We start from the raw sequence: 125,207 nt of genomic DNA, 5'->3' as shown, positions 1-125,207 counted from the left end.
TTAAACATCTAATACAAAAGGCAACCAAAAAAGTGAAAATTCTGGAAAAATGAGCATCAAATTCTTCAACAAAACGAGCACAATACATAAGATCAATAAATAAATTACCAAATCAAGATCAATTAACAAAATGAAAGTGAAAGGAACACGACGGCAGAGTGAAAGTGAAAGATCAATTCGAGCAGAAGGATATTAGCATAGTGAAAGTTAAAGGAAGATAGAGAAAGTTAGGAGGAGAGGACGACGACGGAGCTGAGGTGGCTTGCTTGGAGCTTCGAGGAGATCTGACGAAGATGACAAACACGACAGCGACGGATGAGGAGAAGACGACGACGGAGCTGAGGTGGCTGGCTTGGAGCTTCGAGGAGATCTGGACGAAGACGACGAACACGACGGCGGTGGATGACCTAGCACGACCATTGATGGTTAGAGAGAGAAAGTTAGGAAGAGAAAATGGAGGAAGGAAGAGGAAGGAAGAGGAGAGAGAGAGGATAGAGAAAATAAAAAAATAAAAAAAATGTGGTTGGCCGTACGGTGCGGTCAGCCGCATATAAAATTTTGTGAAGTCATAAATGTTTGTATGGAAAGGTATATCAAATCTTTTTTATTTAAAGAAATTATCTTTGCTATTAACCTATATAAAAAAAACTACTAAGGACACACTAGAAGTAGGGATCGCAATGGGGCGGGTCGGATGCGGATGATGGTACCTCCATACCCATGCCCGCCTAAAAATCTTATACCCATCTCCGCCCCACCACCCGTGGCGGGTACAATATCCACATCCATACCCGCCCCACCGGGTACAAGATAGGATCCATCCCCGCCCCATCACCCACTTAGATATTCATACCCACCTCATACTTGCCCCAAAGTCGTCTCAAACCCATTGCCATGATGCTCTATTGTATCACATTAATGACAATTATATCAAAAAACTTATTGGGTCTTAGAGGGTATCAAGTTTCATAAATCATAAACTCTTTTAAAAGAAATATGGTGCAGGTGTAAGATAGGTACGGGGCGGGGCGGATATGGGGCGGGTCTACTCTAAAATCCATACCCGCCCCATCACCCATGACAGGTACACATTTTATACCCATCCCCACCTCATCACCTGCCAAACCTCCCTCCATCCCCGCCCCACTTGGGCGGTGATGGAGTGGGTCTTCCATTTAATCCAACCCACTGTCATCCCTAACTAAGAGATAACACGTGTCATTGTTGGTGTGTCTTTTAATATATAATTATTGATTGACACGTGATTTAAATTTTTGACTAATAGTAATTCAAAGAGAAGAAGCAATGTCACTATTTTTGGGATAGATGGATTATTGACTTTTTTTTTTTGAAAGAAAGATAGAATTATTGACTTATTGTTACACTAATACCATTTTTTCAAACTTGTACAAAATTTGTTTGTCTTATACGGATTTTTTTCACTACTCTTTGATTATAAATAAACGTGAGATCCCTATATTCTATAATATACCAAGCCATTATCAGCCCATTAAACAGTGAATGCGTGGAAATGGCTTATTCAAGAGCTCTCTTATGTTTTTGCCTTCTATTTCTTGTCTTCCATACAATAGTAGTTTCCGCTCGAGATTATCCCAAATCTGTTGAACACACTGGTAATACAATCCTCATCTTTGTAACTTCCATAACTAAAATTCATGCAATTTTGTTACGCAGGCTCACGTACATGCATTATTTGATCATCATCACTGTGGATCTTGAGGTCACTAGAGTTGATCAAGTGTAGCCCGACTTTATTCGACCCAATTAGTCAGGCCATTATATGGGATAGCCTAGCTCAGTGAGTCTAGAAGTGATCAACTATGGATCGACTCACAAGTCCGACCCGATTTGCTCGAAAAGCGGGCGGGTTTGAGCATGCCAAAAAACACATTTTTAGTTAAAAAAAGCCCTACCTAGCTCGATAAACCCGACACTTTTTACCGGGTTTGAGCATAAGTTTTCTTAAAAAGGTCCGACCCAGTCCGAATTTTGATCAACTCTAACGCTCTAGGTGAGTCATATATTGTCTGACCTAGCCTGACTTAACCCGATATTTAAAACGAAACAATTTGAAGCTTGGCATGTAATTAACTCCAGGGTCTAACTAATAGTCTAATATAGTTATATAGAGTACGTATTACTTTTGGTTATAACAAAGTATAGTTGACATCCGAAAATTGAGTGTATTCAGCTTACTTGAATGTTTTATTGGAACTAGATAACAATAACAATAAAACTATAGAATATTGCACCCGAGACTGCATGCCCCAATTTTGAATTTTTGAGCTATGATTGTGCAAAATTGGGTGGTATCGCTCATACTTGGGCCATTCATTATGCATTTGGGCCGTAAATTTAGAGTTCAGTTTTCTCTACTGGTCCATTAGGTTTATTAATTACAATTTACGACTATACGTCGAAAAAAAAATAAAAAAAAAATTACGAGTATAAATTTATAATTATCCCTAACCAAAGTGTATTCTGTTGTACTCTGTAGGAGAAAATGATACCACGGTTGTAGAAGTTGGCCCGATATGTCGTCGCTGCCCTCCTCGGAAAACTCCACCACCACTACAGAAAGGTGCTTATGAAGAGAACTTGGGTCGTGGCGGATACAACATTCCTGCTCCTTAAGTAATTAAATCACTGCGACAATGGCAATATGGCATTGATAATATTTTTACGTATGAATTATGATTATCTCAAGCTTTGCTTGCTGATTTTCCATTATTAAACTATTTGTGTATAATAAGCAATATAGTAACAATTTGTTGTATTGTTAGACAATGACAATATGGCATTGATACTTCGGCCGTATTTATATGTATGATTATAATAATACTTTGGCCGTATTTATATGTATGATTTGCTTGCTGATTTTAAACTATTTGCGTATAATTAGCAATTTAGCATATATGTTATGTATGATTATCTCAAGCTTTGCTTGCTGATTTTCTATTATGAAACTATTTGCGTATAATTAGCAATTTAGCATATACTGCTATGGTCTCCAAAGCAATATAAGATCTTTACAGTATTGATATTCAGTTCAATAATTTTTTTTTGTATTGTTAATCCATATTTTCTAGGGTCTGCAAAGCACGGAACAAGAACGTTCTAATTCTTGATGTCTCGTATTAGGAATTCCCCTCGAAAGTTTCAAAATATTGAGTTCGTTCTAGTTCTAATCCGGAGTAGATACTATAAAGAGTACATATTTGCTAATTGCTATATTATGAATCGTGATTCGTAAGTAACGAATTCTACGTTTCAAGTATTGGCATTCAGTTTAATAATTTGTTTTCAATGATATGAGTTTCATTAATTAAAAGGTCCGAATGACAGAAATAACTGGATTTATTTTCAAAAAGTCCATAATATACAAACTATAAATACTCAGAATTATCCGAGCAAATTATAATCAATAAAACAACAATTACTCTTTTTTTTTAAAAAACAATTGCAGTCCAAATATTAATGTAAACAGAATTAATTATGTAGCTGTAAATAAATACAGGTATTAAGTTAATTTATAAATCAAAATAGAAAATAAGATGATTTTCTAGACTCAACTATAAAATCGATTATTTTCTGGGTAACAAAAAATAGAAAGAACCCTCAGCTAATCACAGAGTAAAATATCGATCATGAATTGATCAGAATTAGCATGGTATAATATTACATCACTGGGATTTATTTCTTAAAAATTAATAAAAAATAATCACATTTGTAAATCGATTGAGAACAAAAATAACAAAATTTTGGAAAAGAAAATGATAAACTCAGATAAATGTTGGAAATATTTCAATTCCTTGATCTCCACAAAGGAAATCTCGTAATGAGCTGGGATTATAACCATTTATCATCATCGCAAAACAATTTTCCAAATTTTCTTCAATAATAAAAATAAATTAATGAATTAAATCCCATAAAAAGAGAAGAAACAGATTAATGAAACAAATAACACCCAAGAAAAGAAAAAACAGAAGAAACAGATTTTCCAGAAAATAGAACAAAGAAGAAGGAACTTGTAATTGTTCAGGAGAAATGGTTTGAGTTTTATATGAAGAGGCGATGAGAAGAAGAGAGGCGATAGGGTTAGGGTTTTATCTCTCTTTCTCTCCCCTTTTTTGAAATTACATCATTACCCTTTTAAGTATTGGACTTTTCAAATTCTGAATTTGAGCCCAATGTAATTGTAGCCCAATTTGAGTATTGGTTGGTTTGTTATAGACTTGTACAATACAAATTCTTAGATGGACCCTGGTCGATCTAGTCTATATGGACCAGGTATTAAACGCACTGATTTCTTCATTAAACGCACGAACTTCTTTTTGTTCTTCAAATCCCGCCATATAGCTGCTTCTTTTTTTCCCCCCCTTATTTATAAGATCTTTCTTTTCCCTATTTGATCTGATTTTTTTACCTCTTTTTCGATCAAAATTCTTTGTCCATATTTTTCTCTCTCCTTTGTTTTTTGATTATTTTTTCCTTAATTTTTTCCATTGATTTTGTGCAAATCTCGTGATGGAAATCATCGAAATTCTTGATGAGATCAATCAAGGTTAGTTATTCTGAAATCATTGTGATTAATATTGATTTTGTTTTTGTTTTTGAGATTAATTTTTGTATTTAGTTCTTGTTTTAATTTGTATGAATTTCTATAAATTGATCGATTAATTTTTTTGCTGAATACTTTGATGAATTTGATTATTTGTATCAATTCATAATTAATTCTGAATTTTATGCTCTTTAATTCATTGATGAATGTGTAATTTGGTAATTTTTAATGTGAACTCGATATTATGTGTAATTATGTGAATGATTTATTCTGCTGAAGAGATTATTCTGAATTCACTGTGATTAATTTTGATCTTGTTTTTGTTTTTGATATTAATTTCGGGATTTAATCCTTGTTTTAATTTGTATGAATTTCTATAAAGTGATCGACTAATTTATTTGCTAAATACTTTTCTGAATTTGATTATTTTTATCAATTCATTATTGATTCTGATTTTTATGCTCATTAATTCATTGATGAATGTGTAATTTGGTAATTTGTAATTTGAATTTGATATTATGTGTAATTATGTGAACTATTTATGCTGCATATTTGAACACTTTATATATTATGAACGTTTATCATGTTTATTATGAGCATTATTGTTATAATAATGAGTATTTTTATGTTTCGGTTAGTAAATGTGCAGTTTATTATGTAATATGAACATTATGACATTTAATCTTAACATATTATTTATAATTATGAACATAGTTAATATTTGTCAATTTTTTTATATTTCAGTCAGTACAGATTAAATTGTTTTTGTTGAAGCTAAACAGTCTGAGTTATACTTGAAGCAAGTTACATGTGATGCTGAAGCATATGATTTGTACAATGATTATGCTTTTAAGTTTGGCTTTAGTATAAGGAGGGCGAAAGTAAGAAAAGTTGGTCAAACTTCTGTTTGGCGGAGTAGGAAATATTTTTGTTCCAATGCTGGTTTGAAAGACCATTCTAAGAGTGATGTTAGGAGATTTGAGAAATTGGATGTTCGTACAGATTGTAAAGCTTATGTTGAGTTTATTATTGATGATAAGGGGATTTGGACTGTTACAAAACATTTTATGGAGCATAATCATGCCATGATTCCATTAGATAAGCGACATCTTCTAAGGTCTCAAAGAAAAGTTAACCAACAGCAGTTGAAGTTCATTAGTAATATGAAGGCAAGTGGTGTTCGTGTCACAGACTCTATTCGTGCCATATCAAAGGAAGTTGGGGGTTCGCCAAATCTTGGATGCACTAAGAAATATGTGTATAATGCTTTAGGCTCTGAAAAGTTTAACAGAATTGAAGGTTTGGATTGCAATCAATTCATTAAATACCTTGCTCAAAGGCAAGCTAAGGAAAGTGATTTTTTTTATGAGTTTGAAGTAGATGAACATAATGCTCTTTGTTCAGTTTTTTGGAGGGATGGGAGGATGAAAAGAGGTTATGAGTTTTTTGGTGATTTGATGGTATTTGATACTACCTATAGGACCAACAAGTATGGGATGATTTGTGCCCCATTTGTTGGTATGAATCACCATTGTAACAATGTCATGTTTGGCATGGGCTTTGTTCTAGATGAGAAAATCCCTTTGTGTTTTTCTTCCAATCAGTCATTGAATTAACCAAGCATTTAAGTACATACTTGCACCGATTAAACTCTTTGATTTCAAAGCAATCTTGAATGGAGTTCAGGAACTTGTAGTGTGAGTAGTAGTTTTGACTTGACTTGATTAATGAATTCACATCAATCACAAGAAAATCTATCACAAAAATCTCAGATGCTTCTCCTGTGTTCTTCTCTTTTGATTCTATGGTACTGTGAACATACTTTCTCTTATGATTTTGTTGCTCCTTCTTCTTTTTTTCCTTTTCGTCTTCACTCTCATACTTCACAAAAAGACTTTGTGTTGTAGGGCTTCCTGTAGTAACACCCCAATTTTCTCTCCATCTCATCAATGGAGTATCAACCTCAAGATCCTCTTCATTTTCTATTTTCAGCACTTCCTCTTCACTAACAATTTTATGCCCTCTTGGGATTCCATAAACAACTTGAACATCATCTTCAGTAACTTCAATGTACTTGTTGTAAGGGAGATAAAGAGTGCAACTGGTACAAATTGTATGAATATTAGTCACAAATTTTTGAACAAATGCAATATATATATATATATATATATATATATATATATATATATATATATATATATATATATATATATATATATATATATATATTAACATAATAAATCAAAATTATACCTGTTTTCTTCAAAAGCCAAGCACAAAATGTTGCATCATTTTGTGGGAGGTTGATTGAAAGTAAGGATCCAAATCCTATTTCAATCACTGCTTCCTTTTGCTGTGGGCTCAAGTTTCTCACAAACTTAATGAACTTTAGATGTCCAACTCTAACATTAAGTTTTTCTTCATTCAAACACTCATTATCATCATCATTTAGATCCACAACATTCTCCAGATCAATGAAATTATCAACATTATCTCTTCTTTTTCTTTTTTTCTCCTTAATTTCACTCTTCTGAACTTCCTCTCTCTTCTTTTGAACATTTTCTTGCCTTTTCTGAACCTTCTTCTTTTGATACTCTTTCTTTACCTTCTTTTCAGCTTCCTTTTTAGCTTGATTAGCAATCTTCTTTTGAGTTTCCTTTTTAGCTTGATTCTCAGCCTCCTTTTGAACTTGATTCTCAGCTTCTTTTTGAGAGGCTTGTCTTGTTGTTACTTTATTCGATTTGATTTTGGTTGCAACATGTTTTCTTTTTGCTTTTTTTTTGTTGGGGCTGACCTGTATTGTTGTATGGGGTTGATCTGAGGTGGTGGGTGGTGGGTTAGGTGGTTGTTCTGTTGTTATGGATTGGGGTTGTAGATGTTTTTTTGAGGTGTTGGGTGGTGGTTGTGGGGGTTGTTCTGTGGTCATAGATTGGAGTTGTGGTGGTTTTTCTGAGTTGTGGTGGTTTTCTTGAGGTGTTGGGGGCTGTTCAGTGGCTATGGATTGGTGTTGGGTGGTGGATTTGGGTTGAAGTTCAGATTGGTTGCTGTAATAAAACAAATGCTTCTTGGATTAAAAAATAACAATATCAAAATTTGAACAGTAATCACAAATTATATGAACTAAAACCATTAAACATTTGAACAGTAATATGAACTAAAACCACAAAATATTTGAACATTGATCACAAATTATATGGACTAGAACCACAAAATATTTGAACAGTAATCACGGATTATATGAACTAAAAATACAAAACATTTAAACTTATAAAATAAATGCTTCTTAGTTTAAAAAAATAACCATATCAATTTTTGAACATTAATCACAAAATATATGAACTAAAACCACAAAATATTTGAACGATAATCCCAGATTATATGTACTAAAACCACAAATCATTTGACCAGCAATTACGAATTATTTGAACTATAAACACGAAATATTTGAGCCTGATTTACCCGGTTTCTCCATTTTCTGAATGATGCTAGTCTATCTCTTTTAAAATCTTTGGATCAACAATTGGACTTGTTGGCTTCTTCCTTTTGTTTTGGATTTGAGAAATTGTCCTGTTCAAATAACTCAGTGTTTCAATTCATCATTTAATTTCAAAATTCAACAATTATATAGGGTTTTAATTTACTTACAATTGATCTTCATCACTATCAGAAGAATTTGTATCCCTAAAAATGTGAAAATTGTTCAGAAATTTTACCTAATTTACAAAAATTACGAATGAAATTTTAACAAATTATAACAACCACGAACTAGTAATTGCAAATTCAAAGAAATTTAAAGAAAGTATAAGTTCAGAAATTTTATTTACCTTTCTGTATTGTTTTCCTGCTTTTCATCCATGGCTGCTTGTATTTTCAGAGGAGAGAGAAACAAGAGTTTTCATAGTGTTTGTGTTGATGGAGTGGAAATAAGTTAAGAATTTATTGTTGGAGTGGAAAGAAAGAAAGGAGGTTGGAAGAAAGAAAGGTAGTTGGGCCGTTTTATTTGTAATGTGATGATGGATTGTGGTATTTAGGCTAGTGGTCCACCTATTTTAGATGGATCAGGGTCTACCATAGACCTATTGACTTATACAAAGTAAATGTTAGTCCATAGATTAGTTTGGACCAAAATCGCATTCTCTTCTTCCCTGTCTAAACTTTTTTCAAAAACGTATTTACTGGTATTTTATTATACTCTCAAAGTTAGAAGAAAAGTATTTACTGTATTACAATGTAATTTGTGAAAATAATAGACGATTTTTATGTACAACTTGTTGTAACATGCACCAATACAATTGTGGTTGTGATGTTAAAGTTAATGTAAACCGAATATGACCAAATTGTTTATAACGTTTGAAATTTTTTTGTATACACCCACTTTACACTAATATTATTGTATATCGAGCAGTATAAGACCTTGTTTGGTAATTAGCTGGTAGCTGATTGTATTAGCTGGTTATAATAGCTGGTTTGACTAGCTAGTATAGTGAGCAGGTTGTGATTAGCTAATTGTATAAAAATGTTTGGTAAATACCTGTTAATTGTTAGCTGTTTTAGTGTATTTAAGAAACAAAAGGCTAATTGTACAATAAGTTAATTTTAAAAAGCTCTTATAATGAGCTTTTTCTAAAAGAGCTTTTTGAGCCCAAAAAGCTCTTTTAATAAGCTATATACCAAACACTCAAATTAGCTTTTTTAATTGGTCAAACATCTAATTGGACAAAATAAGCTAAAAGCTCTTTAAAAAGCTTTTTACCAAACACACCCTTGGGTAACTTTCAGTTGATTCAGGGTAATTTTTTCTTTTTTTTGGGTAACTTTAAACATAGTACAATTTTTATATAAATAGACAACAAGAAAAGTTTTATAAGTTTTATAAATCAATATTGTTCTTATAATACACCCAAAAATTAAAGTATCATATATAGAAGGATAATATTGAAATATTATCTATATTCTTGTTAATAGCAGATATGTTAGTCTTCCTTATTATTAGCTATAGGATTATTATTCATTGTATATATCTTAGCTTCTGTTGTGATAGTGTTGGCCTTAGATATTTGTTATTATCTTTTCTAGTGCATAGACCTACGTACTAGGCTTTGTACCTACTCTTGATTCCTATTTAAAGGAACTCAAAGTTAATAGAAAAATCAATTCTTCTAAACATTTACATGGTATCACAGCTATAGATCCTAATATTTTTTCCCTTTCTCTATTCTCAAATGGCTAACAATCAACTCAACAATACTAATGACCCCACTAAGCCTTTCACTCTTCTTCATCTTCCCAACACTATCAAACTCACATCGCAAAATTACATTGCATGGAAAACACAACTAGAAGCCCAACTATTGGGTCATGACTTGTTCAAATACGTAGATGGTTCTTTCCCACAACCACCTACCTCCATCACCATTGAGGGCAAACCTGTTGTCAATCCTGATGCCCTAACTTGGTTCCGTCAAGATAGGCTTGTCTTTGGAGCTCTAGTGGGCACGCTCTCACAAGATCTCGTACCCCTCGTCTCTCACTCTAATCATGCTCAACAAGCCTGGACTATTCTTAAATCCACGTTTGCCAATACCTCTCGTGGCCACCTGAAACAAATCAAAGATCGCTTGGCTAACACCACCAAGGGATCTCTCTCCATCTCTCAATACATGCAAGCAATCAAGGTCTGCACTGACCGTCTTGCGGCAATTGGCTAGCCGATGGATAATGAAGATATTGTTGACAAGATCCTTCAAGGTCTTGATTATGAAGCATATAAACCGGTCATCGATGCTGTGAATGCTCGGGATACGGTTATATCATTTGAAGAGCTCTATGACAAACTAATTACAAGAGATATTGTTGCAGACAAGCAATCTATGTTACCTGCTACTGCCATGGCTATGCACTACAAGGGCACTCATGCCAAGCACGGTGGGTCTAGTCCTTCCAATGGCTTGCTTCCAACACCAAGACAGACTACCTCGGCTCGTCCATCCAAGCCGTTCTTAGGCAACTGCCAATGGTGTCGAGCAACGGGGCATGCCTTGAATCAATGCTCTGTCTTCAAGGCTTCTTTCCCCTCCATTATAGTTCCCGACCCCATTCAAGCTCGGGCTATTCAACATGGTCACGTACAACCATCCGCACCACAAGCAAACATGGCTACAGCAAGTTCTCTCTCCGATCATGGTTGGCTCCTTGATAGTGGGGCATCACATCATGTGACCAATGACCTCAACAATCTCTCTCTCCATGCTCCTTATGATGGCAGGAGGAACTCATAATTGGAGATGGCTCATCTCTTCCTATCTCTAACACCGGTTCATTCTCCCTCTCTACTCCCTCTTATACCTTTAAATTTTCAAATGTCTTACATGTCCCTAATATCTATCGTACATTATATCTATTTCTCAATTTTGTCAAGAAAATAACACATCCATTGAGTTCTTACCTTCTTTTTTTCGTGTTAAGGAGCATTCGAGGGGAACAACAATACTCCAGGGTCCAACTAAGGCGGGGGTGTATGAGTGGAGTCCTAGTCCTCGTGTCTTCACAAGTCTCAAATTGCCCATTCACGATTGGCACCATCGGCTTGGGCATCCTTCAAATTCAGTTCTTAAATTTTTAAGCACTAGTTTTTCCCTTTCCATTTCTGATTTTCCTATGTCATTGTGCAATTCTTGCAATATTAATAAAAGTAATAAGTTACCCTTTTCAACTTCTACTCTTACTTCCAGTGCACCCCTTGAACTTATTTTTTCTGATGTATGGACCTCTCCGGTTCACTCTCATGAAAATTATAAGTACTACATCAAGAAAAAATCAGATTCATTGGAAATATTTATTCGATTTCGTGGGATAGTGAAAAAATATTTTAAGAGGCACATAATACAAGTTTTTTCAGATAATGGGGGGGAATATGATAAACTACATCCATATTTAGTGTCTCATGGCATTTCACATCTCACATCTCCTCCACACACTCCTGAACACAATGGCTTTGCCGAGAGACGACATAAACATATTGTAGTTTCTGCTCTAGCCCTTCTATCTCATGCCAATCTTCCCTTAGAATATTGGACTCATGCCGTGGCCACAGCCACCTATCTTATAAACCGAATGCCTACTCCCACTCTTCACAATGACTCTCCCTACCTTCGATTGTTTGGTACTCATCCAAACTATCACAAGTTAAAGAATGTTGGATGCTTGTGTTATCCATGGTTACAACCGTATGCAACACATAAACTTGATAATCGTTCTTTACCTTGCATATTTATTGGGTATTCACCATCTCAAAGTGCTTATTATTGTCTCCATCTTCCTACAAAACGAATTTATACGTCTCGACACGTAAAATTTGTGGAAACTATTTTTCCATATACTGACATGAGCTCTACATCACCTCTGCCATCTCCACACATCTTAGAAGAATGGTGTCATTTGAATATACCAGTGCTTGAACCTCCACCCACAATCCTTGAGGAATCTCCTATGCCATCACCAATAATCCATGTAACTCCTCCATTACCTACAACAATTACTCCACCGACCCCACCACCAAGAACAATTGTAACTAGATTACAAAATAATATTGTCAAACCCAATCCCAAATATGCTAATCATGCTACTGTTCACACTCCTCCTATCCCTCCTAGTGAGCCTAGAAATATCACACAAGCTCTCAAAGATCCTCAATGGCGCCAAGCCATGACAGATGAACATGCTGCCCTTTTACGCAACAACACGTGGGAACTTGTTCCAGCTCACACCTCTCAAAATATTGTGGGATGCAAGTGGGTATACCGCATCAAATATAAACCAGACCACACCATTGAGAGATACAAAGCCCGTTTAATGGCTAAGGGGTTTCATCAAAGGCCAGGGATTGATCACTCTGAAACATTTAGTCCGGTTATAAAGCCAACCACAGTGCGCCTCATGCTCTCTTTAGCCGTCACAAATGGTTGGTCAATCCGGAAAATGGATATTAATAATGCTTTTCTCCAAGGACATCTCATTGAGGATGTTTATATGGCGCAACCCCCGGGATTCATTGATAAAAATCAGCCCAACCATGTTTGCAAGCTCAAGATAGCTATTTATGGCCTTAAACAAGCACCTAGAGCTTGGTACCAAGAGCTACGAAACTATTTGTTATCCTATGGGTTTCGTAACTCGGTGTCCGATACATCTCTATTCATACATAATCACAACAACACTACCTTTTATCTCCTTGTGTATGTTGATGACATTATTGTTATGGGTCCATCTTCTTCCGCACTTCAAGAATTTATCACCTCATTTGCTGCACGGTTCTCACTCAAGGACTTGGGTCAATTGTCTTACTTTCTTGGAGTGGAGGCCATGCCTCACTCTAAAGGCTTGTTTCTAAGTCAAAAGAAGTATATACATGATATACTTGACCGTGCAAAAATGTCGGATGCTAAATCAGTACCTACTCCTATGGTTACTCATCCACCACTATCTATTCATGATGGCACACCATTGGAGAATCCAACAGAGTATAGGGCTCTGGTTGGAAGCCTTCAATATTTTTCTCTCACACGTCCAGATGTAGCATTTGCGGTCAATCGTCTTTCTCAATACATGCATCGTCCTACGGACACTCACTATGCAGCCTTGAAGAGGCTACTTCGATACTTACATGGCACTTCTCATCATCATCTTCATACATATTGTGATGCCGATTGGGCAGGTGATCGAGACTCTTACATTTCCACAACTGGCTATGTTGTTTACCTTGGTCGAAACCCGCTCTTATGGAGCTCTAAAAAGCAAAAGAGCTTAGCATGCTCCTCCACAGAAGCTGAGTTTAGAGCAGTAGCTTCCACTACTACTGAACTACTATGGCTAAGATCCCTCCTTCAAGAATTAAAAGTTGTCATCCGCAATGTCCCAAGTATATATTGTGACAACTTAGGTGCCACACACTACTCTGCAAACCCGGTCTTCCATTCTCGAATGAAACACTTGGCTTTAGCTTTTCATTTTGTTAGAGAAGAAGTACAACGAGGGACACTTCGTGTACAACACATTTCAGGCAGAACTAACATCTTTATTTGTATTTTTTATCTATTTATTTGTGTAGTTGGAGTTGTATAGGCAGCGTCATTATTTACAAATAATACTTTTCTTCACTTAGCTATTACAAATCATTGATTAAGTCTTCTCCAAATCTCCAACCCATTACCAAGTTGTAGGAGAGTAAGAGTAGTAGGATTAAAGTCTCTTGATGAAATATATCATCCTATTGGACATTCGTTCTTGGATACTTAATCAAGTGCATGACCAAGTTTATGTTAGTTATACTATATGACTATATGTCTTACTAAATCAACATGAAGTTACGATATACTACGTACAATACAACTGTATATATGCATATACAATGTACAACGACTTTGTAATTTTAAATCTATTAAGGCAAGGTGAAAATTATGGATGTAACTCTTTAGAAAATGGGAATGAGTGTAAGATTATAGACTTTAATGGATTGTATTATGAATGATCAATAACTCAATCTCAATTAGCAGAGTCCTTTAATAACCTTTTTAATAGCAATAGGGAGGGGTTTAAGAGATCGAATAAGGGAAGCCTAACTACATAAGGTAAAAACATCATAGTGATTGTTCGTTTCTATTGATTCTTTACCTTTTAATTTTTAACATTATTTGTAAACTTTTATTTATATATTTATTTATTTTTATATGCAAGGATAATTTATGTGAGGACTAATTAGATTCATTTCAATATATTTTATTTTTTAAAATATTAACTTTTTAAATTTTTAAAGGTACTAAAATCCGAGGCTAATATCTAACCAGTTGAGTTCATGTCTAGAATTAGAGATATTTAAACATGAATAAATTAAATACAAGGAAATTAGCTTACTGAAAACAGGTAGCTACTTTAAGGGCCTGTTTTCATACGCTTATTTTCAGTTCAGTTCAGTTCAATTCAGCTCAGCTCAGTTCAGTTCAGTTCAGCTCCTAATTTTCTTCTCTTATAAAATATTCATTTCAATTCAGTTCAGTTCAGCTGAGTTTAGTTCAGTTCAGCTGAGTTCATTCTATAAGAACAGACCCTAAATTAGCTAGCATGACACGATATTTTTTTTTTTTTTTAAATTTTTTTTGACACTATATGAATCTAATGAAGAATATAAAAGGCAAATGACACGAAGATAACTAGACAATTTATAAACGTACAAGTACACGTAACTTTAATATCCCACAATGTTTGCATCATGAATTTGTGACCAAAATCGACAAATCATGATGAGACTCGCATGATATGCTACCACTATAGCCATGAAACAAATATGGAAAGTTAGTTTAAATTTCAGTTCCAATAATGTAACCCATTTCTCCAATTTTGTCTTCTTTGGAGTCTTATTCCCCACTTTGATTGGACATCTTTAATACTATCATTAGTAATTAGACACCACTAATTCTATCATTAGTAATCTGTTTAATTGGGATAACATATAATCGATCTAAAGCATGTCGGCATAATAGGAGTAATATTAAACGAATTCAATTAAAGAGGACTATGAGTGGGACCTACGATTTTAATTTGTAATTCGACGGTGATGAATGTTTTGACCTACCTGACTCTTTTCATCAAATGGTTGGAAAAGATTACCTATCTTTTTTTTTGGTGCAAAAAAGATTACCTATCTGTTAGTAAGCGAATGTGACAAAAATAATTTTTGGAAAAATCTCGACAATATGAGTAAATAATAAGTATGGTGGGTAATGGGGCATTAACTTTAATTAGGTTAATGATGGTTATTATATGAATTATTATGATCATTAATATAAAGTACGGAGTATATAATAGTTAAAGATGTGAAAATCATCATTTATACTTAGTTTTTAAAAACACAAACCACAAATTTTTCATATGGCACATGGCATCACAATTCACAAGTCACTCATTACCTCATATGCCACATAATAAAATGAAGTGTTTCATTTCCACCATAATAAAAATAATGTTATAATTAATACACATTACATAAACGTATAAATTATAATAAAAATTGTCATTTCAACTCCTAGACTTTAAATATAGACTTTAAATATAATTTAAAATAATATGTCATTTCATATATATCCCACAATCTTCACGTGTATACATCTAATAACTAAATTTCTTCACCTTCTTTCACGGTTCTACCCTTTCTCTTTTTTTCTTTTACGTTTTAGAAATGAAACAATCTTCCTACATATGAAAATAATTAACCCAAGTAACAACCCGTGCATTAAACGGGCCAAAAAGCTAGTTATATATTACAAGTAATATTATGTAGTAGAAGTAGTTTGGCCTAATTTATCTACATACAATGCACTTAACACAATTATAGTAATTAAGGTCGAAATCATTTTTATTTTTATTATTATTATTTTTTTAAAATAAAAACCAATTGTTTTTAATAAGGTGTCAATGAGACAAATAAAGATTATAAATACTACAATATTATATTGTTTATATTCGTAATTTACACAGTAACATGACGATGTGATTAGAGGTCAATTAATAACTTTGACCAAAATAGAAAAATAATGTATATTTAACAAAACTCACAATATGTCATAATCATGATCAAGAAATCTTAATACAGTGTTTAAAAGTTTAACACAAGGAGTCATATAAATTTTCTAACCCTTCATTTGTAATTTGTATTTTCTAATAACATCATCACCTTTATTCCCTAGTGCACCTATACTAACTTAGGTACCTTGGTGAGTTGTTGAATTGGTGTTACGAGTCAATAAGCATAGATCCACCTATAAACTATCCAATTAAAAGTACTATCTTTAATTTTTATTAATTATAATTTTGTATTTTATATCTCACAAATCTAATATTATATATATAAAGGGGAGTTTTTTCCCGAGTTTTTAGAGAGTCATGTAGGATTTAATCTTTTCAACGCGCCATGTAGGATAATAAATTTTAGTGGTAGCCAATTAAATACGAGATTATTAATTTCTGTAAGCAAAATTGACTAATGAGATTTCTCAGTTTAAGTTAATTAAATATAAAATATTATTTTTTAATATCATGAATTTTATCTAAATATATAACAAATTTTAGCACATAAATATATGAGATTACTCATGTTGATCAGTGGGTTAAAATCCCTTTTCTTCCCACTGAGTATTGGACTTGGGATCATTGTGTTTCACTGACTTCTAACATAGGTACTCTAATCAAGTTTGATGAGTATACTCTAAGAAATGATGATAAAGCTCAGTTTGCTAGGGTCTGTCTTAATATAGATATTTCTAAACATGTCCCTTGTACTCTCTCTATGCATATCGGTGAGCGAAACAAAATTTTTTATCTTTCTTATGAGGGTGTTCATGAAGTCTGCCCCGACCTTGTGTGGAAATAAAGACCACACCTTGAAGGCTTGTCCTAAAAAGCCTTCTCCTTCTCTTGAACTCATAGTGGCTCAGCTTGAGGCTAGCAATCTGGACCACCAGGGTGAACAAGCCCCTCTACCTCACTCTGACTGGATACATGTCAAGCCACAACGTCGTGCTAGACTTAGATTTTTCAGCAGGGGTGGGAAAAGTGGGAGAGGTGCTTTTACTAGCCATTTCTCTAGGTTTAACAACACTGTCTACTCTCCTAATCCTAACCCTACCAACTTCAATCAGTCCCCTTATTCTTCTTCAAATCATGGGGAGGTAGCTACTGTTCCCATCAGTAATGCTTTTGCTTCTTTGGGTGAGTTTCAGGTTTCCACAGGAGAAAAAATCACTCTTAATCCTCCTGTTCCAGAAAAAGAGTCTTTTGTTGATGATGAGGATGATCTAGATGATGCTTTCTTCAATGCTTTAGGGGTTATCCACCATAGCCCCGAGATAAATTTCGATGCTGACATGACTGCTTCTTTTTCCTGTGACACTAACAAGTCTGAAAATTCTAAAAGGAGGAAACGTGATGATGGGGATGTGGGTTCACCTACTTCTGTTATGAATTATGATTAAGTCTCTAGGCTATGTGTGCTGCTTTTTGGGTCTGAGATTCCAGCTACTAGCTCTTTATTTTACTAATTTCGTATGTAATGTTTATTTTCTTTTCATTATCTATTTCCTATTAAGGTTCAGCCTACGCTATCTTGCTAATTATCATGCTGATCCTTTCTTTTGTAATTTCATTTTCTTTAAGCTAATGCAACGTCTCTATTTAGTTTACCCTCTCTTGCATTACCGGATTATGTGTTCAGTCCTTTTGCAATTTACTTTTACTGCTACTATGGTACTATTAAGTGTTTTCCATTGGAATATTATTTATTCAGCATTATTTTTGCTCTTATTTCTTCTGTATAATAATAAGTTGCTCCCTTGGGGTTTGTGGTTTTATAATTCTCAAACCTTGCACCCTCCTTTAATATGTTCAGCTGGTCTTCCTATGTTGGGTTTGGTTACAGGTTGTATTAAGTCTTATTGTTGCTATGCTATGCTTTCTTGCTGGCAGCAGCAAAGGACCCTTTTTCTCTTTACTCCCCTTTATTGTCACACCATGTTATCTTGGTTCAGGAGACTGATTGCAGGAGTTTTGAGGGGGGCGGCCCTTTGTAGTTACCCTTGGATGCCTTGTCCCAAGGATGAGCCATGGAATATTTTTTTCCATGGGAATGAGGGTCTATCTTTATGTTGTTTCTCTTATACTAACACTGATTATTCTAGTAATTTTTTATATGAATTGTGTATACAGTGGTGCACTTATGTATTTTGCTCTTTTTAGCACAGGTCATGCCAAAATATAGAGGTGGATTGTTGCAAATTTCTACTGGAAAGAAGCTTTCGACTTAATGATCTTATTTCCAGTAAAAATTTTCTGGAAATTTTTATTGTGTCTTATATTATTTTTCTCACGAAAATGTATCCTTGTAATAGTTTATATTATAGAATCGGGGCTGCAAACCCCCAATGGAATCGAGTGCTTGACACTCGCGATGAATCTAATGCGGCAAAGGCCCTCTTACATGATCATACATTATCATTATGAAAATTTTATGCTGGAATATACGAGGTGGGAAAAGACCTGAGGCTTTGGCCGAACTAATATTTTTAAAAAATAAACATAAGCCAGACATAATATTTGTCTTGGAAACAATGATGAATACTGCTAATAGTAAGAGAATATTAAAATCTTTACATTTTGATCACACGTTTGTTATTGAACCAAATGGTCATTCGGGTGGCATTTGGGTCTGTTGGAATATTGATAAAATCAGTATTAATCAAACTACCTTGACAGAAAGGTGTGCCCACTTAAATATTATTTTAAAACCTTTAAACTGCGAATTGTTAATAAGTGGCATTTACGGTCCAGCTCAAGAGTCTGATAAAAATGATTTTTGGGATTTCCTTAATTCATTTAGCTCAAATATTACTATGCCTTGGATTATTCTAGGAGACTTTAATGAAATGTTGTGTGTAAATGATAAAATTGGCGGAAGACCATTTCTTCCACACCAATTACAACGCCTACCTAATTTTATAGCAAATACCCATGCAATAGACATTCCTAGTACCCAAAATTCTTTTTCATGGAAGCAATGTGGCAATAACAGAGTTATATATGAAAAACTTGATAGAGCAGTCTGTAGTAATGATCTCCTTCGAATTTTCCCGCGGAGTCACATAAAATTTGATGTCTTTACAATATCAGATCATGCCCCTCTAATTTATGATTCTCATTATAATGATCAAATTGTGCCCCATCGACCCTTTCGATTCCAAAACCATTGGACTCTTGAGGCCGATGCTCTTGCAATCGTAAAAAAAACGTGGCCATCACCAATTCAAGGATCAAGGTTCTACAGAATTCAACAAAAATTGTCTCGTACAAAGGTCGAATTAAAACAATGGGCACAAAAAAGATATGGGAACAATAATAATAAGCTCATACTTAATTCAGAAAAAATAAAGGACCTCGAAAAAGCGTTACACATACAACCTTTTAACCCGATCTTAGTAAGTCATATGAATAGAATGTTGCGCCAAAGAGAGAAACTTCTACTTTTTAGACAACGACATCGGGGTGCCCTTTCTAGGAAAAATTGGCTTACGCAAGGTGATAGGAATACAAGATTCTTTCATAATAAAATACGTAAAAGGATAGCTCTTAATACAATTTATAGATTAAAAAATACAGATGACATTTGGGTAGAATCTAGGGAGGAAATCCACAATCTTCTCCTAGAATCCTTCAAATACAGATTCAGTTCTAATTCACCAACTATTCGACAAATTGATCTTTCGTTCATTGAACCAATCGTTTCATCAGATGATTGCAACACCCTCCTAAGCCCAATCTCTAAAGAAGATATAAAAAGAGCCTTTTTTGATATGAACCCCAATAAATCCCCCGGATCAGATGGCTTTGGGGCTAGGTTTTTCCAAGCCTACTGGCCAATAGTTGAGAATGACATCACTATAGCGATTTAGAGTTTTTTCTCGTATGGGCAGCTTCCTCCCTTTGTGAACCACACTATTATTACCTTAATACCGAAGGTAGATATCCCAGAAACCCCAAATCATTTCCGGCCAATTAGCCTGGTAAATACAATCTACAAAGCCATATCAAAAATCATGGTTAGTCGTCTATGTCCGATTCTAAAAAAGTCGGTCAGCCCCTTACAAAATGCTTTTACCCCCGATCGCTCGATACATGACAACATCCTTATAGTACAAGAAATACTTAACACCTTCCATAAATCAAAAAATAAGACGGGTTGGTGTGCACTAAAACTAGACATGGAAAAAGCATATGATAGGATTGAATGAGATTTTTTGTGGGAAACCCTTAAATGTTTTGGATTTCCTTTGAAATGGATTCATTGGATCCAGGAATGTGTCACCAAAGTGTCATATTCTCTCAAAATCAATGGAGAAACTACAAAATGGTTCAAGCCTTCAAGAGGGCTAAGACAAGGGGACCCCCTCTCTCCGTATCTGTTTATCTTATGCATGGAAGTTCTAATCAGAAAATTATCCCTAGAAAGCCAAAAAAATAAATCAGGGATCGGGTTCAAAATTGCTCCTCGCTTTTTTAATATTCCATGCCTCCTTTTTGCAGATGACAACATAGTTTTATGTAAAGCTACAACGTCGGCTTGTAATAACTTAAAGAGAATACTAGATGAATTCTGCTCCTCCTCTGGTCAACTAATTAACTTCCATAAATCGTCAATAATTTTTTCACGTCAAATTACAAATAGTTGTCGCACTGCCCTTGCAGCCCCATTTCAACATGACTCCCAAGTCCTCTCTCGGAAGATATTTAGGGGTCTTTTTTAGCTCTTATTACCCTATGAAAAAAGATTTTAAGAGAGTGCTTGATAGCACCAAACAACGAATAAACTCTTGGGAAGCCAATTACCTCTCTAAAGCAGGTCGCCATACTTTAATCCAAAGTAATCTAGAAGCCCTTCCATCCTACATTGGCTATCTTCTCTTCTTCCCACTGATATGGCGAAAAATCTAGACTCCTTCCATAGAAATTTCTTTTGGAGGCAGCAAAAAGAAAAAAATGGTACCCCTCTAGTAGCATGGAATAAATTTTGCAAACCCAAGAACCATGGCGGCCTAGGTTTAAGGCGAACCTTTCCCTTAAATCAAGCATTCCTCGCTAAGTTAGGTTGGAAGATTCTTTCAGACCCTACTAATCTTTGGGTTAAACTTATAAAAGAGAAATATCTCCATAGCTCCTCTTTTTTTTTTACTATCATCGTCAACCTAAAGACTCACATACATGGAAAACCGTTCTTGCTCAGAGGGAAATTATGCGCAAAGGCCTTCGTTGGAAAATTGGCAATGGCAATGACATTTATTTCTGGCTAGACAACTGGGTGATGAACAAGAGTCTCCTAAAAGCCTTAGAGTTACAAGGCCACCAAGTCAACATTAACTTAAAGGTTGCAAACTTTATTCTCCCCGACCGAACTTGGAATAAACAAAAGCTTTGTTCTTTATTACCGAATTATATTGTACATCTAATCATCGGCATTCCCTTACCTAACTCTCAAATGTCTGACACACCAGTATGGGGCCCTACGCCTTCGGGAAATTTTTCAGTGAAGTCGGCTACATGGATAACACATGATTTAGAGCCAAATTCTGTAAAATGGCCCCATCGTTGGATATGGAAATTGGACATCCCACCTAAACTCCAAATTTTCTTATGGCAAATAATGCATAATAGTCTTGGAGTTAGAGACATCCTTTATAAAAGAAAGATTATTCCTTTCAATCATTGCACCTTTTGTTCCGCCTATCCGGAATCTCACGACCACTTATTTCTTACTTGTGATAAGGCCAAAGAAATTTGGAACAACACTTTAACTCAAAACTGGTTTCCTGGTACACTCCCACCCACAGACTTGATAACGACATTATCTATGCTTTGGAAAAACAACTCCGCCCTCCGAAGATTTATTTTCCTTTTATGGAGTATCTGGAAGGAACGAAACTCTATTATTTTCAAGAATGAGATTTTTAGCATCTCTAGAACCTTCCACCGAGCGCAATTTGCGTTTGAAGAGTGGAATTATCGTATTCTCATAGATACCTCTTTAAGCTCGGGGTCTCCAATGCAGAGATCCCAAACCTATCATCTACCTCACCCAAACCACCCAAAACTTAATTGGTTGCATGGGAGGCACCTCCTCTCAATTTTTTCAAACTCAACTTCGACGGTTCGGTAAAAAACAACTCAGCATCAGCAGGAGTCATCATCAGAGATAGTGAAGGTACACCCATTGCAGCACAAGCTTTCAACCTTGGAACCACCAACGTCTTCGTCGCTGAAGCTTTTGGCCTCCACAAGGGAATCATTCTCGCCCTCCAACAAGGAATACAAAATCTTCACATTGAAGGGGACAACCTCCTAGTTGTCAACGCAGTAAACGGTATTTGGTCGACCCCATGGCAAATTGATCACATTATAGAAGATATCAAGATCTTAATTCACAGATTACCCCATTGGGAACTCCGGCATGTCTACAGAGAAGCAAATAGAGCGGCAGATTGGATAGCAAATGTTGGGCATATTGTCCCTGACAATTTGGATATTCCATTTTGTACCTCTTCAGCTTTATACCCTAGTCTCACCTCAGATGCTTTAGGATCGCCCCTCGTGAGGAGGGGGTCCTAATTCTTTCCTTTTTCTTACCTTAAAAAAAAATATATATATATATATATATATATGTATAAAAAAAATTATTTTAAAAATTCAAACAAACCGTGCGTCGCACGAGCTAGTAACACCCTAAAGTTGTAATTAAAAAACATTGAGATAGTACGATGATCAAAGTCGTGGAATCATCATATTATTTCTAGTGATTCAATCTCTCTTATAATAAAAATCCACTTTAACACGTGTTATTAAAACACAACTCTCCTCATTGATTTATTCATTCAGTCTCCTACATCACCACATCCCTCTCCTCCCTCCAAATCCCCCCTTTCTCTCTCCTCCCATAATCTCTCTTTCTCTCTCTTCATTAATTTCATAGGTTAAAAATGTCGGATATTAATGGCACCAATTCAGAGTACCCTTCAACAAGGAGTATCAGCAGTTTAATTTCTGAAGAAGAAGCTATCCTAGTCACCTTAGATCTAGTCTCTGCTGCTAGACGCAACCTCAAGTTCCTCCGTTACGTGGCTGACTCTGATTGGCTTCACCATCCCTCCACTCTCGTCGAAGCCATTCGCAGGTTTTTTCTACTCCTCTCTTGTCTATTGTTGTTGTACGTACGGAGTATAGTAATTGTTGTCGCATTATTTAAGAGTATGTTACTGTTATGAAACCCTGTGAACGAAGAGTATTTCATTTGATCAACATTTATATGGTATACCATACCTCACACATGTGTTAATATTCACTTAAAAATATATCCAAAATTTATGAGGAGAATATTCAACTTTATTCTTTACTGGTATTAGTTAGGTTAATCTGTTGGCCGAAATGAAATCTAAACATTGTAACATGAGTAGTATACACGACAATTAATTCCGGAACAAAATTAGAACTGTACTATATGGGTATAATAATCCATCATAATAATGCCAATGCACTAACACCAAATATAATACGGCCAAGTCTTTATTTGTAAAGACAGATTGTTTATTGTTAGGCATGTTAGCTAGTACAACATTTGTTACACGTATTTTACAATTTACAGTACGTAGTTAATTAAAACTTAAAAGTTAGTAAAATTATGCACCATTGAAGTTAAAAAAAAAAACAAAACAAAAAAAGAAATTGAATCCCCTTTAATTGGGTTTCGTGTCATCTATTGAGCAATTTGATATAAAACATTATCAATAATTCGTGGGCCAATGAATAATTATCAGCTCTTATAATAATAGTTTAGTTAAAAAGACATTGAATTGTATTTGTATATACTAAGATGTTCAGCTTTTGGCTGGATATGTTTGGCCATGATAATGTTATTGATGCATTTAGTGCAATTATTGATTATGTTAAAGTCTTGTGGATATTATTTATGATAATTGAAAGTTACTTGGTCCTATATTGAAGTGTGACTCCCATCAATCACTTTGAAAATGATGTTTTTTCTTTAATATTGTTTCGTGTGTGAACAAAAATTAGTTGATGTTCCAATCACGTCAAATTCAAGATCGTTATAGTGTTAAGTTTTAATCCGTAAAAATTAGTTTTCTTTGATTAAAGTTTCCGGGTGACAAATAGGATTTAAGTTTAGTAAGAATACAAAACTTGGGACATAGTAGTTATGTTGTAACACATAATAATAATAATAATGTAATATTGCCTTAATATCTGGTCTTTACGACTCTCTCTACACTAGAAAAATGTAGTGACATTGTAACCGTTTTTGGTTAGGTATGAGGAGCTGTGGATGCCATTAATATCTGATCTAATGGTTGGGCCGAACCAACGACCACCTATGATTCTCCCTCCGTTTGATATTGAATGGGTTTGGTATTGTCACACTCTTAATCCGGTAACTACATTTCTACATAAATTGGTTTTAACTGGGAAGATTTTGTTTGTACCATCCTACATACTAAAGTGCAAAACGCTACGTATTGGGACAGGTACATTATAGAGATTACTGCTTAACGCGGTTCTCAAAGGTGATAGGTAAGGCCACAATTTTCGATGAGGAGAACGAAGAGTATGCTGTTAATATGTGTAGGGACATATGGACAAAGAGGTACACTAATGAGGCATTTGAGAATGAAATAGAATGTGAAGAGTGTTTGGAAGAAGAGAAAAGAAGTGGTAATGTGGAAATGTTTATGAGTGAAATGAGGAAACAAAAAAGTGTATATGACAAGTTTTTTAAGGAGCCTTATATGGGAGAATTAGTGTACTTAGTTGCAGCAATGAGGAGATACAAGAAATTCTTACAATTGGTGGTAACTCAACAAAATGATGGTGGTGGCGATGGTGATGGTAATGGATGTTCATGCGTTTTGGTCCCCACTGTTGATATCTTGCTCATGTGGCTAACTCATCAGGTTAGTTTCTATGTTTAGGTCCACCATAAGTTGGCACCTTTCAACATTGTTTTTTTTTCTTAAGAATTTTGGTCGAAATTAAATGATATTGATCTTAGAGCTCTCTAGATTTATTTTGTGTAGTAGCTAGGATTAGGATTACCGAATCTTGTAATTGAGGCCCTGCTCTATTGACCTTATATGATTATATCTACTTTAAGATAAGTATGTTTAGGAATAATCAATTTAGATAAGGAAAAACAGGGGCCTACTCAACTCTAACTGACAGCTTAATTAAGTTATAATGAGTTTATATAAGTTCAGTTCAGGAAAATGTAGATTAAATAAGTGAAAATACGTTAATAGTATTCTAACTCCTGAGAATCATAAGATCTAACTAGTAGACAGGTTAATCTGTCCATAGTTAAGTTAAGATTCTTTCAACTGATGAGGCAACATGGTAGATTGGTAGTGCATGATCCTATATTATAATCCTCAATAATTAAGTTTAATGGAATGAGCAATCTTACTAAGATACTAAAAAAACAATTCAAGGATCATTTATATGTGGTTGGATGGTCCTACAAGCTGTGTCACAAAGCCTTACATCAGCTGCACCATCTACTTCAATTTAATTTTCATGTGGTCACACTAGAAAATTGGGTTTGAAATCTGTTGTCATCCATTGCTTTTTAGATTATTAGTAAAAAGACGTCCTATGATATGTAGTTTTTATCTTTCTAAGAACACTGGATGTCTAGCTTGTGAAAGAGGAAACTCCATGAATGAATATGATTACTCGTGTTGTAGAATAGTGCGTCTATCCCAAATATATTGTACTGTCTACCATTCTATTTTGACGTGTCCCATGCTATTGTTCGATATAGCCAATGATAACGATGTCCTCCCTTTTGTTGTACTTAATTTCTTAATATTCAAGCTCAAGTAAAATCAAAGTGAACAATTTTTTTTTTTGGGATAATTGAGTACTTAAATTTCCTTGACTAGTATTGTAAGGATGAGATCAGTATCACAGCCTAGTCAAAGAACAATGAAAAAGATTTGGTAAGTTGGCACGGTGTTGTTGTCTATGACTAGGATTTGCCAATATCATGCATACCGTTCAGCTGCTTTTGATTTGATGGGAGGTTGTGGACTTGTGGGGGTTTAATATTGGATAACTGTTTTTGGGATGTTGTTGAAGAACTCTTTCTAAAGAGTCAATTTGATATATTCAAAAGTCCACCTTTTTTAGCAAAATTGCCTAAACTTGTAGAAATTGCCCTAAAAATGTCTGTGATTTACTATAGTCAAGCTCTCATTTGTCCCAAATATAAAATTTACATGAACTAGAGCTACCCAACGGTATATGCAGCTGACACGAAGCACATGGAAGATGAGCTGCTGCTGAGGGTGTTGGGCCCATGGGATCATTCAGTGAACGAGGAAGACATAGAGGAAACAAAGAAGCTTTGGGAGGCCAGTTTTGATCAGCCATATGAGAAAGCTGGGGGCAGACTAGTCGTTGATTTGCAAGGCGGTATTAATGCTGTCCAAACCTCGGTCTTCTGGGCGGTTTCAGACTCAGATGTTAATATTAAATACAAGTCATTGCACCCAAGATTCTTACTAGAGGTTAGTTGTGTGTTGAAAACTACTTTACCACTAATATACATTCATTATTACTACCAAGGTTTATTTATTAGCAACTTGCTCTAATTAATAATGGTTTATTGTACATCATGAGATCATCGAATCTTATTCATTGTGATTCTATGCATGCTTTGTCGTCATTTTCAACTTCCACAATCATGCTAGTTTTTTATATTGTATAGATTGTTTAACAAAAAGCTTAATGAACTGATCTATTATAGTTTTTGAAGTGGGAAATAAAGTAAGCCGGTTGGCATAGATGGTGGATTGTTGGTCATAGAAGCTCAATTGAGCAGGACAGTTTGGAAGTTAGGTTATCGTCCTAATTAAACATCCTAGTTGCTGATGTCTTCTTGAGATGGTGACCATATTGCCAACTAATTATAGACTAGCTATAGTGAGATGCCTTGACTACATAAATAATCAGTGACGAAGCCAGAAACTTTTGATTAGGAAGCCAAATATAGAGGTCTTATTTAGGGAGAAGTATATTTAGCTTGGCAAAATCACCAGCTTAATTGCTTAGTAACATTTACATAGTACTTGATCTCTGTAGCACACTAAGCTAATATTTTCTTTAATAATAATCCAACACTATATTACATGTACTATTAGACAGCCTATACTAGACACCCCTGGTTTCTCCCCTGTATCATATGCCCAAGATCTTGAAGGCATGTTTACTATTGGAATTAATCAGACGCTTGGTTCTCTTACATTCTACGCTGACTTCTGGTTTAAACTAGTTAGGCGATGTTGAGACAGATTGATTTCTTTGTGATGACTGATTATATATATTGTAACTGTATCATCAAACTTAAAATAACTAAAATGAACTCCAACATTTTACTTCTATTGTGTATGTAAAACTTTGGGCAAGTCTTTACATTAATTACATCTGAAAGTCTTGTGTACTCAGTTTTAAGCCTTGGTGTTAACTTGAATTCTGCTTTTGGAGATCAGGTATGTGTATTTGTTAGGCTGAGATCACATATGGATGCAACACAAGCAGAAAAGACACGCGAGTTCTTGCGCCTAAGAATGTTTAGATGTCACAAAGAACTTAAGTTTGACAAACCCATTTGGAGTTTTGCTCCTGATTCATGGCAAAAAGCATGGCATTTCTATTCCGAGTTTGGAACCAGGGGGATTAGCCTTGAGCTTCGCCATCCAGGGAACCTTTGTTTCACGGGCACTGGTTTGCTGGACAATGTCTCATTTTCGTGGAATGAGTTACTTCGTGCACCTTCTCTTGCATTTGGAAGTGAAGTTGATCAGAAATTAAGGGTTTTCACTTCAATTACTCCTCCTGTTCAAGCACCATACCTGTTGAAATGTGTCCCTGATCGTTCGAGTGATGATTCTGGTGCTATGATCTCTGATGTAATGCTTAAGCTAAATCAGTATCGACCTCAGGAAGGGAGATGGTTGTCTCGGACTGTTTTGGACCATGCAGGAAGAGAATGCTTTGTGGTTCGTATAAGGTGAGTCATCACTTCTCAAAAAAAGTAGCATCTTATTGTTTTGTTTTCAGTCATCATTTTAGCCAATGAGACCATTTATATTAAACATCTCCCATATCATGAGCTGTTTAGCAATCATGTTCATGCACTTATTGTAGAGATCAGATTTGTATATGCGAAAAAACTAGCTAGTCAGGCTCATATTATATACCAACCTCTTCGTTCATAGGAGCATAAAAGGTGTTTAAATTTAGGCAGGATTTCAACCAAGTCTGAGTTAATCCAGTAAACAGACTTAAACTGAGTTCTGCTCAAGTTTATAGTAGGCTGACTGTATAAATGATGGTACAACACGAAAGAGGTCGGTTAAGCCTTATTATTTAAAGCCAGACTAGCCTGTACATATTATAATATGTTCCTGCAAGTATTTGGCACTCTGAATCTCTGACAACATTGTGATCTGCTAAATGAAATTGCACCTCTTGTACAGAATTGGTGGAGGATTTTGGAGAAGAGGGGCTGAATCACCGGAGACAGTGAAATGGGAAGACCGGATTATTGAGATACGCGAAGGTCCTTGGTCTTATGTGGCAGGCTCTGCAATTGGGAAAGCCCCTGGTACGCCCTCTCTGCATCCACGTTTCTTTCAAATGTATTGTTTAAGTTAAAAGCACAATCACTATCTTAAGTCTTAATATTCCAGACTTTGCAAATAAATGCAGATAAAGTGGTAGGAACAGCACAGCCTAAAGAGATATCAGATGGGGTAATTTCTTGGTGCTTCTCAACTGGAGACGAACTGACAGTGCAGTGGGAATCGACATCTTCCTTAGAAACGCTAAGCCTTACTCTTACCCAAAATTCTGACTCTTATGTAAGGCTTGAGGATAATCATCCTAATCTATTCTTGAGCAAATATTGGTCATGACTTCAGTGAATCATCATTGTGATCTCAACCTATTAGCATGTTTTACAGGTTAAGTTATTGAAGGGCCGGAAAATGCAATATGAGGTGAGTAAGGAAGAGAGAAAACTACGTAAAACAGAAGGAGATCAAGTAGAAGATGAAGAAGAAGAAGGGTTTGTGACCGTTGTTAGGTTCTCTGATGAGAACCTGAATGGAAAAGCTACTGCTCTTATGAACTGGAAGCTTTTGGCCTTAGAGCTGTCACCTGAAGAAGACGCTGTTTTCGTGCTGTTACTGTCCCTTGCTATACTCAGAAGTGTTTCAGAGATGAGGAAGGAAGATGTGGGGGGATTGTTGATACGGAGAAGATTGAAGGAGGTCAGGCTAGGGGAGAAAGATTGGGGTTCTGTCATACTTCATCCTTCGTCGTGCTCTACCTCTTCACTTCCATCGCCGCACCTTCAGCCTTGGTATTGGAATGCTAAGGCTGTTTTAGGATATGATCCTGGGGCTGAGCACATTTTGAATCAACCAAACTTTTCTGTGGCTGAAGGTGGTGAAAAATTGTACAAGAGAGGTATTATCTCATAAAAAAAACAAGATTTGATTTTGATTTTCTAACCAATTATTGATTGAGCTTCCGTGGAAAAAAGAGAGGGGATTTATTATGAGCATGGTTGTACAATTTGTACATACGGCTTTGGACTTTGGAGTTGTATAATATGTGAAAAATTGGAAACATTACTAAAACTTGAAAGTCGAATAAAGTTTAAGACGTTAATCGTACCTTTATTAATGTGTGAAACCTTAATTGGTAACCTTATTATGTGTTTTTCGTAGATATATGAATGAATCCACAAAAAACTCTTGGAGAGGAGAATAGTGAATAATGTTGATCTATAGATGTAAACGTGAAGAAGTTTCAAATTCACTGTATTGTGATTAATGATGAAGAAGAGGGGCTTTGTTGTTAGTGTAGCTGTGTAAACATGATGTAGTCTCTAAAAGCGATTATCTTCGAGGAGTAGCTAAGTGTTTTTTCTAAGGTTAGCTTAGCTACGAGGAAGTTGTAATGCATAATAGTCATGCACAACTAATTTTACATAACAAACTTTTTCACCTCTCAATAGTACTACTGTTACTATCCAGTAGTATTACTGACAGGTGTTCAGTATTAATGGCAGCGTGAAAAGTATTTTAGAAAATGTTTAGTCCTGTATTACTTTTTTAACTTTTAGTAGCACTTTCAATTTGTTTTTACTTACAAAATTGCCACTGATATGTACTTTTTTGTGCATAACTGTTATGTCTTTAAACTCCCTCACTTAGCTACTAGTTTGATCGGTCCACAACTGGTGCTTGATCAAGATGTTTTTTCCAGATGTTTTGAATTTATGGTTCAAGGTTCTATTTGAATCTAAGACCTCTCAAACGTTAATGTAAAGCCCAATGACCTTCAATTTCTCCACAATACTCTGGCTCTGCCCATTTGAAGTTGGTTTTCTAATTGATAACGCGATAAGTAATCTAAATTTTCAATTGATTTATCATTTGCTAATCCTTGGCACGCATCCTTGCATATTGTATCAGCGATCACGTTGAGATTGGGTTTATTGGACAAGATAGCCCTAATAAAGAGGTGCAATTGAGCATGTGCTTGGTTTTGCTAAAAAGTCTTTACATGTGACTAATTTGTTTTGTGTTGACAACTTGAAATTATTTAAAGTTGATTGGAAAAATGAATTTATTTTTTTGAATTCAAATTTAGGTTATTAATGTTAATTCTTAGAGTTATATATTTAATATTCTTAGAGTAATACACAAATGCGTTTGGAATCAAAAATTGATTGCCAATTTAATAAAACTAAATTGGAGTACTAGTCTAGACCAAGTCAGTGATAGTAAAATTTAAACTGGCCCAAACTTAACCGTTGGGACTTGGGAGTACTAGATTATCAATTTATATTTTGATGATTAAAATTGCAATTATTTAATTGAATCCCTTAAAACAAAATTAACTAAGATTAGTGGTTGAGAATCTTAAAATGCATGTGAAGGAAGAATTACCGTACAAATCGAAAACAAAACTGTATGTAGATAATAACTGCGTTTAAATTCGACTTATCGTTTGATTAATAATTAATTTGAGTCGGTCCACCAACACTATTTTGAGATAATTTATACTATCTTTAACAAAATAAGCTAAAACAAAGATATATGAAGTACATAGTAATACTAGTGTCAAAAAAAAAAAAAACAATAAAATATTAGCGGGAAGAAGAACTGTCAGTACACTTACACATGCAATGATCTCAGCAAGGTGATAAGCAAAGGAGTGTCGTGATAGGTGAACATGCGAATATGCGTATGCGATTGGAGATGAACTGATAATACTCCCCTAATTAAGGCCTTGCTCTAACACTACAATAATATATATATATATATATGGGAGGGATCCGGTGAGAATAGGTTCATATGTGAGAATTCATACTTATATGAGAACTGATTTAAAATTTAGAACATGTGAGTAAAATTTTAGAACATGTGAGTTAAAATTTAGAACATGCGAGCTAAAATTTAGAACATGTGACTTAAATTAAAATTTTGAACATATGAGTAATAATTTAGAACATTTATGTGAGTAATATGTTTAGAACATCTTATTTAAGAATTAGAACAAGTGATTAAAAATTTATAAAATTTGCTTTATGAAATTTTAAACATATGAGTAAAATTTAGACATCTGATTTAAGATTATAAACATGTGAATAAAAATTTAGAAAGTGTGAGTAAAGAATTTAGAACATACGAGTAAAAAAATAGAACACACGTTTTAAAATTTAAAACATATAAGTTAAAATTTTGGAACAAGTTATTTAAAATTTATGACATCAAACTTAATTAATTTATGGTTTAGAACATGTGAGTACTAAATTAGAATATTTAATTTAATTTAGAACACTTAAAGAAAAGTTTAGAACATCATATTTAAAATTTAGAACATACGAGTAAAAATTTAGAACATAAAGAGTGTTCTCACATAAGAAAAATTCTCACGAGAGCCTTCCCCTATATATATATATATATATATATATATATATGATTAATTATAAAGTAGTTACACAGTAAGATATAGGAGTGTCCCTCCTATCACAGGAAAAGCATAATGAAGATCAAACTTAGGTCACTTTTGGCGAACATCAAACTCGAGCATAGAAGAGACCAAAATATTAACCCGACTTGAACCCAATCTAAAATTAATATTTAAGCTAAGGTTTTTTTAATTAACTTGTTAAAATTATTAAGTTGACCTGACACGAACCATTTATTACATGGGTTGAATTAGGCTTGATTTTTATAAATTTGAATCTAACATGAAATCAATCAAATTATCTAAGTTTTCGAGTTTATATTGGGAAAGAATACTTAAAATTGCTTCAAATGATTTGACAAAACTATACAGTATTTTTAGACTTTATTAACTTGATCAGGACTTGTTTTGTTCATTCATCACCTTTATTTTGCTTATTTCAAGAAAAATAAGTTCTCATAATTAAAGGCTTATAATTTCAAACAAGTTTAAGTTCAAATAAAGTGCAATAATATAGGCTAATAAGGGATACTCAAGTTCAATATTAACTCAAAAAAGTTTGTATAAGATCCAATGAGACCAAATAAGTTCAAATAAGTAAAAACAAATTAGATAAACTTGTTCTTTAATTTGTCGAAAATGATCTTGGTACTTATATACTCAACTCAATTATGTTTTAGATTGAATTGTCAATAACCTCAATTAAATGCTCTAAAATATTTCATTTTTCTTTATTCAAAAGATGCTTGATTCATTAGAAACCCCCAGAAAAAACACACTAGAATCAGTTACACATAAGAGATGAAAGATCAACAAGAAATCTAAATATGACTATCATAGTATTTTAATGATAATACAATAAGATTAGTTCATTTTTTCACATTAATAATCATAAAACATTATAATAGTCATATTTCAATTGACCACTATAAAATTTTCAAAAAAAATGAGGAGCTAGTAGAGTTGTAATTGTTTTATTTTCTTGGACGTACCAAATACCAATTTGATACTACTGGGCTGGGCGTCATATCATCAACATGGTGGTGTGATGTGTAATACTAGACGCAATTCTTCTTGTTTTTGTTGTTCAGTAGTAGTTTTAGTGCATTAGTGTTATGATATTCCATAGATTCTATGTTAAATTACTCTCCTTAATAGCATATTCGCCAAATTTATGTAAAATAAAATCCACAATTAGGGTGAGCTAGTTCAGTTTTATGGTCTTGTTTGATCATTTTTATAATTATAGGATGTCAACACTATGTGGATACGATCATTCCAAATAGAATAAATGCAAAGGAAATATTGAAAATAATTTAATCCATAATTTAAACTACAAATGAATAATTAATGCTAGTCATGTAGTGGTGGTGGAAAGAATGGTGTTTATAAATGAAATTTTGGGTGGAAACTGGTGAAGGTTAAGTGTAGCAAGTAGAAGTAAAGCATAAGAAATTAAAATTAAGACTTAATACCAATAATAATTTCAGTTAATAATTTTTAATTAAAGACAAGTGTATGTATGTGAAGGTGGAGCATATGGTAGCATGTGTGATGTGTTACTGTTAGCCGGAGTTTCTAGGGAAGAATGAAGAGCATATGCGCGTATCTAAATACATTCAAAATTAATTTCCTACGTAAGTCATTTTCATTCACGCAGATAGGTACGGTTTCGAACACGTTACTGGGCCCCACATGCTAGCTGCAACTTTCGTCCAAATGCCGTACGAAACTTGCATCAGTTTCGTTTCATACTCCGCGAGTTTCTATCTATTACGTAAAAACGGTCTTACTTGAGTTCTTAATGTCAAGAATGTGAATCCTTGGTTTGTATTAAGTGTAATCACAGTATTTATACAACCTAAAGTAAGGGCTTAACATAGCCCGTTAACAACTAAATAACATAACCCGTTAACAACTAAATACAATATATACGGGCCTAGCTTAACACCCCCCCTCAAGTTGGAGCATGCAAATCACAATTGCCCAACTTGCCAACTAAATACAAAAATTGTTGCTTGCTTAATGCCTTAGTAAAGATGTCCGCTAATTGATCCGTGGTCTTCACATAAGATGGTCTAATAATCCCTTCCTAAATTGCATCCCGAACATAATGACAATCAACCTCAATATGCTTCGTACGTTCATGAAAGACCGGATTCTGCGCAATATACAACGCCGACTGACTATCACAAAATAAACTCATCGCTTGCGGATGCGAATCTCCTAAACTGTCAAGAAGACCCTTCAACCACTTCAACTCATCAGTGGCCTTAGACATCGTACGGTACTCAGATTCTGCAGAAGATTTAGCAACAGTATCCTGCTTCTTAGTCTTCCATGAAATAGGAGAATTTCCAAGAAACACCAAATAACCTGTAATCGATCGTCTCGTAAGAGGACAACTAGCCCAATCCGCGTCACACCAACCTGTCAATTGTAAGTCACAATCTGATCTCAAAAGAATACCCTGACCCGGACAACCCTTCAAATAGCGTACTGCACGAAGAGCTGCCTCCCAATGATCTTGACGAGGTTGATGCAAAAATTGAGACAATATATGAACTGTGTATGCCAAATCAGGTCTAGTGAAAGACAAATAAATCAAACGACCCACAAGACGCCGATACATTTCGGGGTCTGCAATAGGAGGTGCCTCTGATTTTGCCAGAGTGTGGTTTTGCTCGATAGGAGTACCTGCCGGGCGTGCCCCTAATAAACCAGACTCTGCAATAATATCAAGAGTATATTTCCGTTGGCACAAAAATATGCCTTCCGGACTGCGAGCAACCTCAATACCAAGAAAGTATTTCAACACACCCAAATCTTTCATATGAAAAAAATCACTCAAATACGCCTTAGAATCATAAATCACAGACGTAGAGTTGCCAGAAATCAATAAGTCATCAACATACACCAGAACACTGAGATGGACATTCCCTTGATTTAGAGTAAACAGAGAATAATCAGAATATGACTTTTTAAAGTCATACCTTTTGAGGGATCCTGCAAGTTTGGCAAACCAGCAGCGGGGTGCCTGACGTAGACCATAAAGCGATTTCTGAAGTCGAAAAACCATACCCGGTTTGCTACCATGAAACCCAGGAGGTGGCTTCATATATACCTCCTCATCAAGATCACCATGAAGAAAGGCGTTATGAACATCCATTTGATGCAATTCCCAATTTTTCGCAGCCGCAACCGCTAAGAAAGTCCGAACTGTAACCATTTTAGCCACAGGAGCGAACGTCTCATTGTAATCAATGCCCTCAACTTGATGGTTGCCAAAAATGACCAGCCGAGCCTTTAATCGTTCAACTGTACCATCAGAATTGTACTTGATTTTATAGACCCATCTGCAACCGAGAGCCTTCTTTCCCGGAGGTAAATGTGCCATCACCCAAGTCTGATTGTCTTCCAATGCAGCAATTTCCTTCTGCATTGCTTCTCTCCACCCTGCATCTATCATAGCCTCTTTAAAGTTACGAGGTTCAGTTCCTGCTAACACAGCTGCAAGAAATGTACGGTGTCGCAAGGAAAAATTTTCACAATTAACAAAATGTGCTATAGGATAGGGAGTACCTGAGGAGCATGGAGGAGGTGAACTAGGAGGACTCGTTGCTTGTACAGTATGTGCGACATAATTTTTGTGCCAATCCGGTGGATGTCGTTCTCGAGCGCCACGCCCAAGAGCACCTTCAGTGATGTCCAAGACCGTGGCAGCAGCCTCGGTGGAGCTGGCAGCAACCTCGGTGGAGCTGGCAGCAGTTACGATGGAGCTGGCAGCAACATCAAAAGCTGCAGTAGCGCTGCCAGCACCTGCTGCAGTGTGAGTGGCAGTAGACGCCACGGCCTGGTCGTGGTCCCTGCTGCCAGCCACGGCCTAGTCGTGGTGTGGGCTGCCATGCTCATCCAAAGAGGTGTCCTGTCCCATGGCATCCGCACCCCCTTGAGCTATCTCACTCACCTCCAAAATTGCCTCCAAGTCATCCAAAAAATCAATATCGACCCCCACGTTTTCCACATCCATATTATGCATGTCTACATTATTGTCGGAGCCAACAACCAAGTGCTTATCACTAGCAAAAGGGAAATCATTCTCATAAATTTTCACATCACGAGACAAAAATCTCACCCGTCTCAAGGTCATACAATTTCCATCCCTTTTTACCGTGAGGGTAGCCTAGAAAAACACACTTTCGACTTCTAGGTGCAAATTTATCTCCCTTGGATTTTTGGTTATGGGCAAAACAAAGAGAGCCAAAAACACGCAACTCATCAAAGCTAGGCTCTTTATCAAATAAAATTTCATATGGTGTTTTGTTTTGTAGTAAACGAGAGGGTGTGCGATTAATCAAATATACCGCCCCAAGAACACACTCACCCCAAAAACCAATAGGTAAATTCCCTTGAAACATCAAAGCACGAGCCACATTTAATATATGTTGATGTTTTCTTTCAACACGGCCATTTTGTTGAGGTGTCCCAACACATGAAGTTTGAAAAATAATGCCATGTTCATTGAAATACGGAAGCATGCAATTGAATTCAGTTCCATTATCACTCCTCACCAATTTGACAGTCGTTCCAAATTGACGCTCAATCATAGCAAAAAAGATAAAAATGCGGAATGAACTTCAGTTTTGGAATTCAACAAATAAACCCAAACACCTCTTGAAAAATCATCAACTAATGTCAAAAAATAATGTGCACCACAAGTAGAAGGAGTTTTATACGACCCCCACAAATCACAATGAATTAATTCAAAAATTCGACTGGCCTTGCTATCACTATTAGGAAAACTATCCCTAGACTGTTTAGCTTGAGGACACACATCACAAGCTTTATTCAAATTTTTCATAGTAGTACTATTACTAACAGCAGGAACTAACTTGACAACTCTGTCTGACGGATGCCCAAGTCGCCGATGCCACAACTCAAACACTGATAACCCCGGAACTTGCACCGCACATACTGTTGGAATTTTCCGAAAGTAATAGAGTCCGTCCTTCCGTTCACCGGCTCCAATCAGGCTCCCCGAATGTTGGTCCTGTATAGCACATAAAGAATTAGTGAAACGAACAAAACATTGAGAGTCATCAATCATTTTTGACACCGATATTAAATTGCATTTTAATTTTGGAACAAATAAAACATGCTCCAATATTAAATCGTTGCTCAACCAAACCCGACCCTCTTTCAAGGCCACGGCTTGATCTCCATTAGGCAAACCCACAGGACATGCGAAAATTGAACACACATCCAACAAGCAAGACTCATCCCCGGTTACATGGTGAGAAGCCCCCGTATCTATAATCCAAGAACCCGGCACACACTCACCTTGCATACGCTCTTGTTGATTGTGAACCATATTTAGCAAAACCTGAACATCAGCAGGCTTAAGATCGGCCAAGGACACATCGACAGCAGCTTGAGGACCTCCTATGATGGCGTTAGCACGAGCAGCAGGGGCAGCAGGGGTGTGCTTCGGTGCAGAGGCAGGGGCAGCAGCAGCCTGGTGCTTCGGTGCAGAGGCAGGGGCAGCAGCAGCTCTGTCTCGCCCTTTGCCTTTCCCTTTGAGCTCGAACCACCATTCGGGGTACCCATGGAGGTCAAAACACCCTTCAACATCATGGCCCGATTTTTTACAGTGAGTGCAAAACAACTTAAAACGATCTTGACGATCAAAATTTCCTTTCCCACGCATCGAAGGCACAACAAACACATGAGCCTCCTTCGACTTCTCGGCTTTCCCTTTTGCAATGCCACGAGATTCCTCCTCTTGAAGGAAAGCTTGGTAAGCACGATTCAAATCAGCAGGGGGTTGTTGAGAAAGCAAGTTTGTTCTCACCATCGCATATAAGTCATCGTCAATACCAATTAAAAATTGGTGCAAAATTTCCTCATCTCGATCCTTAGCAAACTTCCCAGCCACATCACACGTGCAAAGGCCACACTCGCAGCCATGGAGGGGCTTGAGTCGCGTGAGTTCATCAAATAGCCCCATCAATTTTGTGTAGTAGGCTTCAACAGTCATGCCCTTTTGCTGTTTGCAATCGGTGATGCTAGTCCGCAATTGTTGCAAACGAGGGCCATTCGAAACACAATATCGGGCCTCTAAATAATCCCAAAGTCGTTTCACCTCCTCAAAGTAAGGAATCGATGCCGCAACCTTGGAGTCCATAGACCGCAATAACCAGGAAACTAGCATCGAATTTACCGTCTCCCAAACAAGCAGCTTCTTCTTCTCTGTCGGTTTGGTGATGGTTCCATCAACAAACACAAATTTCCTTCTTGATCGAAGAGATAGTGTTATCGCCCTCGACCATGCCAAGTAGTTATCGCCTGTGAGGATTACGTGAGTAATCAAATTACCCGGTTGATCACCGGAGCCAAGGTAAAATGGAGAAGCAGGATCGATCTTTCCTTCCTCCATTGTTGATGATTAATCGGAAATTTTTTTTCTGAATTTTTATGTTTTTAGGGTTTTTAGCTCTGATACCATGTCAAGAATGTGAATCCTTGGTTTGTATTCAGTGTAATCACGGTATTTATACAACCTAAAGTAAGGGCTTAACATAGCCCGTTAACAACTAAATAACATAGCCCGTTAACAACTAAATACAATATATACGGGCCTAGCTTAACACTTAACCTAAGATTCTCCTAAGATTCTGTTCTCTTCAGATTATTTTTTGTTCGGTTTAACCCTTAATTTCCTTTTCACATAAAATATTCAGTTCAGTTCAGTCAATCAGAACAGGCCCTAAGCTTCTTTATTTGTTTCTTCTGTCAAACATAGGAAATAGGGTACTCATCCTTGTCTTTGTAAGATTGTCCTATTGAAGTTTCGTTATTGAGTGGAGTTGATAAAAAAAAAATAAATTAGTTTGCTATATGGAAGTTTTTTAATTGAGTTTAGTTGATGAAAAAGAAAATTTAAATGACTAAACTAATGAGTATGTGTCACTCTGTATAGTACATACTTATACATTATAAACATACTTTGAGGATCCAATTAACAGGCAAACACTACTTAAGCATTTCATATTTAAAAACACTTAACTAAAGCATTTTTATCTCTGTAATTACATGCCCACAAAATAATTTAATGATTGTTATCTACATTACTTGGATTAAGCAAGTATTGTGTTAAGCAAACCCTAAAAGATACAAGTAACCGACCATTAATAATTAATTGAAAGGTTGATAGTTCCTATATCGTATACAAGCAATCAAATAAGCAATACAGCTACTATGATGAGTTTTGCCCAGTAGAACTATTATTTATATATGTTGAAGAAATGCTATGCTAGTAATCTGTAGTACGTACTATTTTTAGCGGTGATAGTACTTCTCCGTAAACACTAATTTTATATTCTCTTTTACAAGGGAGTATTGATCTCTTAGAATTCTGAAGATGGTTTTTTTATTGAAATTGAAGGATTCTTCTATTAAAGAAACAACTTAGCTTGTACTATAATAAACTTAAATAGCACAAGAAGAATACGAAGTAAGGCTATCACCCGGCTCTAAAGCACTCAAATGTACTTAATTAAAATCTTAATAACAAAACTTCAACCAATCAGGAGTAATAAAAATTTGGCTATTCCTAACTTATAAAATTCTAGCTAATTTTTGTAGATATTAGATTATTAATGTCATATATTAGAATATTATTGTCAGTTATATTGAACTCACGGTGAGTCCAGTCTCACACTCGCACTCTCATGCAAGAGTTTCTTTTATTCCTAATTGTTGTTATGTTACAAATATTAAGTAAAACTTTAGAAACTTCAATCATAACCATCAAGCAAAAGAAAATAATTGACATCAATGATATGTATTTATACTTTGATAATTCATTATTGGAAACCAAAACCTAGTGCCAACACAACCTATCAATAATAATCCAATAAACACAAACACATATCACGTCACCATTACCTTCCAACTTCCAAGTAGTCTCTTTTTATATTCAATCACACCCATTTATCAAGTCTTCCTCATATAAAAACGTATGATCTCATCTACTTTTTTCTAACTCTTTCCCCCCTTTTCAAAAACAAACACCAAATTAAATTCTCTCCTTTCCTATTATCACCTTCATTATCAATCTAATTATATAATTAGTGGTGGTTATTTGGTTAATCAATCATTTAATCACATGACCACTTCACAACAATGCTCTTCTTCCCTACTCCTCTCCCTCTTAACCGATGACCTCCTCGCTCACATCCACTCCCTCCTCCTCGAACCGGCTCACCGGAACTCGTTCCGCCTCGTCTGCCGCACCTTCCAACGAATCAACTCACTGAGTCAAACCCACCTCCGCCCTCTCCACCCCTCCATCCTTCTCTCTCTCCTCCCTAAACTCCCCTCCTTACACACCCTCGACCTCTCCTTATGCCCCCGTGTCGACGACTCCCTTGCACTCGCCATCTCCCCAATAATACGCCACCGCGTAACCACCCTCTCCCTAAGCCGAGCGTCGGCGCTAACCCCTGTAGGGATCGAGGCTCTCGCACGATCATGCGAGAGACTCGAGTCCCTCGACGTTTCGTATTTGTGCAGGAGGTTCGGAGATAAAGAGGCCCTCGCGGTGTCATGCGCGATGGGGTTAAAGGAGTTAAAGTTGGATAAGTGCTTAAACTTCGGCGATGTGGGATTGGCGCACATTGCGGTTGGATGCGAGAGTTTAGAGAATGTAAGCTTGAAATGGTGCTTAGAGATTACTGATCTTGGGATTGGTCTTCTTGCTACCAAGTGCTCCGGTTTGAAATTCCTTGATTTATCTTCTCTCAAGGTTGGTGCTAATAAAATATTTCATTCATCTTTAAATAATACTCCCTCCGTCCCAAAAAGAACGACCCATTTGGGTTGATTACACAGGTATTAAGGAAGTTAAGTAAAAAGAAGTAAAAGTATATTGGAAAGATAAATTTACATGGGGTTTGTAAAAAAATAGAGAGAGAAAGTAATAAAATAACACGGAAAATGAAATTTTTATAATTTTGCACAAATATGGTTGTAAATTGGTGGTGTTTTAATGCAAATGAGTCATTCTTTTTGGGACAAAGTTTTGGTCAAATGGGTCGTTTTTTTTGGGACGGAGGGAGAAGTAATAAAAACCTTAATATGCGTGCTTATTAATCTTATGTTATTTTGTGTACTTTGTACTTTTATACAACCTCAAGAGGTACCTCGTACTAGAATTGTAAATATGCGTTAAAATAATAAATGGGTTTGTTTGTTATGATTAATTTGGTGCAGATTACGAGTCAATCGTTGCATTCGATTGCAGCATTGCAAAAGCTACAGAGTTTGATAATGGTGGGTTGTGGTTTGGTGGATGATTATGGGTTGCATTCGCTTGGTAATGGCTGCCCTTCACTTAAGGTTAGTAAATTAAGTTGGTTAATAACTACTCCGTATTAGATTTCCTTTTTTTTTTTTTTGGATGAACCACATAGAGATAGCAATTAATAGGGTTTGTTTCGAGGGAGAAATGCGTTATATTAGTACTCGACCAACCAATATTGAGACCACTGGGATTGGTATTATATATTGTTGAGGGATGATTTATTATGCGACTATAAGTTGAGTAAATTCTTGTATAGTAGTATCTATAATAAATTGAAATATTTCACATGCGTACTCAAAACCAACTGAATCAGTTGCAATGTGTACTTCTAAAGTTCTAATTAATCTAAGCTCAATTTAAGACATTTAGTAACGTATGAAGGAGACGTAATCTTCAAAAGCCTAAGGTGTATAACTTTTTTTTAAAAAAAATAATTTGTTGGGATTTATGAAACTTTCTCAACAAAACCATGCAATACATTTTGGTGTTTATATAATTGAAAGCTTAGCTTCTATAGTTCTATGATCATAGTACTATTGAAATCTTCAAAGGGACGCTAGTTAGTACGTACATTTGACATTTACAAATGGAGTTTGCAAAATTATGCCACAATTCATGAAAATCACATAAACATATGTTATACAAATCTCCTTAAAAAATGTGTTAGTACAGAGTTTATTATTTCATTAACATTGAACTTCAATAATCTAATGTTACTTGCCTTTTTTCTGTACTTTAAGAATTATGAATCAAACAAAATAATGTAACGTTGACAATGTTTAGTCCAATATATTGAAATATTGCAGACATAATCCAACTCCAACTGTTTTCCCTCGAACCTAAAATTCTGATATAATTCTATGTGTATATAACTAGCTAGGAGCTGGTTTCCTAATTTTGTTTTGCAATAACAGCATACGATTGAATGCTTACCGAGTTTTTCTTTGTGGCGCGATTGTAGGTAGTAGACATGTCAAGGTGTGATGGTATTACTTCTGCTGGATTATGCTCAGTAGCTAAAGGACATCGTCGACTGCAACAGCTGAACGCAAGCCATTGTATGGTCGTGAGTACTGTCTAAAACTGTGGGAAACCTTTCTCTTACATCTATCTTTCTATATTCAACCTTTTTCGATTTTACAAATGTTTTCTGATCACAAACTCTGATGTTACATTTTTGCAGGATCTCACCTCTGATCTTCTTTGTGCATTGAAGAACTTAAAGTGTCTAACTGTCTTCAAAGCTGATGGAACTCGTGTTTCTAAAGCTACTATCCTAAGCATTACCAAAAACTGCACGTCTCTTGTCGAAATTGGGCTAAGTAAATGTATTGGACTTAGAGACATTTACATGAAACAGCTTGTAACAGGATGCTGTAACTTGAGAATCCTTAATCTTTCCTGCTGTGATACTGTTACTGATGACGCGATTGCAGCAATCGCTAACTCGTGCAGGAAACTGCAGTGCCTGAAGTTAGAGTCTTGTAGTTCTGTAACAGAGAAGAATTTTCAACTACTTGGCTCTTCTTGTGTTCTTCTTGAAGAGTTAGATCTCACTGATTGCTCTGGCATAAATGACACTGGTATAACTTTTTTTTGTAATGATATACTGTTATTTTTTCATTATACATTTGTTGTGTGTTTAATTGAAAACAAGAGTATTTTTCTTTTACAGCTCTTAGTTTCTTATCCCGGTGTTCGGAACTTAAGGTCTTAAGACTAGGGCTTTGTGACAATATATCAGAACATGGATTGTTCTACATTGCTTCCAACTGTATGAAGCTCTGTGAACTCGACATATACCGGTACATAGTCTACACACCTTTACTATGTAAGGTAGTGTTAGTAACACTCTATTGCGGCCGTGCCTTAAAAAGTGTTGCATAATGCAGGTGTCCTAATGTTGGAGACGGAGGAATGGCAGCATTGTCAATTGGGTGCAAGAAGTTGAAGAAGCTAAATGTATCATATTGCAGTAGTTTAACTGATAAGGGGATGGAGTATATCGGTAGACTAGAGGAGCTGAACTCCCTTGAGATGCGCAGCCTAATGAATGTTACCGGTGTGGGATTGCAAGCCGTTGCAGTTGGGTGCAAAAAGCTGTCAATGTTGGATTTAAAGCACTGTGAGAACATTCAAGATTCGGGTTTTTGGGCTCTTGCCAACTATTCCAACTATATGCGCGAGGTAATCCTTTGATACCCTATACTACCAATTAGTATTTAAAATCACAAACCCTTAGTGACATATGTCACCCAAAAATATAATCCAAGACATTGCACGGGTCAATTAACTAGTTGTTTATGATGTTAAAATTGTTTTTATGAACCAGCTAAACTTCTGCCATTGTGGCATCTCAGATGCAGCTCTATATATGGTGCTGAGTAAACTAACATGCCTTCAAGATGCCAAGCTGGTTCACCTTCCTAACGTGTCGGCCAGAGGATTCGAGCTAGCCCTTAGGGCCTGTTGCATACAACTAAAAAAGGTCAAGTTGCTTGGCTATCTTAAATCCTCCCTTTCACATGAGTTAATCCAGTTTCTTTGGTCTAGAGGATGTAAAATTAGATGGGATTAGAATAATTATCCTTCATTAAACAGAGTTAATTATAATTTCTCTTTACTTTTTCTTGAACAAAAAAACTTAGTCCATTGAAGATGTAAAGTATAAATGCTAAAAATGATTTTTGATCTCTTAACAAGCAAAGGGTGCGCTTCTTAGCCGCAATTGTAGAGATTCTTGTAGAAATAATGTGTACCAAATTCTGTAAACTATGTGGCCTGATTTTAGCCTGAAATATAACAGCATGTAGTATCTTTCATTTTTTTCACATACTTTCCTAACCATTTCATAGGCTATATTACATACGAATTCTGTACATTTAGATGAGCTTCGGTATTATAAAATACCCATAAATCTATAACATATACTACCTCCGTTTTACTTGTAGGAATAAAAATGATCTTTACTCCTTGACACTTGTATCGATGGAACGAATGATAAAACAATACAGAGTACATGCGATGACTACGTACTTTAGAGCCTTAATTTCTTATATTGTACTCCTCTAGTTTTGACCATTACCATAAAAAGGTTTCACAAGTAATAGAAGCTACCGAAAGTTAATCGAAAGATGAACACGAAGCCAATAACAAGCCACCATTCCTAATTAGGCAATCAAGGCATCAAGTAAAGCATAAAATTGAGATTAGCTTCAAACTTTCACCTAATAAGAATAAACTAAACTTTGGTATGGGTAAAAGCATAACTTTTTACGATTATCATGACCCCACTCTAATAGTACACTTTCCTTAGTAGGCAAACATTCCATTAATTTTGGTACGATTAATACATACTTTGTATTTCACAACACAATATTAAGCCTAAAACTCAAATTTTAGGACCATTTGCTTTAATTTCCTACACTCATTTGCATGCCCTTAGCCAAAATGTCTAAGATGTTACCATTTCTCATACTACTATTAAGTTTGCCTTCTCTTAATGGTGCCCTTTACGACGAAAAGACCGCATATAACCAAATCCCTCCCAAAATCCTACAAAATATGATCTCCCAAGCGTGTGCCAACGTAGAGGACGAAGTCAATTGCCTCTCCAACGTCGAATCTAGGCTTCCTAATGGCCCTAGGAACGCTTCTTCGGTCCTTAGGGCCGCCTTAGAGACTTCTCTCAACGAAGTCCAACAGGCCATAAAAAAGGTTTCTGATTTTAGTTCCCTTACGTCCTCCACTGCTCGTGAGCAGATAGCAGTGGAGGACTGTAAGGAGCTCCTTGACTATTCTGTCACGGAGCTCGCTTGGTCCCTCTCTGAGATGAGGGAGATTAGAGTTAGTGGATCTGTCCATGACCGTAGGGGAGACCTCCAGGCATGGCTAAGTGCCGCGGTTAGCAACCAAGATACTTGCCTTGAAGGGTTTGAGGGTACAAACCAACATACTAGGAACTACATTAAGGGTAGTTTGACACAAGTAACACAACTTATTAGCAATGTTTTGACTTTGTACACTCAATTACACGTCTTACCGTTTAGACCACCAAGACATAAATCACACAATAATGGTTACAACAATAATAATGATACTAGGAAAAATAATGATCAAGATAATTTTCCAAAATGGATGACTGAGGGTGATAAGGAACTTATGGTTTCTTCGTCTCCAAGTAAGGGAATGCACGTAGACGCGGTTATTTCTACGGATGGGAGTGGGAAGTATCGGTCGATCAACGAAGCCATTGATGATGCCCCAAACCATAGTAATAGGAGGTATGTTATATATGTAAAGAAGGGAGTTTATAATGAAAATGTTGATATGAAGAAAAAGAAGACTAATATTATGATGATTGGTGATGGTATTGGAAATACTGTTATCTCTGGGAATAGAAATTTCATGCAAGGCTGGACTACCTTTCGCAGTGCTACTTTTGGTAAGTTTTACATACGAAGTATCTACTATTCATTTTTACTCTTTTTGCAAAAGTTTGCATGTCATTGTGTGGAAAAACAATCCTGCAAAAATATAAAGGTGGTTCCTTCAAAGAAAAGTCACGCGGATCTCACAATAAATTAGCTTAGATTTGCCTAACATCTTAAAAGTTAATCTGAGAATGTTTAACTTGTTATAGACTAATATGATTAATAACATGTCCAAATACAGAACTTGTCTAAATGTCAAATTCATCAGAAGATGTTTAACTTGTTATAGCCTAAAACGATTAATAACAGGCCAAAATACAGAAATTGTCTGCTTTAATTGGACCTAATTTGTGGGATACAAATTGACGTAGCTAGTATGATAAATTGATAATGAATTAAACAAGAAAAGTATATTTGGTCAATAAAAGTATGATAGCATGATACTTTTAAGGCCCAATGAGGAAATCCATAAGGGTCTAGAACAATTAAAACCAACACCACAAATTAAGTTGCACTGCCTTTAAGTCCCTTTTTTTACTAAAAACTTACACTTATATGCAGCTGTCTCAGGCAAAGGCTTCATAGCAAAAGACATCACGTTTGGAAACACCGCGGGTCCTAAGAACAACCAAGCCGTGGCCCTTCGAGTAGATTCCGACCAATCGGCATTTTACCGGTGTAGTATGGAAGGATACCAAGACACACTCTATGCACATTCCCTACGTCAATTCTATAGGGATTGTAACATTTATGGTACCATCGACTTTATATTTGGTAACGGGGCTGCGGTGATCCAAAACTGCAACATATATTCCCGGACCCCACTTCCACTCCAAAAGGTCACTATCACGGCCCAAGGACGAAAAAGCCCACATCAAAGTACGGGCTTTTCGATCCAAAGCAGCTTTGTTTACGCGAACCAGCCCGCCTATTTGGGCCGGCCCTGGAAGCCCTTTTCTAGGGTGGTCTATATAAACTCATATTTGAGTGCCAATATTCAACCTAAGGGTTGGTTGGAGTGGTATGGAAATTATGGTTTGAACACCTTGTATTATGGAGAGTATAGGAATTATGGGCCCGGTTCATCGGTAGCGGGCCGGGTCAAATGGCCCGGGTTTCATATTCTTAGAGATGCTTCTGAAGCTATGTTCTTTACTGTTGGACAATTTATTGATGGTATGTCTTGGTTGCCAGAAACAGGAGTCAAATTCTCAGCAGGTTTGACTAATTAAATCAGATCATTTTTATGTGAATATCTAAGATGTTTATATTAGTTTTCTAAGATTGATGTAATACAATAGCTTTTTCTAAATTATTACTCCATAACTTTGCTACGGTGTACATATATACTAGTCCCCTACCAAATTATGTTTTAATTAAGTATAATACAATATTTGATTTTGTATGGAATACAAAAATCATCTTTGACCATTAATAATATATCTTAATTACGTGTATGATATTCCAAAAAGCTTGTACAACTTGAATGGAAACTCGTTTTACTATTATGTATGCGCGGGTTGTTCTTTTTACTCTGATTGTCTCCCCTCTAATCCATATTTCTAGAACCTAGAGGATATTTCGTGAAAAATTATAAACAATATTCAAGATTTAATATAATCAATTTTCTTTCACAATATTCAGTATTTATGCATAGTTAACTGGCATATGTTTGGTATGAACCCCCATTTAAATATATTTTTGAATTACAAAATAATAAAGCTTAGTTAAGCTATGCAAAAGGGTCCATTTACATATTTGTTACCATTTTTTTTTTTTTTGAGGAAATCATATTTGTTACTTTGTTAGAAACATGCAAATATGTCAAATATGATTTAATAATAATGTACTTGAAAATCAAACGTATGTATAATTAGCTTTCTTGAAACCAGACGTATATGAGCACTTGTTAGTTCTGTGTATTTAGCGTAAAAGATTAATTAACCACTTGTTTTCTCTTAAAATATCATGTCCAAAAGAACTAACGTTTTCAATAAGTGCTCCTAATAGTACAATAGTGCTTGTTAGCTAGTTGTTAACACTTAACAATATCATAGTTTTTGGATGATATATAAGTTGGTCACATAATTTGACTCTACCACGTAAAATCAAACTCAATATATGAAGAACTCCTCATTGATTAATAAAGTCGGTTTAAAAGGTATTTTAATAACTTTGTTTCAAGCCTAGTTCTAACTTACTCAGGAAAAAAACCCTAAAATGCCCCTACATATGGCCAGACTATATAAAATGCTTTGTTTGTTTTATTATATTTTGCTTGAAATTGTATTATGTGAACTATATTAACTGAATTTATCTTCACTATTAAAAAAATATTTCCTCTATATGTGCCCTATTAGTTGTGTTCCTAGGAAGTAGAAAACATGCAACCTAGCTAATTCCATCAGCTAACACAAACAAAGTAGCAATACACTATGGCATTCACTCTATCCAATTTTTCCCAAGTAATCTTGCACATTTTGCTCTTATTTTCTTTCTCCTCTTCTCAAACTCCCTCAGATTTAGATACAATTTGTAGCAACACTCTTTATCCAACCTTTTGCAAATCAATTCTAGCAGAAAATAACTTGCAAATTAAAACCATACAAGATCATGGTCGTTTTTTCCTTAGCCAATCCTTAATTATGACCAACAATTTCAAGTTATTAGTAAACCAACATCTCCAATCCTCTAAGCAAAATAATGTTTCTCAAGCTACCAAATTCGCCCTCCAAGATTGTCGGTCTCTTACTAGTCTTAACATCGATCTTCTTTCTACCACGGCTAATATGATCAAGCCTACCAACATTCCAAGTAACATAGACAAGGATCATGTCCAAACCATGCTTAGTGCGGCCATGACCAATTTAAACACTTGCTTGGATGGGCTCAAAGAGGCGCGTCCACAATCTAGTATGACTCAAGCCCTATTACCTCAAATCTCAAACAACACAATGCTTCTTAGTCTATCCCTTGCACTCTTTATACAAGGTTGGGTTCCGAAAAATAACCCAAGTGATATTTTACCCTTGAAATATGATCAAATTAGAACAAGGGTAGATAATTTTGGAAATAGTGGGAGGAAATTGCAACAAATTGGTGAAATGATGAATATTATAATTGTGAATACTACGGTGGTGGTTAATCCTGATGGAAGAGGAGATTTTACCACTATCAATGATGCAATTACTGCTGCACCAATAAATAGAATGCCAAATACCGGCTATTATGGTATATATGTGGCTTCCGGGGTTTATCAAGAGTACATCAATATTCCTAGTAACAAGAAATATTTGTTGATCATCGGTGATGGTATTAATCAGACTATAATCACTGGAAATCGGAGTGTTGGTGACAATTCAACTACTTACAACTCCGCTACATTTGGTATTTAACTTTATGTTTTTCAATTAATTTTTGGAAATTTTGCAAAAAACCACCTTTTAAATATTGTTTTTTGCATTTAACCATCTTTTTAAAAAAAATGTTGCAAAAAACTACCAATTTTAAAAATTTTGTTGCAACTTACCACCAATTCAATGTAAAACAATTGATAAATTTTGCTAAAAAAGTGGTAATTTGCAACAAAAATTTTAAAATTGGTGGTCTTTTGCAACAAATTTTTTAAAAAGCAGTTATTTGCAAAAAAAAAAGATTTAAAAGGTGGTTTTTTGCAAATTTCCTTAATTGTTTTAGTCCTGTAATTATTAGGTGCACCTAGGAGCATAATGCATGTGTCAGTTAACACGATAAATTACTTTAGGCATGTGATAACATCAATTTTGACTTCCAGATATAAATTAGTTTAGGCATTAGATAAATTAGGACTAAAACTCTCTTTTAAATGAAGAGTAATTAACTAGGAAGATTATCCAAAAATACTTATCATGCCTCAAGCAGTCATAAACTATGTACTAACATATTAGCCCTTAAATTTTCGTTCTTTTTTCAGCTGTGAATGGCGTAGGATTTGTTGCAACGGACATAACCATCCGCAACACAGCAGGGGCAATCAAGCACCAAGCCGTGGCACTTCGAAACAGTGCTGACCTTTCAGCCTTCTACAGATGCAGCTTCGAAGGGTATCAAGACACATTGTACGCACAATCCATGAGACAATTCTACAAAGAATGTGACATCTATGGAACAGTCGATTTTATATTTGGTAACGCAGCAGCAGTCTTTCAAAATTGCAACTTATATGCTAGACAACCGTTACCAAAACAATTTAATCTTATAACTGCTCAAGGCCGAACTGACCCAAACCAAAACACCGGATTCTCAATCCAAAATTCCATAATTAGAGCCGCCGATGACTTAGCATCAAGCAATTTTACCGTCGAGACTTATTTAGGGAGGCCGTGGAAGGAATACTCTAGAACAATTTTTATGCAATCGTTCTTGGATAATTTGATTCAACCTCTTGGTTGGCATGAATGGAATGGAAGTTTTGCACTTGGTACGTTGTACTATGGTGAGTACAACAACACTGGACTAGGGTCTAACACTGTTAACCGTGTCACGTGGCCGGGGTTCCATGTGATTAATCAGACCATAGCATCTTATTTTACCGTGTCTTATTTTATTGTGGGTGACTTTTGGTTACCCTCTACTGGAGTACCTTATATCTTAGGTTTGGTTTAATTACTCTGTATCTATGTATATTTATAAACAAAAATATTATGTATATTATGATAGTCATTTTAAAAAACTGAAAAAATCAAAATTAAGAGCCATATGAAGTATATTGATTTGACCTATATTTTTGCATGTTATTAAATTAAATTATACTGCGTATTATTTTTTACAGCAAAAATAAAGATAGAAAAATCAGGTCAAATTCTATTTTAAGTTATAGAAAATCTAGCACATACAATCAAATTTTCTATAGGACAATACTTTTTGACAAAAATTAAAAAGAAAAAAAGTTGCTTGCTCCTAATATTTTGCCAAAAGTAAAGGAACTAGTTGTCTAATTAAAGAGGTTGATCAAAATAGCTGAAAATTTTGAGGAGGAAAACTTTTTAAGAAAGCTAAGTTGGATTAATCCTAATTTGGAGAGTACAACCATTAATCAACCTGTTAATTAACTCCATTAAGCTCTAAGAACCTCAAAATATTATTAACTAAGTGAAAATTTAACCGACATTTAATTTCTTTTCATTTACTAATCTCTTCTCCTTTTTTCATGTTTATATTAACCAAATTATTTCTAACATTTTAGGGCCTCTCGTCTTTAATAGAGAGAGCCTTCCTTATTATTTTTTTCAAATTGCAGCTCTCTTGTTAATGATTAAAAGGTTGTGATTAAGGTAAAATCGTTAATAATTATTAATACTTGATTAATCAATATCGCGAATTAATTAATGTCGCGAGTTGCAGTAATTACCTTGTCCTCCTTGGTCCTTGTTGGGCTGATTGCGTCAGTGACCTTTAGCTTCGTATCACATAATTGGGATAAAAATAACAATCAAAAGTTGGCTGCTTCGTCTAAGGCGGTCCAAGCAATATGTAACCCTACGGATTATAAAGATGCGTGTCTTAAAAGTCTAGCCACGGTCAGGACCGATGACCCTAAGGAGCTAATTAAGGCCGCATTTTTATCTGCTAAGGCCGAATTGATTGATATTTCTAAAAATTCGACGGTCTTGAAAGAGCTCGAAAAGGATTCTAAGACGGCTGAAGCTGTTAAAGATTGTAGAGAGCTACTCCAAGACGCGATTGATGATTTCCAACGTTCATTCGATGAAATTTCAAAATCTGATATGACTCAAGCTAATAGTGCACTAGAAAACCTTAAGATATGGCTAAGTGCTACAAGAACGTACCAAGAGACGTGTTTAGATGGTTTCGAAAATACCACCGGGGATGCGAGTGTAAAGATGAGAAAGGTGTTGCAATCGGCCATGGAAATGTCTAGCAATGGACTTGCTATCGTTAACGACTTGTCGTCTTTGCTTAGCAGCCTCGACATTTCTTCGTTCAAGAGACGATTATTATCAACTCAGGTATAGGAGAAAATTCAAGTTTATCACCTTATAAACAAACTTTATTAATTAAATGGAAAAACTATAAATAAATCAACAACTTATTAGTATATTGGGATTCACATTTGTTTATATAATTACAAAAATGTCATGTTGACTGAATATTTTTTATTGATTTATTTACGATTTTACCATTTGATAAACAAATTTTGTTTATGAAGGTGATGATTTGGAGCTCCCTCTAAAGGCATTTTGAGCATTCTTCAAATAATATATTACGCTCAATAATTTTTTTTCTTAAATGTTTCATGCTACTTAGGTGAATAGACGTCTCTTGGACGATGATGATGGGGGAGTCCTCCTCCACGACAGCGAACAGGACCGAAGGAGAAGGCTTCTTACCACGGTTCCAATTGTAGGTCATCACAAGGGTGAAGTCTATCCCGAATGGGTAGATGGGTTTCGACGTAAGCTTTTGGAAGCCACAAACTTGGCTGATGATTTGAAGGCGAGGGCAAATGTGGTGGTGGCTCAAGATGGGAGCGGAAAATATAAGACAATTGAAGAAGCTTTAAAGGAAGTTCCAAAGGAGGGAAAAGAGAGTTTCATCATTTACATTAAGGAAGGAGTTTATAATGAATATCTTGTACTTTTCAAATGGATGACTAATGTTGTAATTGTTGGAGATGGCCCAACTAAGACAAGGATTACTAATAACAAGAACTTTGCTGATGGTACCAAAACATTTAAGACTGCTACATTGTGTAAGTGTTCTAAGCTCAAGATTTCTTCACCTTTTTTAAAATTTTCTTCGTCATAAATTGATTATTAGGCATAAATGAAAAAATAAAACAAAAATTGTTCAACTAATTAAGGTACCCTAATATTAACCAAGTTAAAGACTTCTATGCAAAGGTCAATAGTGATTTTGTCAAATTTTGAACCAATGAATGGATGAAGGAAATCAAATACTAAAGGACTTGTTTTTTTTTTGGGTGCATATAGATTTCAAGTGTAGCAATGTAGACAAAATTCGATTTCAACTTTCATGTAAATGATCAATGTTATATCATAGGTTCATAATTAACTAGCCTAATATTGTAAACGTTATTAAGCATTAAGAGTTAAATTAAATTACACTTTGTTGTACTACTAGTACAATGGTATGATTTTATACTAAATGATTCATACGAGTATGGAGTACGCATATTATTACGAACATAAGAATAAAATTCAAACTAGAAACTAGAAATTGAGGACAAAAAAGCATGAAGTACACAAGAGAAGAATACCTCTGTAAATTTATTTTTTACACCATGTATTTGTATTGAGTTATTGACTCTAACTAATAATTTGACATGATGCAATATAATGCAGCTGTTCTTGGAGATTTCTTCATGGCTAAGGACATTGGAGTTGAGAATACGGCAGGAGCAATTAAACATCAAGCCGTCGCATTTCGAGCACAAACAGATAAATCCATCTTCTTCAACTGTCACTTTGATGGATACCAAGATACTCTCTACGCTCACACCTACCGCCAATTCTACCGTGATTGTAGAATCACAGGAACAATTGATTTTATCTTTGGTGACGCTGCTGCATTTTTCCAAAATTGTACCTTTGTTGTTCGCAAACCACTTGAAAACCAAAATTGCATTGTAACAGCCCAAGGCCGAATGGAGAGGCATCAACCAACCGGAATAATAATTCATAGTAGTAAATTTGAATCCGATCCTGAATACTACCCTGTTCGAAACAAGAACAAGGCTTACCTAGGAAGACCTTGGAAGAAATTTTCCAAGACAATTATTATGGAGTCTCAAATTGATGATTTGATACAGCCTCAAGGGTGGTTGCCTTGGGAAGGTGATTTCGCGCTTGATACTCTCTACTATGGTGAGTACAATAATGTTGGAGCTGGCGCGGGTTTGGCTGATAGGGTTAAGTGGCGCGGTGTCAGGACTATTGTTTATGATCGCGCTGAGAAGTTCATGCCACCAACACTCTTTGATAATGATGATTGGATTATAGCTTCTGGTATACCTTATCAACCAACCTTGTCTAGTGCTGCTGGACCAACATCAGGTAAATTAACTATACTAATGAATTATCTCAATGTATACATATAAAATCACAACTAGACACACAAAATAAACCTTAGGAAATTCATGAATCAAAATTAAAATTGAAGAAAATAAGGGGGCGTTTGGTATAAATTCCGTAAACGGAATGGAAATGATTTATATAAGTAAGGGAAAGGGTAATGATACACGTTACCTTTGATATATGTTTGGTATCTTTATAAAATGGAAACAAATTGACGAGTTTATGATTGAGGAGGGAAACACATTTTGTTTCCACTAGTAACAATTTGGGGGATTTTGTTACCCTTTGAAAACAGTATTTGTTACTTATAGCTCATACCAAACTAATAGAAACAGAAACACTTATTTGTTTACATTTCCTATGTTACAAATTTTCATACCAAACACCCCCTAAGTAGTGACATTTTTATTTTTCTTTGGATAACACAAGGATGATTGGTTTTAGCTTTGTATCATATATGGTTGTGTTTAGAAAAACCAAAAAAAAAAAACCTAAAACTAAATCTGTGTACACCCGAGTGCATGTAAGATTTTGCTAACATTTAAGTTATTGCAACTTCTATTTGTAAAGGCATAGATGAAGATCCAAATGCACCAGCAGGAGCACCATCCTCCTTCCCCTACGAATCTTCGTCAAGTAGTGGCACCACTTCTCATGGTGGATCATTATCTTCAGTTGGCTCTACTTCCTCAAAATCCACCCCATCAACTTCTAAAGGTTCATCAACACCAAGTGGCACTTCTTCCCCTGACACGACTACGAAAAAATCTTCCCATGAATCTCCAACAAGCTCAAGTACCGCTTCTTCCTCTAGAACCCCTTCCAAAGGATCACATTCATCTACTGAAGGAGGACAAGGAGGAGGAGGTGGTGCATTATCTTCTCAAGAAAGTGGGACAAATGATTCAACTACTACTACTACTACTACCACCGCGACCACAACCACCGCCACCGATGCACCTACACAAGCACCACCTCCGGAGGAGGAACTCACGACTCCAAGCCCAACACCGGCCACTAGCCCAACTTCCCCTTCATTTGGATTTAAATTCACAACCTTATTTATTCCTCCAATGTTTAGGCAAAAGAAGCCCAATCCTCCAGACTCTAGCCCAAGCCCAAGTGAAGTAAAGAAGTTAATTACTGGCCAATTAAAAATGGGTGAACTTGAAAGAGTGCTAATGTCAAATGAAGAAATAGAGCTCGAAGGTAAACAAGCCACTAGCCCAACTCCCCCTCCTTTTGAAGCCCAATACATAACCCTTGTTATTCCTCCAATGCTTAGGCAAAAGAGGCTTAGAGCTCCAGCCTCAAGCCCAAGCCCAAGTACAAGCCCAATATCAAGCCCAAATAAAGGAAAGAAGTTGCCGCATATTGTCCCAGCCTCAAGCCCAAGTCCAAGCCCAAATTCAAGCCCAAATAAAGGAAAGAAGTTGCCGCATATTGGCCCACTAAAAACGCGTGAACTTGAGAGAGTTTTAATGTCAGATGAAGAAATGGAGTTCGAAGATGAAGCAAGTAATGATGACATGTCAGGGAATGTTCCTGATGGTGATGAGCCAAGCCCAGCTAGGGTTGAACCCCCAAGCCCATCTACTTCACCGAGCAGTGTCGTCGTAAGCCCAAGTGTTAGTCCACCAACATCTACTAATGGGCCTAGCCCAAGCCCAAGTTCAGAGGAGGTGTCTGATTGGCTTCCACCTGCTTTGGCACCTGAACCCGGGCCCGTTGATGAAGCTGATAAAGAGCCTCTTGTAACTAGTCCTAAACCTAAAACCAACAATGGATCTAAGTCTAAAATTGAGTTAAGTATGCTATTGAGTGGGGTAATTATGTGGGTTGCTCTACTCATATGAATGGATTTTTAATTAGGCCTTTATTTGTAGCTTATATCTCTTACTTTCTCTTGAAAGCATTTTGACTGTTATTTTTTTTTGCAATTTTCTTTACAATTTTACGACCTCTATTAGCCTACATTGATAAATTTTTAAAACGTATTGTACATATTATGTTGCTCCTTTCGTTTTATAATATAAGTCATTTGAATGATGATCTTTCATTTTTAGTAAATGCTTAAATAGATAAATAAGAGGAAAATAAAAATTTTGTGAAATATGTCAAGTAACTTACAGTAAATATTACGAAGTTTGTATGAAAAAAAGTTAAAATAGATTCGATAATAGCAAACTTGCAACGAGTATTGACACGCACTGGTACTCTGATAGAAACACAAACACAACATTAATGTATCGAGATGGACTTATTTTTTTTTTTTTTTTTTTTTTTTTGGAAAGCAAGTCCCAGAACAGGACTTAGAGACTTATATTAATATCAGAATGCAGCAAGTTACAAATAGAAGAGGGAAAGTCATCATGCCAAACTTTCCTACCAAGCACCCAAGGAGGAGCATGAGCAAGCTCATGTGCAACCTTATTGCCACCTCTACTAATCCAAGACCACGAAACAGAAGAAAATCTACAAGCTAAAACAGAAATGTCTTCAAGAATCAAATGAAACGGGCTGCCCCCCTTGTCTTGTCTCTTGAGCGCATTAATCACCACCTCACAATCGCTTTCCACCACCACATTACTCGCCCCAAACTCCACCGCAAGCTTCAAGCCCTCCAAGATAGCTCTAGCCTCAGCAAACTTGGGCTCACACGAACCAGGTAGCACTGGTATCTTGGAAGATCCGTTATTGGGGGTTGACATACTTCCTCTTTATGCCAATTTGGGAGATGCTACCACAAACTTTACCGTAATAAATTTTGATTAAAACATATTTTTGACTCTTTTAAAACATCTCTTGTTGGTGCTTGTTAAAGACCTTCTTATAAGAGCTTGTTATGCCTAAAAAGCTATTTGTAAAAAGCTAGGTTTGGGAGCTTTTTCAAAGAGATGATTTAAACTTATAGCAATATGACTATTATATCCTAAAGTTGTTAATAATTATTCTTAATAATAATATAGTACGAGTACTAAACACTTCTTTTTCAAGTAGTTTATTCTACCGGTTAATTAAACTAGCTAACATAATTAGATAGTCAAATCAGTTATTACAACAATTTATTATCAATAAAAAGAGGTATTAGTAATTAGCTATGTACAATATATTGAGGTAATATTTAATTATTTTAAAATAATTAAAATAAATGTTTATCATACACCCAAGTTATTTAAAAGTTTGTTAGTTGTTTACTAGTCCTTGTAACCTTAGAGGGTGTTTGTTTAGGGGGATAAAAGGGGTGGGACAAGGATAAAAAATAGGGATAGAAGGAATATAATGTTTGTTTAGAGGGATGGGGATTATAAGGGATTAGGGATAGGGATTAAATCACCCACTTATCCCTCCATTTCTATAACTAGGGGGGTGGTATAAGGGGAAGGGATTGAAATGGGTTTTAAAAGACTAAATTGCCCTTAATGAAATTGAAAAAGTAAGGAGAAGGATAGAAGTTAGTAAGGGTATTTTTATAAATTTATTACTTATCCCTAATTTCTTTCCCCTACTTACCAAACATGGGATAAAGATTATTTATCCTTGTCCCACCTATCAATCCCCTATCTTTATCCTCCCTTCTTATCCCTCTTATTCCCATCTTTCCAACCAAACGCCCCGTAAGGACGTAAGGTTAGTAAGTACAATATGTACTAAACCAAATTTAGCTTGACCAATGGTTTCAATAATCTTAAAAGCCACCACCACAACCAAAGAGGACTAGTATAATAAGGGGCCGTTTGGTTTGCCTAGGGGAATCAGAATGGAATGAACAAAGGGAATGTAGGAGAATGGAATGAAACCCTTTCCAACTAGTATGTTGTTTGTTTTCAAAAAATAAAGGGAATAACCACCACCACCGCACAACCCCCTTTCTTCACTTTTCCAGCCACCACGAGCCACCCCACCACCCAGCCACAACCTCGACGGGAATCTTCATCCCTCGGCGCACCTCCCCCTCCCCTCCCCGTCCCTCCCTTCCCGGGAAAATCGTCCACCACCCACGCAAAAATCCCGGAAAATTGTCCACCACCGACGCAACAACCCTAGAAACACTATCCCTCCCCCGAAAAACGTCGGTCGACCTTCCCCATATCCTCAAAACCCTAGCGGGCTAGTCGGCCGACGTTTTTCGGAGGAGGGATAGTGTTTCTAGGGTTGTTGCATGGGTGGTGGACGATTTTCCAGGGAGAGGAGGTATTTTTGAGGGGAGTGGTGGGGGAGGTGCGCGGTCTCCGGTGAGATGTGGGGGGAAGCGCGGCGGGCTCTGGCGATGAGACTGGGTCAGCGGCGAGGTGGTTGGGCAACTTCCGACTAGTAGATGGTGGTGGGTATGGTGGCTAGGGAAAGGGAATGGGAAAGTGTAGGGGGGTGGGGAATCAATGTAGACTAAAAATGGGTGAACTTAAAAATAAAAATGGGTAAAGGGAATAAAAAAAGTGACAAACAAACAACAACAAAGGGAATGATATCAGTTCATTCCGATTCCCTTTGATTATTAACCCCAACCAATCGGCCCCTAAATTTATCAAAGCCGAATTCTAATCCGAATCCAAATCCAAATCCAAATCCAAATCCAAACCCAACAAAGCCATAATCGAGTCCAAATCCCAAACCAAGCAAACAAACATAAGAAAACCCCAATCCACAATCCAGGCATCCCCCACCTTTTTCTCGCATCACCCTCCTTTGTCCTTTCCTCTCGCACAGCTCCTTGACTCATTCAACCATGGCGGCTTCGCCATCGTCGGCGACCTCTTCCTCCGATACTTCATCGACCTCATCGTCTTCTTCCTCCGACAGAGATAGAAGCCGCCGTCGTCGACGCCGCCGCAGCATTACCAGCAACCGCCATCGCGACTCCCTCAAGATCCGCAAACCTAAATCTCATTCCAAGTCCAAACGACGTCGTCGTCGTCACTCTTCCTCCGATTCTCATTCCTCTGATTCGTATTCTTCGGATGATTATAGGTATAGCTCATTAGCTCTCCTTCCTTTTATTTTCTCAGCTGTATTTGTTAATTAGGTTTTGTTCTGTTTTTTTTTTTTAGGTATTATCGATTGTTTTATCGTATTGAATGATTTAATTGATTGATTGGTTGTTTGTTGTTATATCACGAAGACTAATTGTTTTGCAATTGATGATATTATTGGGAAATATATTAGAGATTTTGTAATTTTCGATGTAAAATTTTAGGTTTACATTTATTTCATCAATTACCTGAAATATGAGCTGCAATCACAGAGATTTTGACTAGTATTGATCCATTTGCTGGTGATGAATTAAGTCACAGCTTAGAAGGACTAACTGCAAGTCTGCAATAACATCTTTTTTGATTACTCGTGTGGTTGGGGAGGTATTATAATGAAGTAGTATTGAGACGAATATATATAGTAGCTTAATGCTGGAAAATTGTGAACGCACTGAATCGGTGAGATGATGTTGATTGGCAAAGCTGTGATCGATACGTTGGTATCTATATTCTATAGTCATGAACAAATGAGGTTTTCTGGTGTGATTGTTAAAAGTTCTTTATAAATCCTTCATACATTTGATATATTTTTTTTCCCGTAACTACTCTTGCCACAAACCAATCAAGATTTGATGATTAACGAGTTCCTGATTCCAACTCTTATATCCTTTAATCCCCGAACTGTTATTCCTTATTGTCAAACGCGTGTTTGTGTTAGGATCTGCTAAAAGTGTTTCCTAAAACCGAGAATAGATTTGGTAACAATTGCTCAGAAAATGAGTGATGCATAAACCAGTTGGTGTTATACTGTTATGTCTTCTAGAAATTTAGCAGTTTAGCACACCATATGTTGTATACAACCCTAAAGGAGTATTGATTGTATATGTAGTACTATGCCCTCTTTCTCTTCTGGAATTTGTGAACTTGTATCACTAACTCCGACTCATCTGATTCTTTGGACTCAACAGTTACCACTCATTAGCTAATACGATTAACATGTTCGTGATGCTCTAATATCTTTGATCATATGAGAAAGGCTTAAAAAAGATGCTTATATTCTATGAAGCTTGAGAAGATATGTTCTGTAAGCCTTTAAGAAGTTAATGTATTTCATGACTTGTAACTTGCTTGAGAAGTTGAAAAGCATATACAGCTCAGAAAGTAGTGTTGTCCTTAAAATAGTTGTGTTTTATTTAATAACTGCCCCACTCGTATCTGAACTGGAGTATGCATATCTAACAAGTATGACAAAAAGTTGGAAGGATTGCATTTTTCTTTCCTCCTTTTTGTGTCAATATCTAGTTTAAGGCGTTGAACTTTCATGTCATGGCCCAGCACAATAACACCTAAGTATATGACTACTACTTGATAAAATTTCTAAAGTGATGTAGCTTTGTTTCATATTGGTGCTGCATTCATGGAGTTGGGTATGGGATTATGATGCGGGTAATCACCACTTGTTCATGTCCGAGGCGTGTAGTGGTAGATGGACGGGCCTAATTTGGGATTCACTAATTGATAAGAGAATTTTAGTGACTTTGCTTGCATTTCTCTTCTTGGAATCCTGGATTGGCTTTTTCTTTACTTGGTTCTTGTATGTAATGGAGACTTGACCATTAGACATTGCTGTTTGTTTGGGTCATGTTTGGATTATATGGTCTTGCTAGAAATATGTAGAGTGTATGGGGTTTGCCATCATTTACTTCAACTGTGGGATATTGCTGTCGAGTATCTTACACAAGTGGTGGGTCTTCATTGCATCAATTTTATTCATCCTTGAATCTTGTGGGCTGCTCTCTTGTATTTGTTTATTCAAATTTTGACTTGACTACCTGTCTTGTGATGTTTGTTAGCATAAAGTATGTCATGTTGTAGCTGTGCCTATGCTAGTAGGCTCCGTATCTCTTTCTGCTGTATATTAACCCCTTTTTTTGGAACTTGAGTAGCTCTTCTGAGAGTGAGCGTGAAACTTCAAGTCGCTCAAGAAAACGCAAGCATGATGACAAGTCAAAGAAGGTAATTTTAATGCTGGCTGCCTTGCATTCTTTTGGGATTTTTTTAACACACACCCAAAAAAAAAAAAGAAAAAGAAAAAAAAAGATCTATATGGCATTTTATGACCTGCTGTTTTCTCAGAACAAAGGAAAAGACAAAGATAAGAGTCATCACCGTAAACGGCACAAGCACAATAAAGAGGTAGGAATACACTTGTCTCAAAGATGCATTTATATATTTTATCCCTCATTCAAAACCAAATGTTGTGAATCTGAAACTAGTGACACTAACACAAAGTATTTTTTGTTGATTAAAAACTCATTTTGCTACTTCTTTAGTAGCATTTTGACATATTCAATTTATTATCTTTTTTTACTCTGACACTCTTATTGTTACTTGCTCTTCAAAATTGGAGCTGGGATCTATGACCTGATGTCTGGACTCTTGATTGGCTTGTCTGGATGGTTTTTTGGTTCGGCTTTCTCCTGCCTTTTGGAGCTATATGCAGAAAGAGCAGGATGAGCGACGGAGTAATGGTCCTGTGCAGCTGTCCAAGGTAAATAATGGATTAAACGTTTTACTAGATTTTTTGTTGAAGCATTTTGCAGCTGCTTTTTTTTTTATTTATTTATTTATTTATTTAATATTACCTCCGAGTCTCATCTTATGTGCTTGTCATGCAGTATTTAGGGCGAGATAAAGATGATGGTGTTCGTCGAAGTGTGGTATCTGGAAAAAAGGTAACCTTTCAGCTTGTTTTTATCAAGGTCTAGCTCTCTGAATGATTCTCATATTATGTTCTGTTCCTGCTGCTATTTCCCGTAGATACAAATGAGGCTAGAAAAATCAAAAGAGGACAAGTTTGCAGAGAATAAGCGTAACGAATTGTTGAAGTTCTTGAATGCTAGTTATGATTGATTACCTTGGGCCCTTGGCGACTCTTTGAGGTCCAACTTACACATTATTATGCAAGTGAAGGTTGTGCTCAAGATTTATGGATATAATGCATTGTGCTTCAAGCTCTCAAGCTTTTGTAGGCTTGCTTCTTTGCAATACTATTTGCTGATTACACTGTCGAATTGTGCCTTGATTTTGTGCCCTAGTAATGTCTTTGATGTGCGGTGTTTGGCTAGTTAACATTATTTTTGAATCATTAGGGATTTCTTCAATGCAATTAAGTTTAATTTGTAATATTAGTGGAATTATTGTCCGCATCTCTTTTTCCTTTTTTGTGGCAATTGGATTTCCTTATTAACAGTCAATACTAAGTACGGTAGTCGTCTTTTATTTGACTTTCATACCTTTTATGGCAAAGATCAGCAAATCAAAACGAGGGGGTGTTTGGTATGTGGGATTATGAGGTGGGAATAAGTTATTAACCCCAAGTCTCCGTAAACCAATGTATTTTTATTTTTTTTGAAGACAAACACGGGGAATCAATTTATTAAATCAAGGTCCGTCAAAGTTTGTATACTTTGGGGGATAGGATCCGAACAAATACATTCATTACTAGTACCCAAATCCCTTCTAGCAACTAAATGAGCTACGGTATTCCCCGCCCGTCTAACATGAACACAATTAAAATTAGTAAAACCATTCCTCATTCTACTTATATCCTCGTAGAAATGAAAGATTGGAGCCGCTCCCTCTTGCTTGTCTCTAATAGCACGAACCACATTCATCGAATCGCCTTCAAGGATAACATTTGCAAACCCGAGTCTGCTCACAATCTGAACACCATAGCACGCGGCAGCAGCTTCAGCCACATCTGAGGTCCATCTGCACAAGGTCTTTTTCGTAGCCATCATCAAAATTGTGCCACATTCATCCCTCACGACAGCACCAAGGCAAACACCTCCATGGCTAGGCACAAAGGCATCTGTATTTACCTTAACAAAAGATGAATGTGGCGGACTCCAATTTGTACGTGAGAAGGAGATAGGAGCAACTACACCCCCACCAACTCTAGCATTGTATACACAATAGTCCTCACACAATTTGACGAAGTTTGCTGCAGTCATCACTCCATTAATGTCATTCGCATCGCCAAAAATTGCCTTATTTCTACAGCACCATCCAGCCCACCAAGACACAAAAATACTCTCAGCTGTGCTTTATCCAATTTACTCGACACCCAGCAGAATAGCTCCTGAAATGAGGACATTGGGGCATCCTCAAGAAGCTCAAGAAAATTACTCTGCTGCCATATACTCACAGCATGCGTACAACGAAACGTCGAAACAAGGCATGAATTATTGACTCACTCTCAACACAACATATTGAGCATCTGCTAGAGGCTTGTATATGACGAAAGTGCAGCATTTCCATGACACCAAGGGACCCTTTACACGCCCTCCATACAAAGTGGCTCAACTTTGGAGGCCCCTTCAAGTCCCAGACCTAACGCCAGAGTCGGTTTTCGCTTTCTCCATACAACAATTCCCATGAACTTATCTTACCCAATCTGCCTAGCCAATAAGCAGATTTTACAGAAAAAAGCCCCGACTTCGATGGCCACCAGAACCTCCTATCCTCAACCCATACACGCGGCAATGGTATATCAAGCACCCTACGGCAATCCTGTTCACAAAACGTAGCAGCCACTATCTCAGAATCCCAAGTCATATTCTCAAAATCAATGAGTTCACTCACCCGCAAATCAATCACACTGCAATTGGAGCGTCGGTATAGAGCTCGAATCATCTCCACCTAGCCATTCCTCTTCCCAGACTTTAATTGAGGAACCATTACCCACTCTCCATTTCAATCCCTCAAGGAGTAACGATTTTGCCCCCCAAATACTTCTCCAAGAGTAGCTCGGATCAAAGCCTCTCGAAGCACCACAAAAATCAGTGTATTTAAAGTACTTTGCTTTGAGAATTTGTTGTAACATTGTATTATTGTCACCACAAAGCCTCCACCCTTTCTTAGCGAGGAGAGCCAAATTGAAGCACTTTAGGTCTCTAAACCCCCATTCCACCCTTCGATTTAGGTAGACATAGGTCTTCCCATCTATGCCAATGAATTCTCCTATTCGAGCCATCCGAGCCCCACCAAAATCGGGCAAGAGTTGAGTGAATTTCATCAATGAGACAATCCGGAATCCGAAAAATACTCATCATGTAAGTTGGAATTGCTTGTGCCACCGCCTTAATTAATATCTCTTTGCCGGGCCGAGATAATAATTTCTCCTTCCACCCTTGAAGTTTCTTCCAGATACGCTCTTTGAGACAAGTGAAAACTGCTTTCTTCGATCTTCCAATAAGAGTCAGCAACCCCAAATATTTCTCATGTCTATTCACTTCTCTAACACCAAGAGTATCAATAATTTCCTTTCTTCTCTCCGACTTCACACATTTGCTAAAAGCCACTTCAGTTTTGCTTAGATTGACTTTCTGACCGGATGCTCTTTCGTATGTACTGATTATATCAGCAATTTTAGAACATTCATGCAACTTAGCTCTCGCAAATAAAATGCTGTCATCTGCAAAGAAAAGATGAGATACCCTAGGCGCTCCCCTGCAAATACTAACCCCATGTATCAAATTATCTGACGCCGCCTTAGAAAACAGAGTAGAGAAAGCCTCTGCACATATAAGAAATAAGTACAGTGATATTTGGTCTAGCTCCTTGTCTGAGGCCCCGAGATGGAGTAAGAGCACCAGAAATAGCCCCATTGTATTTGAAAGAGAAAGAAACCATCGATAGACATTGCAGAATTCTACCAATCCAGGCTACTCTGAATCCAATCTGTAACATAACTTTTTCAATAAAAACCCATTCAACCCTGTCGTAGGCTTTACTCATATCAAGCTTAAGGGCCACATTACCAACCTTCTCCCTTTCTTTTCATGGAGTGAAAAATTTCGAAAGCAATTAGAGCATTGTCCGTAATTAGCCGGTTCGGGACAAAAGCACTATGATTTTCCGAAATTAGAGAACCAATCATAGGCTTTAATTTATTTGCAAGGGTTTTCGATATGATCTTGTATAACACATTGCATAAACTAATAGGTCTAAATTCAGACATTTGCTTAGGTTCATCACATTTCGGAATTAAAACGATGCAAGTACGATTTACCTCCGAAAGATCAATTTCGCCCCTCCACCACGACTGAACAAATCGAATGACATCGCTACCAATAATACTCCAAAATTTCTGAAAAAAGAGAGCATGCATTCCATCTCTGGAGCTTTATTCGGGTGCATCTGAAATAAAGCATCCTTAATTTCCGCCGCCGTCGGCTCCGTGTCAAGTATGTCATTTATTTCAGATGACATTTTATTTTCAATACCAGATAGAGCCTCCTCAAATTCAGTTGGTCCAGTTGAAGCAAATAAGTCGCCAAAGTACCCTGCAATTATACCATCCATTTCATTCTTCGACGCTTTCCATACCCCATTATTATCATATAGGCCGGCAATTGTATTTTTCTTTTTTCTCTGACTTGCTTTATGGTGAAAATATTTTGTGTTTTTATCGCCATCACGCAACTCATTAGCCCTTGATCGTGCATGCCAATATGATTCTTCAAGCCTTCGGAGTTCACTAAGCTCTTGAGCAATTTCGATACACAAACTCAAACGACGAGCGTCCAACTGCTGCCCCTGCGCCTCTTGAAGCCTGGATTCTGCCTTTTTATTTTCTTTTTAATCTCCCCGAATGTAGTGGCTGCCCATGATGACAAACCCTCCGCCACCCTAGCTATTCCGTAAAGTCGTGATCATACATATATATTGAACATATTTCATGCTACTAATCCATGGTCATAAGTCTCATAACTCATTGATGCAAGAATTTTATCCATTGGCGAAATCTAAAAATAGTCCAACATATTAAATCGATATTTCGATATCGTACATTTTATAATGACATACTCCGTAATACACAATAGTCTTGTACACAGTAATACGAAGTAGTTTTCAACTAATGCTGTAAGTGTGTAACAGAGCTTTAAATCAACTTATAAATTATTCTTAATAGTCAAATTTCACATTTATTTAGTCTTTCACTTTTTCTCAATTTAAGCCTTCTTTCGTTGTCCTCTTTAATCTTTATAAGCCCTACCATGAGGATCGTACTCCTCAAATTACATGCACCATACAATATTTTTAGATCAAATTCTATTCAACGAATAATTACGTACATTTATAGAAATTTGTATCCCAATCTTTCGGCCTTTATTTCCTTTTAATATGCTCTTAACATGACACATTGAAATGCATCTATACACTTGGTTTCAAGGAAAATGTTATACATGTTCCTTTTGGCTACATATAAGCATTAAAAACACTTTTAAAAATCGTTTGATTTAGAAAATTATGACAAAAACACGTGTTGATCAATGTGTTTTTGTCATAAATTCCTAATTTTATACAATTTTCTAGAGTGTTTTTAATGCTTATAAATAGCCCTTAGGTTTATGTATATCATTACCCATAAATTAAATGCAACATTATTCTTTGTCAATTACTCCGTAGTAATCTTATCAATATAATGCTACTATTTAATAAAGTACTTATGATGTAGCATACTACTACGTAGCTAACATCACTGCTTGTCAAATTTTCCTATGCAATTACTACATCGTCTTAATATACATGCATAACTTCAAAAGACATTTATTCTGAATTAATTATCATAAATTCATTTTGCCTTTTAATAAAAATGCTTAAAAAGATTAATAAACCTACAAATGTAGGTGTTTTATAAAAAAAAACCAAACCAAGAGTTAAAGCTCAGAATACAAGGTAGTGGATGAGAATCGATCCCAAAATCTCTTGGAATGAGAAGGGGAGCTCTAATCACTTAAGCTTTCCCCTCAATCACTCTCAAGAATGTGTATATATAATTATATATATATTAATCATCAACAACAAAGTCTTACTCAAGTAGGAAAGGCTAAGAGCTTGTACACAATATACACATTATAGACCGGTCTTTTAATTGATTTGTAATAATAATTAAAATAATAATAATAATTATTATAATAATAATAATAATATTAATATTTATTATTATTATTATTTTCTATTATTATTATTATTATTATTTACAATAATAATAATAATTAATTTTTTCCTCAAAAAAATAAAAATAAATAATTGATTATTCCATATACACCTAATCCTATTTTATTTTCTTGTGTGCATTAAAAACGCTATTATTGCAATGTCTAATCTTAATGAATGATGATATAGCTGAAGTGTGACTTAGAGTGAAAAGGGGAGAAAATAGAGTAGTATTGTTACGGTCATTATAATTACCCGTCCTAATTCTCCATCTGCCAAATCATTGTTAGAGATAATTGCTAGCTAGCTAAAACTGTGGCTTTGATGATGATCGATGATACTTGTATAACCTCTTAAAAAAAGAGAGAGAGAAAAAAAATATAGGGAAGTGAGATCTTACATACATGCATCTAAATTAATGTTTCAGCCTCCTCACTCTATTCTCTCTCCTAAACTTTAGCCTCCATTGTTAACTTTGAAGGGGCTTCCATCGGATTTCACCAGTGGAAAGCCCCAATCTTACTAATGTCTCCCTCGAAAGAAAGGGTTTATCTCCTTCGAAAGACAAGGTTTTTTCGATCTCCTTCTAAAGACAAGGTTTTTCGAACTCCTTCGAAAGACAAGGAAGACAAGGTTGTTTTATTTGTGATTAATAGGGTCTCTAATTGTGCGGGGCTTCAATTGATTACGGCTTGGTTTCGGGTTACGAATTCAACACAAGAATTTTCTTCCTTGCAAAATTATGAAGCGGCGACGGATCCATTCAAAAAGTTGTATGAGACAACAAATCGAGAAAGTGCCGAAGTGTTATATCTATGTATTTGGATTCTTAGCTATTCCCCGATTAATTCTTGTTTGATTTTGTTGAATCTGTCTTCATTATTATTAATTGTCAATTGTAGATGCCGTATCGCTTTATTTAATGAAATTTAATGTCCTTTGGGACTTCTTTCCAAAAAAAAAAAAAAATTAATGTTTCATTTTTATGTCATAAAAATTATTTTATGTCTCATCATTCATATTTTTTTTTTATAACAACTTGTTGGTTCTTTATAATTATAAGAATAATTAAAAATGAATTCAAGTATAATTTGATAACCAGAGTACCATCTTAATAATGTGATGATATTCATAGTAATGCAATCTCATCTCAAATTTAGAATATTATGAAACGAAGGTGTTACTAATTTCTTATATCCAATCACCCGTACCATATAGTTCGTAAGGACTAGGGAGACTTGATTCCTTGAGTACATCAGAACCAAGGTATGCTTCTTATCTACTTAGACTATAAAGGCGGAGAGAGATTATTAATTAAGGGTTTTTATATCTATGATGACCTCATTTTCTCTATATATGTTATGCACATAGTGACCCCGACCCAACTCGATTTTTCAACATCTATTTATTTTTATGTATTGATTCTGATCAATCCGAAAAGATTTGAAAGACAACTCTTATGTCCGTTTAGTTTATTTTGTTTTGATTAATATATTTCTAAAAAAAAAAGTAAAATTTACCAATACGCCTAAATACATATAAATTTCTAGCAGATCACTACTCTGCCCTATGATATTTCGTTTTTAAGATGAGAATCGAACCCTGGTCTGATCTCCAAAACGAAAGATGATGAGAGAGAGTCGTTATCAACTAGGGTACTACTCCGATCCTTTCAATAATTTTCGTTCAACCTATTTGAATTTTGTTTGCATTGTGAGACAAAAAATTAATATGATCTAAGACGAATGAAAAGGATCCAAGGGAGTTATACATGCTCCTAAATTCTAGATTCTTCATTTGTGGCTTCCAAAAAATAAGATTAGACATTTGTATAATAAAAAATACTGTTACAATCTTGAAGACAAAGAAACATAGAAAGCTAAGCCAACCCCTTAAAGTCAGGTAGGGTTGAAGGAAGGAAGGAAAGTCAACTCGTTATTATCAGTACAAAGTAGGAAGTGCACCTAATAACCTCCTCTTCTCATAAATTCCCTCTTATAAACACATGCACAATAACTTGCATTTCATCATAATATTAATTATGCATGAATATTCAACAGGTGTCACAGAGAAAAACAATAATATTTCATAAATTTTTTCTTTTATTTACGACACAAACTCATACTTTCTCTGTTTCTTTATAGTTGCTACACACATTTTATCACGGTATTTAAGAAAAGTTGACCTTACATGATATAATACATTTAAAATGGGGTTATGAGGTTATTGAGAACATAATCAAGTGGGCTATAAACTTTTTTTTTTTTAATAGAAGTGGGCTATAAACTTTATATGAAAGTAATAGTACAATTTTTACCATAATGAATTTTATTTTATAAAATGATTAGATAATGTAAACGGACAATTATTGATTCATAACAATAATAGTAGTACTTCGTATAATATGGATTAATAATTCTAATTTATATTGCGTGATAATAATAAATTTTAAACAGGTGTCACAAAAAAATAAAAATAAAAAAATAAATTCAGCAGCAGTCAGAAACTCAGAAATAATTAAATTAAACTTTTAATACGATCAGTGGTTGACTAAGTTTACATGTGTTGCGTGGTTGTAATCTCTTGTGAATATGAGCCTTCAATTAAATTCTTATCAGTTCTTTTTTCTTTTTCTTTTTCTTTTTTTTTTTGGCAATTTTGAAAGGCCTCATTATCAGTAAATCCTACCGACCTCATTCAATAAGGAATTAAGTGTGTGCAGAAAATTCAGGGGAAAACAACCTTGGTTAGTTTACCATATATTACGTACAGTGGGCGGATAGCTAACATTAGTAGGTCATTCTTTTTACTGTAACAAAAAGGAGTGTTATTCATCTAAGCAACACTTAAGTATCAACACTCGTACATTTTATTGCTTTATTACGTGACTTTATGTGGCCAGATCCGGCGTACGAGTGTATCAAACAACATGGCACAAAAGGTATGCCGATGGGGCATGGGATGTGCATGGACATCATTTTCAAGATTTGGCACGAGTCAATGGGCTGACACATTAATCTGTTGAAACCCATTGTAAATCCACATGTGAGTGTCCTATATTGGAGTAAAATAAAAGATGATTCCACTTTATTACTACCTCCGTTACATATTATTTGCAACGATTAGACATTTTTCCTCTCTACTTTATGTCAAATCGTTACAAATAATGTGTAACGGAGGTAGTATGTAGAAGAGTTACTCCTACTATCATCAATTGGTTTTAAAATGGAATTTTCTTTGGCCTTATTTGTGGACCGAACTTTGCTCCTCCTTGGATTGGGTTGAGATTTGTTCATGAAAGATCATGTAGTTTTAATCAATGTTTGAATCTATTTAATTTTGACTCAAGTTTAGGTTATTTAGGTTAATTTCAACATTTGCTTTAACTAACTATCTATAGTTGTCTTTTTGGAACGAATGTGCCTCAAAGCAAGGTCATTTTTTTGCCATATGTGTATACTCTACTAAACAAAGAGAAACATGTATGAATTGGAATCGCCTAGAAGCCAAGCTAGTTCTTGGATAGTTCCAATTGATACAAAATAGGTTTATCCAAAGATCTCGAGTTTGGATGAAGCCACCTTAACCAAAGGCCTCGAGTTCATATACCTCCACTTGCTACAAGAGCATCCTAATACACAAACCATGTCCCTATTCAAATTCAAATTAGTCAAGGTATGATAAGTCTGGATTACATCATAACCGAGTCAAGTTATCTTAGCCCCCCCAAAAAAAAAAAAAAAAAAAAAAAAGGATTCCATCCCAATGATTTACCTTGGGGAAATGATTAATCAATACTTTATATAAAGTAAACAAAATTTAAATATGGTTGGACTTTGCCATAATCACAAGAAGAATATTGCAGCATTTATGAAGATATCCCTCCCCATGCTCCCACCGGTCTCTACACACTACATTATAAAAGAACAACATCCATAGCTTTCAAATCACTCTCACAAGAAATCATACTATTCCCAACTTTTTCCATAAATGCTTTTCATACATTATTATTATTAACCCTTTTTTTCCACAACTTTCCCAAGTACACTACTACAATAAGTCTACTACTATTTATTTCCACCACCTTTCTCTCTTATATGATCAAATATATATAACACCAACATTACAACCTAATATCACACAACAAGTAGTCCCTCTTATCATTTTAACAATTTATCGTAAACAAGCATACACAGTCAAAATGGGAAAAACATTCGAAGAGATAAAACATACGACGGTCCAAGTAAATGGCATAAACATGCATTATGCTGAAAAGGGTGAAGGACCAATAGTACTATTACTTCATGGTTTTCCAGAGTTATGGTACTCTTGGAGACACCAGATTACTGCCCTAGCATCCAACGGTTACCATGCAATTGCTCCAGATCTAAGGGGTTTTGGTGACTCTGATATTCTACCTTGTAGTTCAAATTATACTTGCTTTCATTTAGTTGGGGATCTTATTGGGCTTCTTGATCTACTTGATGTGGATCAAGTCCTTCTTGTGGCCCATGATATGGGTGCTATGGTGGGCTGGTATCTTTGCATGTTTAGGCCCGATAGGATTAAGGCCTTTGTCTCTCTTTCGGTTCCGTTTCGGCCCAGGAACCCTAAGTTGAAGCCCATTCAAACTCTCAGAGCTTTTTTGGGTGATGATTACTATATGTGCAGATTTCAGGTTAATTCTCTCACCTTTTCTCTTTTATTACTACTTAGCTTCCTTCTAATTTGCTTGATTGTTGTTTTTAATCATGAAGTTTAAAGATAAGTAGTTTTACTTTAATTATTTTAACGACGTAGTTAACTTTACTAGCTAAGCTCACTGATGATATTTTGTTGTGTTTTCGACTTACCAGCTATTAAGTTTGTAACGAGACATAAGAAAACACAACTTTACCAGCTAAGATTGTAACAAGACATAAGAAGAAAAAAAAAAAAAAAAAAAAAAAAAAGACGACTTTACTAGCTAAGTTAGCAATCGACATACGTTTCTTTCCCGCCTTTTTAATTAAAAATATATATTTTAATGTCAACTAGTTTGTTTGATTAAGTGGTCCCATCAACTTAGTCTTTGTCAATTGATGTATTTCTAAAATAAGCTTTTATAAGAACTTTCTAAATGCGTTCACTTAATTGAATGAACCACACATTAGTGGTCACTAATATCATAAAGCCGAACTGTATTATCGAACAATAATAAAAAGATAAGGAAACCACAAAAAATTGTTCTCTTACTATCCCATATACTATTTGGATATCAGACGTCACGTTGGATTTTGCATTGATTGATACTTCAACCTCTTTATTTGAAAATTCGCGGTCCTCCTTCTATCCTAAATCATCTAGAAATATATTAAAATTTTTACGTAAAAATATCAATATTACTGCGTACGAATTATTTGTTTGTTTATAAATATACAAAGAGAGGTGGGGGAGCCAATTGCAAAATCATTTCGGGTGATGTCGCATATATATGATGCTAGTTCATGAATGTGATATTAATGAGAATAGGCAATTTGGTACAACTGGTCTAATCCGTGAAACTTGAACTGCGTTGCATGCATGGGCTCCATCTCTGCTACTTCAACCCCATTTAGAGTAAGATTATGTCATGCGTGCTAATGTGCTATCAATGTATGCCAACCAAGGCAGCTCAATAGCAATTGCAATGTCGGTTTTTATGAAATATTCGCTCCATCCCTTAATATTTGTCGTATATTCTAATTTATTCTTTTTTAAGAGTTGTATTGAGTTGGTAGATAGTTTTATCCTTTAACATGTGACGTAGGAAATAACGTAGAGAAATGATATAGGAATCATGCATGCAAATCAAGAAGAAAATTGGGACAATTGGAGTAGGAATATAATGATTCTTAAAGTGTTTCTCAAACTAATTCCTAAAAAATTTAAGGTGTGTCCAAAAATAAGTAATCTTGTATAGTCAATGACATGATGATTATATTTTCATAACAAAACAACAATGTTAATTTTAAAAGAGACTTTATTACTCCATATTATGTACTCCGTACTTATTTATCGAAAAAATGTTAGTTTCATATAAAAGAAATGGATAGAATACAAATTTTGATTTGAATTACTCCTGTTATTATAGCTGTCTTTGAATTGTAATTTTAAAGTTGACCAAATAAATAGGTTTGACCACTGGTTCAATTGTTTCTGAATCCTGACTATGTATTTATTCTGGCTGATAAGTAAATATGGTAACATCAGTAAATTATACAACCAACTTCTTTATTGCACATTTGCACTCAGACAAAAAAACTCCCTTCTTTAAATGAGTAAAATATTTTATCAAAGCAATTTTGTACCTCATATTTGGGGTCAATTTTTTTATTTTAAAATGTCAACCCACTTGATCCCAACAATTAACTACATTGAACTACTCATTTAATTTCCTAATATTATATACTTTTCAAAACGGTTTGATTTAAAATGCATAACAAAATCATATTTTGTGATGTTTGATGTATGTTTAATAGTTTATTCATTATTAGTGTTGCATATGTTTAATTTATATTTGCATTAAATACATGTTGGTGAGTGTTTAATTAAGGCCTATGCATTTAGCCATTTAGGTGTGTGAACGTCTAAGTTGAATTATTATCTTCTGATTGCAAGTTGTACCATGATTATTGAATTTTATGTGTTTTGCATTCATTTCACATGGTATACGACTAATATGAATGTTCATTCATATGTGTTGTCCAAATCACAATTCGGCTCTCATATTAAAAATTAATTAATAAATAAGTCTCAATAATTCGGTTTTACTTGTTTATAAACTTATATTCTTTTTTAAATAAAATGATACAAAAATAAATAAGTCCATAAAACATTACAATGGATTGCTTCCATATTAATTATTGCGATTAAGATATAGTAAATCACTTTAAAATAGGGCTACATTTAACATGTTCGCCCTTAATTATATGTTCACCACGTTAAATATTCAATAAAACATCCCTTTCTTATACATAACTTTTGTAAAATGTAAAATCTAAATTTTGTCTTATATTTTTTTTTTAGTGGAGAGGATTTTCAAAGTAATCTAACATTTTCTAATTTTGTAGGAACCTGGAGATATTGAAGCTGAAATAAAAGAATATGGTGTGAAGCATGTCTTGAAGAAAATACTGACGTCACGTGATCCAGGTGCACCAATGCTGCCCAAAGGAAAAGCTTTTGGTGACTACCCTGATAATTCTATAACCTTGCCTTCTTGGCTATCTGAGGAAGATATCAACTACTATGCATCCAAATACGAGCGCAACGGCTTCACCGGTCCTTTGAACCACTACCGGAACTTGGACTGGTATTGATCTCAAACTCGAGTTCCAAAAAAAAAAATGTTGTACAACATGATTATTTTATAACAGAGAGAGTATTACGAAATATTGTCAACATAGAAAGTGAGACTTGAGTTCTTAAAGTTTATTATTTCTGATTTGTTTGATGGATATTGGATGCAGGAACTGGGAGCTGACAGCGCCTTGGACAGGCGTGCAGGTAAAGGTACCAGCGAAGCTAGTCGTGGGAGACTTAGACATGGTGTATAATACGATCGGAGTTAAGGAATATGTGCACAAAGGAGGGTTCAAGAAAGACGTGCCTTTGCTCGAGGAAGTAGTGGTGTTGGAAGGAGTTGGTCACTTCATCAACCAAGAGAAAACTAAGGAAGTCAATGAGCACATCATTGAGTTCTTCAGCAAGTTTTAATCTTTCATCTTGGCTCTTGTGTTTCTCATGAACGGGGTGGTATGTACGAAATCGTTTGTTTAAATGTAGTATGGTTAATGGTTCTTCTGAACCTTATATCGTCGTGTGTTTTCTCATAAACAATAAGAAACTCTAGGTTCAATGTTATGTTCTTGTACACTGGAGTAGAGTAATCTTATTGTAGATTAGCAGTACTAATGTAAAAATGTGTAGTTTTATTTATTTATTCTACTGGTCAGTGGTCACTACTGTTGGTCCTATATGGTATATTAAGTTTGTGTTTACATTTATTCTTATACAAATGTCTTTGGTTGTAATAGCAATGCCACAGTCACAATGCAAGTTATTGCGCGCCTATGCCAGCTACCATACCAGACAGGCAGACAGTCGGACACACAGGATGTTTGCGGCTGAAATATATGCCCTTCACACATGCGCATGTTTGGGAGCACCATTCTCTTGTTCTTGATGAGTCGATGCAAGGATAGCTAAACTGTAATCGCCCAAGTATTGCATTCAAAAATTTACAGTATACTTCTATAAAGTACTTCATATTTCAAATCTGGTAAAACAATAGGTAAATAACAAGAGAAAACCTTTTGACAAGCAAGAAAACCTTGAAGACTAAATAACAATTACGTCACATACCCAAAGCCACAAGCCTAAGTTGTTCTGCACTCGACGACTCAACCTCCAAGTATATCTGATAAACACAAATTAATAAAACAGAATGCAGTTCTAGGCGTGCTATTTTTCCAACTGTAACCCCTTTCTCATCACATCCCCAACAATCACCTCCCACCGGCCAATACAACCTACTTCACCCCTTTCACTGCCATCAACGATCAACATCTATGGTCCAGCACAACACCATGACTGAAAGACACCACTGCCAAAAAAACAACACAACAGACCAATGTCGAAAAAGCAACATCACAGGTAACAGTACAGCTGCAACTATACATTCATCTCTACTTCGCCTCTCCTTTCACCCATAAGCCATAACAAACTAGAAGACATGGTGTACTGAACCACATACAGAAGATGCAAAAGCCATTAGAGCTCACCTAGTCACTTTTTAGATTTAGGATAGATAGGAGGAAATTTATGATGTGTAAGAGAATGGGACAAAGTGGGAAGACACAAGAATTTAAACAAAATGATGATGCTCAGATCATACAATGAAGAACGGAATGTGAGATGATACAGAAATGCAGAGACTAACATGGGGACTCTGGGGAGGAGGGAAGCATGATCTGCAATGGCACTGTTGAATTCAGTAACATGAGCAGTAATACGGTTAAAAATTACCAGTCATAATAAATAAGAAATATGAAGAAAAAATTTAGCCCTCAAATGAAACCTCAAAACTTTTACTGCTTTAACTCTCTTTACCCATCTTATCCTGTCCATTATCCCAATGCCATCTGCAACTATAATTCAAAGTTCGGATAATAGCAGCTCGGGCTAGTCAGCTATTAACAGCTCACATTAGCTAATCAAGGCAAAAGATAGCAGAAAAGTAAACGGAAACAAAAGGGATAAAAAGACTATCTCAAAATAATATGCCTCGCATGATATTTCATAAACAGAACTACAATAACCAAAAAAAGAGTAAAATCACAGTAGATATAAAAATAAGAGTAATAAAAATTAGATCTTGTCAATGATAGCTGCTAACTCCAGCAAAACTCGAATAGCTGCAACTGGAAACAAAAGAGCTTTAAGAACAAGGTGAATAACTTAATTCCTGTATCCCCTGCTGTTCCTCCTTCCTCTAGCTTTCTCAAACTTCCTACCCTCTGATCGGACGTATGGCTTAGTGTGACTGTGTGGGACACCAGGAGCTTTGCCAAAGTGCTTAACTGCCTCTCTGGCATTCTTTGGCCCTCTGAGAAGAACCTGCAAACAAAACCAGAAATTATTATCTTACTCAAACACATATAAGTGTCAAGTCCCTATAATTAAACCCATTCCAAAAGAAAAACATAAGCCAAGCACTAAAGTTAAGATTAAGCAAGCAACTAGCTTATTCCCGTATCAATTCATCAGAAAAAACGTAGGAATAGGCCAGGAGCCTTTGCATTGCATAAGGCTCTGCCAGGCCGCCATGCTACATAGACCGCCAGAACTACAGTAGTTCAAAAGGAGCTACTAAAAAATGTATCCCAAGGAAAACGAAGTCTCAGAAGTGAGCAGGACATGCAACAATCGTGTGAATTATTATAATTACAAGGGCATAAAGAAATACATAATCTTTGTATCTTCAATACATCAGATACATGTGCACACATCAACCCAACTTTAAACTTAAGCACAGCTAAACTCCTTAGCATGGTCTGCACTATGAGCACATTTAAAAATGAAAATCACGGAATCTATAACAAGCAATCGCTATGCACTTAATCCATGACTGCTACATGAGAGCATAATTTACATTTTTACTTTACAGAGTGAACGAGTTTAAAAACATCTTTTATTGGCTACTATTTAAATTCTAAGTGACAAGAGACATAAGATGATATATATATTTATATATATATACACCCAGGTATGGAGTAAGTATGCGTAGGACTCCTTCCGTCCTTTGTATTAGCATATTAAGGGAAAAGAAAATTTATTTCAATCAAATCTCCCATAAATCACTTCTATTCCACGTCCACTTCATGGCCTAAGGCCCTATGCCAACAGGCAGCTTAGGGCTTGACAACCAAAATAACTGTTATTAGAAAAAGGCAAGGCAGAGGTATCACAATTCACAAAGCATCTTTAAAACAAAGAGGCAAGGGAAAGCATGAGGCAGAGGCACACACATGGAAACAACACATAGTTTTGCAAGAATGGCATTACTTGGAAAATACAGGGTTCATACTAATTCAAACAATATGTTATACAATTTTGAATCAAACAAAGAGGAGAACATACAAAAAGGAGAACATGTTGGTTGGGATTGTTTTATATAGTGACACACACATCTCAACTCATGAAGCACATAGGTTGCTTGATTGGTTAATAGCTATGAATAAAGGGTGCACATAAGGCATTAAACTTCTATGGAATCACAGCATTGAATATGTCTAACAAATGGCAAGAGAACTCCACTCATGTCTACAATGTTTATAGCTTAGATAGGAAATTGTTGAATTTGGAAGGAATAGATATTAGATAGTTCAAGCAGAGCTGCACCACTGATTGATGTCAGCAAGCTGTAAGCAATCCCACATAATCCTGGTACTTGCAGGAAACCAATCCTCTCTCACCCTTAACTAAACCAGCCAGCTATTTCTTAATACATTTCTCACTTGTAGTGTGACCTGATGCTAGCGCCAAAGTATAATCATAACCTAGAATGTCATTAAGTACAATTGGTTGCCTAGATGCCAAGCTGCCAACTAATGCACCTTATACTATATTGCCTATTCAATAGGAGGATGATTGGGTTACAAGTCTTACAACCCTTAACCTAAATATGAATGCATCTTTCGTTAATAAATGCACACAAATCATAGATATATACAAGTCGCAACATAAAAATAGGTGAATCAGTCATGTCTATCTACCTAAATTCTAATCAGAAGCTATTTTGAAATATACTCCATACCAAGAAGGCCAAAGACCTAAATTACATTATGGAAACAGCTGAATTAGAGCCAATAGGATGCCCACAAAAGAAAAACAATGTCTTCTATCATATTTGAGCTCACATATGAAACAAATTTATCATTCAATATGGTTGATATCCAATTCAAGTAATTATCCTACATCAAACAATCCCCACAATATACACCAAATCCTTAACTCATGACAGAAAACAGTTACATAAACTACACAAATCAAACCAAATTCTCATGATAAACAATCAATTACGCAAAACAAAACATGAAACAGAAGCTTATCATCAACAATATCGAATCGAAGCGAAAGCTGATTGATAAAGAGTGAGGAACATACAGTGTTCTGTCCAAGAGGAGCCCTAAGAGCAAGCTGATCAAAAGTAAGACATTCACCACCAGCCTTCTCAATCCTTGCTCTAGCAGTCTCAGTAAACCTCAAAGCAGTCACCTTCAATGTCGGAACCTCGTACACTCGAATATCATCAGTCACTGTCCCCACTATCACCGCAACCTTGTCCTCCTAAACCCAATTCAACCCCACATTCAAAATTTCAAAAAAAAAACCAAGAAAACACACAAATTCAGTCAAAAGAGAGAGAAAATCACCTTCCCATTCATATACTTGATGAGACGAGACAGAGCAAGGGGAGCTTTGTTAGTCTTAGACATGAATAGCCTCTTCAAAACGACGGCGTTGAAGCTGCTACCAGTCCTACGAACGAGGAATCTGTAGAGCTTAACGAGGAGTTTAAGGTAGACATCGTTGGATTTAGGGGCTGTTCTCTTTGTCTTCTTCGACTTACCTCCGGCCTTCAAATCGATACCCTGTAATTCAACACAGAACTCTGAGTTAGAGATAAGATACAACAATGGAGGAATTTAGAGAGAGGAAAGACAAAGAGAGAATCACCATTGTTGTTGTTGTTGTCGCCGCTGCTCCGACTTACCTCAAGTTTGTGTTGGGGGCGATGAAATGTCGAAAGAAATGGGGGGATTATTAGGGTTTTTGGGGGGACTCTGTTGTGATTGTGTGTTGCTGAGCCTCATCTGTCCTCCGTGGATCTCAATCTCAACCGTCCACGTGTAACTTTTTTTTTTTAAGGTAAGATACTGAGTGTCTTTTCACCTATTAAGACTAGAATAGACCCGGTTTACAATAACTTATTGTAGACTCAACTTTCTAGTGTACCATACGAATGTGATTATATTATACGAAATGTGATTATATTATTACAAAAGTGATTATGTCATCTTGAAACTATTATGTAAATGTATCACTCAAAAAGTGAATTTATCATTATAAAAAGTATCAAATAGTAAATTACATTCAAAAGATGATTTTTAAATTTTATCATCCTAAAGATAATTGTATAATCTCATTAAATGGTTTAATATGAGATCAAAACATGACTCACAAAAAGATAATTATATCATCTAAAAAATTGATTATGTCATCCAGAATGTGATTATATTATTTGAAAGTGTCAAATTTTGGGTCTACAATAATTTATTGTAGACCGGGTCCATACAAGACCAATTGCTTTTCACCTCACCTCTTAATTTCATTTCAGCTCCCAATTTCCTTATCTCATAAAATATTCATTTCAGCTCAATTCTGTAAATGTGACCATGTTCAGTTTACCTTATTTTTACTTATTTTAAAAAAAATAAGTTTAGATTAGGGGTCTATTCACATTTACTTAATTTCAGTTCAGCTCCAATCAGTTCATTTCAGTTCAGCTCCAATCAGTTCATTTCATTTCAGTTCAGTTTAGCTCCTAATTTCCCTCTCTCATAAAATCTTCAGTTCAATTCAGCTCCAATTAGTTCAGTTCAGTAAATGTGAACAGGCTCTAGATCAGATCAGAAATAATAAGTTCAGATCAGATCATCGTTTTATGTGCAATTTTTTTTATCGCTAAATATCTTTAATTTCATAATGAAAAAAATTATGAAAATCACATATTAGTAAAATACACATTATTACAAATCTAACAAGACCTCACTTGATATATTTATTCCGTATATATTATCGTATATTTAAGGTCAAAGTTTGGTCAAATCTGACTTTCAAATCAGATCAGATTAGACCAAACCACACCATACCATACCAAATAATATCAAATAAGCAAAATAAGGTGAACCAAAGAATTACTATTAAGGTTCGAGAATATCCCGGGTCATTACATAGAAGTTAAATTATAATAGACACTTAATTTATGATTGAATATTTTTATATTCGTGATTAGATTTGTTATATATTCATATTGTCATTCACTACATATAATTTTTACTAGTTTTTTTTAAAGAAAATAAAAAGTATAATAGAGCTAGGTAGTAAGACATATAATGTTAAATTAGAGTTTTTGATTTGGGCGATTAGGGGGATTAGGGTTCTTAATTTAGGTGATTAGGTTTCTAAATCTCTTTAGGGGTTTAGGGTTCCAATTTAGAGGATTAAGTAAAAGAAATTGTCAATTTAGGGAATTAGCTAGGGTGTATAAATTTGGGGAATTAGGTATCGAATTATTATCAATTTGGAGAATTAGATTTTATATATTTTAGTAATTTTGCTTTATAAATTAATTATGGTATATAGGTCATATAAATTTGAAAATTAGGAAATTCAAACTAGCGTATTAAGTTTATAATTTTTCTTCCTACCGTATTCAAATAGGATATGAAAGAAGTGGGGACTCACAAACGGAATCATTTGTTGGAATCCATTTGTGAATAGCGCGACTCAATTTTTTTCAAGGGTTTTTTGTTTGGAGATACAACTTTACTCCGTATTAGCTAGTTGTTTTCAAATTTAAGGGTTTTTAATAGGTATTTTTAAAAAAAATAAAAAAAAAATAATAAAAAAATAATAGCACCACTTTAATCATAGAGGGAGACTAATTGTGATTTTCAAATCATAAATATATCAGCGTGATCCCAAAGAAGCAAAGATCAATTCACTTACATTATTTGCCCTTTGTCACTCTCTCTACAGTCTAACTAGGCATGCATATACATCTAATAATACTAAAGCATATCACAATGATAAATTTGGCAACCCTTGCGGACACTTGATCATACTACCGAGGATGTGGACTCATTGAAGCACTTGAAACCACGGCTGTCATCATCTCTGTAGTCGCCGAGCTCGAACTCTCAACATCCGCGTTCTCTCTAGCCAAGCACTCCCTTAATTCAATAACAATGTCACTCATAGTTGGTCTATCTGTTGCATCTAATTCAACACATTTCTTAGCTAGCTCTGTTGCTCTCCATAGAGTGTTGTAGTTTTCGCCTATCTCTATATGCAGTCTCGGGTCCAATATACTACCTATGTCACCTCTTTCAAATAGAGGTGTTACCCATTGAACTAAATGTGTGTTTGTATTTTTTATGATTGCTGATTTCCCTGTTATGAGCTCTAGCAGAACAACACCAAAGCTATAAACGTCACTCTTTTCGTTCACCTGTCCGGTTAAATGGTACCTGTATTCATTGTAATCATAAACATAACCTTTCATACTAGCTTAATTACATAATATATCAAGTGATTATTTCAACACTAGATACTCCACAAGTTCCTATATATGTCCAGAATTTATATTCAAGTTCAATAATGCAGGATTGTTGTTAAATGTGATCAAACTTAAGGTACATCTACTACAAAAAAAGTGTGTGAAATTATATCAAAATTCGATTGTAAGGGTGTGTAAAACAAATAGGCATTGACTCACAACTATATAGATATTCCGCTTGAGATATCGATCAATTAGATTGATTAGAGATGAAAATGATGCACTTACTGAGGATCAAGATAACCTGTTGTGCCAATGACTCGAGTCTTTAATTTTGAGACATATTCAGCTGGAAATATTTTTGAGAAGCCAAAATCAGCTACTTTTGCCTTGTGATAATCTCGATTTAGTAGTATATTAGCCGGCTTAACGTCTCTATGGACTATTGGCGGGCTACAACCGGTATGCAAATAATCCAATCCTGTAAATACAGAGGATGAACTTGTTTATTACTCTAACAACTAATCATTATTACTATAAAACAATTATGAAACATTTGAATCATAGTGAAAAATTTATTTGAAATTTCTAGTATGTCATGCTATTTGATGTGAGTAGTGATAGATTAAAGTTGGCACTTATGCAAAGGATTGGTTATTATTTATAAACAGATGTAAGAGGGAATAATATAATAAGTATGTGTATATAAATCGTTGTACGAGTATTATATTTCATTTACACCTTTAGCTGTATCAAAGGCAATCGAAAGTCTCCTTTTCCAGCTTATGAATACACCTGAATGTTCTGATCAACAAGAGCATAAGGTATTAAAATACTGTTGGACAAAATTAATATATCAATTAGTATGATGAAATATGATTATAATGCGGCAACACTTAGAACTATAATAATTATAAATTAACAACCTGAAAGAAGAGCTTTCAAGTCCCCTCCAGATAAGTACTCGTAAACAAGTGCCAAGTTGCTGGTTCCTTCTTCGCAGAATCCGATTAGAGTAACCAAGTTTTTGTGATATATCCTCCCTAGCACATTAACCTGTGCCGCGATCATTTGATTTGTAATTTTGCCTTTGAATATATTCAGGAAAGTTATTTATAGTGTTGCTTAAAAATGAATAACCTCATTGCTAAATTGCTTAGGGGCATCATTTTTTGAGAGCACCTTGACAGCAACTTCCCTGTGGTTGTCACTTAAGCGACCATAATAAACGATTCCATAGCCACCTTCACCTAGTACTCTATTGAAATCATTTGTCATATCCTTTATTTGAGAATAGGTAAATCGCGCCAATTGAAGCCTACTAGCATCTTCAATTTCAGTCTCATCTTTGGTAGCTTCTGTTACATTGTTAGTCCCACCTGTAACTAGTGTCAATATATTCAATATTTTTGAGAAGTGCACTTGTTGCATCAGCTGATTTTTATTTGTTCTGTAACTTTGAAATGACGAATTTAGTATAAGTGTTGTAGCTTACCTGATGGCCTACACCGCCACCTCCAAAACCAAAAGGCACCTACGATTGAGAAGAACATGACGACAGGTAGTAGCACCTGGAGGAGGACCTTATAATGCTCTGGCACAGAAATTCAGTTTTTAAAAAATTAAGTAAAAAATTCAGAAGATATGCAAGTACTTCTATAGGTTGCATTGTATGAACTATGAAGTATTAGACTTTTAATACTACTTTCGTTAATTTTTAGTTATAACAAAAGAATATTTTATGTCTCACAAATAATACACCTTTGTTGCTACCAAAAGTTAACAGAGGTAGTAAGTAAATGATCGGTTAGTTTATCACCTGATAGGGGATTCTTCTTAGGGGATGAAGGTGGTCCGGTGGGAGAAGGGGGTCCAATTAAATCAAACCCGAGATTACAACTAGGCAAAAATACTATAGTGATGGCCCATTGAAGCATCTTACTATATGCGTTGCTTAGGCATTTCTCACAAAGGTTATTACTGATATAAGGACTGCATTGTGCAAAGCCGCGAAGCTTCTGAGACGCGGATAGACTGGTTTCGTTTGTGGCAAAACCAAGAGGGTTTTTGTTATAAGCAGCTTTGCTAAAGAGACTAGTCATGGTCATGTTAAAGAGGTCGCGGTGTGGTTCAAGAATGGGGTCGCTAACCAAACCGGTATCATTGTAATGTGTTTTATATAGAATCTCTTCGTCGAGGGAGGAGATGGTGTGATTGGCATAGCGCAAGGTGCAAAACTCGTACCAAACAATCCCTTCTTTCTTATATTTGCACTTCTGTACAATTACCTGTACTGCAGCGTTGATGCACCTGTGGCACGTATCGACATCAACATCTCCTCTGCAGAAATACAGAGCAGTGACCTGATTAATACCTGTACCATTGGTGACTTTAGAATAGGTTCGTAAGGTTGCATCAGCAAAGAGTCTTGTGAAAAGCGTCTGATTTAGACTCTCTTCAAACGTGCTGCCTGCGCCGTAGGAGAAGCTAGTAGCCGGGCAATGGTGGTATGCAGGGCCTTTGTTGTCGTCGGCTGCATCATATGTGAGTAGATACAGCATCAAAGTGATGCTGATGATTAGGCCCTGCATCTGACCAAGGAAACTCATACTCGAGCTGTTGTAATTAATTAGCAGAGTTTAATTAGAATGAGTACCTGAGCTTATTCATATTCAAGTCATTCCTTCCTTAATTAAAGAAAGAGTTAAGATAGAATTTGATGAAGCAAGTCTTTTCATTACACTCCAAAAGTCAAAACTCTTAAAATGAAATAAAAATTGTTCCGAGTAATGGAATAGCACGCACAAAATATACAATCCTATCAAATTAAAGTTGACAAATTGCAATAATTGAATTTAATATCTAAGAAAGGATTATTTCTTTTGTACAATCTGTCTAATCTGGTAATTATTATACAGCAACTTGACTACTTGAGAGATTTTCTATCCTAAAAAAACCTCAGGTACGCTCATAGTCAATGTGTTTCATATACTCTATGCTTATCAGGTTGCACGAACATTCCAAATTATTGCTTGTATATACAAGTTGTTGTAATTTAAAGAATATAAATAATCAAATTAGGATGCTAATAATTGATACCTTCATCATATACAACCTCACTCACTTTTTAGAGGTGACTTATTAGCCAACCAGATGATTTAGACCTCTTGAGTGCTTGACCCCTTCCTGTTTTACAAACTTGAAGATTTCGCTTACAACTAGCTAAACTATGGAGTACTAATAATTGGGTGACATAAGAAGAATTCTGTTTTACAAAAATAACAAAAGTGTTAAGATCAACCTGCATTTGAATCTTAAAAGTTGTGAAGATGAAAAATTCGGGTAAATACATGCTCGTTTTACTCTTTACAATGTCCTTGATAGCCATTCATGTAACAGGTCAAAATAGCACGGGTCTAACCAACCAAACAGACACAACTCGAAATTTACGATTTCTAGTACCCAAAAGAGACTTGGAAGATTTTGTAAAAGTTAGACCATTGAGTAACGGCAGTGATGACATCAGTGGTTTTTCCATTGATGTTTTCAGGGCTGCGGCCAAGCTTGCCATCCCTTCGCGTGGATTTGATTTAGTTCCCTTCACTAAAGACGACAGGACTACCATGAGAGGAACTTTTGATGAAATGCTTCAGGCCGTCGATAATGAGGTGCATATACTCCCTTCCATCCCTTTCTTTGTTAACTATTATTTGCAGCTAAATCATTTGTCAAAGGACGAACTCAACCAAAAGCTTAATCTTAATGTTCTTATACTCTATCATCGTTCAACAGTTGTAGGCAGCACTAGATCATGCTCGGGTTTTAGAACATTTTTTTATAATCATCAACTATGTAATATGATTCACATTAATGTGACACAAATTACATTACAAGTTTGCAGGGATTCGATGGTGCGGTGGGGGAGATAACAATATTAAGTCGTAGGATGCAGTGGGTTGATTTTACATTGCCTTACTTGGACACAGAGATAGGCCTACTGGTGCGGGTACAGGCCATGAATAGTAAAGAACTCGTTGCGTTGACACCAGCTACAAAAATAATTTTGGTTCTAGTTGGTACACTTGGCTTTAGCATTTTGGTCGCAGTTGGGTATTGGATTTGGAAGCTATGTACATACAAGCATGCAACATCATCCACACAACTCTCAGGTAACCCATAGCCTAGAAATTGTATGTAATTATCCATTATTGTGCAGACAGATTAAATCCGACCCTTATAGCAATCGATTTTTATGCAATTGTGGATTTGTGGGTGACAATTTTTTTCACTTGGTAATAGCTATGTAGTATTTGGAATCACATAACTATACCAAGGTTCTATAATCTAGCGAGCTTTACTTAGTTTGTCTTACTCCGTACATAATATATACTTCTTAGGGCCTGTTCTCATACATTTATTTTCAGTTCAGTTCAATTCAGTTCGGCTCTTAATTTCCTTCTCTTATAAAATATTCATTTCAGTTCACTTCACTTCAATTCAGTTCAGCTCCTAATTTCCTTCTCTTGTAAAATATTCATTTCATTTCAATTTAGTTCAGCTCAGTTCAGTCAATAAGAACAGGCCCTTACTCTGTATAACTAAGTGATGAGTTATTCATTGTACCGTCAATTTAAACACGATTGACTTGATGGCCTCTGACAGAGTATAGAACATATTCCTGGGCCTCAATCATCAACTTAAGTTTTTGGTTGAGTTGGTCTTTTATCATGGTATCAGAACTAACGTGACACAAAAGGTCATGAGTTCGAATTTCATCCACCCCTCCTTCAAATTGCATCCACATTTCAAGCTCAAATGGTCTTTCATGTGAGGGGGGAATGATAGAGTATAAACATATTCCTAGGCCTCAACCATCATCTTAAGCTTTTGGTTGAGGTTGGTCCTTTATTAGACTCCATAGTTCCATATATGGCCTTGTTTGGCAAATGGCTGTTGGCTGGTTCACTTGGCTTGTTTGACCAGCTGGAATGTTTGGCTGTTTATAATGGCTTTTGAAATTGACTGTTTAAGCTGGCTGTTTATTAAAGTGTTTGGTAAATTAATTGGTGGTTGTTGGCTGTTTATTAGATAATTTGTGGACCAACAAGCCAAAAGCCAACAAAAAAGCTTCTCAAAGTAGCTTTTTCATTTTGGCTTAAAAGTCAGCTTTTTCGCTGACCAAAAAGCCAATTACCAAACACATTTTTTGGCTGTTTGACCACCTAAAAAGCCAAAAGCCAAAAGCTAACCAAAAAGCCATTGAAAAGCCAATTACCAAACATGGCCTATATTTTGTGGATGAGTTGTGACTTGTTTTGGTGACTAAAACCTTGTAATTTTCAAAATGCAGTACTAGCGATTCTATTAGTTCTTATGGTGTTACTACTCACAATAGCTTCATACGCTCCCCGCCAAACTTCATCATCATCACTATCAACACGACGATCGGATAGCAAAGTGAAGAGCCTCGTAGACTTAAAAAGAGAAGGGTTGAAGATAGGCTATCGACAAGGAGCCTTTGTGAAATCAATGCTGGTTAATAAAGGAGGGATTTCGGAAACAAATTTGATAGAACTAGAATCCGAAGTCGAAATGCTTCACAAGCTACAGACAGGAGGTGAAGATGGTGGTATCGATGCTGTTGTTGCTGGTACTCACCATCTCAAACTTTTCCAAGAAGAACATTGCGATGAATTTACCCTTGTCCAAGATTTTCGTGTTAAATCTGCTGGACTTGGATTTGTATGTCTCTTTCTCCTCATTTTAATCTTCTCTCTATTCATTTAATTTATTGCTAATTTTATCTACATAATCAATTCGTTCTAGTTTAGTTGTTTATCCAAGGTAAATTCTTCTACTACATGATTTTGTTTCTAATTAAATGATCTTTAAATTACGGTTAGTATGAACAATTAAGCAAGTGTAAATTACAATGTCATTTTTTGTGAGAAAGCCCCCTTTATCACCTTGACGAACAAAAGTTATTTGAATAAATCAACAAAAAAAAATCCCGTCAACATGGCATATTTGTAATTATATCAATAACTATGATACCGATTTTATATAAAAAGTTGTTGATTTATTTATATCGGCCACTTAACAAACAATTTTTTACTATTTATCAAGGTAATTAACTTTCTCCGAAAAAAAAAATCAAGGTGATTAACTTGTGATGTAACCGTACTTTATTATGTTGCTTTAATTTAGTTTCACTTTTAACCAAAAAAAAAAATTATATTTTCTCATTATATGTAGAATTGTAGAGTAAGGCCGTTACGAGAACATTTTATTATTTTTTTAACCCATATTTTGAAAAGAAGAAGAAGAAGAAAAAAAAAACACTAGTAAGAATGAACAAAAGTGAAAAGATTAGAGAAAAAACTAAGGAGGTATTTGGTATAAACATTGTAAATGAAACGGAAAGGATTCAAATAAGTAAGGGAAAGGGTAATGATAAACATTACCTTTAGTCCTTTACTATATATTTGGTATCCTATTGGAATGGAAACAATTTGAGAAGATTGTGATTGGTTAAAGAAACGTATTTTGATTCCACTAGTTTGTCAAGGATAACAAATTGGGGAATTTTATTACCTTTCGAAAACGGTATTTGTTACTTTTAACTCATAATACCAAATAATTAGAAATAGAAACATTTAATTGAATCCGTTTCCTACACCTAAAACTACTATACCAAACCCCTAAAAGTAACCGAGTAACCAACGTATTACATTAGGTTTTTTTCAAGATTTTAACCTTTTTTTTTTTTTTTTTTTTGGAAGAAACCAACAATTTTTACTTTATTTCCTAGAAACATGCTTCATTTTTCTTTAGTTTGTACTTCTATATGGTTCCATCTAAATGCAATCCCATTAATATACTAATAACATTATGTTTGGTTTTTTCATGCAGGCTTTTCATAAAGATCAATCTCCTTCTTTTGTAAATTTATTCTCAGAAGCCATTGTAAAACTAATTGACTTTGGAAATATGACAGAAATTCAAGAGGCGACTATTGGTGATTTGGATAAGATATGTCAAGAAACCACCGGAGCGGCTGGCGGTTTCCGATCCACAGTTGAAGATCGTATCTCTATTTGGCTCCCAGTTACGACTGCCATATTCGTTGTCGTGCTGGTGCTTGTCATGCTTTTATCTTATTGCGGATTGCTTTGCATCAAGAAATAAGTCACTACCTTATGTACACTATACGCACTTACCTAGCTTGCTATAAACTTCATCCTTTGTTTTTAAATAGTTGCCTCTATCATTTCTCTTTTGAAGGTCCAACTTTTATTAACAATGAGATATTGTTAGAAATATTTCAATATGTATATTTAAAATATTTATTTTGCATAATTATTTACTCACAATAAAATCTTAAATATATTTATGATCAAACTATTATATTATATACCTTGAAAAAAAAAATAATGGTACGATTATTCAGTAACGAAAAAGGTATATATATGTAAATCAGTAAATGTTGTTGTTTGTTATAGGGATGGATCACAACTATGGTATAATACGGAGTAGATAGTGTTTTTTTTTTTAATTGTGTGTTTAGAGATTGACAACAAGGGTTAGATAAGAATCGATCCTAGAATCCCTTGAGAGTGAAAGTGAAGCTTTAACCAATTTTGTTACCCCTTAGTGTCTGTAATTTTCATTCATTCTTAAAGGAATATTTGGCTCACAAAGTTATATGAGTTTGAAATTGAGATTGAAATTAGAGTGTTGTGGGGTTGGACCTTGATTCTTAATTTAACACCTTGTGTTTTAATTTTGGGTGTTGTTGTGTGAACAATTTTTTTTTTCTTTTTTTTTAATTTGTGTGGTAATGATTCATATACACCCCTCTCATGAGTTCCTAAACCTAAAAACCATTCGCACTCTAAAAGTGGTTTTGAATTATATATTCTGAATTAAACATGTAAACGAGTAATCAAAATAAATAAAAATAACATGACAAAAATATTAGAAGTAACATCATAATATTAATCAACACAAATTAAATCACAATCATGAAAATAATAATAAAAATCCTATTATGATACTAACAAATTAGATAAAATAAGTAATTAAATAAATAAATCCTATCACTCAGCTCATTCATTGATGGGTGCATATATAATACTCAAGCATTTTTATTTTTGTAATAATCTATATTATACTAATAATAAATTTTTATTGCTGCCAAATTTAAAATCATACATTATCTAGTCAAGTTTTTTTTTTTTTTTTTTTTTTGAAGCAATTATCTAGTCAAGTTATTACAATTAGGGATGTATAAATCTGATTTTTACCCTTTCTTGTGCGTCAAGGAGAATAAAATAGGTCGGTTATTTATTGCCAAAAAAAAAAGGGTCGGTTCTTTCCAACAATTGGATATAAATATCACCTTCAATCCATAAAATGCATGCATATCTCTTTAGAAAAACAAACCCTTTTTTTTTTACGAGTGTTCCAATTGTGTTCTTAAACCTATTTTCGCAACTCATCAGCTTCATCATCAGAAATATTCAGGTATTATATTCTCAACACAAAATAATATTACTCTTTGAATTTTTTCTCTTCTTGTTTTTTGTGTTTCGGACTTATAGAAATTGCAATGGTTTGTAACTCTAAAGATTTTCGATATCGATGTATGGAAAATTGCATATCCTTGACGGGTAAACGTAATGGTAGATGTAATTAATCCATACAATGTAGTGTCTTTTCTTGATGCGAAGAGAGATTGAGACGTCGAGAGAGCTACAAAACAACTCTACAAATCAAATCAACAAATATATCGAAGAAGAAATACGAGAATACACACTTCGTCGTATGGATTAATTACATCTATTGTTCTTCCTATTCATGTATATGTATTTGTCATACACTTATATCATAATCTTTAAGTAATCTGTCATATATTAAAAGATGGTAACAATTTGTTATTTAGTTTTTTTTTTTTTTTTTTTGGACAATATGTTATTTAGTTTTATGTGTATCAATATACGAAGTATTGCCTAATTTTTGTTTATTATTTTTTTTTCGCTTGTATTCTTGGATTGCTTCTTTTATCGTTGTTAGAGGCATATGATGAATTATTTGCTAATTAAATTAGATATTTATTAGTGGACTTGTGTAACGAATAGCATTGAAATCATTTAGGGTTTTCGATTAATGATTAAAAATCCTATTTTATATTAATCGGGGTTTTCGATTTATGATTAAAATTCCTGTTTTATATGAATAGGGGTCTTTTTTTTTTTTTTTTTTTTGAGGAAAATGAATAGGGGTCTTTGATTAAATAATGAATAAAATTCTTATTTTTGTATACTACATGTTTTAGTACATTTGATTGATTTTGAGATTTGTAGCACTATTTCCATTAAGTTAGTATATTTTGTAGCTATAAAGTGCTCCAATGATGAGCAATTGCATATTATAGCTTGAAAAAAATAAATAATTAAATAAAGTAAATTTTGTCATATACATGTCATAATTTGGATGAAATTTCTTTGCAAAACCAAGCAACGAAAATTGTAACTTCATTGGAGAGGTTCTAAAATCGCAACTTTATTTAAATTGCAATCCTTTTTGTGTATCATTGGAGATGCTCTAAAATTGCTACTTGAAATAACAATGCAGGGTAAAATCATACCGCTGTTTTTAAGACTGATATACAAAGTTTGTATCAGCCTTATTATTAAGTAGGGCTCCCTCATTTTTTATAGATTACCAAAAAAAATTTTATGGAATATATGTTATTGGAATACTTACAATTTATATTGGAATAAAACTTTTTACATTAAAAATATGCACATGATTATATGAGTATAATATGATAAAATCAAATGCCAGGTTAAACTCAAATTTTAGTTTAAAAAGTCATGGTCAAATTAGCTAAATCAAAGTAACAAGGAAAGCGGTTTTGCTTCTACATACCTTGCCCTTGATTTTGGAAAAAAAAAATAAACGGATTTTTTCTAGCTAGTCTCAGACTTGACCTAGAAACACATATTATAGGCTAACCCAAACCCTCATTTTTTTATGTAGTATTTTTTTTTTTTTTTTTTTTTGATCAAATAGTATCTTACCATTACTCTGCTTTATGAGTATAACTTTTGCTACTTAACCCTAATCATACAAAATAAAAATTAAAGTAAAAAAATAAAAAAGGTCTCATCCATGTAATCTCAATGAACTATTTTTTCAATTACAATTAGATAAATTAGACAAATTATCTTCACAACTAGGATGTGTAAGAGATTACGAAGAAAAACTAATACGGAACATGCAAACATTGTTGCAACTTTGCTAAAGGAAAGTGTTTACGTAGTATTTGATTCAATTGACAATTTGACATGTATGGGATTCCCCAGTAGTTAGTGACTTAGTGATAAGTCTTGTTTGCCCATCATGCCTATCGGCTACCGCCACATCTACCCCATAATTGACTCATGGAGGTTAGAACTTAGAAGAAGAGATGCGATCATACGGATATCCTTGCGTTTACTCTATTGAATAATGAACATGAGCTCGCAACTCCCAATTAGATGTAGTGACTTCGACAGTGGAATACTCTTCTGTAAGTAGAAATGCTAATATCAAGTCCGATACTGTGGTATATAGCATTCACTTAATAGATGTTTCAAATTCCGTAAAAAAGAGACAAATAAATTAATCTGCTTATCATCATCGATTATTTAGTGATAGGATACAGATTTGAGCAACAGAAGCTAACTATTTAAATGGACTACACATGACAAAATGCCGCAACAAGATCATGGAAAATTTTATCCTCTCAAACGTAAAAGCAAGGGAAAAGGGTAAATGCCCAAGCGAACAGCAAGGCATGGATTTTAGAATTGCTGACCACTCTTCAAACCATCAATCTAAGCACTCCATCTGCATAAACATGAGAACGGTTTAAATTAAAATCTGATATCAACTTCAGTAGTTCTTTCTCCTTAAGAGTTTGATGTATGGGAATGGGATTTCAAGTGTGCACGGAGAGGCGCAGGAAGAGGGGGGGGGGAGTATGAGCAAGATTGTATGAAACATAAGGCATCTCTACTGTAAAATCCCATAATGATGATCACTTCCCAAATAGAGTCAGTTAAACTTTAAGATTTTACTTTCCCCATATTACACTACCTTTTTGCGAAAAACTCTAATGAATGACTGCCAGAGGCATGAACACATGGTAGGTAAGAGAGAAGGATAGTTCATTAAAAAGAACCCCCCAATCAAATGACACTCATTGAAATGGGGAAATGAAGTTCATATGAACCCATGCAACTATGCAAGTTCAGCTCCATATAACATTACTGAACCAGTGGAATTACCATTCAATAGCAACAGTAATTAAAGCTATGTACAGTAAATAATTATGGGTTATGATGCAACTCAGGCAAGTATCAAATGATAGAGCTTATAAAATGAGATGATATCTGCATTCAGAGAAAGCATGCGATGGGAGGGACAGAGGAAGACATAAGTAGAATACCTTCCATAGGCCATCATTGAGATAATGCAAGTTGTCTACACCAATGCCCTTGTTGATAGTTTTTCTGCATCAAGAAGGTAAGCTCTAAGCAAGTTGCATATAGGAAAATTATACTGATGCTATATGCCATGTACTATTTTTTCAACGTATGTCGTAACTCTCACAAAAATATAAAATAGAAAGCAACTAAAGGAGACTAAATCAATCATTTTGGCTCATGTCATGGGATGAGACAAATTTTACACTGATTGTCACTGGCCTACCTCAAGGAGACTAAATACACAATTTAAAAAAAAAAAAAAATTAAATATAAAAAAAATATAAAAAAAAAACATAAAAAAATATAAAGTATAACATTCAGATGAAAAATGAAGCAAAGAATGAAAGAATTGAAAATCATCACATGCATAGAAAGAAAGCATAAACACTTAACTCTCACAAAAATATTAGACTTTTGCTAAGTTGTGCCAATACTGGTTTTGGTTATGAACATAAAATCTAAGATCACAACATCCATACCAACAAAAACTTGGAAATCAATGACATGGTCATAACTTTGTTTAGCCCCACTTCCAAGATACAATTTCACAAACCAGCAGTACTCTAAGAAATGATCATAGGATGAAACTTACATATCTTTTGCGGACATTTTTGTGAAGCCAATAGCAAGAGCATGCTGCTTTCCTTCAGCCATTATGGCCTGAGATATTAATTTCAAGAATTAAAATCACATAAGATGGAGTATACAATATTCAAATATTATCTAATGCATGGACCTTCATGAATAAATCACTTAAATGTGCATTACTGGATTTCAAGCATGAGGAGACATACCACAGGCCTCTCGCTCCCAACTTCTTCATCTAGCACACCACCAGGTGATGTAAGACCAGGACACATGATATTAGCACCAGAAAAAACGAATTTAATAGCACCCCTATCTACTTGAAACTTCTTCATTATATTAGGATCTGCAGCAGAATAAATTTGCCAAACCATTAAAATCTTTAAGCTTGATTATTTAAAACGTCTAACCTACACAAATGACCCAAAATTCAGAAGGAACCTTCTCAAGTTAATCATCAACAACCCATATAGAAATGTAAGAGGGGAAAAAAAAAAAAAAAAAAAAAAAAAAAAAAAGGAAGGAGAAATCCTGGTATGGTATATACATTCAAACCACATATATCTATAGAAGTATAGAACAATGCCACGGGAATAAAACAGCATTAACGGTTAACCCAAGTAGAGATAGGGGCCAGTAATTTTTGACAAGACACGAAAATAGTAAAATGGAAACATGTCACCTAGACTACAAACATGAATTTTAAGATTAAAACTTCACAATATAAAGCAAATTTCTAAATCCAGGCTTACATTGATGAAGAAGTCGTAGAGTTGGCATATAAGGTCCATCACGGATATTGAAGAACAATGGGACATTATTGACTACAACAAGATTTAAATGATTCTGACTGCAAAAAAAGCAAAAGAATATAGTCAGATAAGAAAATAACTAAGAAAGCTAAACAGAAATGAGCAACAGAGAAGGACAAGAACATCAGAACCATTTCACAACTACAAGGGGTGACTTCTTTGGCAGCAAATCTTCCAAAACCGGTTCAAGTCCAGGATACTGTCAAAAAAGAGAGCAATATCAGTTACACTAAAAGTAAATGAGGCAATTGGTGTTCTTGAGTTTCATGGACTGAACATCCTTATCACAGAGATTTTTATGAAATACAGCAAGAGCTTTGCACCAACCTCTTCAGCTATACTTTGACGAATTCTCCTTTGCACAGATGCCTTGACTTGATTTTGGGCTGAGACATCTTCAGAAGTGAACCTGATAAACATAAAGGTAGAGGTCATTTACCAAATTTGAGAGCCAAATAATATGAGAAGGTATTGATACACAACTATACAAAAATCAAGCTGATTCATGTAGGTCTTCAGTGAACATCAACAAGATTTTTTGTATGAACCAGCCCTGGAATTCATTAGCTTAAACAAAAACTGATAATATATTACTGTATACTTTATGCTGGTCAATAATTAATGTCCGACCTCTAATATACGGGAAAAATTGTAATAATATATTAATTGTCATCCGTGTTCATACTAGCCTAAGTTATCGTTAAGTTTACGCCACACCAAAGGTAGGAATTAAAAGCTGACCAAGCAGAAGGATCCTTTTAGATCAACGTTCAAGCAACGAGAAGATAATTATATCTTGTTCATTCCTATAATATATCTGACAAAGTTTAGTATGGAGTAGCTCGCAACCTCCACCATCACATGAAATGGTCTCTATAGTCAGCATGGTCAACTAAAGCGATTGCCAGCTAGCCCAGTTTATATTACATTATCTTCTCGTGGGCTTGTGGCTATGCTACAACTACGATTTTATGGGGCAGAGGGGTTATAATTGTGCAAAATACACATTGAATGTGATATGTCAATGGGAGAGATAGGACTATCATTTCAATAAAATTCCAGCAGTGGACCACAAACTAAAACATTTCTATTAATTATCTTGCTTTTATGCATAACATTATTACAAGGTTCTGAACAGCTCAAACCTGTCTCAATAATTACATTTAAAACCTTGCATAGACAAAATTTTCTTCATTATTTATCATGCAAATATGCATACAGTTGTATTTTACAACATTCAGAACGTAATTACATTTGGAGTACTATGTTACAGAATATCTTCATTTCAACTCAATAATCCATGGAAACACCTTGACATGGGTGCAGAGAATTCACACTTCAATTTGGAGTGGAAAATGAAACTTTTCTTCCAAATTTAGACTTAGATATATGCCTATGTCTTGACAGGTTTAGTGGTGTCCTAGTTTCAAGTAATATATACAATGAACCTCACTACATCATCTTTTTATCATGCAGATATGCATATAAATACTCTCTACTATGCCCAACTTTCATTTTCCCAAAGTTAGCAAAATAAAATGCGAACTCGCTCTATAAGTAACTTTCATTTAAAACATAGTTATTAGAACAGAAAGTTCTGGGCAGTGTATCACCTAGTTAATATTCAATTATAGCCTCTAAAGTACACTTGTAGAAACTACTTTCAGATGTATTGGTTGGACTCGCCAAATGAGCTAGAAACTGCTTTGTTAAATATAAGTGGCTGTTCACACCTAATTCTAAGTCTCAAATTCGATGCCAATAGGAACTGACAGATGAATCAGCCTATGTTCATACTTGTTGCAGGAAAGGCGCAAATGGCTAGGAAATGGCTAATACATTTTCTTACTTTGCTACTGTTCTACAGAGGAACATGGCATCACCAAAATAAATTATCCAGAGAAGAGGAGAAATTCATGAAAAAGCATTACCACAATATTCTCAATTCAACACCCTGCCCCAGATAAACAACCTTAATTATCTCAAAAGAAATTAGTGAAAAGAACCCATACGGAATTAGAGCTTTGGACTCCTAATAAACTCATAAAACTTCCGACTCACAATAAACTTGTAAAACTATTGAAAACTTGCAGTACTATTTTGTTCACCTTATTTATAAGGGTTAATAAGGGATACTCAAGTTCAAATTATAATTAAAATATTTTTAATAAGGTGTAATAAGTTCAAATAAGATTAGATACGTTCAAATAAGTGAAAATATGGTAAATAGAACACACCCTCTATAGTAAGCTCATCCATCTAAAGTAACAGGATTTCAAAACCCTCTTCATCCATTGACTTCCATGATCATACTGCTTCGGCAGAATTATTAAACAATGACACAGCAATGAGTGATTAGTTTTTATCATTCTCAATAACTCTAGTATTCAACTATATTCGATTTTAGCAATCCCAACCTCAAAGCCACATCAAGCATTCACCTAGAGATGTTCAAATTTGTGCCACGGCATTCTAAAAACTACAAAGTACCCGATATTTCTCCGAAACGATTGCTATTCTCAATTTTTTTTTTTTTTTTTTTTTGAAACCTTGCTATTCTCAAATTAGATGATGGGTTTATATTACTCCCTCGTGCCTACCTCATACAGCAGATAAAGATGACAAAAGAACACACTATCAAATATGCTAACTGCAAAAAATTATCCAATAATCATGAATTTCCTCCACAAAACCAAATCAATAATAATTGCAAAACCCCCAATTGAATTTAGGTTTCATAAATTAACAATTTCTATACAATTAAAATTAAAAAACAAAAAACCAGAAAGAACTTATATTTCCACTGCACAAAATCAAAACAACTATTGCAACAAAGACGAATTAATCATCAACCAAATCACATCATATATAAATCAGAGATATGAATAATTAACAAATTAATTGCAGCTTTAAACCTAGAAAGATTAAACGCGCAATATAATAAAACAAATTAAGGAGGAGGAGAGAGAAAGTACTTTTTGAACATTTGAGATTGCGGAGGAGAGAGAAGATGAAAAACTTAGGGTGTTGCAGAGGAATCCCCGATTAATTGAGACTGTGATTGCGAGAAACAGCAACTGGTGCAAAAGGAGGGGGAGAGGTGAGACTGAGTGTTCTTCTGGAGTTGCTGTGCGTGTCTACAAAGCAGCTCTATCACTTTACGGAGTTTTTTTAAGTAAAGATCGGTAGTGCCGTTGCCAATGTGGCTCATGCTCAAGTAAGTCGTGTCCAAACGAACCAAAAAAAATAAAAGTGTTATGATGTAAACTAGCCAGTACACGGTTTTGCTCACATGACGTGCTATGTAATTGGATCTAACAACTCGTCATGCTCTTGTCAGGCTCGCAAATGTTATACATGCATGACTCATGGTCAGCACTGTGCGTGCCCTATTGTGTCGTGTGGGGCTTGTTACGAGTGTATGCTAAGTCAAGGCCATTTTCGTGTTGTGTTTAATCGTTCTTTATGGCGATATTGCACATGTCCATCGCAGGCTCAAGGATTAAAAGCAATTGAGCATTCTCTTATGCAAAAATCACAAATAATTTTACATCATGATCTTATGAAAAATCATGAATATTTTTAAATCACAATCTTATCAAAATTCATAAATAAATTTATGAGCAGTATGATTTAGTAGGTATAGTTTATTCATAATTGAATCAATTATTTATTAGAGGATTCAATTCAGTTGCCAATCGCAATACCTAAATTAAATTGTGCATACTGCATGATCAAAATGCGGCTTTAGAAGTTTATTGAATTTGGTTGACTTTATTGACTAATTCTTTCACTGTTAGAATATATAGTTCACCCCTAAACTCTTTAAACGTTTCTTCATACATTTCAGATCGATCCTTGATGTAAAGGTGTTTAGATTAACAATTCCTCTTTATAATCATCAATAAAGATTACTTTTTAAGTTTTTGCATAGTAAGTCCACAAGGAAACTATCAACAACATATTGTATCATAACAACAATCATAGTAAAATGAGCAAAATTCTTAAGGTACTTGTTTAGGGTGAAAATACCCTAAGACACGTGGCCCAATAAAGGTTTGACACGTGTCAATCTTTCAACGGTCTGCAAAGGCCCAATCCCTTTGCAGACACGTGTCCCTTATACCCTAATTGAGGTACAGTTCTCCCTTACTATAAATAGTAAGGGTAGACCTCATTTATGACACACATACATTAATTGCAACCACACAAAAACAAACAAAGCCCAAACCTACTGAAACGCTCTCGAACTGAGAAGCTTTTATTGTTCTTATTCCACTTCGAAAAAGATACTAACTTAATCTTCGGAGGCGGAACTCCCACCCCCATCCGGAGTCTCCGTTACTTGTGCAGGTACAGGCGTAAGAAGGAAGTCTGCTAGGTGCAGGTACAGGCGTAAGAAGGAAGTCTGCTAGGAAATTGTAACTCTCCCGAAGGACATAAAATACCCCCAAACAGTACTAATAATCAAGGACTAATCTGTCTGGTTTAAACCATCATAATCTTATAGGCATTTTATATAAGGACATACAAAATATATTAGGCATGATTTGGCTATTGACTCTAATGAGATCGAATTGATGATAAATTAGGTTCCACGTTGTACATATTACTTCCTTCATTTTCTTTTATTTGTAACACACTTTAAGAAATAGATTGATTAATTAATGTAAACAAACAAATTGATCAAAAATAATTTATACACAAGTACATAATCATTTATTACCCTATTGTCCCCTCTTTTTTTTTTTTTTTTTAACAATAGTTGTTCCCAATGTTTAAGTTATATTTGATAGATTTGTCCATTCACCTCCTAAAAAGTGTGTGCCTAAAGATTATTTTGCAAAATAAAAAAATAACAAAAAAACAAGGAAGTACATTTTTTTATGACAAGAACGAAGGAAGTACATTTTTTAATTAATAAAAAAGCTAGAGTTTGTTCACATTTACTGAATTGATTGGAGCTGAATTGAACTGAACTAAATCGAATAGAGATGAAATGAATATTTTATGAGAGAAGGAAATTAGGAGCTGAACTGAATTGATTGGAACTGAATTGAATTGAACTGAACTGAACTGAACTGATTGAAGTTGAACTGAACTGAAATTAAGCTGAAGTGAACAGACCCTTAGTTTGATCGCACCCAGATATTTACCCTTGCTATCTAGGTTTTTTTAACAAATAAAAGTGTAACCATTTTGGCTAATATACCATATACTACGTAATACGTACGTTGATTTTAAAATTAGTGATTGCATTTGTATATTAAAACGCTTTGCTTCTAGCCTGAAATAATTAAAATGTAATGACTCACATCAATCATCTGTATTTATTTTCCCTAGATGAAGAGATTGATGAGTTTTGTGATTTGTGAAACTTGTATTAATGATCTTCTTATATTTAATTATTTTTGGGAGCTAGTTATATTGGAGGTCTTTTTTTTTTTTTTTCCTTCCTGTCGTTGAGGGAAAGTCACAAACATTGGAGTTTATTATTATTACTATAATTAAAAGAAATATCTACTTGGTTAGATCCTACAACGACATTCTTATTTTTTTTCTAAGAGAATTTTTATTTATTTTTTTTTTTGGAGGAAAATTTCCTCGGAATTGGTAAAAACAAGTGAAGAATATTACTATATTAAGCTAGCTAGCTTCACAATACTATGTAATTTACTAATTAAAAATTTGACTATAAAAGATGAAGATGTGAACCATTTTTTGTTTTTTTAAACCCTTGGAGACTTGGAGTCCCCAATAACTAGGCACTAATCAGTCTAACCCATCATAATTTTTTTAGGCATTTTATATTAGGGACATACATATATACACAGTATTAGGGTAGGCATGATTTGGCTTTAATTCTATGAGATGGAATTGATAAATTATGTTCAATTTTGTGGATATACGGAGTATATATTTGGATAAATTAAAGGAGTTTGATCATTTCTACTCTATATAATTAACTATAGTTATCAGCAAATAAAAATGTAATCATAGAAAATGCTAATATATTAGGTAAATACTGTGTGAAGTTGACTTTGAATTAGGGTCTGTTCTCTTGCGTTGAAATTCAGTTCAGCCCAGTTCAGCTCAGTTCAGTTCAGTTCAGTTCAGTTCAGTTCAGCTAAGTTCAGTCAATGAGAACATGCCCTTAGTGATTGTATGATTTGTATAAAATGGTTAATATATATATATATATATATATATATATATATATATATATATATATATATATATATATATATATATTCACATACATCTTAATCTTTTAGTGTCAATTTTCTATAAAGAGATATTGGGAGTTTGGGATATGTAGTAGTATTGTGAAGCTAGCTAGCTTGTACTAATTATATTAGTTGATTATGTTTGGGGGGGGGGGGGGGGAGGGGGAGGGGAAGGGGAAGGGGATAAGGGAATTCCCTATAATGATTGAGTCTCATGAGGTTTGATCCCTAGATCAGACCTCAAGGATGCGAGATTGGAAAGATGCCACCAGTCTACTACTCCATCACCTCAACCCCAATCTATCTCCTTAGTAGATCATAGTCGGCGTTACATATGCTATACATTTTTGTACAAAAAAATCAATAAATTGACACTAAAAGATTAAGATGTGAAACGTTTATATTAACAATTTTAAGATACAAATTATACAATAACTAATTCAAAGTCAGCCATACACAAAAGAAGAAACTAAATATGTTTTCAATTGCCTTCAAAGACGTCAATTGATGAAATTTTAATTTATTGCCAAAAAAATTTCCACATGGTTTGACATAATCCTTGAAAATAGTTGACAACTATTCTAATAATTTAACATCCATCGTCAATAAGTATGTAGCTTTCAATTTACCGGTCAATTCCGAATTAAACATAAACTGATTCTATTTCTTAAAGCTACATACTTGTATGTGTTCTTCAACTCTTCAAGTATAATATTCCTCCATTTTTTTTTAAATTAACATAGAAATCTAACTTTTAAGTTTACACTAATATATACATACGTAGGAATTAATTATAAGTGGTATCATGTATTAAAGGTTGCATTGTTGGAATAATTACTATCTAAAATCAACTAATAATAGATTTATATTTTAATGGTTAAAATTATACATTAATAATACAAGTAATAAAATTTTAAATATCACATGCAATAATAATTACGAGTAATAAAAAACAGAGTGTATTACTGTATAAAAATACAATACAAGAAAAATACCAGAGTATTAAAATCTTTGTGAACAAGCAAACACCCACATGAGTTGACACATTGCCCGGCATAACATATATAATAAGCAGTCCAAGCAAAATAAAATTGAGTTGGCATATAATTTAATTAAGTTGCTAAGCTAAGATTACTTATCAAATTCGTCTACCAAAGAAAATATCAACTCTTTCACAAAAATAGCAATGCATGCTACACGCAACTTATTATATAAATACAGAAAATGAGAGAAAAATCATTTTCAAAATATTTGAACAATATATATGATATATATGTGTATGTGTATATATAAACTCATATATATAATTTTTTCCAGTGTCTCCAAAGCATCAGGAAGAAAGCTTTGAAGAAGCTATATATCAACTCATTCATGGCCGACGTTGTCGGCTTGAGTTTCATATTTGGGATACTAGGTGATTTTCTTATAAACTCACTTCTTAGTTTTGGAATTTATGAAGGATAAATGATCTTTTTGTTCATGATATGTTATATTATTTAAGTTTTTTTTTTTTTTTTCAGGAAATATTATATCAGTGCTTCTTTTCCTATCTCCTGTGTAAGTTATTTTTTTTGTCTAATTATTAATTATTATGAGTACTTTTAAAATTTTATAATTGTTTGTTAATACTAATCATAAGATGATGGGTGAAATATATATATATGTATGTATATGTTCTTTACAATTGTTAGGAAATTCATGGTATTTTGTATATTTAGATACGTCTCAATATATTCTCAAATACTACATACTATAATATACTCGTACTTGCTTAAATCTTTTAATTTGTGTATATATTTTAATTTGTTCGTATGATCACCTTTTCTTTTACTAAGTTTTCAAATTTACATTAATGCACACAGGGGTAGATCAATATACTATACGGAGTAGCTTATTTATTATTGTTTCCTTGTTTATATCAAAAAAGTTCAACTTATTTCAAGCTACATTTTCACCATAAAAAAAAAAAGTCTCTAATTAGCTAGTTAGTTATTTAGTTGAAATTACAACTAAATGCTAATATACGCTTTCCACTATGATAAAAATAACATAAGATTACTGTTCTCTACACCTAATAACAACTACATTGGCAAAAGCCTCAGCTCATACCTCATCAACTCGGTCGGTTCAATATACAAATATTACCAATGGTCATGTTTTTGGTCACGTATAGAAAGTAAGAAACTTTGTATTTTTTTTTAATTTTTTTGTTATAGTACGTCAAATTCATACCATGTCAATAATTATATATAAATGACCTAAGTTTGAGTCAATATAAATATATATATATATATAATGTCGTAGACTAACTTATAAATTTATATCACTTCAAAAAATTGTTGCAAGAAGTTTGCGGTTAGATTAAGAAAACTATTTGATGAATTTGGCAAGGTGGTCTGCTACATAAACCATATTACTTCATATAATGACGACATTACTTGAAATTTTAGAAGTCGACTACGTATAATACAAATAATTAATAGCTAAACAGATGGACTAATTCAATATCATCATATTTTAATCATACTCATATTATGTAATTAAAATAATACGTGTCTATATTACTATATTATTGCTAATATTAGTAATACTTTGAGAGCATATACTTGGAGTATATGTAATCATCAAAAGCTAAAGCTAATTGTTATTATATTGCATGAATTGAATGCAGAAAGACTTTCATTCAAATAGTAAGTAAAGGATCAACAGGAGAATTCGAAAGCATCCCATATATATGCACATTTTTGGCTACATCTTTATGGACCTACTATGGACTTATTAAGCCTGGGGCTTTGCTTGTTGCCACCGTCAATGGGTTTGGAGCTGTTGTCGAGCTCGTTTTCGTAACACTATTCCTCGTCTTTGCTCCTCCAGAAATGAGGGTACGTCATACATATATAAAATTTAACTAACATATGTTACTTAACAATCAATTAAAAAACTTTCTCATTTGATATTAGTTGTCACGTTGTTATGAGACTTATCACTTATGACATGAAGTTATGAACATTGTATTATAACCCATCAACGTGACAATTAAATCTGGGTGGATTGGATAGATTTAGTGATTTTAAGATAATTATGTGATTTGACATACATGAATTATGGTTAAATTTGATGGTTAGGCAAAAACAGCCAAACTAGCCGTGATATTGGACTTGGGATTTTTAGGAGCAGTAATGTTGGTATCAAAGTATATGCTATTGGATGATGAAATGAGGATTAACATGATAGGAACTCTTGGTGCTTTTGTCAACATCCTCATGTATGGTTCTCCTCTTGCTGCCCTGGTATGTAATCACACTCTTCTTCCGTGTTAAACCTCGCTCCTATCTCTTGCTTTCATCGTCTTTTTTGTCTTTTGCTAGTTTAATTTGACCATAAAATTAAGCATGCTTGGTGTATGTGGGAGTGGAGGGGAACTCACCTTATAATCTTAAAATCAAAAATTCGAGTTTTATCACCTACATTAGCTTGGGAGTAGGAGATTTCCTTAACTTCCCACTTTACTCTCAAACATTAACCTATATAGTTGGATTGATTGACCTAAATACGAATTATATGCTAATTCATTACGAAGTATAAACTTAGGATCCCTTCTCTTTAAAAAAAAAAAAAAAGTATTTTGCACACTATGAAAAAAAAAATAAAGGTTATAATACATATTTTTTGAAAAAAAAAAAATGACAAAATAATACAAATTATATTAGAATCACTAATGTATTGAATTTTTTTTACTATTATACTTCGTAATACATATATTAGTAATATTTGAATTGAATGAGACAATTCTTCCGTCCCCTGTCCCCATATTAGCTAGCTGTTAAGTGTTAATCTAATTAGTAAAATGATTATTTATGATTAATAAATTAAACATTTTTGTAGAGAGCGGTGATGGAAACAAGAAGCGTGGAATATATGCCTTTCTTGCTATCATTGTGCTCATTTTTGAACGGAGGAGTTTGGACTATCTATGCTGTTCTTGTCAAAGATCTCTTCCTTTTGGTACGTATCTTATCATCTCTTAATCCATTTTTTTAATTATGCATCTAGTGATGTTAGTCATGTTACATGATTTAATCTCATTGGATTTTATTTGATTTGTTAAGAATTAAGATAGGATCGGATTAAGATCAATCTATTCAATGATTAAGTTTTCCCAAAATATATTAATAGATCTTACGTCACTTATGTGGTTTGATTTTATATTTGATGGTTGATATTAACTACTTTGTATGAATTATTCGTTTATGGACTACCTAAAGTATGAAAAGAGAAATAAGACAATATTCTTAGGGCTTGTTCTTATATATTGAATTGAGCTGAACTGAATTGAAGTGAAATTAAGCTGAAGAGAACAGACCCTTATAGTCTCATTTTACTTGTTGACTTTTCATTATAGATCGTTCTTAATTATATTTATTTTACGTTTACTTATAGTTGTAGCCTCATTTTCACGTTGATTATATGGTGCCCTTAAACAGGTACCAAATGCAGTTGGATTTATTCTCGGGACGATTCAATTAGTAGTCTATGCTCGTTATAGTAATCTAAACAATGATCAACAATATATTGAGCCCCTCGTTTAGTGGAAAATCAGCAAATTACTCAATTTCATATCAATCAATCATTTTTAGATTTTATATTTGTATACTTGTATATAAATTTACTCCAATGTGTAGCTTGATTCTTTGATTTCTGTCGCTAGTACATAAATGTATGTAACTTGAAATTTACAAAAAATTGTGCATAATATGATTGTCATACGGAGCATTTGTTACTCCATCTATTTGTATACTAGTACGAAATAAGGAATCATTTGAGAGTCAAGACCAAAACTTTGCTGGATAATGATGTTAATGAATAATGAAACAAATTTATAATTTTAATAACGTACTTGAAGCGGCGAAGCAACTACGTGACATTGAAAGAAGTGATGGATATATTACACGGTAAACGATAGTCACATACAGTATTCTAAAACGGATATATTCCATTAGTTTAACCGTTCCTTTTCCTTTTTTTTTTTTTAAGTTTCCTTGTTAAGGTAACTAGAGTTGTTAATTCGGGTAAACGGGTCAGGTTTGGGTCGGGTAAGAGTGGGCCGGGTCAATTCAGATTAATTCCATAATCTATGCGGGTCAGGTTTGGGTTGGGTCATGCTCGAGTCGGGTCACGTCGGGTTATACTTCTTATCAGGTTTGGGTCGGATTTAGGTCGGGTTAATAACAATCGGGTTACATTCGGGTCGGGTGAATAATAGGTCGGGTTTAATTCGGGTTTTCACGGGTTAAAACGGGTTAAGGTAATTCACAGTTTCGAGTCGGGTTTGGTTCAAGTCAATAATTTGCGGGTTAGAATCAGGTCAGGTCATTCTCGGGTTTGAGTCGGGTTCGATTCAAGTCAATAATTTGCGGATTATAATCAGGTTGGGTCATTATCAAGTCGGGTCATTCTCGGGTTCAAGTCGGGTTCGGTTCAAGTCAATAATTTGCGAGTTAAAATCAGGTTGGGTCATTTCCAAGTCGGGTCATTCTCGGATTCAAGTCGGGTTATGTTCAAGTCAATAATTTGTTGTTTACAATCAGGTCGGGTCATTTCCAAGTCAGGTCATATTCGGGTTCAACTAACTATAAATAGATAATTATCATTTTTATCAAACTAATTATTTCCTTTGACTATAATATATATGGCAATATACTAGGGAACTATAGTCTATAATTTAGGAAGATAATTATCTCCTTTGACCATACAACAAATATATACTATATTTAACTCTTAAATTTGAGGATGATGCTCCTTTCTTTTGCTGGCCTGGATTGACTTGGTCTCCCAAAACAAAATAAATGATTTGATCAACAATAATAAGGTGGTCTAAATTGCATTTAAGGTGATTTGAAATCTGGCCAGGAACAATTCGGGTTGAATTTAGGTCGGGTCAATAACAAGTCGTGTTAATTTTGAGTCGGGTTAGTAACAGACCAGGTTTAATTTTTAGGTTGGGTAAGTAATAGGTATGGTAAAATACGGGTCTGTTCAATAACAAGTCGGGTTGAATTTGGGTCAGATCAATAACAAGTCGGGTTGATTTCGGGTCAGGTTTGTTACAGGTTGTGTTAAATTCGGGTCGGGTTAGGAACGGGTCGGGTTGAATTCAGGTCAGGATAGTAACAAGTCGGGTTAAATTCGGGTTTTGACGGGTTAAAACGGGTTTGGGTAAATTTCGGTTCAACTCGGGTTCGGTGAGAGTTAATTAAATTGGTCGTTGTAAACCAGTAAATCGGTGCAAGTTGTAAACCGGTAAATTGGCCGTTTAAAAGCAAATTGAATGGTTCCATGCACCCAATTGAACACCAAAAGGGTATTAGGGACCATGGTAAATATTTCGGCAATTTTTATTTCCGGCGAAAAAAAGTCAAAAAATTCCAAAATTGAAGGCTAATATCCACACTTTTTGAGAAATTTTGGAGGTTTCAGGGCCCGGTGTCGAAAAGTCTTGAAATTCTATGGGATACATCTCAAGGTCATATAATGCCGTTTGGGACTATATATAATCATTATTTGTTGTCATAAATGTTCGTGGTAGGCTTGAATTAATGAAGTCGGTGCAAGTTGTAAATCGATAATAAATTGGTCGTTGGTTCCACCCACCCAATTGGACTCCCGGAAGGTATTAGGTACCATGGTAAACATTTCGGCAGTTTTTATTTCCGGCCGAAAAAAATCAAAAAAATCAAAATTGAAGGCTAATATCCACGCTTTTTGAGAAATTTTGGAGGTTTCGGGGCCTGTTGTAGAAATGTATTAATATTTTAGGGGATACATCTTGGGATCATATAATGCCGTTTGGAACCATATATGATCATTATATGTTATCATAAATGTTCGTAGTAGGCTTGAGTTGATGAAATCCGTTAATTAAGTTGTAAACCGGTAATTAAATTGGCCGTTTAAAGACAAATTGGATGGTTCCACCAACCCAATTGGACTCCCGGAGGGTATTAGGGATCATGGTAAATATTTCGGCAATTTTTATTTCCGGGAGAAAAAAAGTCAAAAAATTCCAAAATTGAAGATTAGTATCCACGCTTTTTAAGAAATTTTGGAGGTTTTGGGCCCGGTGTCGAAAATGATTGAAATTTTAAGGGATACATCTCGGGGTCATAAAATGCTGTTTGGAACCATATATGATCATTATTTGTTGTCATAAATGCACGTGGTAGGCTTGAGTTAATGAAATCGGTGTAAGTTGTAAACCGATAAATTGGTCGTCTAAAGGCAAATTGGTTAGTTCCACCCACCCAATGGGACTCTCGGATGGTCTTAGGGACCATGGTAAACATTTCGGCAATTTTTATTTCCTGGAGAAAAAAAAAGTCAAAAATTTCAAAATTAAAGGCTAATATTCATGCTTTTTGTGAAATTTTGGAGGATTCGGGGCCCGGTGTCGAAAAGTCTTGAAATTCTAGGAGATACATCTTGGGGTCATTTAATGTCGTTTGGAACCATATATGATCATTATTTTTTGTCATAGAATTGAGTTAATGAAATCGGTGCAAGTTATAAATCGTAAATAGGCCGTTTAAAGGCAAATTGGATGGTTCCACCCACACAATTGGATTCGCGAAGGGTATTAGGGACAATGGTAAACATTTCGGCAGTTATTGATTCCGGGCGAATAAAAGTCTAAAAATTCCAAAATTAAAGGCTAATATCCACGTTTTTTGAGAAGTTTTGGAGGTTTCGAGGCCCAGTATCGAAAAGATTTGAGATTCAGGGATTACATCTCGGGGTCATATAATGTCGTTTGGAACCATATATATATTATCACTATTTGTTGTCATAAATGTTCGTGGTAGGCTTGAGTTAATGAAATCGATGCAAGTTAATTGTTAATAGGTATATTGGTCGTTTAAAGGCAAATTGGATGGTTTTAGCCACCCAATTGGATTATCGGAGGGTGTAGACACCCATTTGTGTCTCCCCAAAACCAAACCCGGTGATGAGTACCTTTCACGTCGAATCATAATCGAATGAAGCGAAAGTGTGGAAAGTTTAGTGTTGCGGATAAGTTTTAATTTCTTTTCTCTTCTCTCTGTTTTTGAAAACTTATTTTAAGAAAACAGCCAATCCAGTTTGGTTGGTCCATGATATGGGTACAATAGTAGTGTAGTTGGATAGGGCTTGACAAGAGCTTTCCAACGATATATTATAAGCCCAATTCCGATGAATATTGAGGAAGCTATGGCTAATTTACTAAACTGGGCCCGGTTTTGAGCTTTATATGCGGCCCAATGATCTTGGGGAGGGCCTAATATGATTTATCATTCCTAATTCAATGAGGAATGGTTTTAGTCATCTAGATTCTTCTAGAATGTTCTTTTCATTCCTAATTCAATTAGCATTCATAAATTGACTTTTGTTGACTTTTCAGAGTTTTAATTAAAATCAAAAGCATTTTCGAGGAAAAGATACGATTTTATCCTCCAGTACGGCAAACTTATCTGATTTTCGAAAACGCGTCAAAAACAGGCCTAGCGCCTGTCTCCAGGCATTGGTGCATGGAACCAGGCTTGGCGCCTGGTGCTAGCCATTGGCGCATAGCGCCAATTAGCTAGTGTTGGCGCCAGCTCTGTTTTACATGCGCCAAGTGCTTTGTTTTGTTAATTTTATCTTTTTGGCTGATTTTCTCCATAAATAACGTATTAAAAACTCCGTTTTCATTCATCAATAACCAGCTTTTCAATTATATTCACCTACAACCAATTCTCATCAACAGTCAGTTTTAATTAATATTCACCTACAATCAGTTTTCATTCGCTAATTCTCATCAAGATTTCCTTAATCATTCATTCATCCATCTCTCTCTTTTCAAAACTTGCTTTTACATACAAAATTCCGCATTCGCAAGATTTAGAAACACCTAGCCATATTCGAAGTTGCCTTCGCCCTAGACGTGAAAGGTTTAATTTCTGAGGGTGTGGTCTCAAATCTCTATTTCAATTATTTAATTTAATTGTTTTGTTTTATTATTTTCCTTGAAGTTACTAACGTGTGTATTTTGTTATTAGAAAGAGGTACGAGGCATCAAAGTAAGTGCTTTTAATGGTTTTAATTGATGTTATGATGTAGAGATCATGTTTGTATTGTTATTATGATATTCCTAGTATCATGTCTAGGGTAATATCAAATATATTAAATATGATTGTTACGATGCTTCCTATGTTCTTCCTAATATTTATGATTGTTAGTATCATGTTAGGGCTAAAGATTTGATTTTTATTGCTTAGTGACATGCTAGGGTTTGTTATTAATCTTGTTGGTATCATGCCTAGGATCTTGCTATTATTATGCTTTAATATTAACATGAACATGATTATGATTATAATTGTTATAATTTATGATGATTATGAATATTATTATTATTACTTTTATTTTGATGATGATTATTATTATTGTTATAATTATTATTCACGATATTGATTATTATTATTATGTTGCTTGATATTTATTATTTATTGCTTGATCACACTTTTTATGCATGTTTAAAGGGAATTGGTACTTCTAATCACGTTTAATAAGATAATTAATAATCTTGTTTAGGGTTAATTTGATTATAATTTCAAGTGATCGCCAATAATAGTTTATTTGTGAATTATATTCAACCAACATAGATTAAACGGGTTTAGGGTTAATCCTATTGATTGTATGTTAATCAAAAAGCGCGCATGAATACGATCAGAATAAAGTAGAGGCCTATTATTAGGGCAGGTTCAATCTCTTTTAGGTTGGATTTGTACCTTCATCCCCGAACCCTTATTTGGTTCTAGACCTTATGGATTTGACAATCTCTTTGATCGTTAAGGGGTGTAACCTTCACCCTGTGAACGGTTTACAAGTTCCTAAAACTTGTTGGCGACTCTTTTACTCTATCTTCTTCCCTTTTGGACGCCACCATACTTTAGTGTATGATCACAGTGGGGTTCAAGCTAGGGGTTAACGCTTGAAATTATTCCCTACAGAGGGTATTAGGGACCATGGTAAACATTTTTGCAATTTTTATTTCCGGGGGAAAAAAAGTTTAAAATTTCCAAAATTGAAGGCTATCCACACGCTTTTTGAGAAATTTTGGAGGTTTTGGGGCCCGGTGTCGAAAAGGCTTTAGATTTTATGGGATACATTTCGGAGTCATATAATGCCATTTGGAACCATATATGATCATTTTATAATTGTCAAAAATGTTCGTGGTAGGCTTGAATTAATGAAATCAGTTTAAGTTGTAAATCGGTAAATTGGCCGTTTAAAGGCAAATTTGATGGTTCTACCCAACCAATTGGACTCCCAGAGGGGTATTAGGGACCATGGTAAAAAATTTCAGCAATTTATATTTTCGGACAAATTCCAAAATTGAAGGCTATCCACACGTTTTGAGAAATTTTGGAGGTTTCGAGGCCCAGTATCAAAAAGTCTTGAAATTTAAGGGGATATATCTCGGGTTCATATAATGCTATTTGGAACCATATATGATCATTATTTGTTGTTATAAATGTTCGTGGTAGGCTTGAGTTAATTAAATTGGTGCAAGTTGTAAACCGGTAAATTGGTCGTTTAAAGGCAAATTGGATGGTTCCACCCACCCAATTGGACTCCTGGTGGGTATTAAAGATCCTGGTAAATATTTCGGCAATTTTTATTTCTAAGCAAAAAAAAAAAAAAAAAAAAAATCCAAAATTAAAATCCACGCTTTTTTGAGAAATTTGGGGGTGTTTCGAGGCCCGGTATCGATTTTTTTTGAGATTTTAGGGGATAAATTTCGGAGTTATATAATTCGTTTGGTACCATATATGATCATTATATGATGTCATAAATGTTTGTAGTAGGCTTGAGTTAATTAAATTGGTGCAAATTGTAAACTGGTAAATTGGCCGTTTAAAGGCAAATAAGATGATTTTAGGGATCATGGTAAATATTTCGGCAATTTTTTTTTCCGGGCGAAAAAAGTAAAAAAAATTCAAAACCTGAAGGCTAATATCTATGCTTTTTGAGGATTGTCGAAGGTTTAGGAATGGTGTCGAAAAGAAATGAGATACATTACGGGGTCATATAATACTGTTTGGGAATCATAAATGATCATTATATGTTGTCATAAATGTACGTGATAGGCTTGAGTTAATAAAATTTGCGCAAGTTATAAACCGGTAAATTGGTCGTTTAAAGGCAAATTGGATGAATCCATCCACCCAATTGACTCCCGGAGGATATTAGAGACCATGGTAAACATTTCGGCAATTTTTATTTTCGGGCAAAAAAAAGTAAAAAAATTCAAAAATTGAAGGCTATATCCACGTTTTTTGAGAATTTTTGGAGTCTTTGGACCCCGGTATTGAAAAGTCTTGAAATTTTAGGGAATACATCTTGGGGTCATATAATGTCGTTTGGAACCATATATGATCATTATTTGTTGTCATAAATGTTCGTGGTAGGCTTGAATTAATGAAATCGGTGTAAGTTGTAAACCGGTAAATTGGTCATTTAAAGGCAAATTGGATGGTTCCACCCACCCAATTGGACCCCCGAAGGGTATTTGGGATCATGGTAAACATTTTGGCAATTTTTATATCCGGGCGAAAAAAAGTCAAAAAATTCCAAAATGAAGTCTAATATCCACGTTTTTTGAGAAATTTCGAATGTTTCGGGGCCCGGTGTCGAAAATCATTGAGATTTTAGGGGATACATCTCGGGGTCATATAATGCCGTTTGGATCCATATATGATCATTATATGCTTTCATAAATGTTCGTGGTAAGCTTGAGTTAATGAAATCGGTGCAAGTTGTAAACCGGTACTTTGGTCGTTTAAAGGCAAATTGGATGGTTCCACCCAGCCAATTGAACTCCCGGAGGGTATTAGGGTCCATGGTAAATATTTCGGCAATTTTAATTTTCGGGTGAAAAAAAGTCAAAAAAAATTCCAAAATTGAAGGCTAATATCCACGCTTTTTGAGAAATTTTAGAGGTTTCGGGACCATTGTCGAAAAGGCTTGAGATTTAAGGAGATATATCTCGGGGCCAGATAATGCCATTTGGAACCATATATGGTCATATGTTGTCATAAATGTTCGTGGTAGGCTTGAATTAATGAAATTGGTGCAAGTTGTAAATCGGTAAATTGGCCATAAATGTTCGTGGTAGGCTTGAACCATACATGATCATTATATGTTGTCATATAATTTCGTTTAGGTCGGGTGAACAATAGGTCGGGTTTAATTTGGGTTTTCATGGGTTAGGGTAATTCTCGGGTTTCAGTCGGGTTCGGTTCAAGTCAATAATTTGCGGGTTAAAATCAGGTCGGGTCATTCTCAGGTTGAGTCGGGTTCGTTTCAAGTCAATAATTTGCAGGTCATTCTCCCTAGACAAAATGCTTTGATCAACAATAATAAGGTGGACTAAATTGCATTTAAGGTGATTTGAAATCGGGTCAGGAACGATTAGGTTGAATTTAGGTCAGGTCAATAACAAGTCGTGTTGATTTCGAGTCGGGTTAGTAACAGATCGGGTTGAATTTTTGGGTCGGGTTTGTAATAGGTCTAGTAAAATTCGGGTCGAGTCAATAACAAGTTGGGTTGAATTTGGGTCAGGTCAATAACAAGTCGGGTTGATTTCAGGTCAGGTTTGTAACAGGTTGGGTTAAATTCGAGTCGGATTGAATTCCGATCAGGTTAGTAACAAGTCGGGTTAAATTCGGGTTTTGATGGGTTAAAACGGGTTTGGGTGAATTTTGGTTCAAGTCGGGTTCGATTCAGGTCAATAATTTACGGGTTACATTCAGGTCGAGTCATCTCCAGGTCAGTTTATGTTCGGGTTCGGGTATCATATACTCGGGTCAACTCGGGTGTAGGGTTGGTTTTAGGTCGGGTCAGGTCGGGTTTGGGTCACCATTTTTCGGGTTCAGATGGGTCGATTAATAATCGGGTTTGAGTCGGTATTTTGGGTTGGGTCAACTTTTAACAGCTCTAACGGTAACATGAACAAGTAGTTTTTTGAAACATGATTGTAAAAGTAGACTACTTTATTTGTAGAATAATCCAATATAAAATTGTGGTTTATATTCAGAGCACTAATAGTTTGTATTTAGATATCACAAATCACAATTGCTTAAAACAATTGGTAAATAATGGGAAGGATATTTTTTTTTTTTTTTTTTTTTTTGAAAACCAATAATGAGAAGGATATAGATACAAGTAATACAACATACTTATAAGTCAACGCCAGATAATTTGAATAAATCTACTGGATATTTGTGTTGTTCAGTTGAGCAACCAAAAATCCAAAATTGTCTCTATCCTTTTTAAAAAAAAAAAGGTTCCTTGAAAATGAAATTGTAACTCCACTTTTATTGGGCTTTATCTAAAAAATCCGAGTAAATAAAGCCCAATGGGCCTCCATGACTAAATATGGAACTAGCCCACTCTTTTGGACAGAGCAGTGATCAGCTGATCATGCAATAACTAAACTTAATACGGACTACGGAATAGTGAATTAAGGATTTAGGTCCATAAACAATTTCTAATAAAGTGTCTTTAAGTGATTTATTTTAATCAAGAAAATTCACTTTAATGAGGTTTTTATTTTATTTTATTATTTTTTTTTATAAACCTCTATAATTTTCCGCACTTTACAAGATGGCTCTATTAATGGTCAATTTGTAATACATCAGACTTGTTTGACGAGTACATATTATCTCAACTGCGTACAATTAACCGTACACTTCAAATTTACTCAAAGGTTTAAAGCTTGATCATTCGTATATTTCCATTTCTCGGTCATAGTATTGATATACTACGTAACAATGATGTACCAAGAGTATAACATATCTTAAACCATTGTTGTACTATTTTATAAGATGTGACAAATTTTCCTGAACACCATGAAATTATTATTCGCACTTCTCCACTACCAAATGGGACATTTATTGATGTAGACCAATATTTGCATCTCAAGTAACTTACTAACTTTTCATTAAAAAGTAGATGCGATGCTTCAAAATGCAAAAGAGTATTATATAACATCATTAGACAACATCTTTTACCACAAAGCAATAATCCACTTGAAAAAAAAAGAGCTAAGCCATCACAATTAGTTAGACTTTGACTTTACTTCTACTTATCATATCTTTCCCATGTCTTCGTGCACCAATAGATCATGTCATTCATGCACTTTCGGGATAAATCCGTATCTTTGTCTATATTATGGAATTTAAGAAAAGTAAACGTTCACTTCAACTTATTAATCTTTATCACTACAATATATAAGACTAATTATATAACGATGGAGTTAATTTGGACTAATTATATAAGACCTTGAGTTTTAAGATAGAATATATAATTAGACGTGATAGAATAAAGCCAATCTTTGAGCTTAATTTAAAGATTTAATTAGAGTTCTAAGATTGGTTTTATAATCTTCAAAAAGTATCACTTTCAGTTCGTCTGAAAAATCAATTAGTAATGGAGAAGCTAACTCGTCATAGTCGTCTAGAAGCTTCAATATATATATATACATTTTTTTCTAATAAATATGGGACAATTTCGTGAACTTACATGTATAAACACGAGATTGATGACATACATAAACATATAATATGAGACTATGCCTAAACCTACGTCATAAATATAGCTTTGACAAATAATGTAGGTTCATATATATAATATAATCTATATCAATTGGAAGTAGAAAAGTGATGTTAAAACATCAAATATTATATTTTTCTATAGTCATGCTGCCAAGTTTTTGTTGGACTTGGCCAAGTCAACATATAGAGTTAGAGCAATAGAGCCTAATCCAATCACTAATAATAAAATAATTCTTTAGGTATGCTTTTTTTTTTTTAATTCATCAATAAAAAAAATTGTCATGCAGTTTGCATAAAACCTTTCTTGTTGGTATGCATGCATTTATGATGTACTAATATAAATTTTTATATTATTATTTATAAAATACCTTTGAATTTCCTTCCTAAAAAAATAAAAAATAAAAAAATAATAATAACCTTTATGAGTCAAAATGGAATTTACAATTTTATTTTTTATTTTTTAAATGCCTAATATGTGTAAGGTTTGTTTGTTACAAAATGGGTGGAGTCCATTTCGGCTGTAGTCTACTAATGAGACTTTAATTTAGGAAGAAGATGAGTTGACAATTAGAATAGTTGGAGGGCAATCATTTTCTTTACTAGGTCTTAATAATCGAGATGATATCTTAATATACTTGTTAGTTAGTTAATAAGGTTTTGAAAGTGTTTGTTTGAGATTTGAGGTTGAATATCATTTATGACTCCAAAAAAAAAAAATCTATATTATATACATCATTTATGACTTGTTCTCTTCAACTTAATTTCAATTGAATTCAATTTCTAATTTCCTTCTCTCATAAATAATTCGGTTCAGTTCTGTTCATTTCAGTAAATCAGAACAGACCGTTAGATTTACAAACTTTTAGACAATTTTTGAAAGATAGAAAGAAAAAGTATGTGAACCCATGTACTCCTAATATGACAGTGATAAAGAGAATTTATTAACCATAAAGGAAAGTAATGCATCTAAATTAAACCTTTCAAATATAAAAAGTGATGCATCAAATAAAAAATGGAAGAAGTAATAAATTTTTTTTTAAACAACTTTAATGATCTAATCTAATCTAATTGTAGAAAAGTGCAAACAATAAACTCAAGCTACCCAAATATGATTAGTCCGCTAGGGACACAAATTTGTCCCAACCTATATGCTTTTTACTTTATTATGGGATAACTTGCAATAGTGTCATAGTGATGCTTTTTTCTAGGGCTACAATAATCCTCAACAGGAATGAGGAAGAAATTCAATAGTAAAAAAATTTCAAAATTTGATATTATGAAACTATATTGTGAATAATCTAACAACATGTTATACAATGGCCTTGTTTGGGAGAAAGTTGAAAGCTGAAACTGATTAAGTTAGCTGATTTTATTAACTGATTTGACTAACTTATTGTATTAACTGATTATATAAAAGTGTTTGGTAAATAGCTGATAGCTTAAAGGTGATTGAGTATGTGAAATGACCAATAAGCTAATTGTGGGTTAGGTAGTTTAGATAGGATTTTAAATTAAATGAGGTTATAAGTGTCATTTCACAATAGTTAATGAATAAGCTAATAAATGAGCTTTTTCAAAAAGAGCTTATTTAGTGGAATAAGCTCTTTCAATAAGCTTACTACCAAACACTTGTATTAGCTTGTTTGACTAGTCAATCAACTAAAGTTAGTCAAATAAGCTAATATACCCCCAATAAGCTTACTACCAAAAAGGGCCAATAACATTTTCTTTCTATACATTAGTAAGAGAATCCAGTTAAAATCATAATGTGAATTTAAAACGGAGTTAAGCCGTAACATTTTAAAAACTGAGGAAGAATTTTATTCAAGTTCCTAATAACTTGTGAAAAAAATGATAGAATGAGACTATTTTAAGTGAATATATGCGGAGTAAATTTTTATGTTTACGTAAGGTAAAATAGATGTTTTTTCTTAAAAAAAAAATAGATAGTGCGTGGGAAAGGGGCAAGGTAGTTATTAGGCATGGTGGAGGTGTACGTAAGTGACTAAGGACATGTTCTCTTCAGCTTATTTATTTTCAGTTCAGTTTCAATAAGTTCTGTTCAGTTCAGTTCCAATAAAATATGTTCATTTCAGTATTTTCTTCTCTCATAAAATATTCAATTCAATTCAGCTCCAATAATTTAAGTTCAGTTCACCTCAACTCAGTTTAGTCAAGCAGAACAGGCACTAAGTAGGTAATGGGATAAAGTCCATAGAGATAAATTTCGGTTTGTATCTAATAAGGGAAATTGTGTCAAAAAAAAAAAAAGTGAGAACAATTGTATTGCCATGGGTAATGGGAAGAGGATTAAAAAGAAAATTTTTAAGTGGTAATAGTGTTGGAAGGATCAATATTCATATTAAACTATACATGAACACATTTAATAATGTATATACCTTTAAATTTTGGTCATATTCCTGAAGACTATCAAGGTTTTTTTTTTTTTTTAACAAGGACTATTATGTTCAAATTACATTCATATAGCATGTGCATGCATGTACATAAACTCTAGCTCCGAGAAACACCAAAAAATGATAAAAAGTGAGTTATTTCACATATTGATCATATGTTTGTATAGTCATGTTTTATTTATTGCCTAATTAAGGCCATGCTAATTCACATGATTTGTACTAAAATGAGATTATTTAAAAATTGATTAAACTTCTATTTGGTCTAAAAAAAAATGAACTTTTATTTTTATTTAATTAAAGACAATTGGGTTTTTGGGTCCATAATTACATATCAAATGTTGCGTGTGGTGTGGAGTCAAAGAATATGCTCCTCTTCAATTTCCCATGCTCTTAAAATAAGTACAATTCTTTAATTCATGTATTCCACCAAATCTATTATGGAGTAAAACATTTTTTGGAACTTTTTTGTCTACGTTAATCCTGAAAAAAGTTACATTCAGAGATTTACACGATTTTAAGGAAAATACTTCTATATAAGATGGTGAAAAACAATGATTATCATATAGCCATAAATTCACGGTTGTAAATAAAAATATTGACATTGAAAATGGGTAATTATGTACTTTCATCGTCCTTTTTTACTTGACACACTTTGACTTTTACACTATTCACTACGTTTTTTTGGCCGTTTGTTATAAATTATTTGCAATGAAAATATATTCATGTGAGATCTTGTTAGAATTGTCACAGTGAGTATTCTATAATATAGTATAAGTTTTATAATTTTTACTTATGGAGAATTAAATTTATTAACAGCTAAACTTTTGCATTGACAACATAATATATTAAACAGATCAAGTAAAAAAAGGACGGAGGAAGTATGTAAATAAGAATAGTTGCATTGAGATAAGATAATTATTTTATTAAATGGGAGTAGCTATTTTGAAAGTGGGCATGTATAAGGGAATATGTGTAAAATAAAATAAAATATTATATATTACATTGATTAAGAAAATAATTAAACGTGACCATTAAAAGAAAATGGTTAAAAATTTAAAATGACAAACGTAGCCCTCTTTCAAAAGCGGATGGAGTAAAAACTTAAAATATACCTTTAGCACCTTAACCCATATGGCCATATGATTTGGAGAGCATGGACTCGTGGAGTGGTTGGAACTGGGATATATAATCTTGAATGTTCATAACAAGGTCATACCTGCTTCATTGCATGCCAATATTATACCACACTTACCTCAAATAAGAGTAGTTATTTAGTTACGGTATGAAATTCATTAAGGAAGGAGTTATGTTCACCTTTTAAAAAATAGTTTTAGTGTTAATCAAGTTTAATTAGCGCTAATATGATACAATCAAATCCACAGATAAGATGAAATTAAAACTAATCTAATCTACTATAGTAAGAGATTGTTCGATTGTTCTAATTTACTGAAGTGAACTGAATTGAATAGAGCTAAAATGGATTGTTTATGGGAGAAAAAAAAAAAAGAAAATAATTGAAGCTAAACTAAACTGAAATTAAGCTGAAGAGAACATATCCTAAGTTTAAGTAATTTCAGATAACTCACCCTAAATCTATCTCAACCGACAAAACTCCCTATCAAAAGTCCAAATTTATGCCACTTGTCAAGCAATAGATTTTATTAACAAACAAAGATCCTTTTATAAAATTTGACAACTTTAATCACAATCTTTTGTATGTGGCTGACCACATGGTGTGGCCAGCATACATAACGGGCCCATTCTATTTAGGCCCAAAAAAATAACGGACTTGAATAAAAAAATAACGGGCCCATTACGTTCCCCGTTATTTTACATATTCAACTGTTTGATTTGAATTCGCCAGTTTTTTTTTTTTTTGAAACGACGCCAGTTTTGTAATTCCCACTTCCCCAAACCGCCATTATAATAGAAGAGAAGTCTAATCAACCGCCATTATTACAGTTTCTTTTCTATTTTCTCTCTCTTTCTGCATTTTCTCTCGTTGTTTTACAATTTCTCTCTCTAAATTCTTTGTTTTCTCTCTCTAAATTTCTTTATTCTAGTAATTTCCTGAATTATTGAACGTATTAAAAATGGTTAAATTGAAGATCATCAAACCTAAGGGAAAGAAAGGATCGTCTACTTGTAAAAATGTTAATGAAACAGGTAATATTTTAATTTGTACTTTTTAAAGAATTTGTTCTTTGTTGTTGTTTTTCGAGTGTTTTGATCGTTGTTTTTTGAGTGTTTTGATCTAAATCATAGGTATTTCGTTTTAATTTTTACATTATTGTTGATTTGGTAGTGTTTCGACTTAGGTTTTTAGTGTTTAATCTAAGTTTTGATTTTAATTTCATCATTTTTTGTGTTTATTCTTAATTGATGTGTGTTATTTTGGATTTTAGGATTACTTGTTTGATTCTAGGGTTTTTATTGTTTTCGGAATCATGTTGTGATTTTTAGGGTTACTTGTTGTAACTGCTCTATTTTGTTTCATTTAGGATTACTTGTTTGATTAGTGGATTTTGTTTAGTTTGCTATTTGTTTAGGATTAACTATTACTATTACTTGTATGTATTTTTGTGTTGCGATAGTTAGGGTTACTTGTAAATGTTTTTATTTGTTCTATTTTGTTGAATTCTAGGGTTACTTGATTATGTCATGGATTTCATTTGTGTTGTTATTTGTTTAGGAGTTCCTTTTATTGTTACTTGTATGTATATCATGGTTACTGGTATTCTGTTGTTTCAATTGCTTAATTTTGTTTGTTTGTTGAGTTTAATGGCTATGATTAGTAACATTAGTTTATACACTAATGTTACTTGTTGTTGTAAGATAATAATGTTACTTGTTGTTGTAGTATAATTCTTAATTTTGGTAAAAGTTGAGTGTCTTTTATGTGTTACTTGTATTTGTGTTATTTGTGTTTTGGCTTTATTTATTGCTTTTTGATTTTGTTTATTGGTGTTCTGATATAGAACCAGAGGAAGAATTGAATGATGAGAATTTGAGTGCTGTGAATAATGAAGCAAATGTTGTGAATGCTGAGGTGAATTCTTAGGGGTGTGCAGAGGTGAATGCAGAGATGAATGCAGAGTTGAATGCAGAGGAGAATGCAGAGGATAATGCTGAGGAGAATGCAGAAATGAATGCAGAAGTGGATGAGCCTCAAGTAAAGGATGTTATTGCTAAGGAGGATGTTAAACCTGATGTGAAACCAAAAGTTACTAGAGCGCGTAAAGATCGTAGACCTGCTGGAACTTCTAGTCAAGTTAGTCAAGTTATTGAAGTTGTTAAAGTTGAAGAGGGGTATGAACATTACTGATTTTTATTTATTTATTTATTGTTCTTTTGTACATGTGTTGTCTGTTTACTAGGTTACTTGTTTGAGGTTTTTTATATTTCTAAATGTATTGCTTTTATTATTGTTACTTGTTACTTAGTTACTTGTTTGGTGATATTGGGTTTTATATGAGTGTTACTTGTTAGGTGGTTACTTGTAAGTGATATAAGGGTTACTTGTTATTTGTAGTGGGTAAGGATAAAAGGGTTACTTGTTTGGTGATATTGGGTTACTGGTTTTATATGAGTGTTACTTGTTAGGTGGTTACTTGTAAGTGATATAGGGGTTACTTGTTATTTGTAGTGGGTAAGGATAAAAGGGTTACTTGTTTGGTGATATTGGGTTATTGGTTTTATATGAGTGTTACTTGTTATTTGTAGTGGGTAAGGATAAAAGGGTTACTTGTTTGGTGATATTGGGTTACTGGTTTTATATGGGTGTTAATTGTTAGGTGGTTACTTGTAAGTGATATAGGGGTTACTTGTTATTTGTAGTGGGTAAGGATAAAAGGGTTACTTGTTTGGTGATATTGGGTTAATGGTTTTATATGAGTGTTAATTGTTAGGTTGTCACTTGTAAGTGATATAGAGGTTACTTGTTATTTGTAGTGGGTAAGGATAAAAGGGTTACTTGTTTGGTGATATTGGGTTACTGGTTTTATATGAGTGTTACTTGTTAGATGGTTACTTGTTTTGTGATTTTGGGATTATGGTTTTTATATGAGTGTTACTTGTTAGGTGGTTACTTGTTTTGTGATTATGAATTATTTGTAAATTTTGTTGATTTAAAATATTACTTTTTTTTTTGTAGGGATGATGTTATCGTTTTACGATGTAGACCTAATGGTGTTATAAACTTGTTTAAAAAGTTAAGTAAAGATCAAAGGAAAGCTGTTCAAGATATTGGGTTTGAGAGCTTTTCATTGATCAAGTTAGATACATTTCCAACGGAAATGATTCGATGGCTGTGCAGTTGTTTTGATCCAGCAACTTGTCAGTTTAATTTGCCTTCTGGACAGAGCTATCAGCTTACTGCAGCTGATGTCCATGATGTCTTCATGATTCCTATGGGAGAAACAGAAGTTCCTATTTCCCTTAAAAGACAGAATTCTGATCTGAAGGCTGCTTGGAGGTCAATGTATGGGAGTAAAAATCTGGACATATCAGTACCTCTTCTGTTGAATAAGATGACAAGTGATGCTGGGATGAAAAAGGGCAATGATGATTTTAAAAGATGCTTTGTCATGTTTGTAATGGTTACATTGCTTGCTCCTACATCAAATCGATCTGCTGATTTCAAATTGGTTTTGGCTTTGGACAATGTTAAAGAAATCCATAATTTCAATTGGTGTCAGTATGTGTTAGATGATTTGTGTGAAAAATTATCAAGTTGTTCTCTAACACAGAAGTATTTGCCTGGATGTATTCTGTTGCTGCAGATATGTTATTTCCATAGACTACAGGTTGAAGGGAGTGTAGTAAATAGTTCATTACCTTTAATTCAACATTGGACTGAAGAAATTTTTAGGGAAAGGCTGGGCAAGGAAAATGGAAAGTATGGTGAAGGACAGTTAGATGAAAATACTTATCCTGTAACTGATGTTCATGGTGCAGTAGATTCTAAGAAGCTACAAAAGAAGGAAAAAACGTCTTCTGTTCCTAAGAAAAAAGAAGAGAAAGAAGAAAAGAAAAAGAAAGAAAAAAAGAAAGAGATGGTTGGTGAGGCTGAGAAGGTTGTTGAAGCTGATAAGAAGAAAGAACAAAAAAAGAAAGATAAAAATAAAGATGAAAAAAAGGAAAAGGAAGAGAATGAAAAAAAGGAAGAGGAAGAGAAAAAAGAACAGAAAAAAGATGAAAAGAAAAAGAGTGTTAAAAGGAAAAAGGATGTGGTTGCTGATGTTGTTGCTGAAGCTGAAGTTGTTGTTGTTGCTGAAGCTGAAGATGTTGTTCAAGAAGAACAACAACCAAAGGAAAAAAAGAGAAGGCGATTTCTAAGGAAAGCTGATTTTTATGTTACTGAAGCTGAAGACAATGATATGAAGAGAAGGCGTTTGGTTGAAGATCCTGGACTTGAAGACTTTAGTTCTCAAGATTTTGGTTTTCAAGATTTTGCTTCTCAAGGTTTGGATGCTGGTACTTCTCATAATTTAGAAGTTGGTGCTCCTTCGATCTCGTCTTGTTTCGTTTGAAGTTCCTGGTGAAATTCAGACAAATAATGAAATATGTCAAATTACAAAGAATGTGAGTTTTCTAACTTTTTATATTATTATTATTAGTGTTAATTGAGAAGTTAGTATATTGAGTTACTTGTATTATTTTTAGTGCTTTTTAGAATTAGTATATGTAGTTACTTGTATGTTTTTTGAGTTACTTGTATGTTTTTTATAGTTAGTATATGCAGTTACTTGTATATGTATGTTTATATTTTTTTTACTTTCAATTGGAGATTTAATTTGGAGTTACTTGTTTTTTTTTTAAAGACTGTTGAAGTTACTTGTTGTAGACACCCATTTGTGTCTCCCCAAAACCAAACCCAGTGATGAGTACCTTTCACGTCGAATCATAATCGAATGAAACGAAAGTGTGGAAAAGTTTAGTGTTGCGGAAAGTTTTCTTTTCTTTTCTCTTCTCTCTGTTTTTGAAAACTTTATTTTAAGAAAACAGCCAATCCAGTTTGGTTGGTCCATGATATGGGTCCAATAGTGGTGTAGTTGGATGGGGCTTGCAAAGACCTTTCCAACGATATATTATAAGCCCAATTCCGATGAATATTGAGGAAGTTATGGCCAATTTACTAAACTGGGCCCGGTTTGAGCTTTATGTACGGCCCAATGATCTAGGGGAGGGTCTAATATGATTTATCATTCCTAATGTAATTAGGAATGGTTTTGGTCTTCTAGAACATTCTAGAAGGTTCTTATCATTCTTAATTCAATTAGGATTCTTTAGAGTTTTAATTAGATCAAATAGCATTTTCGACTGAAATTATATTATTTTATCTTCCAGTACGGGAATTTTATCAGAATTTCGAAAACGCGTTAAAAGCCGGTTTGGCGTCCAACCCCAGGCCTTGGCGCCTGGAACCAGGATTGGCGCCAGACGCCAGCCATTGGCGCCTGGCGCTAGCCACTGGTCCTGGCGCCAATGAGCCAGGGCTGGCGCCAAGGTGGTTCTGTGGTCTTCAGACTCTCTTTTGATAAATTATCTTTTTTTGGCTGATTTTCTCTATATTGTATCAAAACTCCGTTTTCATGGACGGATTGTCAACACGAATACACCAACTATCTACATCTATTAATCAATTCTAATCAATTCTCTTCATTCATCATCTTTCGTTCATCAATCATCAATAACATTAATCTTTTAGCATTCTTTCTAAACTTTACTTTTTCAACCAAAATTCCGCATTCACAAGATCTTGATACATCTAGCCATATTCGAAGTTGCCTTCGCCCTAGACGTGAAGGTTTAATTTCTGAGGGTTTGGTCCCAAATCTCTCTTTCAATTACTTAATTTAATTGTTTTGATTATTATTTTCCTTGAAGTTACTAACGTGTGTATTTTGTAATTAGAAAGAGGTACGAGGCATCCAAGTAAGTACTTTATTGATTTATTGATTTTATGATGTAGACATCATGTTTATATTGTTATTATGATATTCCTAGTATCATGTCTAGGGTATCTTTAATATCAAGT

General features: G+C 34.5%; 14 protein-coding genes across 16 annotated transcripts; 10 read left to right on the top strand and 4 right to left on the bottom strand.

Moving 5' to 3' along the window:
* The first annotated feature begins 4,548 nt into the window (after nucleotides 1-4,548).
* Nucleotides 4,549-6,198, top strand: LOC110708953 (protein FAR1-RELATED SEQUENCE 5-like). The gene is made up of 2 exons (XM_021887181.1): nucleotides 4,549-4,585; nucleotides 5,357-6,198. The coding sequence occupies exons 1-2, from the start codon at nucleotides 4,549-4,551 to the stop codon at nucleotides 6,196-6,198; spliced, it is 879 nt and encodes a 292-aa protein (XP_021742873.1).
* Nucleotides 6,199-22,959: 16,761 nt separating this feature from the next.
* On the top strand, nucleotides 22,960-30,016 carry LOC110708711 (glycine-rich domain-containing protein 1-like). Its single transcript, XM_021886911.1, has 8 exons — nucleotides 22,960-23,342; nucleotides 24,494-24,614; nucleotides 24,709-25,134; nucleotides 26,467-26,748; nucleotides 27,730-28,250; nucleotides 28,720-28,847; nucleotides 28,952-29,103; nucleotides 29,206-30,016. The coding sequence occupies exons 1-8, from the start codon at nucleotides 23,149-23,151 to the stop codon at nucleotides 29,725-29,727; spliced, it is 2,346 nt and encodes a 781-aa protein (XP_021742603.1). The 5' UTR covers nucleotides 22,960-23,148; the 3' UTR covers nucleotides 29,728-30,016.
* Nucleotides 30,017-36,830: 6,814 nt separating this feature from the next.
* On the bottom strand, nucleotides 36,831-38,663 carry LOC110708952. The gene has a single exon (XM_021887180.1). The coding sequence runs from the start codon at nucleotides 38,661-38,663 to the stop codon at nucleotides 36,831-36,833; it is 1,833 nt and encodes a 610-aa protein (XP_021742872.1).
* A 1,422-nt stretch (nucleotides 38,664-40,085) lies between these two features.
* Nucleotides 40,086-43,790, top strand: LOC110709015 (F-box/LRR-repeat protein 3-like). Its single transcript, XM_021887242.1, has 6 exons — nucleotides 40,086-41,033; nucleotides 41,501-41,626; nucleotides 42,553-42,657; nucleotides 42,775-43,174; nucleotides 43,267-43,396; nucleotides 43,484-43,790. The coding sequence occupies exons 1-6, from the start codon at nucleotides 40,395-40,397 to the stop codon at nucleotides 43,788-43,790; spliced, it is 1,707 nt and encodes a 568-aa protein (XP_021742934.1). The 5' UTR covers nucleotides 40,086-40,394.
* A 1,181-nt stretch (nucleotides 43,791-44,971) lies between these two features.
* On the top strand, nucleotides 44,972-47,473 carry LOC110708710 (putative pectinesterase/pectinesterase inhibitor 22). Its single transcript, XM_021886910.1, has 2 exons — nucleotides 44,972-46,035; nucleotides 46,586-47,473. Exons 1-2 carry the CDS (start codon nucleotides 45,027-45,029, stop codon nucleotides 47,254-47,256), a joined length of 1,680 nt encoding a protein of 559 aa, XP_021742602.1. The 5' UTR covers nucleotides 44,972-45,026; the 3' UTR covers nucleotides 47,257-47,473.
* Nucleotides 47,474-48,201: 728 nt separating this feature from the next.
* Nucleotides 48,202-50,776, top strand: LOC110709014 (pectinesterase-like). The gene is made up of 2 exons (XM_021887241.1): nucleotides 48,202-49,411; nucleotides 49,977-50,776. Exons 1-2 carry the CDS (start codon nucleotides 48,460-48,462, stop codon nucleotides 50,666-50,668), a joined length of 1,644 nt encoding a protein of 547 aa, XP_021742933.1. The 5' UTR covers nucleotides 48,202-48,459; the 3' UTR covers nucleotides 50,669-50,776.
* A 466-nt stretch (nucleotides 50,777-51,242) lies between these two features.
* On the top strand, nucleotides 51,243-56,143 carry LOC110708709 (probable pectinesterase/pectinesterase inhibitor 21). Its single transcript, XM_021886908.1, has 4 exons — nucleotides 51,243-52,032; nucleotides 52,331-52,775; nucleotides 53,389-54,099; nucleotides 54,691-56,143. Exons 1-4 carry the CDS (start codon nucleotides 51,391-51,393, stop codon nucleotides 55,974-55,976), a joined length of 3,084 nt encoding a protein of 1,027 aa, XP_021742600.1. The 5' UTR covers nucleotides 51,243-51,390; the 3' UTR covers nucleotides 55,977-56,143.
* Nucleotides 56,144-58,726: 2,583 nt separating this feature from the next.
* On the top strand, nucleotides 58,727-62,323 carry LOC110708708 (NKAP family protein-like). Its single transcript, XM_021886907.1, has 6 exons — nucleotides 58,727-59,088; nucleotides 61,037-61,106; nucleotides 61,227-61,286; nucleotides 61,594-61,641; nucleotides 61,769-61,825; nucleotides 61,911-62,323. The coding sequence occupies exons 1-6, from the start codon at nucleotides 58,847-58,849 to the stop codon at nucleotides 62,001-62,003; spliced, it is 570 nt and encodes a 189-aa protein (XP_021742599.1). The 5' UTR covers nucleotides 58,727-58,846; the 3' UTR covers nucleotides 62,004-62,323.
* An 8,139-nt stretch (nucleotides 62,324-70,462) lies between these two features.
* Nucleotides 70,463-75,101, top strand: LOC110708705 (epoxide hydrolase A-like). The gene is made up of 3 exons (XM_021886902.1): nucleotides 70,463-71,775; nucleotides 74,189-74,430; nucleotides 74,588-75,101. The coding sequence occupies exons 1-3, from the start codon at nucleotides 71,299-71,301 to the stop codon at nucleotides 74,832-74,834; spliced, it is 966 nt and encodes a 321-aa protein (XP_021742594.1). The 5' UTR covers nucleotides 70,463-71,298; the 3' UTR covers nucleotides 74,835-75,101.
* A 1,262-nt stretch (nucleotides 75,102-76,363) lies between these two features.
* LOC110708706 (60S ribosomal protein L18-2-like) lies at nucleotides 76,364-79,486 on the bottom strand. The gene is made up of 4 exons (XM_021886903.1): nucleotides 79,359-79,486; nucleotides 79,055-79,273; nucleotides 78,786-78,968; nucleotides 76,364-76,736 (listed from the first exon to the last, which is right to left on the bottom strand). The coding sequence occupies exons 1-4, from the start codon at nucleotides 79,359-79,361 to the stop codon at nucleotides 76,578-76,580; spliced, it is 564 nt and encodes a 187-aa protein (XP_021742595.1). The 5' UTR covers nucleotides 79,362-79,486; the 3' UTR covers nucleotides 76,364-76,577.
* A 1,657-nt stretch (nucleotides 79,487-81,143) lies between these two features.
* On the bottom strand, nucleotides 81,144-84,690 carry LOC110708702 (receptor-like protein kinase At3g21340). Of its 2 annotated transcripts, none has more exons than XM_021886899.1 (7): nucleotides 83,783-84,690; nucleotides 83,459-83,557; nucleotides 83,104-83,348; nucleotides 82,890-83,019; nucleotides 82,705-82,767; nucleotides 82,252-82,444; nucleotides 81,144-81,934 (listed from the first exon to the last, which is right to left on the bottom strand). In XM_021886899.1, exons 1-7 carry the CDS (start codon nucleotides 84,570-84,572, stop codon nucleotides 81,529-81,531), a joined length of 1,926 nt encoding a protein of 641 aa, XP_021742591.1. In that variant the 5' UTR covers nucleotides 84,573-84,690; the 3' UTR covers nucleotides 81,144-81,528. The 2 variants fall into 2 exon arrangements, with proteins under 2 accessions (XP_021742591.1, XP_021742592.1); XM_021886900.1 differs by having other exon boundaries at nucleotides 83,104-83,342.
* Nucleotides 84,691-85,163: 473 nt separating this feature from the next.
* LOC110708704 (glutamate receptor 2.6-like) lies at nucleotides 85,164-89,324 on the top strand. The gene is made up of 4 exons (XM_021886901.1): nucleotides 85,164-85,631; nucleotides 85,865-86,132; nucleotides 87,314-87,705; nucleotides 88,876-89,324. Exons 1-4 carry the CDS (start codon nucleotides 85,293-85,295, stop codon nucleotides 89,149-89,151), a joined length of 1,275 nt encoding a protein of 424 aa, XP_021742593.1. The 5' UTR covers nucleotides 85,164-85,292; the 3' UTR covers nucleotides 89,152-89,324.
* A 3,229-nt stretch (nucleotides 89,325-92,553) lies between these two features.
* On the bottom strand, nucleotides 92,554-98,059 carry LOC110708707 (malignant T-cell-amplified sequence 1 homolog). 2 transcript variants are annotated; one of them, XM_021886906.1, is made up of 8 exons: nucleotides 97,873-98,059; nucleotides 95,225-95,306; nucleotides 95,029-95,096; nucleotides 94,838-94,935; nucleotides 94,295-94,431; nucleotides 94,093-94,160; nucleotides 93,461-93,524; nucleotides 92,554-92,859 (listed from the first exon to the last, which is right to left on the bottom strand). In XM_021886906.1, exons 1-8 carry the CDS (start codon nucleotides 97,881-97,883, stop codon nucleotides 92,842-92,844), a joined length of 546 nt encoding a protein of 181 aa, XP_021742598.1. In that variant the 5' UTR covers nucleotides 97,884-98,059; the 3' UTR covers nucleotides 92,554-92,841. The 2 variants fall into 2 exon arrangements, with proteins under 2 accessions (XP_021742598.1, XP_021742597.1); XM_021886905.1 differs by lacking the exon at nucleotides 97,873-98,059 and having other exon boundaries at nucleotides 95,225-95,332.
* A 4,188-nt stretch (nucleotides 98,060-102,247) lies between these two features.
* LOC110708701 (bidirectional sugar transporter SWEET17-like) lies at nucleotides 102,248-105,954 on the top strand. Its single transcript, XM_021886898.1, has 6 exons — nucleotides 102,248-102,538; nucleotides 102,645-102,681; nucleotides 103,796-104,006; nucleotides 104,250-104,414; nucleotides 105,010-105,129; nucleotides 105,609-105,954. Exons 1-6 carry the CDS (start codon nucleotides 102,496-102,498, stop codon nucleotides 105,711-105,713), a joined length of 681 nt encoding a protein of 226 aa, XP_021742590.1. The 5' UTR covers nucleotides 102,248-102,495; the 3' UTR covers nucleotides 105,714-105,954.
* The last annotated feature ends 19,253 nt before the right edge of the window (nucleotides 105,955-125,207 follow it).

Source organism: Chenopodium quinoa, unplaced genomic scaffold, assembly GCF_001683475.1.
Source record: "Chenopodium quinoa cultivar QQ74 unplaced genomic scaffold, ASM168347v1, whole genome shotgun sequence".
NCBI classification, from domain to species: Eukaryota; Viridiplantae; Streptophyta; class Magnoliopsida; order Caryophyllales; family Amaranthaceae; genus Chenopodium; species Chenopodium quinoa.
The sequence above is the reverse complement of the archived record's forward strand: the minus strand, read 5'-3'. Positions and strand labels throughout refer to the sequence as shown.

What these genes read in the sequence shown, in the direction of transcription:
- LOC110708706 (XM_021886903.1), bottom strand. An exon ending in TCAAGTATATGAATGGGAAG is followed by an intron (nt 78,969 to 79,054) that starts GTGATTTTCTCT and finishes AATTGGGTTTAG; the next exon opens with GAGGACAAGGTTGCGGTGAT. An exon ending in CTCCTCTTGGACAGAACACT is followed by an intron (nt 76,737 to 78,785) that starts GTATGTTCCTCA and finishes TTTTGTTTGCAG; the next exon opens with GTTCTTCTCAGAGGGCCAAA.
- LOC110708705 (XM_021886902.1), top strand. Translation starts at nt 71,299, where the DNA reads ATGGGAAAAACATTCGAAGAGATAAAACATACGACGGTCCAAGTAAAT. An exon ending in ACTATATGTGCAGATTTCAG is followed by an intron (nt 71,776 to 74,188) that starts GTTAATTCTCTC and finishes CTAATTTTGTAG; the next exon opens with GAACCTGGAGATATTGAAGC. An exon ending in CACTACCGGAACTTGGACTG is followed by an intron (nt 74,431 to 74,587) that starts GTATTGATCTCA and finishes TATTGGATGCAG; the next exon opens with GAACTGGGAGCTGACAGCGC.
- LOC110708708 (XM_021886907.1), top strand. Translation starts at nt 58,847, where the DNA reads ATGGCGGCTTCGCCATCGTCGGCGACCTCTTCCTCCGATACTTCATCG. An exon ending in TATTCTTCGGATGATTATAG is followed by an intron (nt 59,089 to 61,036) that starts GTATAGCTCATT and finishes GAACTTGAGTAG; the next exon opens with CTCTTCTGAGAGTGAGCGTG. An exon ending in ATGATGACAAGTCAAAGAAG is followed by an intron (nt 61,107 to 61,226) that starts GTAATTTTAATG and finishes CTGTTTTCTCAG; the next exon opens with AACAAAGGAAAAGACAAAGA.
- LOC110708953 (XM_021887181.1), top strand. Translation starts at nt 4,549, where the DNA reads ATGGAAATCATCGAAATTCTTGATGAGATCAATCAAG. An exon ending in TCTTGATGAGATCAATCAAG is followed by an intron (nt 4,586 to 5,356) that starts GTTAGTTATTCT and finishes TTTTTGTTGAAG; the next exon opens with CTAAACAGTCTGAGTTATAC.
- LOC110708707 (XM_021886905.1), bottom strand. Translation starts at nt 95,332, where the DNA reads ATGACCTCTACCTTTATGTTTATCAGGTTCACTTCTGAAGATGTCTCA. An exon ending in TCTACGACTTCTTCATCAAT is followed by an intron (nt 94,432 to 94,837) that starts GTAAGCCTGGAT and finishes ATTCTGCTGCAG; the next exon opens with ATCCTAATATAATGAAGAAG. An exon ending in AAAATGTCCGCAAAAGATAT is followed by an intron (nt 93,525 to 94,092) that starts GTAAGTTTCATC and finishes TTCTTGATGCAG; the next exon opens with AAAAACTATCAACAAGGGCA.
- LOC110708704 (XM_021886901.1), top strand. Translation starts at nt 85,293, where the DNA reads ATGAAAAATTCGGGTAAATACATGCTCGTTTTACTCTTTACAATGTCC. An exon ending in TTCAGGCCGTCGATAATGAG is followed by an intron (nt 85,632 to 85,864) that starts GTGCATATACTC and finishes ACAAGTTTGCAG; the next exon opens with GGATTCGATGGTGCGGTGGG. An exon ending in AATCTGCTGGACTTGGATTT is followed by an intron (nt 87,706 to 88,875) that starts GTATGTCTCTTT and finishes TTTTTCATGCAG; the next exon opens with GCTTTTCATAAAGATCAATC.
- LOC110708710 (XM_021886910.1), top strand. Translation starts at nt 45,027, where the DNA reads ATGCCCTTAGCCAAAATGTCTAAGATGTTACCATTTCTCATACTACTA. An exon ending in CTTTCGCAGTGCTACTTTTG is followed by an intron (nt 46,036 to 46,585) that starts GTAAGTTTTACA and finishes ACTTATATGCAG; the next exon opens with CTGTCTCAGGCAAAGGCTTC.
- LOC110709015 (XM_021887242.1), top strand. Translation starts at nt 40,395, where the DNA reads ATGACCACTTCACAACAATGCTCTTCTTCCCTACTCCTCTCCCTCTTA. An exon ending in TTGATTTATCTTCTCTCAAG is followed by an intron (nt 41,034 to 41,500) that starts GTTGGTGCTAAT and finishes AATTTGGTGCAG; the next exon opens with ATTACGAGTCAATCGTTGCA. An exon ending in ATGGCTGCCCTTCACTTAAG is followed by an intron (nt 41,627 to 42,552) that starts GTTAGTAAATTA and finishes GCGCGATTGTAG; the next exon opens with GTAGTAGACATGTCAAGGTG.
- LOC110708709 (XM_021886908.1), top strand. Translation starts at nt 51,391, where the DNA reads ATGTCGCGAGTTGCAGTAATTACCTTGTCCTCCTTGGTCCTTGTTGGG. An exon ending in GACGATTATTATCAACTCAG is followed by an intron (nt 52,033 to 52,330) that starts GTATAGGAGAAA and finishes CATGCTACTTAG; the next exon opens with GTGAATAGACGTCTCTTGGA. An exon ending in ATTTAAGACTGCTACATTGT is followed by an intron (nt 52,776 to 53,388) that starts GTAAGTGTTCTA and finishes AATATAATGCAG; the next exon opens with CTGTTCTTGGAGATTTCTTC.
- LOC110708702 (XM_021886899.1), bottom strand. Translation starts at nt 84,572, where the DNA reads ATGAGTTTCCTTGGTCAGATGCAGGGCCTAATCATCAGCATCACTTTG. An exon ending in GTGGCGGTGTAGGCCATCAG is followed by an intron (nt 83,349 to 83,458) that starts GTAAGCTACAAC and finishes TATTGACACTAG; the next exon opens with TTACAGGTGGGACTAACAAT. An exon ending in TGCCTTTGATACAGCTAAAG is followed by an intron (nt 82,445 to 82,704) that starts GTGTAAATGAAA and finishes CTGTATTTACAG; the next exon opens with GATTGGATTATTTGCATACC.
- LOC110709014 (XM_021887241.1), top strand. Translation starts at nt 48,460, where the DNA reads ATGGCATTCACTCTATCCAATTTTTCCCAAGTAATCTTGCACATTTTG. An exon ending in TTACAACTCCGCTACATTTG is followed by an intron (nt 49,412 to 49,976) that starts GTATTTAACTTT and finishes TTCTTTTTTCAG; the next exon opens with CTGTGAATGGCGTAGGATTT.
- LOC110708701 (XM_021886898.1), top strand. Translation starts at nt 102,496, where the DNA reads ATGGCCGACGTTGTCGGCTTGAGTTTCATATTTGGGATACTAG. An exon ending in TTTCATATTTGGGATACTAG is followed by an intron (nt 102,539 to 102,644) that starts GTGATTTTCTTA and finishes TTTTTTTTTCAG; the next exon opens with GAAATATTATATCAGTGCTT. An exon ending in GTTCTCCTCTTGCTGCCCTG is followed by an intron (nt 104,415 to 105,009) that starts GTATGTAATCAC and finishes ACATTTTTGTAG; the next exon opens with AGAGCGGTGATGGAAACAAG.
- LOC110708711 (XM_021886911.1), top strand. Translation starts at nt 23,149, where the DNA reads ATGTCGGATATTAATGGCACCAATTCAGAGTACCCTTCAACAAGGAGT. An exon ending in TCATGTGGCTAACTCATCAG is followed by an intron (nt 25,135 to 26,466) that starts GTTAGTTTCTAT and finishes TACATGAACTAG; the next exon opens with AGCTACCCAACGGTATATGC. An exon ending in TGCAATTGGGAAAGCCCCTG is followed by an intron (nt 28,848 to 28,951) that starts GTACGCCCTCTC and finishes AAATAAATGCAG; the next exon opens with ATAAAGTGGTAGGAACAGCA.
- LOC110708952 (XM_021887180.1), bottom strand. Translation starts at nt 38,663, where the DNA reads ATGGAGGAAGGAAAGATCGATCCTGCTTCTCCATTTTACCTTGGCTCC.